We start from the raw sequence: 127165 nt of genomic DNA, 5'->3' as shown, positions 1-127165 counted from the left end.
CTCCCTCAATATTTTTTAAAAAATAACATTGAAAAATTGGAATTGGTGCGATGCATTTTTTTAGTATTAAATAAGCGTACAAAATATTTCCAAAAAAAGTGTACAAAATATTTCAAAAAAAAAGGCATGAAATTGGTGCAATGCATTTTTTTAGTATTAAATAAGTGTACAAAATATTTCCTTAAAAAAAATGTACCAAATATTGTCAAAAAAAAGGCATGAAATTGCATTTTTTTAGTATTAAATAAGTGTACAAAATATTGTCAAAGAAGGCAAGAGGATAAGAATGAAATTGGTGCGATGGATTTTTTTAGATGGAATTGACATATTTTTACCAAATGTTAAAATTGATATATTTTTAGATGCATTTTTTTGCAGAACCATTGACATATTTTACCAAATGTTAAAATTGATAGAACGAAAGCCGTGATTGAGATTCTAAAAGCAACACTTTGAGAACTTTATGGACAATTTAAGTTGTTGTTCTCCCACACATGTCGTTTAAGTTTAAAAAATAATTCATTTGAGTTGGTCGGATGGTATTCCTCAAAGTTTCATATTCGATTTTTCCCGGTTTCAATTTGGTGGGTTAGTTTAACCTTTTTTTTTAAAAAAAGTTTCAAAAACAATTACACTATTGATAATTTTTTAGCATTTGTTAAAAAAGAGTATGTTACTTATGGGGACTATCATCTTCAATACAACTATGTTTTGACCATTCATTAACCTCTTTAGCAAATATTTAGGCACATCAAGTGTTCTGGCACATCCCTTTGGTGATGCAAATGGGGAGGAGGTGGTGTTGACCGATCCTGAGGTCCAAAATAGAAAAGACAAGTTCGCGGAGCTATGGAGGATTTTAATGGCAAAGGACTCGTTAATTGTGCAAAGATCGAGATCTAAGTGGCTAAAGGAAGGGGATACTAATTCCTTTTTTTTTTTAATAATAGTGTGTAAAGTTAAGATCAAGTAGAAATGCATTACATTGCTTCTGCAATTAGCTTATTTCCGTTTCTCTTTTTTATCTTTTATCTTTTTAAAATGTTCTTGTTTATTGTCATTTTTTTTCTTGAAAAAAGCTTGATGAATCAAAGATGGAAAAATAAAAACAAATTATCAAATTGTTTATATATTTAAAAATTTGCTTTAAAAAAACAATTACTAGCAATTTTAGAAGTGAGTCATAGGAATAAAATATTAATTTTATTTGAAAGTGTAAAAAGTAATAAAATATAGAAGAGATAAAATTAACTTTGCCATCTATAAACCAACAATTTGAAAGGTAACATTTGTTATGTAGCATGGCCACGACGAAGAAAACCCATACTCGTGGTTACCCACCCGAACCAAACCCAATTTGACTGGTTTTCCCCGTTTTGACTGGGGTCGGGTATGTGTTTGGGTTTTCCCCGATGTCAAAACACGGGTATGGGACGGGTAACGGGTATATAAGTACCCACCTCGAACCGGTACCCAAACCCGTCCCGAATGCAGAAAATTATTTTATGTTGATATGTCATGTTATTTTGTTTGATAATTGCCGTGTTATAAAAACTACCATTGATATTTAAAGAAGCAACTAAATCAATCGATCTAACAAATGTTAAAGTGAGCATATTGTTGAATAATGCATTACAACATTTCTCTAAGGGTTGCAAAAAAACTTTCATTTTTTATTAAAAAAATTTATTCAATGCGGGGATGGGGATGGGGATGGGGATGGGGCAGGGATACCCGAACCCGTTGGGGAAGGGGATGGGGTTCAATTTCTCATCCCCGTTGGGTATGGGTAGGGTAACGGGTAAGTATATGAGAATCGGGTATGGGGATGGGGAATGTAAAACCTGTCCCCACCCCGCCCCATTGCCATGCCTACGACGAGGTCAACTTAATCAAGGTTAGTTACCTCTGTATATATCAGTATATTGAGAAAAGAAGTGCACATCTCGTATCAACAAAACATTGGTTGCTCGAGAAAAGAAGTGCACATCTCCTATCAACAAAACATTGGTTTGCTCAAATTACAAATCACAAACAAATCAATCAGGTATATACTATCAACTCCATATACACATAAATTCAACAAGTGTATTTATTAGTAAACTAATGGAAAGGAAAAATCAAAAACTAACCATGCCACAATCATGAAACATAAAAATTTAAAGCCCCCATGTAAATTACTAGGCTAGGCAAGAGGCAACTACGCACAAGGTATATAAACACAGTAGAGAAACGCAGAACAAGAATGCAGCAGAGAAAAATAAAAGGTCTTGCAAAAGTTTGGATGTACTGATTACTGAACACAAGCAGTTCATAATTAGATCAGTGTCCCATTATGCAATGTTACTTTACTGGTTTTGCAAATTAACTAGGAAGTTTCTTTATATCTTAACAAATGACACAGTTTGAATGCCAAAACAGTGAGCTAACATACCGAACTAGCGAGCGCAGCAAATATTACAAAACAGACCATCAGGCATAGGATCAATCGTAAAGTGCAGAACCCAATAAAAAATTAGCAACTAATCACCAGTGATCAATATTGAAGCAAAAAATCCCCCATACAAAAGTAAAGTTATAAACCTAATCCAAAATAATGTAAGTAATGAACCAAAGCATCTGGTTAAGTAGGATTTTCTCTGGTATCCATTCACAGAAGTCATTGCCCATCTAACAGATCCATCAGTTAAGAAAATTTCCCCTAGTGAAAATGCAGAAAAGAAAATATAGAAAACCGAGACTGAAACCTGATAATGCATTTGGCAAGTTTAACAAGATCGCAGGATATAGAAGGCAACAACACACTTTTACTAGTAGAAAATAATGTAACAGGCATTAGCAATATTCCAAGGACAGTGCGAAAAGATATTGCGCAAAAACTTCAAATTCATTAAAACAGTGTTTACTGAGAGATGTTCCAAACTATACAGCTTTAGCCTAAATCAAGCCGGTTCAATAGAGAAAACAAGTTTGAAGAGCGCCAAAATGCTACCACTACTCCTCATCTGTTAACTCTTCCACCTCTCCTGGTGCAGGGGCTTCCTTATCATCAGATTGGCCTTCCTTATCTTCCTTATCATATCCCTCCTGATCCTAAACATAAATATAGCACCAGCTTCAGAAAAGAGAGCAAAATAAATAAAAGCATATTATGAAACAAACTTAGAAGCCCAGAAGAAAACATACTTCATTTTCAGCAGTGGCAGCATTATACAAATGCATGGCCTTCTTCTCCTAAACAATTTTAACCATATCATACCATTAGATCAGCATCACATAAACATAACATTTTGCACCAAATCCAATAAAAACAGAACAAAACATTGTGATCAAACTTACTTCCTCAGTCAAAGACATCCACTTCACAGCAGCTTCCTAACCAACATAATTTTTTCAATGCATGTAACATGATCAATAATTAATCCTTAGATAAGTTAATCAAACAATACCAAACACAATTCATAGAAGCCCAAAAGAAAACATACTTCATTTTCAGCATTAGATTCATTAACATTTTTCCCTTTCCCAACTTTAGCCCTTTTCGCAGTTGGTTCTTTTGAATTTGGTTTCTTCCTACAAAATTCCAAAAAAAATAAATAAACCTAAATACTAACAAAAACCAGAGTCCAACAATATTCACAGACTAAAATTGGGGGAAAAATTTCACCTCTCAGTTTTCTTCACTTCAGAAGCTTGCTCAGAATCTAAACAAAGATTTTGTTCATCTTTTTCCAATTTAGCTGCGCGAAGATCTTCAAAAAGACACACATCAAATTTAGCGTCCACCATATCTTCGTACTTATATAACTCCAAGCGTGCCTCGTCCGAATAAATCTTTAGTTCGCAACCGTATAATGGATGATCCTTCGGCAACTCGAAGTCCATGGTGGCGGCAAGGGTTTCTGAGAGAGAGAGAGAGAAAATAGGTAAATCAAACAGAAAATATACATATGATTAAAGATTAAGCGATTGAAATTGAAGAATCAATGGAAGTACCGTAGCGGTGCAAATCTCAGAGGAGGCGAATTCTGGATTGAAGAAGTGTCGTTTTGTTATTAAACGTCACCGTTTGATTTCTATTCTATATTCAGCTATTTCTGGAGGAAAGAATAACCTGAAGATGTGTGTGCGGTTTGCACATATTTGGTTAATTCCAGAGAAGTGAAAAAAAGTACAGAGGAAGAAGGTGGATGTGATTGTGATGTGATTCCAGAGTGAAAAAAAGTACAGAGAAAGAAGGTGGATGTGATTGTGATGTGAAGTGAAGTGAGAGGTAACGTACTCGTTAGTCGTTGGTGACTTTTGGATTCAACAAGTTTAATCAGATGTGTCCCCTAAAGCTGCGATATGTGATGATGTGTGTTGTGAGGGAAAAAACTTCTGTGACATACTAGTTGTGTGACATTGTGACATAAGACCAATAAAATTTTGACACATATCAAAATCTTTTAAAACCAGTTCTTACAAAAACCGACTTTAAATGGTTAAAAATAAAAGAAAAATAGTAACATGGATTAAAAATCCTAAAGGAAAAATCGTTCGTGTTCCTTTCATTTTAAATCCTAATTACCAAGAAATTTATTTGGTGAAAGCACAAATTAAATGGTGTGATGAAACAGCCACCTATTATCTAAGAGAAAATTTTGATTATCATCTCTTTTCAAGATATGTAGTTAAAGCTGAAAAACTCAGAAATAATCTTAAAAAATTAGCAAGATAATGGAAGGTCTTATAAATCCATTTGGAAAAATAATACCTCAACCATTTATATTAGAACCTAATTATAATAATATAATTAGAATAAGAAACCAAATTAATTGGTTAAGGGAAACAGCATATTGGTTTCTAATCTTTGAAGATAATTACACTACATACTGGGAATATGAAAATTTTGCAAATCTTTTAAGCCTTAAAATACAAAAGTTTATACATGGCTAGTAAAGGTGTAAGTGAAAATATACAAGATATTTTTGAAAACCTAACAGTACTTCAGAAACAGTTAGATAAAATAGTAGAAGTTCTACTAGAAAAAGAGTTTGAAGAAAAACTCAATGAAAAATTATCTAACTTAGAAGAAAACCAAAAATTGTTAGATGAAAAACTTTGTGTTAAAATAGATGATTTGATCGATCTATTAAAACTCTTACCTATAAGAGATAAATGTCTAACCCTAGAAGAATTACAAACTTTTGTCAAAAAAGAAGGGGGAGACATGATAGAAATTTCAGAGAATATTGAAAAATCAGAAAAAGAAATTAACTTTTTCGCGCCGTTACCTTAATATGGACGAAACAGAAGAAGAAATAGCAAACCAGCTAAATGAATTACAAACATTAATGGCTTCTCTAGACATTAATAGGAAAAACCAAATAACTGAAGAATCTGATGACGAAAACAAGTTTGTTTACGACTTAGGTTCAGAAAGTTCTTTTAGTATGGAAGAAGAACCACAAGTAGGACTTGTAAAAACTAATGAGTATCCAGAATCATCAGAAATGGGACGTAAAAGAGGACGCCAAGAAGATAGTGAAAAATTTATTGATCAACAAATCATTCAAAATAAAATGGATGAAAGAAAATTTAAACAAATACCACCTAGATATATACCAACAATAAATCGCCACAAAGAAGATGATGTTTTAAACATTGACTGTAGTGAGGATGTTAAAAGAGAGTTAAGAAGTTGGTATCATGATCACATGGTAACAATCCAATTAGACCCTACGCTTGGGAAATTAAGTCCAAAGAGTATTTTTAACTACTTAAAAACAAAAACTATAGGAAATGCTTGGAGTTTTATGTCTGAAAAATCAGACTCAGAACTTCCATCAACAACTGAGGAAGTAATAAATCATGTTTATTCAATTTTGAAAAAAGAATTTGTAGGTTTTGATGCGCCAGAAGCAGAGTCAGACCTAGAAAGCACAAACATTCATAGAATCTTTAATCTAAGAATATGTGATATGTGTTATGTTGAACCATTTATATGTGAGTTTAGCAAATATTATTATGCAATATCTCCACAGAAGAGATTACAATATAATCTTTTAGGATTATTCTACAATAAACTTCCATCATCTGTAGGAACAATAATGGAAAAAGTAATCCAAGAACATCTAGAAGTGATCGTAGGATTAGAGGATACTCTAGGAACAAGGATAACTGCATTAAGGAAATGGATATCCGAAAAATGCATGGAAAAAACTGCTAAAAGAGAAGCAAAAATAAATGTATGTTGTGATAAAATTCGAGACAAAATAGGAAACTACGGTTGCAGTAAACCTAGAAGAAGGAAAAAGAAAAAAGTTTTTAGGAAAATAGATCGTTCTGAATATAAGAGAAAAAAGAAATTTCCTAAAAAATTCAATAAACAAAAATACTTTAGGAGGAATAAAAAATATCCTAAAAAGAATTCATGTCCTAAAGGAAAGAAAACTTGCACATGTTGGTTGTGTAATGAAGAAGGACATTATGCAAATGAATGTCCTAAAAAGAAAGATTCTAAAAAAGAAACCTTGAAATTAATTTGGGAAGTAGGTTTCGAACCAATAGAATCAGATATAGATTCTGACGAAAGTAGTATTTTTGAATATACTACTGAAGAAGAAATTGAAGAATGAGTAGGAAAATTCTAAAAAATGGAAATCCTAATGCAACATTTATCCAGGTAACACTGAATAAAAAGAAAATCATGGGTTACATAGATACCGGTGCTACTTTATGTTTTGGTAGAAAATCCATAATTAAGGAAGGATGGATTAGACTACAAAAACCAAAAGAAATTATCTTTGCTGACAAGAAAAAACACCAAATATGGTTTGTTCTAAAACATGTTTTTATAAAAATTGAACATAGATACTTCTATGTAAAATCAATCTATGAACATGACTCTGGAATAGATCTGATAATAGGAAATAACTTTTTAAAGTTATATAATCCTTTTATTCAAAAAGCTGACACCATAACATTAAATTGGTTTGATGTCAATAACCCAGAAGAAAGTGAATTTGTTACTACAAACATTATAACAAAAAATGAAATTTTAAAAGCAATTTCAGAAAATCTTAATATACTTAGATGCATGTGGGATAAGAGAAAGTTTTATTTAACGACTGAACAAAATCTAGGATATCATCTAGATCAAGTTTGTTCTGAAAATCCATTAGATACTATAATAAATAAGATACAAGATTTAATTGTTGTAAAACTTAAAGATCCTAAAAAGGAAGTCAAAGCCCTATACAAAATCCCTTATTCAGGAGAAGATAAGGAAGAATTTAAAAAAGAAATAGCAGAACTATTAGAGAAAGGATTAATAAGCCCTTCAATTAGTCCACATTCAGCGCCAGCTTTTTATGTCAGGAAACATAATGAGATAAAAAGAGGGAAAGCACGAATGGTGATTAATTATAAAAAACTTAATGAGGCAACTGTAAGTGACTCATATAAGTTACCAAGAAAAGATTACATTTTTGAAAAAATAAGAGGATGTAATTGGTTTTCATCTTTAGATGCAAAATCTGGATACTGGCAGTTAAGGTTATCAGAAGAAACTAAACCTTTAACAGCTTTCAGTTGTCCAGAAGGACATTTTGAATGGAATGTTTTACCATTTGGTTTAAAACAAGCACCATCAATATATCAAAGATTTATGGACAATACTCTTAAAGGTCTTGATCATATTTGTTTTGTATATATCAATGACATATTAATTTTTACTAAGGGAAGTAAAGAACAACATATCAAAGATGTCACTACTGTTTTAAATAGAATAAAAGATAGAGGAATTGTTCTATCTAGAAAAAAATCAGTACTTTTGAAACAAGAAATCGAATTCCTTGGTCTTATCATAAGAGAAGGAGGAAAACTCGATTTATCACCGCATGTTCAAGAAAAAATTTTACTTTTTCCTGATCAATTAGCAGATAGAAAACAGATCCAAAGATTTTTGGGATGTTTAAATTATATTGCTAATGAAGGATTTCTTCAAGATTTAGCAAATGATAGAAAAGTTTTACAGAAGAAGATATCCGAAAAAGTGCCATGGTCATGGACACAGAAAGATACTGAGGCTGTAAAATCTTTAAAAGAAAAACTAAAAGTTTTACCACAACTATACAACCCAACAGAAAATGATTTCTTGGTTGTAAATGTTGATGCAAATCAGTTTACTTGGGCTGGAGTTATGAGAGCTCTTCCTAATGGTAAACAAAAATTGGGATTAAATCTCAATGGATATGTTGAGGATGAAACCCCACAACAATCCTATACCACTATGGGCGCAACCCCACAGTTAAAATCAGATATCCCTAATGGGCGATCAGATAAAACATCAGTTTCAACTGATTTAAAACTTGATTATTCAAGTAATAACATCCGAATTAAGGATAAAGATCTTGTTTTATGCAAGTATGTTTCAGGCTCTTTTAAAGATGCTGAAACAAGATATCATATCAATGAGAAAGAAACTCTTTCTTGTTTAAATGTTTTAGAAAAATGGAGAATGGATTTGATTCCATCAAGATTTTTATTACGAACTGATTCAACTTATGCTAGCGGATTTTGGCGCTACAATTTAAAAGTTGATCATAAACAAGGAAGACTTGTTAGATGGCAAATGCGCATCCAACAATTCTATCCTTATATTCAACTAATAAAATCAGAAAACAATTGTTTTGCAGATACTCTGACAAGAGAATGGAGCAAGCTCTAAAAGTTCTCTACAATAGCTTGAAGCAAAAAGATGAACAGATTGAAATTCATAGCCAAAAGCTAAAACAACTCTCTTCGGAGAGGGGGGAGATGATTAAAATGATCGAAAGTCTAACCAAGATCATAAATGTTGAAACTCCAACAACAACAGAAGAACCAACAAAAAAGACTTTGAATGAACAACAAAGTTTTTCATCAACATCTTCAGCAGGTTCTATGCCAGAAGAAGATATGAAAAAGTCATGGGCTGAAAAAGTTGAACAAGAAGATGAAGAGTCAAAAAATGGCTTAGACCAACCAAGCGACGCTGTCGATCTACAACCAGAAAAGAAGGTGTATGTCATCTTTGATGGTCCAATGAAAGGAATTTACAACAATTGGGCAATTGCAAGTCTTCACATTAATGGCAAAAATGTCAGACACAAAGCTTATCCAACAATGGAAAAGGCGAAAGAAGCTTACAAAGTCTCCTATAAAGAAATGACCATTGCTAAAGAAATTGGCCAACCATCAAAAATGGAGTCAAAGAAAAAGATCTCAGTGGGATCCATAATAAACCTCCAGAAGGAAAAAAATAAGCCAAAAACCCTTGATGATTTCATGGGAAAGTGGAGATGGCTAGCCAACTTCAAAGAAGAGCTAGCTCTTGAATGTTTTTATCCAGTCAATACTACACATGGGGTAAAAGCTAATACAGTTCCAGGAATATCCAAGGAATTGATTAAAGAATTTTATGACTACGGAATGCTTAAGACCGTGTATCTTGAAGAAGGAGAAGGTCGAAGATTCCAAGAACTCGCTGATCTTCCAAAAGAGATTGGTGATACAGCAAAGAGATTTAATGATTTCCTTGCTAAAGGAAGGGAAATTTATCTCCAGTTCGAACAAACCTACCCATGGTTTTTTGAAGAAAATAATTTTATGGCTGTAAAACCAAGAACAGTCATCAAAATAGGAATCTCAAATAAAACTTATCTACCTTCAAATTCAGAAAGTGTTGGATGGACAGTAGATTCGTTCATTTATCAAATGAAACGTTTTTATGATAACCTTATTAGATATGGTTCTACCATTATTAATTATAAGGTCCTCTACACTACAGAAACCTGTCTCATGGTCTGTGATTCAAAAAAGAAGGTTTCAGAGGAACACCTCAAGCAAACACTTTTTTATGAAGAACTATTCTCAAGATTCGAGAATGCTCTTGACAAAGTCCCAGATGAAGTTCAACAGGAGTGTTGTCAACACTTCTCGAAATACAAAGGGCATATCTGTAAATGGTGTGCAAAAAAGAAAGTGTCGGTAGAAGAAGACAAAGTACCGACAATCATGGACAAGGCAAAAGAAAAAGCTTAACCACGCGTCATGTAGGTGGCCGTAGGAAAAAAGTTGTAATAATGGAACCTTATCATCTGAGTCAGATGGGGTCCATTTAGTTGAAAATCTTATCACCTTATGTGATAATGCTTTTACTTTTTCCTTTGCGTGTTTTGTTTGTTTTTCTTTTTAGCTGGCAAGACAGAGACATGTGACCAACTTGTGAGTCTCATCTGCCTATAAATAAGAGCCTCGATGCTCACTTGTAAATTACAACAAAAATCAATGAAGTAAGTACCTTAGTTTGTGAAAAACGTTGTTGGGAAAGGACTTCGCAGGATTTGAGGTTGTCATTACCAAATCGAAAGATTTATAATTTTCAATATCAATAATCGAAAGATTATTTTAAATTTCAAAGGATCGAAAGATCAGAATCATCAAAGATCCAAGACAGAGTCAGGTATGATTTTAAATATTTTATAATTTTTACATTTTATAATGGAATATAGCATGATAAAAGAAAATTCATCTGGTTTTATGGCAGATGTATTAACAGATCATATAGAAAAGGTAGATTTTACTTTAAAACCAGAAGAAAATTTTAAACAGAAAAATATTTTTTCTTTAATAAAAGAAAAACTATCTAGAGAAAATATTCTAAAATATGGAATGATGGTAGGAGAAGTTGCCATACCAATGGAATCAACAGATGGATCTGTTGTAATATCATTGATTGATAATGAACAAATTAATAATAGATTAAAACATCTACCGTTAGAAAAGAGACAGAAGATAGGGTATATTCATATATCAACTATCCAAATAATCATAAAAAGTACTTTTATGAAAGGAATAGATGCAGAACTAGAACTTCTTATTGAAGATGCTAGGATGAATGAAAAACATTCACTAATAACCCAAGGTGAGGGAAATCTAAAGTGTGGAAAATTAAAATTTGACATAAATCTACAGATAGGTTTAAGTCTAAATGATATAGATCTAGACAGATCTCTAGTAATTCATTATAAACTTAAAGACCAAACCCTCATGAGACCAGGAAATCATCCTTTTAGTATAAGTTATAAAATGAATTATGCATTAAGTAATTCTCATTATAGTATAGAATTCAGTGGAAAAGAAAAAATACAAATAGATGAACTATTTGCCCCACTAATAAAATTAGAATCACCAATTTTAAAATCATTAAAAAGGTCAAAATCAATTATGACTATAGAAAGAACACCTCTTCTAAAACAAGAAGAAAATACTAGTGAACCAAAGTTTCTACCAGCTAGAACTTCATTAGATAGTTATGAAAAAAGAAAGCTTAATAAAGCTTTATCAGAAATAAAAACTGAACTTTCAGGTATTAATAGAAAATTATAATGCCAGGAATAACAATAAAAAATGAACTAAAATTATTCAGAATAAAACTAGATGCACTAGTTAACAAAATAGAAGAAAATTTCTTTAGAATAGAAATGAAGAACGCAATTTGGGGAATCCATGATTTAATGATTTTACAAATTTCATATATAGATGAAATGATAAAAGAATTAGAAGAAACAGAAAATATTTCTGTTACACAAAAAGAAAGAGTCACAACCCTGTTATGGCCATCTCAAAAACTAACTGAATTTGAACAATCTTTAGAAAAAATTATATAATGCCTGGGTTAGGTCTTATAACAGAAGTAAAACTCTTTAAAGAAAGATTAGAGAACATAGTCTCTGATATAGAGTTCTATCATAGAAGAATTGTTTTAAGGCAAATTCTTTTTCATTCCAAAGAATTTGTACAATACCATATAGAATATATTGAAGACTTTCTAAGAGAAATAGAAGATTTAGAAGATCTTACAAACACACAAAAAGAAAGAGCTAAAACACTCTTAAAACCATTTCAAGGTTTAATTAAAATCGAACAAATGTTAAATCAAGTTCGAGAAAATTCCGCTGGCGACTCTGCCCCAACCTGGTATCAGAGCCAGTAATACAATCCTAAGGGATAAATGGTGAAAACAAAAATAAAAAAGAAAATAAAAATATCTTTTTTCCAAAAACAAAAGCTTTTTAAAATCGCTTTTCCAAATAACCGATTTAAAAGGTTATATGGACAAAATCCACATGGCACACACCGATTGACTATGTCATGTGACATAGCCCGCCATAATGTTATGCAAGTCCAGTCCGTGTTGTGAGTGGACACTACGATTTTATTTTTAGGTTAATTGTAATTTTTTGCACTACTTATAAGGTTATTCGGACGGTTTGGGTTGGAATCGGGTTTAAATATTCAATTTTTGGACAAGTCTATTATGGTTGGGGAAGTTTTACCTCACATTCCTACATTTATATCTTGACCCCAACATTTTACTTAAATTGCCCAATTTACCCTTCCATATAAACTAAAAATTAGTCACTTTCACTTGTTCACCCCTTTTCACCCTACTCTTTCCAGAAAACATTCGCATAAAAACAATACGTGCATTACGGAACCGTTCTTTGGTGGAAAATTTTCGGATTTTGTTTTTCTTTCACCGGAATCGACATCTGTTACCAGAAATTATTGATTGAGGTCTTCTGGGTTTGCCTTTGGTTCAAAAAAATCATTTTTCAATGTTTGATTGAATCATTTACCACTACTTCATTGAAAACTTTTCACCCCCTCCCCTCTTATTCAAAACATATTAGAAAACTTTTCACCTCATCCCCTAAGAGAACCTTGAATTACATTCCCCTCCCCTCTTATGTTAAAATCTACACTTTACTCCCTCAATATTTTTTTTTTAACATAAGAGGGGAGGGGAGTGTAATTCAAGCATCTTTGAGGGGAGCGGAGTGTAATTTACTCAAAAATCATTGATTGAACCCTAAAAAACACGTTGATTGAATCCCGAAAATCCGCTGCTTGATTGCTTCCCAAAAATCCCAACCTTTGATATCAAAATCTTTTCTTATTTTTTCCCGTTCAGGCTACAATTAAATCTAATTTTGAAACCATTTCCGATTCAGGCTCATATAGTCATATTGTTTTTTAGTTTGCTACTTTTTTAATTAATTCTTTGTTTTTTTTAATTCTAAGTTCACGTTGTGATTATGTATGGTTTCCTGTTACAAGTTTCAGGGAATTCATATCACCGGAAAGTGAGGGTGAACTCATATTAAATTGAAAGTGGGGGTAAAAAATTAATTTGTAAAATGTTAAATTCAAAAAGGGTAAAATTGGAATTCTTGATAATTTGTTGGGGTGAAAGTATATGTGTAAGGGTATAAGGTATAATTTCCTATGGTTGGACATTCGGTCGGTTTGGGTCAGAATCGGGTTCAAATACTTAATTTGGACAAGCCCATTATGGTTGGACATTCGGTTGATTTGGATTGGAATCGGGTTCAAATATTCAATTTGGACAAGCCCATGAGGCCCACTTTAATGGAGGGGTGGGATTTTAATGGAGGGGACGGAAAAGGGGGAAGGGGGTATATTTTAATTAAAAATGTGTTTGGTTCACAAGAGGAGGGGAGTGGTTTTAAAATTAATTTACGATTTTATCCTTAAACCTAATTAAATATACGGAAATGCTTGTTTTTACGATTTCATAGACTGACCAAACAATAACAATGTAATCGATAACAACTTGATGTAGACGATGAATACTCACATTTCACGTTGGAGGAGGTCTGAAGCAGCGGTTGGCAACAACAAAGTAGTAGCAGGGTTCGAAGAGTGGTTTTTTACATGTAAACAAATAAGAGTGACAGATAACATAATAATAAAAGTTGTTACAATCTTTCAAAAAAAAATTGTTATAAGGATAATATATCTAATAATAATAAAAGTTGTTACAAGGATAATAAATTTTTTTAGTAATGTTGTTACAAGGATAATATAGTCTGATAATAATAATAATAATAAAAGTTGTTACAAGGTTAACATTGAGATTTTAAATTAATTTAAGGATAATTATGACAATGCAATAAAATTTTAAAGAGATTTGCTCCCCTCTCCTCCCTTTCTACAAATTGAACAAAACACAACAAAATTAAAATATTCCCTCTTCTCCCCTCCAAAACTCTCGAACCAAACGTACCGTAAGTCTTGTTATAACCATTAAGACCTCATAAGTGTGTATTGTAATATTTACTTTGATTGACTATTTAAAAACTTTTCAAGCCTATGGCATTATGGCAGCTCTGCATGTCGACTGTGTTTACCCATGTGTGTATGTGTGTTTCATTTGAGAGAAAGGAGGATGTTTCAAGCAAGTCGGTACATCAAAAATGTAAGCAAGGAGAATGAACTTTAAGGTTATCATTGGTAGGTAATTTGGTCATTTTGTTGTCATTTTTCATTAACAATTTTGTTCATTAATGACAAGCTACGATACAAGTTTAAGGTTGTGTTGACACTGTGTCATAGAATGTTTAATATAGTTTTTTTAGTGTATTTTAGTGGTAGTTTGCTGAGTTTTAGGCTACTTGAATGTTGAAATGAGGTGAAAAGAAAAGACTAGCTTATGAAGAATTATGTCACAATTACAGAACATTGTGATGTAGTTTCTGCTCCAAAATACCAATTTTAATTCATAAAAAATCATGGCACGATTGGCCATCATCGCGAAAAAGATTTGAGCAGCAACAAAATGCAGAATTCAAATATGAAGATCATCGCAATACGATTGGTGAACATCGTAGCACAATTTTGCTTGAAAGGCTTCTGACACATGGGATTAACAAAGAATCGTATCACAATCTATAAGCATCGTAGCGCAGCTGGTGCATTTCAAACCAAGTCTATAAAAGCCAAATTTCATATCTTACCAAGGGTTCATTGAAGACACATTGAAGCTCTAAGCAACTACTTTTCGATGTGTTTGCATCATTGAACACATAGGTGATCTTTGTTTTCATGTAATGTTTGCAAATTATTTAGTTATCATTGCTTCTTTTTTTTTGTTACATTGCTCTAAGTATTAGTAGCTAATTTTACTTTAATCTCATCTTAAATGATTTTAATTCGAGTTGTTTGAATCATGTAATAGTTACACTATTTTATGCAACTCCAAGTCTAGTATTATTTTTTATATATGTTCTTAATACCTTTCATATGTTGACGAATATATGAATTGATTCAAGTATCGAATGATTATTAACCACAACTTTCAAACTTGATATGATATACTTGTTCAATCAAATAATAATTTTAGACATATTGGATTATTTGATTGTGATTCTAAAAGTTAACGGTTATAAAATCTTTAATGATTATGAACCAGCTAAAGAAATTAAGGAGTTGTAATTAGAGAAGATGATTCTGAGTCAAGAAATTGATCTCAATCATTTTGGTAATTTATCGTAATACTACGCTCTTGTAGAGAATATATACAATTACCAAACAACGAGAATTAATTAATTTTTTCCTTTGAAATCTTTACCAAAACTATTTTACATTTTTGTTCATTGAATTTATAGTTGTTGAATTGAAATATATGCCCCTTGCATTCCTCAATTTTTTTTTTTGGTTACAATGCTAAGGAAAAACAAAAGAGAAAAAAAAGAGACTAAAACAGAAACTTAAGCTCTAGGGAAAAGAGTTCCCATAGCATCAAATCTAATTAAATCAAGAAGCTCATGAGGAGGGGAGGCATGAACTAGGCACTCTTCATTCGACGAGGCTCCCAATTTAGCCAGGAAGTCCGCGCATTGGTTTCCTTCTCGGAGGCAATGATGAACGAAAAAGTTGTGAGCAAATAGGAGGTCCTGTATATCTTGTATTAAGACAGCGTAGGCATGGTAGTTTGGCACGCATCCTGTAATGAGATTTATGGAAAGAAGCGAGTCCGAGTAGCAAGCCAATTCATCAATTCCCATTGCAGCTGCCATAAGTAAACCACGGTGAAGGCCAGTGAGCTCAGCTAAAAGAATGTCTGTCGATTCCGGGATGAAACCAGAGAAACCAGAGAGGTAGGCACCAGCATAGTTTCGAAAGATACCTCCAAAGCCAGCACGGGTTGGAGTTCCGTGGAAACTCTTGTCCACATTAAGGATATGACTAAGATGATTATGCTGATTCCACTTTACCATACGACCGGGAGGGGTGACAGCGGTCTTCGCGAAACTTGATGTGATGACATTCACCGAATCCTGAATATGGAAGTTGATTCTAGTTAGAGGCCATGCTTCGTTGCTTATACACATCATGTTATGATGCCTCCATGACCACCAAAGACCGGCGAGGAAATTGATAGAGCGAGGGCCTGAAGAGAAAGACTTTAACCAGGCTTGCACACAGGTCTCGGAGAAGAAAGCAGTGTCAACAAAACCAGTTTGATGCCAGATGTCCGTAGAGTATTTACAGTCACGGACGCAGTGCAGGAATGTTTCGTCACATTCCCCACAACGCGGACAAGTAGCAGCAGCCGCCATATTTCTGTGGTGGAGCAGGGACAAGGTAGGAGCTGCGTTGTGACAGGCCAGCCAAACAAGGAGCTTGTATTTTTCAGGAACTTTCAGCCGCCAAATCCAAGACCAAGAAGTATCATTAATTGGCGTGTCTGAAAGGGAAAGAAGCCAAGAGTAACCGCTTTTAGTAGTATAAACACCATTTTTATTGTGGTTCCAAATGAAAGCATCTTCAATATTTGCATTGAATCTCATGTGGGAATTGTTGATTGTGTCGGCTATGTCTTGGGGCAGATTGGTGTAAATGACATCTGTATGCGTGCCAACGGATGTGAAGACATCTTTAACAGTGAGATGGATGTCGTGGATATCAATGATAGGGACCAAGGAACCAAGGAAACCATGGGAGCTCCAATTGCTGAACCAGAAGGAGGATTTGCCTGTGCCAGCACGCCAAGTATACCCGGTTTTGAGAATATTCTTGGCTCGAATTATAGAAAACCAAGATGGAGAACTGTTGCTACTAACGTTGGCGTCAAGCATGCGCGAACCAGCTATGTACTTGTTGGCAAGGAGATTAACCCATAATTTGTTTGTGGATTGGACCATGTCCCAGACAAGTTTCCCAAGCAGACAAATATTGGCATCTCGAGCAGAGCGAACACCCAAACCACCCATAACCTTCGGTCGAGTAACTGTTTTCCAATTGACAAGATGGATCCCTTTGTTGTTTGATCCCTTCCAGATGAAATTGCGGGTTGTTTGATCAATACTATCACAAATATTCTGAGGAAGCCGATTAATCTGCATGTAGTATGTAGGAATGGAGGATAAAACAGAAGTGGCAAGAGTCAATCTACCTGTTCTATTTAGAAGTCTGTTCTTCCAAGATGCAAGTCTTGTTTGCATTTTTTCGACAATGAAATTAAAATCACTTCTTTTAGGACGACCGTGAAGCATTGGGAAGCCAAGATACTTGCCAAGGGAAGTTGTGCTTTAGTAGTGAGGTTATTGATTTTGCCATTCGGGGTGCCAGAAGAATAGAAAGCTCTAGACTTGGAAATATTAATTTTCAAACATGAAGCGCGACTGAACCTGTCAAATAAATTGGTGATAAGATGGAGCTGGGATCTTTTAGCCTTTGTAAATAGAAGAACATCATCAGTAAAAAGGAGATGAGATATCTTAGGCCCGTTATTTGTGATGTGGATCGGTTCCCAACGTCCTTGAAGAACAACATCATGGATAGCAACTGAAAGTTTTTCCATGCACAGAATGAAAAGGTAGGGAGAGAGCGGATCACCTTGCCGGAGGCCATGAGTGGGCTTGAAAGGGGGCATTTTGTTTCCGTTCCATAAGAGAGAGTAATTGGCTGAGGAGACACAATGCATGATGAGCTTGATTGTGATGTCCGGGAAACCAAAGTCGTGGAGACAAGAGTTGAGGAATTCCCAATTAACATTATCAAAAGCTTTTTCCAGGTCAAGCTTGAAAGCTACATAGCCCTTTTTTCTTTTGGATCTTCTCATAAAATGGACAATTTCCTGCAAAACAATTGAGTTATCAGCAGTGCCCCTACCAGGCAGAAAACTACTTTGATAGGGGCCAATAATATTATGAAGAAGGGGCCTAAGACGATGTACTAAAACCTTAGTGATGATTTTGTAAACTATATTGCAAAGACTGATGGGTCTGAAATCTTTGTAAGTGTTTGGAGAATCAATTTTTGGGATTAGTGCAATGAGAGTATTTGAGATCTCCGAATCAAAATGACCTGTAAGGAAGGCGGAGTGGACTAAATGGAAAATGTCATCCCCAAAAATGTGCCAGTATTGTTTGAAGAAAATGCAGTGAAAACCATCAGGGCCAGGAGCTTTGTAAGGTTTCATAGAGTTTAGGGCAGCAAAGACTTCATTTTTGGTAATAGGAGAGGTAAGAGAGTTTTTACCCGTGTCATCAAGAACGGGGTGGCTTCCCTCATTGAAAGTTCGGTTGTGGGGGGGCTGGTTACCGCAAAAGAAGTTTTTGAAATATTTTTGAGCCTCTTCTTGGAGAATATTACTGTCAGAGGTTGTGATACCGTTTGGGAGCTGCAACCTGTGAATTCTATTTCGCTTTCTTCTAATGATTGCTTGAGCATGGAAGAAAGAAGTGTTTTTGTCGCCAAACTACACCCATTTTTCTCTTGACTTTTGGTACCACAACATTTCTTCTTGGAAGAGAATATGGTTGTATTCAATTTGCAATTCTTTTTCCAGAAGTGTATGTCGACTAGAGTCAACTCTCTCTAAGTACGATTGGACACCCTTGAGCCTTTTTTCCACGTGTTTTTTCCTTTGGAAGATGTTCCCAAAGACATCGTGATTGAAAGTGATTCAGTTTTCCATGACCTTCGCTAGAGAAGCGGGTGGGTTTTGATTGTAAGTGGTCCAGGAACTTTTAACCACATCAATATAATCACGGTGGTCAATCCAGGCTGCTTCAAAACGAAAAGGTCTAGGCCCTCTAGCAAGAGGGAGACCGCCAAAGCGGAGGAGAAGAGGATTGTGGTCTGAGTGCAAACGACAGAGGACTTCAACAAAAGCTTCGGGGAAGGAAAGACGTCAGTCAACGTTGGCTAAACCTCTATCAAGTTTTTTTGAGAGAATACGGATGCCATGGTTGTTCTTGTGCCAAGTAAAACGACCACCTGTTGTTGTAAGGTCGAGGAGGTTACAATTGTTCATGAAGTTTGAGAAGTTGGCAGCTCTATTTTGATGGAAGGTGCCACCTCTTTGCTCACTAGGAAGATGGGTTTCATTAAAATCACCTATGAGCATCCACGAGCCGTTAATGTTGTTGTTGATGTTCATGAGGTAATTCCAAAAGTTGGGTCGCATGGAGTAGTTTGGGCTAGCATAGATACATGTACAAGTAGTGAAGGCAGTACCACGGCTGATGGAGAAGGATATGGAGTGCTGGTTAGAATCGAGAATAGTTGAGGTAATGTTCGTTGTTAAATGCTTGAGGAGCCAGATGCCTCCCGAGTGGCCATTAGCTTCAATGATGTGGACTGGAGTGTAGCCAATATTAATCCAGAAGGATGAGAGTCGAGCAAAAGGTATATGGGTTTCATAGATAGCCATGAAAGTTGGTTGATACTTTCTAATCAAATCTTTCAATTGTCTTCGAGCATTGTTATTGTTTGCCCCTCTGATGTTCCAAGAGAGGATTGAAATATCTAACAGAGCATCCATAATAAAAACTAGAAAACAAATAGAGTTCACAAAAAATGGATAATTACGTGACCATGTCTGCATCACAAACTTCATGATCATCCTTATTTTTCATATTAGCCATGCCATTGTTTCTAACTCCTCATTGTTACTGTGATTCTGAGTATCGGTTGAGATAATGTGAGGGTCAGGGGTTGTTAGGGAGCTCATGGTGTTGCTTCCTGGATTTTGCATAGAAGCAACATGATGGTCGTGTATGTGTGGGGACAGAATAGGTGGAACAATGTTGTTGTTGGTCGTTTGGTTATTCTTTACCACATAGGTAGGTACAACATGTTTTTTAGGAATATCATTAACTAGTGTAGGGTTGGAATTAATGTTGGGGGAAGCAAAAGAATGTTCGATGAGGTTGGCAAAAGAGTTTTCATCTTGCCTACGTCTTTTGGGGTCATTGGTAGACTTGGTTGCACTTGTTAAGTCATTAGGATTGGGGCGTGGGGGAAATTTCTGGCTAAGTGGGACAGGCTTAGTTTTTTGGGGCACAATTGACAAAGGGGTAAACCTATTAGTTTTGTTGGTAACAGTCTTTGTGGAAGTTGAGATGGGGTTACTTGTTGACTTCTTTTTTCTTGTAACTAGAAGCCAATCACCATGAAGTTCTTTATTCCCTTCATCAATGCTAATTATATTGCCTTTAATTGCTGATAAATCATTAGGAACAGAATGAAAGTCGTTACCGTTATTGGAATCTGTCATTAATTGTGACTGGCCGGTGGTGGGGCTGGTTTGTTGCGATGGTTGGCTGGCCTCTTGGTGATTGATGGCGGTCTCTGGTTGTGGTGTCTCAGGAGGGGCGGTACTGGCAGGTTTGGGGCAATTTCGACACAAATGGCCATAGCAGCCACAGTTGGTGCATATCAGATGGAGGCCCTCGTATTGAATTTTGTACCAATGTCCATTCACCCAAATTTTTCCTACAACTGGCAGGGTGAGATCAATTTCGACGCAGACTCTTGCGAACTTTCCTCTTTCAACCTTCAGGGTATTAGTGTCCACTTTGACTGGTCGTCCAATTGCTGAAGCCATGGCTAGGAGAAAGCTCTCATCGTAATAGACTAGGTTCAGACCTGGGAAACGAACCCAGACAACCGTGCGTTCCACTTTGGCATTTGGAGAGGCAAATTCAGGGGACCAATGTGTGACTGCAAGACAGTGGTCGTAAATTAACCAAGGACCTCCCGTAACAACTTTCTCTTTGTCTGCTGCTTGATCAAACTTCACCATATAGAAACCGTTGTCGTTGTCCATGATTTCAAACCCCCCATGGAGTTTCCAAATTTTGTGCAGCCTATCTCTCATGGTATTGTAACCTAGGGTTTTTCCCAATAATTTGACTACGAGGGCGTCTTTCCATGGTGTGCAGAGTTCCTGGAATACCGTTGGCTCCAGATAGACCTTTGGGAGAAGTCTGTTTCCGTTCTCCAGTTCAATTCGAACCAGGTTTTTTTCGAGCATGTTTTCCTTTTCACGGGTTGGGGTATCTTGAGAGGATCCCAAGAGTTTATCGCGGAAAGAAGGTTTCGGTGGTGTAAGCTTAAGGTCAGACGGCTTTTTGGTGTGGTGCAGGGTTGGATCATCTTGAGCGGAGAAGACAAACGAGCTCATTGCACTAGGGTTTCGATATTTTAACACCTTACTTGCCTATCAATTAATTTTGCATTTGTGACCTAAAAAATCCCTCGCATTCCTCAATTTACATCCTTATTATAATTAGATTGTTGAGTCGAAATTATAATAATCCATGTAGAGATGAATTATTTTATTAATTTGACAATTTTTTAGTACACTTGATAAAAGTCTATCACTAGGTTTCTTTATTTTTAATTAAAAATTTAAAATAAAATTATCCTATGTGGCTTGCAACTTCAGCATTTTTAGATAAATAACTAGACCAACGACCAGTGCGACGCACGGGTCATATTGACGGTAATATATAAAAATAAAGTATATTATACAAAATTTTAATGTTAAATAAACCGTATAATACTTGTATTAACATTAATATATTTGACAGTATTTGAAGTTATAGTAGCATTGTCACTATCTTCATTGGTTATAGATATCCTCATCCCTTCTTTTAAAGTATTAGAGATAACCTCATAATTTTTCTTCCCACCAATGATATCACATTTCCTTCAAGCATATGATTTCCTATCTTTTTTTTTATTATTAACTTTAGCATTCAGAACTCAACTCGACCGCACACCCGTCCATCATGGGTGAGTTACATTACATGTAAAATGTATTTTTATTACTAATTGATATGAATAGCGTAGAATATTCTTAAAAAAATGAATAGCATAGAATAGACCACTTTATTGTCATTGCTTTCATATAATCTTAATCCACTCGCACTCCTAAATAAGACATTTGAACACATTATATCATATTTGATTTAAGCAAACCTAGACTAATTCCTTCAAAAAAGAGGTAAGTTACTACACATATGCACAATGCTTACACTTTATCTTTCATAATATTGGGATTGGGATGACTTCACCTGCATTATTTTATTCATTCTAACTAAATTTAGCAGAAATTTTTGGATTTGAAAATTCGTTTATCAACTATCAAGGAAATACCAAATATACACATTATAACTCATATCACTTACAATGCTTCAACAAAATTTAATTAAAGATAGTTGGATTGCTTGGCTTGCCGGTCAATATCACATTATAATCAATTTCTTCTTGCAAGTTGCAATCAAGTTAATCAAAGAGGTCAATGATCCTATGCAAGCTATACAAAGAGGTCAATTGATAAATACAAATGCAAACAGAAATTAAACTATTTTGGATTCCACAATTGACTTTGACATTAAAAAAACTACACTAATAAGATAACATAACTAAATAACACTTATACTTCTTTGAAAAGAACGCAACATAAGTATTCTACAACACTTGTAGGCTCATTTTCGTATTATTAAAACCTCATCGTCTAAATCTATGATTCCTTCAGTCTCTTGGTCCTTGATTCTTGGAACAGATTCAAATATGAAAGCTTTTACCTGTAAATTATTGCAAGATAAATAAATTAGCAAACTTTGTTATGCAAATAAATCAATGCATAAACACTTTCAAAGATCAAAAACTGACCTTCCTCTCAAACAACCAAGCTATACTAACCCATCTCATATGTAATAAGAATCACCATTGTGAAATCACAGCTAAAAAAATATCAACAATGTAATTGAATATTGTTGTCAAAGTTAAATTTTTCATACTAACATAACTGGTTAGAAAATTTTATCATTGAAAATTAAACTTATACCATTTTTTTAGCAGAGGACCTATCAAAGAACGAAAGTGAAATTTTTGTTATGTATAAACCGCAACAGAAAAAATAATTACATATTTAGGAATATGTGTTCAAATGTTTACCAGTTAGGCAGTGATACGACAAAAGAGTTTCCATGTTTCTGCCGGCCATGTTTTCTAAATGTTTCGCTCTTTGTTTCTTTGAGTTTGTCGTGAACAGAATTATTGTAATGTATTAGAGGAGGTAGGAAAATAGGATAATTTGTTAAGGAAGGATTGAATTAATAGGAGCGATCTGTTTTTTCAAAAAAAAAAAAGGAGCGATCTGTTAACAAAATAGAAGTGATCTCTTATTTCAAAAAAAAATAAGAGCGAAAATAGGATTGGATTGGATTTAGGACTGATCTGTTGTTTTTGATTTCAGAAGCATCTGAAAATAACATTTTGATTAAATTAAATAGGGTTAATTAAATAGGGGTAATACAGTAAAATTAATCATCAAAGTTAGGTTAAATCTAGGGCAACATTTAGCGTTCAGGTTAACTTTAAGGAATAAGAGATAAGAAAATTGATTTATTTGTACACAATATAGAATATGGAATGGACTTAAACGGAAAATGATAAAGGACTCAAGTATTATAAATAAATGAGAGATCACGACAACTCCCCTTTCTTCCTCTCTCATTTCTCTCCTCCTCAAACCCTAGTCGTCACCCCTTTCTTCTTCTTCTTCTTCTTGTCAGAGGGGTGATTTAGGGTCAATTTTGACCCAAAAATCACCCCTCTGAGTTGTTTTTCCTTCTATCCAAATTGAATAAGTGATTTCATAAATTTTCTGTTTTCTTTCATTTGTTTTTGTGATTTCGTCGTCTCTGAACGACTCTGTTTGTTTTGATTTCTCGTCTTTGTGCGGTGTGTTTTTGACTTCCCGTCTTAGTGCGGTGTTTATTTGATTCAGGTTGAAATATTAGCTTTGAGCAAGTGCAGATCCGATCAATGACAATGACTTTGGCGTCGTCAATGTTGCAGATCCGGAGATATGAGTATTCCGGAGACTTGAATATAGTCATATTAGTCGTATTTGTAGGCATAGATACTTTGCCGCCGTTTTATGCTATTAACATGGATGATGTGAGTTTGTTCACGGATTCATTCTTATTGTTTTTAGCGAATTTGGATTTGTATTGTATCGATGTACTCTATCAATTTGAATGAATGAATATTGTAACATCCCAATATTTTATATACATTATATTTGATATAGGTCCTTTGTACTCTTTTGACCACTTATATTATATGTAAAGAATTTAAGAAAGTTGTAACACTATTTTTATTAATTAACTAAATAGAACCTTTAGTTGTTTATTTTAACTATGTGTATACTTGTCTTGATCAATTTGTTAAGCTATAAGTGTCATTGACTTGGTAAATCATATTAATTTTAATTAATTAAGAGAATTATTTATAGTAAGAAATATCAAGATTTTCTTTAATAATAAATAAGTATAATAGAATTGTGGTTTGGGAAATTAGAAACGTGCCTGATGCCATAGTCTAGTCCATTATGTTATACAGTTGTTAACTCCTAATATTTAGGAATAGGTAGTGGGACTTAGTTTAGAATTGATTGAGGGGAGTATAGTATTATTCTCTTAGTTAGTTATTATGGTATATCACAATTCATATTGCAGAATTGTTTATTTGTTTCTCTAACCCTCATAACCGTACGTGCTTCTACCGTCCCACATCATCAGAACATTAGACCTCCTTGCATGTCTCTCTCCTTGGAAAATTGTAGGTTCTCAAGTTAAACCCTCACATGGTCAAATTGTTAACCATCGTGACAATTTCTATCACACCTTCTCATGCATCTTTTCCGTTTTTATGTATGCTTGAAGCTCTTCTACTGAATCCTGACCGATAAGAGTGCTTGGAATAACGAATTGAAAACCAATTTCTTTGGCATTATGGTCAATAAGTATCATTCCAAAACCACCACCTTGCCTTACAGTTTATCATGATTCATAGCATTCCAATGTACTTTGTTTTGTCATCAGTTTATCATGATTCATGCAATCATGCAAACAGTACATACCAAGAACAAGATGCAAAAAGTTACGTAGAATCTGAAACATTTAAGTAACACCGACGAAGTTTGTGTGCATTTGTTGCTGGAACTCCAAAGGCTGCGGCTGCACTTCCATATATCAAACCATGAAAATGCTCCATTTTTTATTGGATTCAAAGAATAACCCTGAAGGCACATAAACCGATCTTAATTTCTTAGCTAATATTTATATGAATAAGGCTTGAAAATAAAGGTATGCGACTCTGATCTGTGTCGTGTTGCGACATAACAGTTTCTTATGTTTCTAACATGCAACGTGACCCTGATTGAGGCTGCATGCATTTGACTTCAATTCCCCACAATATCAATGATCGCGACACAACTGTTACTGTGACTATTTAGAACCACATGTATCACATATATTTATACATGGTTTGTGCTTTAAATTTCACCTTCAAAATTTTCGAGTTACCAAGATGGATATTTGAACTGAATTCTCTGTCTACAGTGCTAGCAGCAACAGTGAGGATCCAAGGCGCAACATTACAAGCAGTGCGAGGCAACACTGAGTTTCCAGCTGAAGCAGAAACAAGAATTCCATTTTGAAATGCATGGAATGCTCCAACACTGATTGCATCCTCAAAGTAAATTGGCTGAGGTGGTTCAGTGCCAAGGGAAAGAGAAAGTATGTCGACACCATCATGAATGGCATCATCTACAGCTGAAAGAATATCAGCATCACTGCAAAATCCAAACCAACAGGTCTTGTAGATAGCAAGTCTTGCACTTGGACCACCACCTCTAGCTGTTCCTTTGGCCATGCCAAATAAGCTAACATTAACAACACTGCGTCCTGCAATTGTTGAGGCTATGTGTGTTCCATGTCCATCATTGTCTCTAGCTGACCTGAAGAAAATCTTGTTGAAATTTTCTAGAGGACCAAATTCTGCTTCAAAACCTTTTGAATAGAACCGTGCACCGATGATTTTCCTGGAAAGTTCAAATACAAGATAAGATCATGGTTATCAAAACGAGATTTAAATCATGAATTAGAAGAACTATTTTTGGAATTGTTAATCGAATCTTATTACGAAGCGTAAGATACATTACTAATGACAATATGACATTTTAAAGTAAATACAAGTGACATGGAAAAATTATAAGTCGATATATCATATACAAATCTCAAAAATATCAAGATTCAAGTCGTAAATGAAATGGCAAAAGAAAAGTGTTTTATTATCATGTTTGGCTCATTGCCAGTCTTTATCCCAGATAAAAAGAGAGGATTGTGTTAATCGGCATTCAACGCAAAACTAAACTTAGTCAAATGTTTATGACTATTTGGTTTTGGTGCATCAGTCTTAAAAATTAGTCTATGATGGATTTTGAATTCCAAAATGTGTTCTTACTTGTTGCAATTGGCTAGCGTAAAATTATCACTGGTAACACACTCTCCCTTGAACTTCTCAGGCACAGGACCTAATCCATAATCATTGAAGCTTTCTGATTCCGGCCACACTCCTGAAAAACAATGTGAAGTGAGACTTTGCATAATCTAAATGAAAGAAAAACAAGAAAGCATCAAAGGAGTATTACCAGAGTCAATGACACCAACAATGACATTGGATGTGAAGTCTAGAGCTACATGGTTTTGTTTTTATCGTAGACTGGGTTTAATCTAAGAAAATCCCAAGAATGTGTAGTGTGAAGCTTACTCATTTTGCTCTCAAAAACAGACACAACTGAATCATATTCTGAAACATAATCCAAAACATTGATCAGAAGATTCTTTTAGATAAAGTAAACAGATAGAAGTTAGAAATATATAATATTGGAATATAGTACCAGCAAGTTTATTAGCTTGCTCTGGCGTAATCATAGCCGAAAAGCCTCGAAAGCTTTTACTATAATGGTGTAGTGCTGAAGTCTTTGCATCATCGAGACTGAAATGTTAAAAGAATTAGTTAATATTTGATAGAGCAAGTTTATTTTAGCCTAAATTACTCCATTTCGAATGTTCACACTCACACACATAAATATCAAGCTTAAAAGAACACAAATAGTAATCATAAGATCAAGAAATTTGTCTTAAAATCTATTGTCATACCCAGGGCCGGCCCATAGCCCGTCGAGGCGGGGCGACGACACCGGGCCTCCAATTTTTTGGGGCCCAAAATATTTTTTTTATATGTAAGACACGAAAATAATGGTTATATATATATTAAAAGCAAATTATTTCAGTATGTACAGCTTGCTTCAGTGGCATGGCCGCTTTTTGTTGAGTGTGAGGTCATGTGTTCAAGACCCACCATAGTGTGATTCCTAATATTTATTTTTTTTAAATGGCTTATTTATTTTTGTTGGGGCCTAGAATTTAATTTTTTTTGCATCTCTTATAAAAATTAAAACCGGGCCTATGAATTTGTTAAGACGGCCCTGGTCATACCTTCCAGTGACTGAAGCTAGTATCTCATGGTTTGCTCTGATGACTGACTCTGAATTGGGGTGTGAATGATCTCCCTTGTAAATTATATAATGCTGCATCGAGGCAAATCACGAAGTTAAGCCTTGCTAGTATTGTGACACGATTTAAAACTGACAACATTAAAGGGCAGTCCGGTGTACTAAAGCTTCCGCATACAGCAATATAAGATATAGCTCACAGGCTATAGATGCATGCAGCTTACGTACACAACATGCATCAAGCACTTGTGTGAGATTGTTTAGAAACAACTTGTAATATGTACATAAGTTATTTTCAACTTATTTTCAACTTGTAATACTTGAACAATATCACCTTTCAGAATAGTTCTTACCTTTGGGGTGGATCCAATTACCAAAGTACATCCAATAAACAAGAGAAAAGTGAAACTTAAAATTTTGACAAACTCCATGATATCCTAAAAGGGTTTAGGACAGAAAGCTGGATGCTGAAATGGTGACTTTTTTATGGTAGATGATTCTCCCATTTTATAAGCCAAAACAAGCTAACTTGCATGTTATATTCATATAAAAAAAATCAGTTGCCGGCTTAAATGTTTCTGCGTATAACTTAGTGTGCATTTGGGATTCTAAAAAAGGAAATTTAAAAAAGTTATAATATAATATCAAATTCAAACTATATATATGTCAGACTTGCATGTATAATGCTAACTGGTACGGCTTACCATTATTGATGAATTCAAAGGACAGGGTCGTCTCCTTGTCCAAATACAAAAGTAATATTTTATGGAAGAGAATAAATTAAATATGCTTAGAGAACAACAATAGGTATAGGACATCAAAATGCCTGCTCGTAGGATAAACTTTTACCTTTCTAACCATATCCTCACATATAAAAACCAGATTTTAGATAGGTTACATGCAAGTTTAGATAGGATAAACTATGTTCCTATTCGTCTCCGTAATAGATGACATAATTTTCTTCATTCTGGTGTTCATGTCATTTCATCGCATATTTTTCGTGACGGCCATGGTCACTTTGTTCAGGGTTCTTGGTGGTCAACTAGCTTACCCGATTTCCTTAGGGAGGACTTTTTTAGGGACCGTTTTGGATTGCCCATGTATCGTTTTCCTTAGCTTTTCTTTTCTTTTGCTTTGAGGGTCAGGCTTAGCCCCCCTTTTTTGTACACACTTTTCTACTTTTTTAATGATATTTATTTATAAGGTTGGCGGCAGAGGATGAGGGTTTCTCAGGGATGCCAACCTAATTGGGATGTCTGCGGTTCTCCCTGATGCATGTCTGCCTCTTGATTCAACTATATATTATTAGGGTCAGATCCATACAAAAAAGTAAAATGACAACATAGAAGCATAAGCTTTCCTTTCTGAATAAAAGAAAGCTAGCTTAATAGCCTGAGTTCAATAATTATCTTTACAAACAAACACTGAATTGAGAAAATTGAGAAATTAAGACTTCAAACACATGTTTCAATATAACAAATATTCTTGCATGTGGTATTTAACTTAGGAGATTATTTCTATCAATTATTACTCAATTAAATATAAGAAAAATAAAAACGATATGCTAATATATCATATTTTACTTTTGTTTTTTGAGAGCATATACTATTTTACTACTATACAAAGTTATGGCCGAAAAACCAAAATGACAAAATTCGACCGGATCAATTTCTTTCATTCAGTGAAAAAGAAAACTTCATATACTATATAAGATTTTGAGCAACCATAATAACACAGAAGTGATACTGATATCAACTATCAATTATGTCATCTGGTTATTGTTTTGCATGTAAGTGAAACATCGATGAATGTCCATGAACCATATGGACATCAGACACGACAACCACAATGAAATGTAGACACTGCTCTTAATTTAAAAACGAAAAATGATTGGTTGTTACTTGTTACCACATGTGTCAGTGTTGGACACCGACATATGTAAGACACACAGACACGCCTTCATTTTGAATTGTCGGTGCTACACATGTGAATGTCATTGTGCATACCAGTTTACATCCAATTTCATTAAAATATATAATCATTAAAGCAAATAATTTTTTCATATAGAAAATGATGTAAGTGCATTTTTTTTGTTGTACATGGCAAGAATCACTCAACTCTATATAGATACTACATTAACACCAATAGGACTCCTAACCCTTTGTTTACCATTCTTCCATGTCAAGGCACCAAACACAAAGTTTCCATTGCTATTCACAAAAGGGTTGAAATCAACCCTAAAAGTTAGCTTCTCCCCCATTTTCCAGAACTTCAATGCTACTGGTGTAACTGTAACATTCACACCAAACGGACTTTCAACACTTGCAACATATACTGCTGGTTCCTGACCATAGAATGTTACGGTTCGATAAACCGATAAACTTCCATTCAAGTTTGATACACCAATTGAAGGGTAATTGAAATTGTAGGAAGGTGTTGGAGTTTTCTGACATTGAGTGAGTTCTCCGGTGATGTTTTTAAGCTGTAATGGACTTGCTCCAGTGCTGCAGAGAAAATCGAGAGCATCTTGGGAGCTGAAATCATATACTAATCCAGGATTGAGTGATGCAAGTGGATTAACGTGTCCAGATCCGTAGTCGAATGGAGTAGTTTGAGTTCCATTTGGATCTCTTCCTATGAGGAGGTTTGTGTTATCCATTACTGTTGCTGAAACATTAGAACAAAGGCATCAATTTAGGATGATTGTTACAAACATCATTTCTGTTAGATTATGAATCAGCACCCAGTATTAGAATTTTAATTGTAAGAAGTATGGGAGATAATGGATTGTTATAAATTTATAAGTAGTTTTTACAAACTTTTTAAGTAGTTTTATTAATTGGTTTCGATGTATCTTTGGTCCCTGAAAATATAGGGTTTTTTTTGTTTTGGTCAGGGTTTTTTTTGGATTCCCTCCATGCAAAGTTAGGAATCATCAGTTTTAGTCACCGACATTAGATCTCTATCCGATCTACAGTTTTAGTCACCGACATTTGTTGTTCACAGAAACTTTCACATCATAAAAACCTTACCTGTTGTCATGATTGCAGACATTATGGCTGCAGGAGACCAAGTTGGGTGGTAAGATTTTATAATTGCTGCCACTGCAGATATGTGTGGACAAGACATTGATGTTCCTGAAATGATGTTATAGTCGACAGGTCGATGTTCAACTGTGGCTTCAATAGCCACTGGAGACCATGCTGCCAAAATATTCACTCCAGGTCCTGTGATGTCAGGCTGCATTGTTTGATAAGAAAAAAATATTTACATATTAGTATAGGATCAACCTTCATCAATATACTTGTGCCATTGTAAAGTTTAACTAGGAAAAGTCTTGTTCTTTGATCGGATACCGTGTTTTCAAGGAAAAAAAACTAGGAAAAGTCTTGGAGTTATACATGTTTAGACATTCTGTGATTGAGTTATTTGACCTTATCTACTAACATAAGCATGTGTAAGACTGGTAGCTTATGACATGTGCATAAGCTTTTTTCAACTTATTTCCATAAGCTCTCCAGGATAGTTTATATGAAAAATGTTTGACTTTATTTTATCTTTTGTTATAGAAATAACTTATACATAAGCATTTATATGATAAGCGCTTAATTAAGTTGCTTATCCGAACATGGATAGTCCGAGTGTGTAAACTTGCCTTAATAATATCTGGCGTTATTATATTTGGTCCCATGGAAGAGAAAGCTGCTGCTTCTGGTGCAGGTTTGGTACCAACAACAGTTATCGTTGGATAGATTTTAGCAATAGGATTCCTGAAAATAGAAAAAACATTACAACAAAACTTCACCGATCAATCTTTTGACATCATCACAGTGTGATGATGTGACTAACTTCGATATTGTAAATTTTTTCAAAAACTCACTTATCCGTTTTTATGTATGCTTGAAGCTCTTCTACTGCATCCTGACCAATAAGAGTGCTTGGAATAACAAATTGAAAGCCAATTTCTTTGGCATTATGGTCAATAAGTATCATTCCAACACCTCCGCCTTGCTTTATTGTTATGGCTTTCTCTCTTCTGTTGTCGCCAAAGCTTTCAATTGTGCATATAACAATTTTTCCATTGATTAAGGAAGGATCTAGAGTATTGTTCTTGCAGAAGCTGGTAACAGAAGATATTAAAGAATTTGTATTAGAAAATTGAATCATAAAATTTCAGATATATTGCGTTCAATCATCAACTTATCAACCTAAAATGGTTCCTATACATTCATGCAGAATATGGAACCAGTTGTGACATCTTGTGATATTCGTTGGTCATTTACTAAATTTAATTAAACACATATTTGAAATGTGTTAACCATCTAAGTTGTTGGCGAATTTTGATGTCAAATATATGTGCCCAAATAACACAGCACTTATTATAGTACTACATGGCACAACAAACAATTTTGAGAAAAATGGGAATTTCAGATTTTATTTTTTGAAGTCAAACTAAACATGTGATTCTTAATATTTACAGAAATTTTTGCTAGGGGTTTGATAATATGACTGATAGGGAGATTAAACGTTACGTAGAATCTGAAACATTTATGTATCACCAATGAAGTTTGTGTGCATTGACATACCTAGCATTTGTTTCTGGTACTCCAGGGGCTGCAGCTACACTTCCATATATCAAACCATAAGAATGCTCCATTTTTATTGGATTCAAAGAAAAGCCCTGAAGGAACATAAACATGTCTTAATTTACTAGCTAATATTTATATGTATGAGGGTTTTATATAAAGGTCCGCGATCCAGGCTGCAACAGAAACTGTTTTTAATGTTCCCGAAACTGCAATCTGATCGCAATTGAGGCTGCATCGGCTGCATTTGACCGCGATTCTAAGCAATATCAAAAATCACACACAAATATGTGAATGCTATTTAAAACCGCATGTATGTATTCATGGTTTGTGCTATAAATTTTACCTTCAAAACTTTTGAGTTACCAAGGTAGATATTTGAACTGAATTCTCTGTCAACCGTACTAGCAGCAACAGTGAGGATCCAAGGAGCAACATTGGATGCAGTCCTAGGGAAAACCGAGTTTCCAGCTGAAGCAGAAACAAGAATTCCCTTTTGGAATGCATGGAATGCTCCGACACTGAGTCCATCCTCAAAGTAAATTGGCTGAGGAGGATCAGGGCCAAGGGAAAGAGAAAGTATGTCAACACCATCATGAATGGCATCATCCATAGCAGAAAGAACATCAGCATCACTGCAAAAATTAAACCAACAGGCCTTGTAGATAGCAAGTCTTGCACCTGGAGCACCACCTCTAGCTGTTCCTTTGGCCATGCCAAATAAGTTAGCATTAACGACATTGCGTCCTGCAATTGTTGAAGCTGTGTGTGTTCCATGTCCATCATTGTCTCTAGCTGACCTGAAGAAAATCTTGTTGAAATCTTCTAGAGGACCATATTCTGCTTCAAAACCTTTTGAATAGAACCGTGCACCGATGATTTTCCTGGAAAGTTCAAATACAAGATAAGATCATGGTTATCAAAACGAGATTTAAATCGTGAATTAGAAGAACTATTTTCGGATTGTTAATCGAATCTTATTATGAAGCGTAAGATACATTATTAATAGCAATATGACATTTTAAAGTAAAAACAAGTGACAGCAAAATTATAAGTCGATATATCAATTATCATATACGAATCTCAAAATTATCCAGATTCAAGCCATAAATGAAATGACAAAAGAAAAGTGTCTTATTATACACAGTTGACCATAAATGTGGTTCCTTCACTATAGATAATGATTCATTAGAATGAATCGATTTTCATCATACTGAATTGAGATTTAAGATGAGATTTGTGTGCAAAATAGATACACACTAAAGATAGATGTTGATTGAGTTTAATTTGTCTTGAATTGATATATGACTTATATGTATCGTAAGATACTGATATCCATGGATAAGATGATATAAGTTTCATTTTCATGGTTTATTGACTTGAATATACATGTTTGGTTCATGGCCCTTCTCTATCCCGGATAAAAGTAGAGGATTGTGTTAATCGGCATTCAAAGTAAATTTTAGTTGTTCAAATAAAAGTAAATCTTAGTCAAATATTTATGACTATATAGTCTTGGTGCATCAATCTTAAAAATTAGTCTATGATGGATTTTGAATTCCAAAATGTATTCTTACTTGTTGCAATTGGCTAGCGTAAAATTATCACCGGTAACACACTCTCCCTTGAACTTCTCAGGCACAGGACCTAATCCATAATCATCGAAGCTTTCCGATTCCGGCCACACTCCTGAAAAACAATGTGAAGTGAGACTTTGTATAATCTAAATGAACGAAAAACAAGAAAGCATCAAAGGAGTATTACCAGAGTCAATGACACCAACAATGACATTGGATGTGAAGTCTAGAGCTACATGGTTTTTATCGTAGACTGGGTTTAAGCTAAGAAAATCCCAAGAATGTGTAGTGTGGAGCTTACTCATTTTGCTCTCAAAAACAGACACAACTGAATCATATTCTGAAACATAATCGAAAAAATCCATCAGAAGATTCTTTCAGTTAAAGTAAGAAGATAGAAATTAGAAAGATATAATGCTGGAGTACAATACCTGCAAGTTTATTAGCTTGCTCCGACGTAATCATAGCCGAAAAGCCTCGAAAGCTTTTACTATAATGGTGTAGTGTTGATGTCTTTGCATCATCGAGACTGAAATGTTAAAAGAATTAATTAATATCTGATTGAGCAAGTTTATTTTTGGCCTAAATTACTCTATTTCAAAATGTTCACATTCACACACATACATATGAAGCTTAAAAGAACACATAGTTATTTGTCATACCTTCCAGTGACTAAAGCTAGTATCTCATGGTTTGCTCCGATGACAGACTCTGAATTGGGGTGTGAATGATCTCCCATGTAAATTATATAATGCTGCATCGAGGCAAATCAAGAAGTTAAGCCTTGCTAGTATTGTGACATGATTTAAAACTAACAATATGCTAGCATAACAGAGGAAAAAGCAGCAATATAGATGCATGCAACTTACGTAAACAACATGCATCAAACACTTGTAAGATTGTTTGAAAGAGTTTGTATAAAAAACTTTGAGAATAAAACTTGTTCATTAACATTTACATGATAATTTTTATGCTAAGTTTAGTTAAGAATAGTACTTGAGCAATGTCTACTTTGAGAATAGTACTTACCTTTGGAGTGGATCCATTCACCAAAGTATATCCAATAAACAAGAGAAAAGTGAAACTTAAAATTTTGACAAACTCCATGATATGCTAAACGGGTCTATGACAGAAAGCTGGATGCTGAAATGGTGACTTTTTTATGGTAGATGATTCTCCCATTTTATAAGCCAAAACAAGCTAACTTGCATGTTATATTCATATAAAAAAATCAGTTGCCGGCTTAAATGTTTCTGCTTATAACTTAGTGTGCATTTGGGATTCTAAAAAAGGAAATTTAAAAAAGTTATAATATAATATCAAATTCAAATTATATATATGTTTGACGTGCTAGCAGCATTTGGAAGAAGAATAATAAACCACAATTATTGAATTCAGACTTGCATGTATAATGCTAACTGGTTCGGCTTACCATTATTGATGAATTCAAAGGACAAGGTCTTCTCCTTGTCCAAATACAAAGGTATATTTAATGGAAGAGAATAAATTAAATATGCTTAGAGACCAATAGCTATAGGACATCAAAATGCCTGCTTGTAGGATAAACTTCTACCTTTCTAAGCATATCCTCACATATACAAACCAGGTTTTGGACAATTTGCATACACTTTTAGGATATATTTTTAATTGAAATTACAAATTAATCTATCACATTTGATACGTGATTGAACTCAAGTGAGTTAAAGACAAATTGTGTTTGAGAATATTGGTTAAAACAATCATTGGTCAGGTTTTATTTATCTATTGTCGAACTCCGGATTACAAGATCCCCTTCCTTGGAGAACCGGAGGGTTTAGACCAAATAACAAACAAACCATTCACATAAAATTGTAACTCTTAACTGTCAAGTTATAATGAAACTAGTTTGTCTCGTGGGTCAGTAACTTAAAGTATAACAGCTTGTTCAAAAACTTGAAGTATAACAGCTCAAATCTCTTGCTCTTTTTTCACTCTTAAAAGTACTCCAAAGTTGAAACAATGACTGTCATTAAGTTTAAGAATAAATTTAAAATACAGGCATACAACATAAGCAACCAACATCACAGAAATTATTTTTATGATTATTTCAGATTCTGTTTTTATACACAATTTAGAAGTAAAATCAGCATCCAGTTCCGTACAAGAGGGGAGAATTCACATCCACCATGAATAAAAAAGATGTATTTCACTTGATCCAATAGCTCAGTAACTTACAATTATACAACTTATAACAATATGTTTAAACAAGTGCGGATCTTTGAGATAAAATCCATCAGCATTAACCTTCCTCTCCAAACTCCTTTGTGAATCTCTCGTGAACATCAAGGTCAGATTTGCTTACTGTAGGCCTTTGTCTAGCAAGTACTTTGTCAAAATCGATTCTTGATATAGGCGGCGGAAGGATCTACATAGCAAACAAGAAAATTAAAACGATTGTTCCCCAATAATGATTTTGACTAAGAACTGACATCAAAATCTTCATCATCTGAAATTCTGAATACCTTTGAAGCTAGTCCCTGTGTGGCAAGATCCTGCATTGTAACTTGTACTGCATTTTGTTGCTTCTGTCCACATGGTATCCACATACCTTCCGGACTCTTAAAGAAAAACATGGCATCTTGGGTTTTACGAACAGGTTCAAATAAAACATCTTTCACCTGTAGCAGAGGTTCAAATACCTTTAAGTTGAAACCCATATAGAAAGAAAAAAATGAGTATTACAACTATACATGTCATATAGAAGTCAAACTTACACAGACAGCTATATCTGAACCTGAAAACCCCTCTGTCTTGCGAGCCAAGTGTTCAAAATCACTTTCAGTCAAGTTATGGGGAGTATCTCCTAGATGCACCTGTTTTTATCAATCCAGGAAAAAAATTACGACAGGTTGCTTTTGTAAAAATAAGATCCATCCTTCAATAAAGTGAATAAACATAATCAGAATATTGCCCTTGCCTTAAACATGTGTTGGCGAGCCTTTAAATCTGGGAGTGGAATGTATATACGCTTATCAAAACGCCGCCTTATTGCCTGCATTACAAGTTGATCAACCAAATCAGTATCTCATTGACTCCATATGAGAACAAACAAACAACTATATTTTTCTTACCTGGTCTAGAGCATAAGGTGTATTAGTTGCTGCAAGAACAAGAACTTTCTGATCATTGTGTCCGACACCCTACAAGGGAAAGTAAATAAACTACATTACAACACTGGAAATAAATCTTAATCTTATAATCATCTTAATATATGTATAAGGTGTCATGTAGCAAAATTTTCCCACCAAAACTAGTGGAAATATTGTAATTTTCTTTGCATTCACTTTTTTTATATAATGCTTTGCATCGTCACATGCTTTATGACTTCCTGCCACAATTTAGTAATTTGCTTAGATGAAAATAATCATCAACTTCTCTTCAGCTTATTTTAACTAGCCGCCCAAAATTGCTCTTCTAAAAAAGGAAACAGCACATCCAAAGCTTACCCGTCATCTCCTATCCGATTTTAATCTATCTCTTTGATTCTAATCTATCCACCTCAGAAATTATTTACAGGGAAAACATATGGGAACACAAATAGCTCGTTCAACTTATGTGTTTATTGCATAAGCTCTCATATGGTAAACTTCAATTATTGAATAAGCGCATATCTAAACTGTTTATTCTAAATACCCCCTAAAACAAGTTATCCAAATTAGAAAGAACAATGAAATAAAGAAGGCAAATAGTAAGATTGCTTCTTCAATTAGATAACTAATAGATTCCAAAATATAATTGAAGAAATTTTGAAATTTCTAAAATAATGCAATATTATAACAAGATATTTTGCAGCTATTCTAACAATGAAACGAAGCTAAGTCATTGCATCATATGGCTCTAGATGTATGGTTAAAGGAAATCATAGAGATCAAGACATTTTAAGTGTTGATTGCACAGTCGAATGTAACAGGAAGACACAAACTATTGATAAGCAGAAGACGAATAAGATCAACTATGGGCCACAATCCAACTATTATGGGCCCATATGCAGAGACAGCAAAATTTGCTTGAGAAATTGTCTAAAATGAACACTTGGCTTGTCTTTCAGCAGCCAGCACACTGAAGCATGCCATATGAATTATATGGCAACAGATACCTCCAGGTCCTTTAAACTTGAAAACCATTTCTGCTTAATGAAAAGGCAGAGCCAACGAAATCTACTTTTGAAAACGAAAGCATAAGACAACCATTTGCCTAAATGGGTTAATTACCTTCAAAATTAAGAGAACAATTAAATTTTTCAGTAGGGTGTGAAATTTTTCAAAAATGATTAATATATAGGGACTCAAGCCTGTAGACTTATTCAAAATAATGCAAATCAAGTGTCAACAGAAACCATTTATTGTTCTTATCAAGATATGCCACCATAAAGTTATTACCTGCATCTGCACCAGAAGTTCAGTTTTAATTCGTCTTGAAGCTTCACTCTCATTGCCTTCTCCACGTGTACCACATAGAGAATCTATTTCATCAACAAATATGATGGAAGGTGCACTTTCGCGAGCCATTTCAAAAAGATTTGAAACCAGCTTTTCACTTTCACCCATCCACTTTGAAACGAGGTCTGATGAAGAAACACTGGTAAAGTATTTAAACGTTAAATATGCAAGAAAATATATGTCCAGATATGAACCTACATTCAAATGACATAAAAGACCTTTTAAACACAGTCATTGTTTAGGAAAAAGTGGGAAAGCCCACATGTGCAGGAAATAATTAAAATCACACAAACAACACCAGCATCAGAAACCTTTTCCTACCAGGTGGGATTAGCTTCATGGAACAAGTTATGGTTCAATGTCCTTGACAAACCATTTTAATTTGAAAAATCATTCTTAATGGTTTGGCAAGTAGTTCTTCTTTCTTACTGGGTTTAAACGTCATTTCCACTCACACCCAAACTACGTAGGATAATACCCTGCTCTCCTTTTCATAATCAGAAGGGCACATACAATGTCATATTTGTAGAAAGTCATTTGTTGCCCAGTCGTGGGCTTTTATGTTAATTGTAACCCATTGTACATATCTTTAATTACTCAAATTTAAGCAAAGAGAACTCCTTTCCTCCATAGAATCTTCCACAATACCACTTTGGTCAATTTGTGATAAAAATTTTCCAAATTGATGAAAACCATGAGTGGGTCTTACTAAATCATCCAATATCTCACCATCGATGTACATAGTAGTTATATAGCTTCCACAATCAACCTTAGCGGCATAAACCAAATCATTTAGTTTTGGTAAGTAGGGTCTCTTGTCTTAATATCTACTCAATTAACCACTCCAATAACTTGATATTCGTTAGTTTAATTCCCTTATGAATAATTTATGCAATTTAATGCATCAACCTAGTTCTTCTACTTGATAAAAACCTATACACCAAATCATTTGGCTGGTATAAAAGGAGTAGTTCACCTAGAGCTCACCTAGACCCTAGCAAACCCTATAAAGTCTGTTGTAACTAACCTAACTTCCTTGTAACTGCCTCACTGACATGTGCAGTGAGGTTACCCTGTTACTGGTAAAAACCAGTCAGCCTGCAAGATCTATAAATAGATCATTCTCATCTTTCTTTTCTTTTTTTGAAGGAAGATCGTTCTCATCTTGTTAACTCAAGAAATTCATAATTACAAGAAAGAATCACAGCTCAAATAGTATTTCAACCCTTGGCATAAATTCTAATATCTAAACAAGGGCAGTTGAGGGAGATAAAAACTGGAAGAAAATAAAAATAGAATTATTTCCTATAGACAGGTTGATTAGGGGAGAAACTTGAAAGGATAATATGGAATGGCAGTGAATTTTTCTCTAACCAAAAAAGAAAACGGACAGAGGGAGAGGAAAACCAAGAAAAACCATACTCTGAAAGCAAAAGGAACCTAGCATTTTCCAAAACAGACCAACATAATCATAATCTAATAATTCATGACGATAATTTTATGTCGCCAGCCTTTAATTTTGTAACTGTTAGCTTAGATCACAGAGTAAATTACAGCCAGAAAGTCAAGAAAAATTAGTGAATACTACTTATTAAGTGAAAACTTCACAATAATAATAATAATAATAATAATAATAATGAAATAAATAGATGTAAAACCAGCAAAGCAATCTCATCGTCCAAACATAGTGTAGTACAGTGTATAAATTAATGACAATATTCACCTGAAAAATGTAGAATCAGCCTCGGTAGCAACAGCCTTGGCCAAGTATGATTTACCTGTTCCAGGTGGTCCGTACAACAAAAATGCTCTCCAAGGTCGTCTTTTACCTGAAATAGACCATGGCAAACCATATTAAACACTAAATCAATTGTCCCTTGTTTCAAATATCTATCTTCTATCTATCCATTCAAATAAAAAAATTCCTCTCATTACATGTGACAGAGTATCACGTCTCTTTTCTCGCCCATTTCCCCATGCACGAGATCTTGTTTTCAATCCAAAATTTGGAGTATCCCAACTTTCAACAGAAAACATATCATTATCGCATAGTATCCAAAACTCTATTGCACTTACAACCATTGGGCCACGAAGCTTAGTTGAAGTATAGGATCCTTACTACTAGTTTTATTGTAACAAATGTTCAATTGCTCCCGAATATTAAGTGAATGTTTGGATTGACAAAATCACACCATGCCATTGTAATTTTAAAAATAAAACATTTAGTGCATGTTTTGATTAGCGGTGTATTTGGCAGTGCGCAAAACCAGTGGCACCGTCATTTTATTGAAGCTCCAAAGTGTAACTTTTGTCAAAATCGTGATGTGATTCAGTGATTCTATCAATAACATACTCAAACAAGTACTCTGAAGCTTCTAAAAAAAATACAGTGTTACCGTGATTCCGTCTCACTCACTATGATTCGAAACTGGCACTACATGCATCTAAAAATTGCCACTTATGACACATTCCTTTCCACAAAATTAAGATGCCACCTGCGACCTAATCAAACTCACCGTGATCCCAAACATACACTAAATAAATGCAGCTAATCATGAATCACAATTACCATTCAGAATTTAACTTAACTCACCAGTAAAAAACTGAGGAAACTTAACCGGCAAGATAACCGCTTCCTGCAACGACTGCTTAGCACTCTCCAACCCAGCAACATCATTCCACTTCACATTCGGCTTCTCCCTCACAATAGCCGAATTCAACCCCGCCCTCAATTTACTCTGCTCAGCATCCTCCCCTTCACCCTCCCCACCACCTTTCCCCTTCGTTTTCGGCTTCGTAGCAACAGCAGCATCTCCATTAGAAGCCGGCCCCGGCCCACCATCATCAAGCACAGCACGGATCTCCTCCGCACGACGAAGATACTCAGTGAATTTCTGCGTAATAGCTTCCTTAATTTTAGGGTTTTTCTCGTACTTGAGATGCGTTTTGAAATACTCTAACGCGTTCATGTATAAAGGAAAGGCTTTTGCATAGTTTCCAGAATTGTCTTCTGTTACTGCTTGTTTCACGAATTCTATTGCTTGTTCCTTGAAATTGCTATACATCGTGTTCTTCTTAGGGTTTGAGATGAATCGATTATTGCATGAATTGATTGAGAATTGGGGGAAATTGATGAAACCCTAGAGGTGGAAGAACATGTTTTGGAGTTGAATTTAGTTTGTTTTGGGAATTGGAAATCCTAGATTGTGTGTTTGGAGTGTGTGGAAAGAAATCGCGTTTGGAATAAGTTGATAAAAAGTGGCGGCGAGTGAGGGAAGGTTCTTCTGACCTGAGACGAGTGAAACTTCCACGTTTGATTTCTCAGAAAGTCAGTTATGCCTAATTTTTTTTTTTTTTAGGGAGTTATGCCTATGCGAGCCTAATGTTGTTATGTTGTTGTATTTTATTGATTGATACTCTCTCTTTTTTTTTTAAGAAATTGATTGATACTCTCTTGTAAATTTAAAACTTTACGTCCACTTATTTATCTCAGAACAATTGAATTTACGGTCACGGGATTATTTGATAAAAAATTATTTTATTATATGATAAAAAATTACACAAATAAAATTTAGCACTTAGTGTCTCATAAGTCCTAATTCAACTAGTAAAAATGTCGAAATTATTAGGCTAGATGTCATAATCGGGGTTCGAACTCCAATAGCTTCACTTTGTGTGTGTGAGTTTATGATAATTTTGTCATCTCGTCTATCTACCCAAAAAAATAAAATTTAGCACTTAATACATTTGAAAATTGTTGAATGTTTCTTGATAAAAGGACTAAAAAAATTATCATTGCTTTCCCTAAAAAATGATTAGCAAAATCCCTCGTTTTTGTTAATTAATTCTAATTCTTCAAAAAGTTGAAAGTCAACTAACCAAATGCAAGAGGCCATAAGGAGACATTAGCCTTTTAGGGTGCAGACATGTACTCCCTCTGGTCACTATTATAAGCAAAAATTGACTTTTTAGGTTCATTCAATAAATGATGTATGTGGTCTACATATAGACCACATACATCATTTATTGAATGAATCTAAAAAGTGAATTTTTGCTTATAATAATGACCGGAGGGAGTATAGGTCTCCTACCCTGGGAGACCCTTTTTTTTTTTTTTTGTTGCAAATCAATTAGAGACCATTGAATATATATGAAAGACATTGAATGGTTGTGATGTATTGGGAATATGACCCACTAAAGTTAATATTTAAACATAAATCTCAATTTGAAAAAATAAAATGGAAATTGGAATTAAACTTAGGAAAGAGTGTTTTAAAAGACTAAAATTATTAAACTGAATATAACGTTATATCTAAAATTATTTTATTTTCATACATTCCAAAAAAACAATTAAACATATATTTTTAAAACAAAATTAAATTTTAATACATTCAACAAAATGTTTAATTTTACAGTTCCAAAAACAATTAAACATATGTTTTATTCAAAAAAATAAATAAACATATGTTTTTGGAATGTATCAAAGTTTAACTGAACGTTGTATCAAAATAAAATATAATAAAATATGTTTTTGTTTTAATTGTTTTTTTTGTTAGATGTAAATTAATGACATTATCACTTGAATTAATGTTTTTGTTTCTTTTATTAATGTTTTGAATGAACGAAAGTATTTTCAAATGTATTTAAGAACGAATTATTGAATGAATGAAAGAAAGAAAGAAAAAAAGAGGGGTCATGGTGTGTGTTCCACCTCTTATCTATGTTACAAAAGCACAACAATGGCAGTTAATTGTTGTTAACGACAGTTAACTGCAGCTGGAAAAATAGCGGATAATCAATAAGTTAGTTGATAGTTTATATCTGATAGTTTATGATTGATAGTTGATAAACTAATTAACGTGTTTGGTAAAAATAACGGTTTAACTAGCTAATAAATGTAAAATTACATAAATGATATTATTAATCCATTTAAATTTATATAAATTAATATTTATGTTATTTGATAATTTAAATTTAATAAATCTTTACATATAATTAAATTATTTTATTATAAAATTTTATTTTCAGTTTCCATTTTTAATACTTTAAAAAAAAATTAAAGTATACAAATTCATTTTTAAAATAAAATAAAAATAATCAACTCATAAAATTAAAAACAAAGGTTTCTTCAAAAAAAATTAAAAACAAAGGTAAAAACAACGACAGATAAAAATAAAACAAGAACGAAAATACATGTATACATAATACGTAGCAGTAGCCTAATCGAAAATACACGTATACATATATGTATCAATTTGAATGATACTTTAAAAAATGGAAAATGTGTTTGTTTTGTTATAATTTAATTAATTAATTATAAAGGGTAAATATGAGTTTTAGTTAAAGTAAAAATAAAATAAAAATGATAAGTCATAAGCTCAATCAATATTTGAAATAACGTCTGAAAAATAAATTATAAGTTAATGAAATAAATTATAAGTTCATCATGAAATAAAGTTTATCAAACGAGACATTTTTTATCATACGAGTTTATTCGCTAATAAGCTAGCTTTGTTGTCGGAAGCAAGTGGAAGTTAACTGTCGCATATTTTGATATTGTCGAAAAGTAAAGTATAACTATAAATATCAAACCCAAAATGAACCCAATTTCCATAATAAAAACCAAACTAAAACACTTCATTTTTCCTTCTTCTTCTTCCTCAAGATTTCACACTACACTCTTCACCAAAAACCAACCATGTCAGAAGAATCACACCAACACCACCACCACCACCACGACGAAGATCACCGCACTCCAAACTCACCACCCACCACCGGCACCTGCTGCAAGTGCGGCGGTCCAACAACCTTCGCACCACCACCACCCTCCCCTTCCTTCTCCGAAATCTCCCCACCACCAACCTACCGTCCCATCCGCGCTCCGGCTATCCCACCGGACCCCAACTCCCAACGCGCCATCATCCTCGCTCCGGTCCCACAAGCCCAACACGTTCCCGTAGCTACACCGCCTTTCCATTTCCAAATCCCAGTCAAACGAATCCAATCCCCCGATGATATTCGCCGATTTCATGACTCCGATTCCGGTAAAAACTTCACTGGATTCATCGTCGCACTATCGGATTCCACGCGTGGCCGCAAAATCTCCGATCCTTGCCACCAATCAGAAACAATTAACACTATTGTCTCGATTCTCGAAACCCTAAGCCTATGGGTTGATGAAACTCCACCGTTACAACAAGCTGCGCGATATGGAAACATCGCTTATCGAACCTGGCACGAACGATTAGTCAATTCCGGTGAATCCCTTATGTTTAAGTTCCTCCCGGAGGATCTTAAACCGGCAACAGTTGAAATTGTTCCATATTTCTCGGATAGTTTCGGTAACGCGAGCCGAATTGATTATGGAACCGGGCATGAAACAAATTTTGCGGCTTGGTTGTACTGTTTGGCTAGATTAGGGGTGATTGGTGAGGAAGATTATCAGGCTGTAGTGAGCAGAGTGTTTGTGAAGTATCTTGAATTGATGAGAAAGTTGCAATTGGTTTATTGTTTGGAACCTGCAGGTTCACATGGTGTATGGGGGCTTGATGATTATCATTTTTTGCCGTTTATATTTGGGTCGTCGCAGTTGATTGATCATAAATATATGAAGCCGAAATCGATTCATAACAAGGATATATTGGATAATTTCTCTCATGAGTATCTTTATCTTGCATGTATTGGTTTTGTTATGAAGGTGAAGAAGGGTCATTTTGCTGAGCATTCACCTATGTTGGATGATATTAGTGGTGTGCCGAATTGGAAGAAGGTTAATAGCGGTTTGCTTAAGATGTATAAAGCTGAAGTCTTGGAGAAGGTTCCTATTATGCAGCATTTTCTTTTTGGTTCTCTTATTAAATGGTATGTGTGCTTCTTGGTTTTTTTTTCCTTCTGTTTATTCAATTGTTTTGCTTCTTTGTCCTATTTGATGTTGTGTGCTGTTGTTGCAATTGTATGACCACATGTTTGCTCTTCTCCCATTGGGGACAATCATGTTTGAGGAGTGTTTGGACACTATCTATTGGTGAGTGTTCGAACTCGAACCGTAGTTTACCATGTTGTAGGAACTAGTCCTTCTGCCAGACCCAACCACAATTGGTTATTTGCTTGTTTAGGTTGTTCACTTCTAGTTATGTGGAATGTGGACATCCTATTATTAATAAAAACATAGGTTGGTTATCTATGTCACACCACATGGCAGCATTGCGGAAGAGAAACCACTTACAGATTTTCCATTATTGTCTTATAGACAAAGTGTCAGTGTCACTATGACGAAGATTTATTCTCGTTGATTTTCTCATGTGTGCTGATCACGTGTCCCATTTAGGTATAATGATATAGATTACGAAGATGGAAACCATCGTCTTAAAAAAGAATAAATTAGTAAAACTGATTTGTAATTAAGATTTTGCTCAATAACAGTGTTGTCGAATTTCCACCATTGCGGATTTTGTGCCGCCGTCATAATCGCAATACCAATTATATCTGCATGTTTGCGCCGTAGGCTTCAATGCCATGTTTATGTGTGGCAGATTTTTGGCTCTCTGCCATTTATTCATTCTTGGATTTTCTCCTGAATGGTTAATGTAATCAGTGGGGTGTGTCTGTCATAATCCATATCGAGTCTCAAAGATCCCCTGACATCTGTGATCACCACTCATTTCAACTGGTAATCATGTCCCATAAATTAGAAATTGATAATTTGATCCAGTTCTTCTATAGAAATTAGAAAATTTTACAAGTGAAGCAAAATACTTCTGCTTGCTGCCCAGAGCAGCAGTCTTTAGTTATGGGCTAAACAGTTGGCTAGAGTGCGAGGTTATGAATCTTTATAAGTTTTTGCTTTATCATTTATGGTAGTTCCAGTGTGCAAACAAGTATTCATAGTACTAAAACATTAAACAAGTAACTTTTATGTGTTAATTTATGTAATGAAATCAAGATAATCTGTTTTTTCCTTTGTCTGCCTTGATTAACTTAATTCCTGGCGATTGGTCAAAAGAAGATTTAATTGTGTGTGCTTGAATTTGTTAATTGTGTTCACTTCTCCTCAGTGAATATGGGCTTGTGCCTACCTTAAAAATACTGGAAAACAGAGCTGTGATTTTCCTATCAAATTTAAACTCTCTCAACAAGCACCCTTTGCACTGTTCTCAAAACTCTCTTGCTTCCATTTATATATTTAGTGATGAAATCATGTCAATTGTTCGATCCAAGCAAGGATTGATGTTTGCAATTTTTGTTGCCATTGTTGATGCATTTGAATTAGTTAGACATTGCATTTGTTGCATCTGTTTTTGCTTGTTGATGAATTTTCATAAAATATTTGTTGCATTAAATCACATGAGCATCAGTAATGTATCTCATAATACATGTGAATCGTATCTCGATTGGAAACAAGTGCATCTAATCAATACAAATTGTTGTGCATATCCATTTTGGACATGGATTGTTACATGAATCTTGATTCATTCTAATAAATTCTGATGAATAGCAACTTGTCCCTAAACTTTTAGCAGACAAGCACTTGTTTTGTCAACTTTCTTTGTGTAGCCTACCCTTTTGTTCGTTTGTTATTTTGATTTATGACTTTAATCTTTTGAGGTTCATATATAACAGATTTCCTTATGTTCTTGCCATGTCATCTGTTTTTCCTGAATAAAATCATATTTTTATTGATTGTGTATCTTATGATTCATAATAAGATTTGATTTGCGTAGGTCTTACGGCTCACGACTTATACATCGATTTGATAACAATATATAACCACTATTGTGTGCTTAACTGTTCTTTGAGTGAATGGATGCACATGAGAGAGGTCATATCATGCAGTACATTTACATCGGATTGTGATTTACTGCTGTCTGCTAATACATGGCTGTTATGTGATTGTGAAGTGGTGTTATTCTGTAAACTTATGTCAGATCCAGTGTTTTTATATTTGAGCGCTGCTTTAAACTGATTCTATAATCTTTTGCTTCATAAACTTCTCATCTTTGTCGTAGAAGTCATGTTTTTCTTTAATGTGTTATTCTATGGGTTGATCACACAGCTCATGACTTTCCCAACATTTTGAGATGATATAGTGTGCGTATTGGACAGCATAGTATATTATTTTTACCTTCATGTTTGAATTGTTTCCTAACTGGCTGCTGAAGTATAGTATGACCTGCAGAGTAGTCCCCTTTTCTCTTTCAATTCCTGATTTTTGTTGTTTTCTTCTTCTAGGGAGTAGTGCTTCGAGTCACTTTGCTGAGGACAATGCCGAGGCCAAGCTATGAACTGGGTAGATCAGTTTGAGGATAGGAAGCTATTAGAGGCATTATATAATATTTGTAGAAGTTATATAATCACTTTGTTGAAGTATTTGTTCTCTGTTGACTTGCTTATTCTAGATACACTCGCATTCGTGAAAGTAAACGATAATGGATAGAGTTTCTTCCTACTGCTGTATGATGATGAAAATGTTTTTCTACACACCGATGAGTAGTCATAAGCGCACAAGATCTGGTTGATGTATTTGATTCTGGATCTTGCATTTTGAGCAGCTTTATTTTGATGATGAGATTTGAAACCTATTAGATTTTGTAGTGTAAAAACTAAGTTTGAAAATTCACTGCGTGGTTTCCAACTTTATATTCTTTTGATTAGTGAGCAATTGTTCCTTCCAAATCCAATAATTGATGTTTGGTTTAGATTCAGAGCATTCCTACAAAGTTATTGGCTGTGGATGTTATTTTTTTATTATCATTGAAAAGTAGTATGTTAAGAAATTTATGAATGTCAATTTTTTTAGAACAGTTTATCAAGTTTCAAACGTGATTTTGTTAATTCTCTCCCAGCGTGGTGAGCAGTGTTGTTTTCTATCCCAGCGAGGATTCTATCTTTTTTGCCAAGTTTTTAAATAGAATATTCATAGCACAACAAAAAAGCGTACAATACAAAAATCACCATAGCAAAATGCTCAAGTAGTAAATAAATTCATAGATACAACAATCTCAGATCTCTTAACCCAGTATGATATATTCATCACCAGCAGTCACTCCTTTCTTCGTAATTGTATACTAACACTCGTTGATAATAGTAGCATGGGAATTTTGGCTTGGAAATTAGTTGGTAATTAAATCCAAACCAGAATGTAAAATGGTAATCACATTCTGATTTATCGTGGCATCATAGTCACGAGAACTGCTCCAAAAACAAGAGACGCCCACTTTCCATACACATTCATTTTCACAGTACCAGAGTTATCATTTGTGGGCTTAACAGATGAATCCGAGGAATCTGGCGATAATGGCTTCTCCTTATCAGCTTTTGGAGTCGTTGTTGAAGGCTCTGGTGCCAAAGACAGTCCCTTCGTCGGTGCCTTAGCAACAGAAAAGAAATCCATAGGAAGAAGCACTTTGCCAACTTTATAAATAGCAAGACGTTTATCAGTATATATAATGCCATCGATCGTTGTGTTCACTTCCCCTGTTGATATGTTCACACTTCCACCGTAACTTATCACATTCAGTTCCACCTTTCCGGGTTTAGCTCCAGCAAGTGTTCTCACAGGGTTTGTCAAAGTATCAAAGTTAGAGCTAGATACGTAATCTGAAATAACATGGAACTGTAACAGCTCAAGTTTCTGTCCATCGGAAAGTGAGTTGAGGAATCCTGCTTTGAGTTGTGAGAAGGCGTTGTCATCCGGTGCAAGAATTGTCAACCCACCTGATTTTGTTGCCAATAGTTGTGAATTGAGTTGGTTGATCAATTGTGTTGTTTTCATGAGTCGGATTAGGACGTTAAATGACTTTGCCTTTCTTAGGATTCCAACAATGTCAACGGCCCCTGAACTGTCAGGGGTGGAATCACTGGGTGCCTCTGGTAATGAAGGTACCAATGGTTTAGGGGCTGCAGCTGGTGTGGTTGGAGCTGGTAATGTAGGGTGTATTGGAGCAGCAGCTGGTGATAATTGGGATAAAGTAGTGGTAGTGGAATACAAGAGAGAAATTAGTATTGCAATTGAAAATGACAAGAGATGAGATTGCTTCTTCATCATCATTTTGGTTTTGCTGAATTAATGATATTGTGCTTTTGCAAATGGTAGGAAATGTAGTTGGGAATTAATACTAGCTTTGATGCATTGATGAGATTCATGAGTTAGCTTTTATAGGATAAAAAAATATGGTGGATAAGTTGGTAAAAAGGGTTTGTCTTAAAACCTTAAACTGTGATTTATGAACACATTTACAGTTGCTACTTTGCCAGGAGATTGTGATTTGTAATCAGAAAATTAGTGTTTCTTTTTGCAACTGAGACAGAGTGAGAGAGATATCTAACCTAACTAATGTATCAGTAATTCTTGCACAACATTTTGCTGTGTATTTGAGATATTCCAATGAAAAAAAAAAATGTAGAAAGATAAAAGAATTAAATGTGTATTTTTCAGATAATATAAATGATATTTATTTTTATGTGTATACTAGTAACATACCCGTGCATCCGCATGGGTACTGGTTGGTCGGGAACGTATTTTTGTAGTATGAATTTGACATTAATTATTTAGTAACATTTAAAATGGATACAAAATTGAATGAGAACTTTTATAAAAGTTTGTATGTGTATATAATATCCAAAAATTTAGGTAGTATTAAAAAAAATTAGTTAATGATGGATATAAATTATATTAGCTTGAACCTGTCATAATTTAATAATGAATAGTAAAATAGAAGCAGTTGAAAAGTAAAAAAATAGTAATTTAGTAAGTCTACAAAAAGCGTATAAAAGAAAAATGAAAATATAAAAATGAATGTGATTAAAATAATAATAATGCTGCAATATAATATAGAATAAAAAGAATAATTAAGATAGCAAAATAAAAGCGGTGAGAATAGTAAAATAAATATTGGGCTTAAGAATGATTGCTGGCCCAGCTATTGAGTCATATCATTTTAGGGTCCGGTTTGTGTATATGTGTGGAAAATTGATGTTTACACTCTTGTAAAGGCTAAGAAACACAATAAAATGATGAATTTAACCTCAATTTTCTTCGGCAGTTAACTACCGTCGGTTAAGATCTATCGGTAATTAATTATCGATGAGGTTATTTTGGTATTTTAACGGTGTTACCTTTCGACCAAAAAAAAAACGGTGTTTCCCAGCATCCTTTGAAGTTGGAACAACATTAATCATATATATATATATATATTTATGTATGTATGTATGTATGTATGTATGTATGTATGTTGTTATTAGGATTTGGCAAAAGCTTGAGTGTGTGTATTATATCTGAAATTTTGTTGTTTGAAGATGTCAACAGGGAAAAGGTAAAATCCTAAAACATATCACTTATATTAGTTAGTAAATGTAAAAAATCATATGTTTATTTGGTTTCATGAAATGAACTATGCAGTGAGCCAAAAGTTGTTGATGGAGCTGGATCTGGTTCAGGTTCCAAAGATGAGCATAAGCTTGAATATTATTACCGCGTACTAGTTGAGGTACCTCCATGTTTGAATGTTCATAATAATTTTTGGGAGATTCTTGTGAACCATGACCATTTGCGTCCAACTCATAAGCTTGTGAGCAAATTCAATTTTTTTAAAATACAAATAGTTATATGAAAAAATATTAAATATTGTTAATGTACTACTTGATTTAAAAAAAATTGCAGTGAATTCCCAATCATATAGTAGGAGATCGTTATAATCCAGCTCAAGAGACTTTGATATTGACTTTACTTGATTATGAAGAAGAAGCAATGGATTCGTTTTACTGTTACATTGTACTTGAAGATGGTCATTTGCTGAAGAAATTCATAGGCATGGTTGGCATGCATTTGTGAAGGGAAGCAATATGGAAGTGGGTGATAGGTTGTTGTCTAAGATGGACACTAATCCTAGAAATTGTTATGTGCAATTTTTGGAAAGTGATGTTTAATAGTTGTGTTTGATTGTGCAATTTATGTCGAATTTAGTCGTTCCTTTTTATTGTGATGTGTGTTTGTTAGTTTGTAATATGTTTGGTAAGTACCTTATAATTAATTAATTGGTCTGTAATATTCTTTGTATGTGTTTTGTAATGTTTGCAATGAATGGTATCGTTTGTACGTGTTTGTAGAAGTAAATATCTTAATGAATAAGAGTATTATAAGTAAGTTAAATAGTAGTTCAAAGACAATTAAAAATATGAAAATTGCCATAAAACTTGGCAATGTGCATAATATATTTACTAAAGCATAGTAAAAACTAAGGATGTTGGTTATTATTTGATTGGAAATACATATTATAGTTAGTTGAAATTTTGTCTTGAAGGTGGAGAATACTTGAACACTAATACAATATTGGTTGCCATGATTGAGTCACATTTGAATTCTAATCTATATTTTGAGAGAATATCATTCTGATGAACAAACTTCTTCCAACCTTTGGTAATTTTAACAACCTCATTTTGTTGATTTTCTTCATTTGGATAAGATATTTTGCAAACGGCAATCTTGTTTGAAGGTCCACATAATCACAATTCTTTATGATTTGTCCTTGTTAACAAACCTCCAAAATCAATGGGTAGATTCTGAGAAAACAAATGTTGGATTCAGAATTGTTTAGGAAATAAAGAAAATTAAATGAATTGAACATGATAGGTAGATAAAAAGAAAATAACTAACCGCCATTGTCTCCATTAAACTGTTGTTTGGTATTATAACTTCAAATACATGATTTCTAGTTATAGAAGTTGTTTTAGTATGAAAACGTGGAAATTCATTAGTTGGGACAGGACCATGAAATATATTGATATGGAACACACTTTGTCCTAAATATGAAAATGAGATAAGGCCATAATCATTAATTTGATAAAAATCACCCAACTGTCTCCATCCCCAATAAATATGAGGTAGTAGGAATTTGTTAAATTCAACTTGGTGTTGATTACCAAGTCCATCTACCAAAGTTCATATTTCGTCTAGCTCATTGTAATACTCAGCAATGAAAATTGGAACTAATTATGCAATAATCTGAAGAAAATAAAATAACCAAATAGTAATTTAACTAAAAGTTGTTGTTAAATGATAGACTACCTAATCTTTTTTACAGACTGTAATGAAATATTGTCTACTTTAATCCATTTTGATAGTTTGATGCAAAGTTGAAGGACAATTGATATTATTGAAAGTAGCAATTTAGATAGTAACAATATTGGTGTAAATGTGCTAAAGAAAATGATAGTGTAAAGACAATAATTGATATGGTTTGGAAAATCATAAACAGTGAAAGGAATCTAGGCATGTTTTGACTTTTTGCTATGAATGAAATTTTCGAATCTCTACCGTTGGCATGTACAATAGGAAGTTTTGTTTAGTAGTGAGTAAAAGATTTTGAACATTAAGGAATAGGGATTCTGAAACCCTGAATAACTACAATAGGTTGATTTATTTTAATATAATTTTTGCAGGTAAGTTGGTTGTAACACAATAATAACATAGTTAAATTCTTGACCATGGTCTATCAATTTTCTAATGATTTAGACAATTGAATATGCGATTTAAGCATTTGGCAGTGTGAAACTTATTCAATACCTTGTTCACATGGTTATGATTTAATATATTAATATTGTAGAAATATTATATTAAGTTAGTGAAAATTAAGATTTTCACATAAAATTGTGTAAAGCGTATACCATAATAATATAAATTTCTGCCATCATAATAATATAAGTTTAATATTAGAATAGAGTGCTTAATAATTTTTGTCCAATATTACTTAACAGTACAATTATTGGTAGCCATGATAGATTGTAAAAAATTCAAAATATATGTCTTGCAAATGGTGAATACTTGAAGACTATTATAATATTTCAAGTTTGAGAATATAAACAATAATAAAAATTTAGGTCACAAGTATAGGAATTGGTTTCATTATTGTATGTGTCTGAACTATTCACAAACATGTTATGTCACAATAAAAATTTAGGTCACAGGTATAAAGATTGCAAATAATAGAATAAATATGTACTTTGCAGATTTCAATTTTGTACTACAAATCATGCAATGTTTATTATAATAAAGCAATATTTTGAACATATCATATTTTTTATGGAAACTTAGAAGTTGACAGAGATTGTTGTCACATGTGTATAATATAAAAACATCGACAATGGTAGTCCACTAATAGGAAGTCCATTAATAGACCCAACATGTTCACGTCATTTATTTATTACTATTATTATTATTATTATTATTTATAAAAGTTCAAATTTAAGACTCAATTACTACAATGACAATATACTGATAGGAACTTCAATAAAAAATGTTTAAATATATCTCACTAACTTGACATGATTATATAAAAGTAAATTAATTATTAAATTATAAATTACGCCACAACATATTACCTTTTTTTATAAAGTTGGACCAACTTGTACAACTTGTACATACAACTTCCTGAGCGATATTTGCGGCCAGAATAACTAGATTTGTTTTTGCCTATGTCAGGAGGTGCCTACATTCATTTGTATGTTGGGTACGTGTTGCAAAAACAGCTTCAGCAACATTTAGTGCCTGGATGGTGTTTTGTTCATTTCGATTAAGATATTTTTCGAGACCGTCTAGTCAACCACCCTGAAAACCCGACGTACGACACACCTCTATATCTTCAAAAATTGATTCACAATGAACATCAAGCATAACCTAAAGAGTTACATCAATTGTGAGGGTTAGCAACCTATAGAGGTTGCCATAAGCAATTTGGCGCCTCTCCCTATCCGATAGTATCTCTGTGTTTCGTATAGTTTTGGCATTTTGGTGAAGATCTTCTACTCCCAGAAAATCGATAAGCTTCTGTGCTTGTTCAAGTAAAGGATATTCAACAGGTTCGGTACCGAATTTCACTAGTTGGCGGATCATTCACGGGCTTTGAGAGTATTGTTCTGCCATGAGAAACGGATGGGTTATGTTGGTTTGAGAGAGGCTGAGAAGAATGTGCCCATCAATAATGACTTATAACAGTATTTATAGTTGATGAATAATATAAATTTTGCGTTAACATACATAATATAATTTGATAGTTATATATGATTATGAGATCAACATTGATTAACAACATAAACGTTGAATTACATTATAATGACACAACTATTAAGTAGAAATAGAACATGTAACCGAATAATCAACACGAAAAATGTGACACACATAACATTTATTGATGGAAAATTTAAATCGGATACTACGACCCAGGGTAAATTGATTTGATTGGCAAAATTAATTCCAGTTTGGAGCTATTTTAGAATAACTATTTGGGTACTTGTTGTTAATTATATTAAAATTTTGGTTCTCCTCGTTGTCTCCACATAGAATTATACTCTCACATATGTTGTGTTTGAAATATATCCCAAAATTTGATGGTAACATCTGCAAAAGAAATAAAAATATAAATAAATGGTTGTAATTGGCTATTTAAGACATGTAATTATATAAGAAGTATAAGATTAGTAAACTCAACGAATGTAGTTTTGTCTATGTCCATTCATAAAAGTTGAATATAAAAAAAATTGTTTCAATTGGATTTAAGCAACTGCTATGGAAAGAAGGAATTTGAGTAGAACAAAACACTTCTTTAAATATGGTTACTTTGAAAAAATTCATTCTATAATAAGCAAACATAACTTCAACATTGTTGGATAAATTAAGGTATTTTTTAAGTTGATTACATCTGGTGGTTATTGTTGAATTATTGTACCATCTTCTTTTATAATGTTCCACACATCTTTAAAATTAGCATAATACTACTATATATACGTAGGATCAACCTCAACATGAATCTATAAATAACACGTATATAAACCTATAATGTGTACAACAATCAACATAAAAAGAAACTGAAACATGTGTAAAAGTGTTTAAACAAATGAAACGTTTATATATTTTTTGGTATAGTTAGATATGATAAACAAATAGAAACCATCGACAATGGCTGACAATGGCGGCTCGAAACTTCCAAATGAGATACTTTCTGAGATTTTCGTGAGAACTTGTTCGAAAACTCTAGCAACTATTGAAGTCTGTGGTTTATCGATTAACACTATGTGTAAAGATGGAGATTTTCTGGAAAAGTGAAACCAAATCGAACGGGAGAAAGCAGAAAAAAGACCAAGATTGGTATTCACCTATCTTACTCTAGATGACCTTACCAAGGGCTTGACAATTATGGCTTCACCTATTGATCCTGGATTGCGAATTGAACCGACGGCATACCACCTCGCCCCTGGTATCTTCAGCAGCATGGAAATCTCCTCCCTTAGCAACTTAATTTCTTCTGTGAAGGGCTTAACCCTCCTCGTCGGTCCTAACTCTTTTCAAATATGCAACCCCACCACGGGGGATATCTCTAAGGCTTTTCAGCATCCAAACATAACTTTCGATATTCAGGATGAACACGTGGAAATTGGATTCAGGTTTGATGGTGTTTCTAATCGTTTCAAGCTTGTTCGAATAAGGAAGTTGGCTCCTGGAGAAGGAACGCAGATCAGTGTTTTTAACCTCGTCAACAACGGCGGGGATGATGATTGGAGAGAGTGTCCTATTCTCCCCACATTGGAGATTTCGACTGAAGCTTTTGCATCTAGAGGTGTTACTGTCATTGTTGCTAACACTACTTATGTCAACTACTAAGGTGTTAAATTGGACATGGAGGAAGATGATTAGAGCGATGATGAGATAGGGTTTAAAGCAATCCTTTCATTCAATCTTGTAAGTGAAAGGGCTTTGGTAATCAGCCTTCCGAGCACAATTGAGGACCTGGACCCTGTCATTTTGTGTAGCTTGTTCAACAGACTTGGTTGCTTTTGTTACAATCCCAGTTTAAACAACTTAACAGGTTATAGTTTAGCAGATTTTGGAGGGAACACCCAATGGCAGTGTTTGGTAAGTGTTCACCCTAACTTTCTTCGCAACAGTCTTCCTGTGCCCATTCCTCTGGATTTGCATGAGAACTTGTTATTTTTGGTTGTTCGCAATCATATGATGGTTGATCAAGCAGTAATTATTGACGTTATTGCTGCCAACACTGACTACCTCAATCGTAACACCAACAACCGTATTCCTGTTCTGAGCACGGTTGATTGGGTTTCCATGAAATCATTTGTCCAATCATCGGAAGAGATACCCCGTCGAGGTATCCCTACGCCCTAATTTATCCCTCACTTTGAACTATGAAACTGTCCCTTCTATAGAATTGATGTTATTGAGCTTATTCCTAGTATTTGAATTCCTAGTATTTTACGGCATAAGTTTTGTAACGTTGAATTCCTAGTTTTGTTTCTGGTTTTTACAGTATGTAAAGCTATTTCCGGTTGCCTTATGGAGTTTGGTCTTTGCATGTCCAAAAGAGTGAACTCTGTCTTTAAATTTGCTTGAAACATTGGTTCTGCCTTCATTTAGTTCATTTTAACAAAAACAAAAAAACAAATAGAACACAAAAACGCATTGCAAACAGAAGAAAAAAAAAACACCAACATACAACAAACTCAGGACAACAAAACAAAATAGCAAAAACCTAGTAAAGGTAAAAAAACAAATCAGGAAAAAAGTGAGAGTTGGATTATGGTAAAAGTGAAGAGTTTTTACCAGTGACATTTTTAAACAAAAACATGTGTAAAAGTGTTTAAACAAATGAAATGTTTATATAGTTTTTAGTATAATGAGATTTGATAAACAAATAGAACACACAAATGCATGGTAAACAAAAAAAACACAAAAAAAATATGAACCAATAAACAAAAATGAAAAAGCAAACTCAGTACAACACAACAAATTAACAAAAACCTGGTATAGAAATGTAAAAAAAATGAAACATGAACAAAGTGAGAGTTCGATTATGGTAAAAGCGAAGAGTTCTTACTTGAAAAGTTAACAGTAGAGTGTTATGAGAAATGAAAAGTAAATTATGAAATGTAATGTGTTGTGATGTTAGTAGTAGTAGGAGATGTAATGTGTTGTAGTGTTAGTACTTAGTAGTAGTAGGATATAAATGTATGATGAAAAATGTTGGAAGAGTGAAAAAGTACCTATCTTTTTCTTGAGCTATACAAAAGACAACTGTTTACTTTTTCCTTTTTGGTGTTGTACAAAAGCTGACTTGTGTAGTTAGGATGAAATCGGGCAGAAAAATTTGAAGTGCAATTAAACCAACTCATATAACTGCGGTACTTAGATGACATCAGATATGTAGTGCAAAAAAAAAAAACAACCAATAGAACTGGGATAGTTAGATGACATCATATGAGTAATTAAGTTAGAAAAATCAAATTTTAGACTATAAAGTGGGTTAAGTGTGTGTTTTCCACAACATTGTATTTTCTTATATTAAGGGGGATGTTCAAATATTTTGTCATGTTCAACTATAAATTTAATTAATGAAGCAGAAAGTTGTCAATTGTGAATTTGTCTAGACAGTGTTTTGCATCAAATTTAGTTGTTTTTGTTATATAAATTAATGTATATTTCACGGAAAGAAAATTATTTGCTTAATAAGAAAAAATTTGGCATTTTAAAAATGGGCTTTGCTATATGTTAGAAAGAATATACACGTGGAAGAATCTTAAGCAAATAGCTGGTGATACAGTTGATATTTGGCGGAATACATGGGGTAGTGGGATTTAAATTAATGGGTGGGATTTATTCTTGTGTTTTTTGGCTACATATTTTCTTGCAAATTTGCATTTTCCTTTAAAAATTGGAGACCAAAATCGTAAGACAGATAAAATTGAGGGATAGAAAAGTATTTAAGCCTAGATAATTTTATTTGTGTGTTATACAAGTTCAAGTTGTAACGCCCTCCTTTTTATTTAATTATTTTAATTAGTTTTAGAATATATTTATATGTTTATATGATGTATATGAGGGATATATGATTTGTTGAGATTAGATGTCTTTTTATAATTTAGTTAATATATTTTGTTGAGCGATATTTTGTTATGTTATATGTTGGTATTTACTAGCATAATATATTTGTTAATTGTTATAGATTTATATTTGTTATTTGGTGTATTATTATATATTTAGTAGAGAAATATTATTTATTAGAATATGAGGATTATTAATGTGAGTAAAATTGGAGGTTAGAATAGAAAGAAGAATAAGTTGTTGGACCTAAATAGATTTGGGAAGATATTTTAGTATTATAAATAGAGAAGAAAGAGTTTACAAAAAACCGCTTTTTGGAAAATAGGAGAACAAGAAAGAAGAGAAGAGAAGAGAAAAGTCAAGAGAAGAGGAGAAGACCTTAGGAAAGAAGAACGCTGCTGCTGATTCAGGAATTAATCTAAGGTGAGGGTGAGACTATCTTGCATTAATATTAAGTTGTTAAATCATTAGATTACATCTAACAAATTGGGGAGAGTTTGTGAGAATTTGAGAATTAGGGTTTTGAGAGAGATTTGATGATTAGATGATGAAAACTTGTTGAATTGATGTAGAAATTGTGTACAAACCTTAGATAATCATTAGGATGATAATTAGAATCAGTTTTGAGGTTAGCACCACGAGATTAGGTGAAACTTGAAGAAAATCTGCATTCTATCCGAATTTTGATATTAAAACTGGTATTGATCGGTGCGGAATTGGTCTTGGGTGTAAACACGAAAATTGTAGGTATGGATGTTAGCTTTCTAATGCCATTGGTGTCACGTCAAAACGATTTATAGAACTTGAGTTATGGTCAAATTACTGCACGTAGGTCACAGTGAATTTTTATGGACTTTCAGCACAACTTTTCCAAATTTAAAATGAAAACTGGTATTGATAGGTACATAATTGGTCTTAGGAGTAAACATGAAAGTTTTAGATAATTTTGTTAGCTTTCTAGTGGCTTTGGTTTGACGTGAAAATGATGTTTGGTCTTTGAGTTATGATGAAAATACTACAGGGAGGTCTTAGCAAAATTGTACGGTGACAACATTCTCTGTTTCATGTTTTTGCGTTTTGTTCATATGTTTCTGTTTTGAATTGTTCCTTGTTGTAAACATGAAAGTTGTTGATATTTGTGATATCTTTCCAGTAGCTTTGGTTTGACATGAAAATATGTTGTGGATAATTTATTATGTTTTTACAAAGATACATAGTGAATTATTGTTGATGTTTTAAGATGTTGTTTATTATCATTTGATATTGTTATATTATATTATGATATGACATGAATTATTTATGTGATCCATATGTTGTCAAGATGCTAAGATGTTAAGATGTTAAGACGTTAAGATGATAAGAGTTGTTAAGTCGTCGAGTCGTTATGAAGTCATCAAGTTGTTAAGATGTTATGTTGTCAAGATGTCAAGATGTTAGGATGTCATAGATGTTCATGAAGTTGTCTAAGTTGTACGAAAGTTATGTCGTTGCATTAGAGTTGTGTCGTTGCATAGTCAGAGATGGGGGCTTAATGCCCGACAGGTCCTTTATGACCTTAGAGAAGAGGGTTTAATGCCCTGGTGGTACCACATGCATAATGAAGATGTCTAAGATGATTTAAGATGATTTGAGAAGTAGAAGTTGCACAGTCGAGTCGAAGTTGTTAAGATGTTGAGATGTCAAGTTGTCAAGTTGTTAAGATGTCAAGTTGATAAGTTATTAATGAAGTGTTATGATGAATGAAGACGAATGATTTATGATAAGATGTTACGTGAGTTATAATTATGTTGATATATGAAGTTGATTACGAATTTGATTATGAAGTTGTTTTCAGTAATGCTATGTTTTGATAATAATACTTATGTGAAATTACATGATGATTCTTATGATTATATTTGATATTAGGTGTTGATGCTTATAAATAATGTTTGATGAAATGTGGTGACGTTTGTGATTAATATTGATGCTATGTGATGATTGTTGGAGACTATTATTTGATGTTATATGATGATGTTAAGATTAGTAATTGATAATATATGAAGATGTTTATGATTAGTATTAAGATAATTTTACGACCAATATAAGAAGATTAATGACACTAGTTAAGGAAGTTTAAGTTGTTAGATATGATTAATGAATTATAAGATGTTTAAGTTGTTGAATGTACTTTATATGATTTATATGCTTAATATTATTGTTTGAGAAATCTCACCCCTATGCTTGGAAATGTTGCTCTTCGATTGGGTAACTTGCAGGTAACCAGAATTAGTTGCGGTCGTGAGTGGACTCCTCACAAGTGTGTCTTAGGTGCTCTGATACGTAACAAGATGGGATTATGTCTTCTATTTCTATTCCTTACGTATTACTTATGGATTTTTATGAATAAATGTTGAACAAGACTTGAGATTTTTATGATGAGGCCTGCGTGCCAAAGACTTTTTATGTTGAATGAACTAATTCCGCTGCGAAGTTTTGAATTACTTATGTTAAATGATTTTGAAGAATAAATTGCTATTTATTCAGTTTATGAATTTTTAAGAAGTGTAGCATTCCGTTAAAGTTGAATTACTCTGATTTTTAATTATGAAATTTTTACGTTGGGAAAACGGGGTGTTACACAAGTTCAACACTAGTGAGCGACAAGCACGGCTAAAGACAACAATGATGTTTAGAATTCAATAAAATTACCCAGGCTTAAATACTTCGTTAACCATTTATTAGCTTATGCTCCCCCTGTATTGTCTTCCTATACGTTACATTTTGTTGTTGTGCAAACCACAATTTTTATTCCACAACTATAGACAAACAAAATTCATATGTTCATTCACCACGTCACACACTACAGATGAATGATCATTGTTTTTGCTTTGTAATTTTAAACTATTTCTCTTGAATGAAGTTACTGCCACAAAAAAAATTTATACTTTGATTTTAAGATTTTTGGATTTGGAATTTAAAAAGATGAAGTGAAAGGAGAAAAAAAAAATGGACAAATCAAACATATCTATGTGAGTTTTGTCAATATTAAAATATCGCACATATTTTCAACCCAATTTTTTCAAGGAAATATTTTTAACCCAATTTATTATTAAAAAAATCTAATAGTACAAATATAATGCAATATTAAGGAATGTGGTGGATAGTCTTTATGGTAGTAAAAGTGTTGTCTCTAATTATAGTGCAATAATCAATAATTGTAGACGCTTGTTAACTTCTGATTTAATAACATTTGATATTAGGTTTATTCGAAGACAAGTCAACAAAGTCGCTTATAGTTTTGCTAGGGTGGCTTTGCGTCATGCTAATTTTCACATTCATATTAAGATTCCATCTTCTATTTATACTATTATTATGAATGAAATGCAACAAGTTTCTTCTTGTAAAAAAAAAAAGGACTAATTGAGAAAAATAAAATAAAAAATCAAATGACGGATCTAAAAAAATGGTCAAACTTAAGGAATGCGGACATAAATTTAGTAACTTATTGATGGAACAAATTTTTTTTTTTAAAATTTAATATTCATGATAGATTATTATCATTATTAAAATTAAACAAATGATCCTTATAAATATTTGAAATTTTATCTCTAAACTGTACAAATAATTCATACTTTATTTTTTACAAATGTACAAATAAATCATACTTCTTAGTCCATATAACATTTTCTTTTAGCATTTTCAGAGACAAAAACCAGTACTCCCTCCGTCCCGGAATAACTGATCCATTTTCTAAAAAAAAGTGTCCCAAAATAACTGACCCATTTCAATTTTTAATACAACTTTCATCATTCCCAATACAATATAACACTAAATAATACTCCCTCCGTCCCATATTACTTGACCTAGTTGACTCTGTCACGTATGCCAATGCACAATTTTAAACTTAAATTTCTTTAATAATCTAGTAGAAAAAATTACGAAAATTTGATATTTTGAAAATATTAATCGAGACGAATCTAACAACATCTTATATGCTATATTTTGTTTTTATATATTAGTTGAAAAATAGAGTCAAAGCATGGTACATGAATAGTGCAAATATTCTAAATAGGTCAAGTAATATGGGACGGAGGGAGTACTACTTTTATCATTCCCAATACAATATATTCCACTTTCCCCTTTATTTATACACTTTTCTTAATCTGTGTGAAAAACCAAAGTAGGTCAATTATACCGGGACGGAGGTAGTAATATAAAATGTTTATAGAAGATAAAAATGATGATGAAATATTTTATGAAAAGACTAAAATTGTCGACGGAAAATTTAAATAAATTAAAAAATACGTTTTTATTTTGTAGGGATTAAAAACAAAGGTAAAGTTATGAATATTTAGAGACCTGGTTGAAGGAGCAGTAGAGTAGACGGCGGTAGAAGGGGTTTTGAAACGGAATGGGAAAACGAGAGAAGCAGAAGCAGAAACACGATAGGAGTCAACGTGGAAGAGATTACTATCTTCAAGACAACGATGAAGATGATACTTCAACAATGCTTTCACCTTCTCACAATGAAGAAGAACAAGATATAGAAGACGCTGATGATGCTGACGACAACAACAATGAAGATCACTCATCTCACGATATGCCTTCTAAATTCCTCCTTTACCAACAATCTGTCCAGGTTTCTCTCTCTTTTCTTTCTTTCCTAAAACATGGAATCAAATTATGCCCGTTTGGATAAACTACTTAGTTAAGCGCTTATGTATAAGCTGTGTACATGTTTGGATAAACTACTTAATTTGCAGCTCATACATAAGTGCTTATCGTATACACTGTTAAAAGTCCCATATTGGTTGAGAGATGACCTGAGTAAGTGTTTATAAGTGTGGACAATCCTCGCCTCACAAGACGGTTTTGTGGGGTTGTGTTAGGTCCGACCAAGGTTTCTAAGATACACAAATTAAACTGAAGTCAAATTGTTTTGTATAAGCTACATAATGTTTTCATTAGCTATTTTGGAGAATTTATTGAAATAAGCTGAAAATAGCTTATGGTCATGTCATAAGTTGTTTTTATAAGTTCTCCCAAACACTCACAAATGCCTATACCAATAGATAAGCTCAAATAAGCCAATCCAAATAGGCCGCATTTATACAACAAAAGATAGAATAAAATCAAGTTGTTTACATAAGGCGGTTGTGTAGTTCAACTGGTTTGAGCTTAAGAGCTAAGAAGTGGGAGGTCAAGGGTTCAACTCTTGGCAAGGGGAAAAAACCAACATAAGAAATTAGCATACTAACATTTGCCATTCAAAAAAAAAAGTTGTTTGCATAAGCTAACTAGAGAGCTTATGGAAATAAACTGTTTTCAGTTTATGTACATGTCATAAGTTATTTCTATAAGCTCGTCTGTTAGTTGGTTGTTGTGATTTATTTGACCTGATTGAGAAGTTTTTAATGTGGCTTTTGCGAACTATGCTTTTTGTTATTGCAGTCTCCCAAAGGAGACATTAGTTATTTGCAAAAGTTCTGGAAATAAGCTGTTTTCAGTTTATGTACATGTCATATGTTATTTCTATAAGCTCGGCTGTTAGTTGGTTATTGTGATTTATTTGACCTGATTGAGAAGTTCTTAATGTGGCTTTTGTGAACTATGTTTTTTGTTATTGCAGTCTCCCAAAGGAGACATTAGTTATTTGCAAAAGTTCTTTCTCATGTATGTGGGTGGAAGGGTGCCCCTCCATCTTCAAGAAGATTTCTGTGGCACTGCGTTGCTTAGGTACATTCTCTTATTCTATTCTTGTTGTTGTTATCAGCGTGTTCCATTTGAATGTTTGCAAATTTATCCTCTTTTTGACATGTTTAAAGAGAGATATAGTTCACTATCTCCAATATTTAAAGACAAAGTATACGGGCTGGGATCACTTTTAATATACCATAATAATATTATTTATGTGCACATAAAATCTGGTTTAATTTAAAAATACATGGTCGGTTGCTTTGTGTCCTGGATGGAGTGTATATTTCTATTCATGATGTTTCATGTCTAAACTTCTTATAGCTGAATCTTTTGACTCAAAGCGACAGATTAATAAATCCTATTTTGAAGAGGGATTTCAATTCACTTAGACCACGTTTGTTTAAGATTATTTGTGATAAATCACTTTAATTAAGAAATAATTTTTTATGTTTGTGTAAGTTTTTTTTTTTCAAAATTCATTTTTTTTAAAAAAGTTATTTTTATGCTGAAAATGAAAAGCCATGTCATTCTTTTCGCTTTCTGACATGTCTTGTATTTACTTATGTTTGACAGTGCAGAATGGCTCCGCAGCGATCCAAGAAAGACAGCTGTAGGATTAGATTTGGATCTTGAAGCACTTAATTGGTGCTTGGAAAACAATATACCTAAAATTGGGGCAGATGGGTTCTCTAGAATATCTCTCTTTCATGGCAATGTCCTACAACCTCTCCAATCTAAACTTGTGAAAATCGATCCCGAGGAGCTTGTAAGGAACATTTCACTGTCACAGAATACAGAGAATTTGCAGACTGATGTAATCGAGTCCGATGTCCCAACAAGCTCTGCTGCTCAAGATGATGAGTTAACTATGAATAACATTAAACTCAGTGGAAGAGATATTGTGTGTGCTTTTAACTACAGCTGTTGTTGTCTCCATAAACGCGCTGAACTGGTTTTATACTTCAAGCATGCTCGTGATGCCTTGTCAAAGAAAGGTGGAATTTTCGTAATGGATTTATATGGAGGTACATCGTCAGAGGACACATTGAAGCTTCAGAGAAGATTTCCTAATTTTACGGTATAAGATTCTTAATGTTAATTTGTACCAAGCCATTACATTAGCTAGTAGTATTTCCACAATGCAATCTACATGAAACTGTTTTAGAGGTTATGTGGGGTTGATGAATCCACTTGGACTGGATGCACTTAAAATAAATTTGAACGCAGTTGAAACAGGACAGATCATTTATACATAAACCACTCTTCCTTCTTTAATGAAATCATTCAATTCTCAACTCAAATTTAACTTTGTTGCGCCATGGTCCATAACTTTGTCACCTCCTAACATTTCCTTGATGGTTTCTTCACTCATTGTATGTCTTTCATGATTGAACTCTTGCATTTTTAGGTGTGTCCGAGATTCACATTTAATTTTCCAATACTAGTTTAAGTGGTTGAGCTCAGGTAGTCAATGAGCTTAAGTTAAGGTCAAATCGACTGGGAGTACCTTAGTTTGGTTATAACCCTGGCTGAAACTTTTGAATATGAATATTTCACATAATATTGAAAGGAATTAAAACCAACTATGTATACATGAGATGTGATCTAAATACTAAATAGGAATGCAATCCTATCATAACTCCTAATGATACTAACAGATCATACTATATTAAATATAATAAATATCAATATCTCAACACTCCCCCTCAAGGTGGAGCATACATATCATATGCATCCATCTTGTCACATATGTAAGTTATCCGAGGACTTCGTAGAGATTTAGTAAAGATATCTGCAAGTTGATCCTTAGAATTGACAAATGAGGTTTTGATGACTCCAGAGAGAATCTTTTCCCTAATGAAATGACAGTCGACTTCTATATGCTTTGTTCTCTCGTGAAAAACCGGATTGGAGGAGAGGTGTAAAGCTGATTGATTATCACATACGAGTTCCATCTGACCAACCTCACAAAAACTTAATTCTTGCAGTAAATGTTTTAACCACACAAGCTCGCTTGTAGCATGAGCCATTGCTCGATACTCGGCTTCTGTACTTGATCGAGCAACGACTGTTTGCTTTTTGCTCTTCCATGAAATGAGATTTCCACCCACAAAAATACAATAACCAGAAGTAGACCGTCTATCACTCGCATCTCCTGCCCAATCGGCATCTGAATACCCAACGATATTAGTGTGGCCTCTATCAGTGAAAACAAGTCCTTTTCCCGGTGCTCTTTTGATGTACTTAAGAATTCGAACAACTGCATTCCAATGACTGTCACATGGAGAGTTAAGGAACTGACTAACTACGCTAACTGAAAAAGATATGTCAGGTCTTGTTAGGGTAAGATAATTCAATTTTCCCACTAGTCTCCGGTATCTTCCTGGATCGGAATAAGGCTCCCCCTGGTCAGGAAGGAGCTTCACATTAGGATCCATAGGAGTGTCGACTGGTTTGCAATCTATAAGACCTGTCTCCTCTAAAATATCAAGGGCATATTTTCTCTGAGAGATAGCAATGCCTGACTTTGATTGAGCCACCTCAATCCCAAGAAAGTAACGTAGAGGACCTAAATCCTTAGTCTGAAAGTTTTGAAATAGGTGTTGTTTTAATGCTTTGATACCTTCATAATCATCACCTGTAATCACAATATCATCAACATAAACTACAAGATAGATATATTGATTTGATGATGAACATTTAAGAAAGACAGAATGATCTGATTCGCAACGGGTCATCCCAAACTGCAGCAAAACTTTGCTAAATCGACCAAACCTTGCCCGAGGTGATTGTTTCAGGCCATATAAGGACTTTTGCAATTTGCATACCAGACTACGCCCCCCCTGAGCAACAAACCCAGGAGGTTGCTCCATATAAATCTCTTCTTCCAAGTCACCATGCAAGAAAGCGTTCTTGATATCCAACTGAAATAAAGGCCAACGTTTCATGGCAGCCATAGCTATAAAGAGGCGAACAGATGTCATCTTCGCAACTGGTGAGAAGGTATCGCTGTAATCTTGACCATAGACCTGAGTATAGCCTTTAGCCACTAATCGAGCCTTTAATCGATCAACTTGTCCGTCAGGTCCCACTTTGACATTAAACACCCACCTGCAACCAACAACAGATTTTCCAGGAGGAGGTGGAACAAGCTCCCAAGTATGGTTGGATTCTAAAGCTACCATTTCATCAATCATGGCTTGTTTCCATCCTTGGTGAGATAATGCTTCATGAACTGTCTTAGGAATTGAGACAGATGACAGAGCAGAAACAAAAGCAAAGTAGGAAGGAGACAGTCGGTGGTAACTCAAAAAGTTGTAAACAGGATGAGGATTAGCAGTTGACCTTTTACCTTTATGAAGAGCAATAGGCAAGTCATTAGAAGGCTCTGGTGGGACCACAACAGGAGAGGAGATTGGAACAGTGGCCGAATCACTAGAATCAGTAGCAATAGTATTTGGAGCTGAATCACTAGAATCAATAGGAGATGTTACTGGAGCTTCAACATGTCGACGCTCATAAATATTACCGTAACGGCGGAACTCAGGGTTACCTTGTAACTGTGGATAACTTTGAGTAGAGATAGGTGGCTCAAATATTGGGTGAAATAGAGGAATAGGTATCACCTGAGAATCAGTAACATCTGTTGTAGAACTAGATGTAGCGGGTGAAACAAAGAATGGTGTATCCTCGAAGAAAGTAACATCTGCTGAAATATAAAAGCGACGTGTAGATGGAGAATAACACCGATACCCCTTTTGGGTTCTAGAATAGCCCAAAAACACACATTTGACAGCTCGTGCAGACAATTTATCGCGACCAGGAGTGAGATCATGAACAAAACAAGTAGAGCCGAACACACGAAGTGGGACTCTGTACAAAGGATCCTTAGGAAATAAGAGTGAGTGTGGAATCTCATTATCCAATACTGAGGATGGCATACGGTTTATCAAATAACAAGCAGTGAGAATAGCATCACCCCAAAATTTAAAAGGTGCATGAGCATTGATCAATAAGGTTCGAGCTGTATCAACTAAATGACGATGTTTTCTTTCAGCGACGCCATTTTGTTGTGGTGTGTGGGGACAACTGGATTGATGTATGATACCAAGAGAAGCCATGAAAGAGTTGAATGGTGCAGAAAAATATTCTTTTGCATTGTCACTCCGCAAAATTCGAATTCCTTTTCCAAATTGGTTCTTTATCTCTGAACAAAATGTCTGAAAGGCACCAAACAATTGTGAACGGTCCTTCAGTAAAGTGATCCAGGTGCATCTAGAAAAATCATCAATGAAAGTGACATAGTATCTATATCCCAAAGTAGACAGCACCCGACTAGGACCCCACACATCAGAATGAACAATATCAAAGGGAGACTTGGATCTTTTGTTGGGACTGCTTGGGAAAGATGCTCTAACATGTTTGCCAAGTTGACATGACTCACAATCCAATGACTTCAAATGTGAAAGTTGAGGAACCAACACCTTTAACTTATCTAAACTTGGATGACCCAAACGACGGTGAATCATATCCGGAGATGCAGAAACACCACAAATAGTGGATGATTGACTATGAAGGTAATATAGACCCTGTGATACAAATCCTGTTCCAATTGTCTTTCCTGTATTACAATCTTGTATATAGAAAGACTTGGAAGAAAATGTTATGGAACAATTGAGAGAGTCAGTAAGCTTACTGATTGATATCAAATTAAAAGGACAACCAGGTACAAATAACACATAATTCAATGATAGAGATGGCAGAGGTGAGGCCTGACCAATACCAGTAACTTGTGCCTTAGAACCATTAGCAAGGGTAATACTGTGAGGTATATTTGGAGGTGACAAGTTAGAGATAAGAGAGGGATTACCAACTACATGATCGGAAGCACCGGAATCTAAAATCCATGATCCGACGCAGTGAGAAAGACAAGTTGTAGAATTACCAAAAAGAGCCAAAGTTGCCGGAGATAAAATCGGTTGGACAGCCATCATACCACTAAACCAAAAAACCTTTGAATAACGTCCAAAGACAAATCTGCAAGTGGCAGACTAAAGTGACCAGAGAATGACCCACAAAGCCTGAAACGCGAGAAGAAAAAAAAAACTGACGAAAAAACCAATCAACTTCAAAGAAATCTCCGAACGACCTCTAAAGAGTGGGACCCAAGTGCTGTTGATGGTCCCAAACAAAACTGAACAGCAAGGTGAGTCAAATGATGACAGTGGCGATTGAAAGCAGCGGGAAGACGGCGCGTCGATTGACGTTTGATGGCGGAAAGCAGATCGGTGTCGTCTGATTCTAATTCCAAAGCGCGTGTCTATGTCGGTGGCTCCGACAACTGTCAGCGGTGGTTGTGCTCTCACAGCTGACTTGAGACCAAACAAACTAAAAACTAGGGTTAGCCTTGTCGGCAGAACCCAAAGAAAAACCTTGCTCTAGATACCATTTTGAATATGAATATTTCACATAATATTGAAAGGAATTAAAACCAACTATGTATACATGAGATGTGATCTAAATACTAAATAGGAATGCAATCCTATCATAACTCCTAATGATACTAACAGATCATACTATATTAAATATAATAAATATCAATATCTCAACAGAAACAATCAGTCTTTGGCCCGACTTTACTTGCCTTTCGGCAGAACTCTGGATTAACATGCCCCTTTCCCTTAGGAACTGGTGGGTTAAGACCACAAAAATATTAGTTCTTTTGCGTTTTATTTTTCTTTTGCTATTTTCTGTAGCTTTTCCCCTTACCTTTGTGTTCTTTTTATGTGATTACGAATCCTTGGATATATAATATATAACATACAGTTTATAACCTCTTAACTTGTGCGACAGGGCGTTATGTTTCTGCAATAGAATACTTAGTACATGACATGTATATCTTATATAATTTTTTACGGTTTTTCTCCTTGGATATATAATATATAACATACAGTTTATAACCTCTTAACTTGAGACAGGGCGTTATGTTTCTGCAATAGAATACTTAGTACATGACATGTGTATCTTATATAACTTTTTTCGGTTTTTTCTAACTAGACTAGAATAAAGATATTTTACAGTGTCGGTTAATCACAACTGTTACCAATAGAAACATTTGACTTTCATCTGAACCACCTTTAAAGTCACACACATGCTTGATTGTGATGGGATGACAGTGTAAAACCTTTTACACTGAGAGTGCATAGAAATTATACTCTATCAAATGGATTTAATTCATATGCACCAAAAGTGTGAAGATATTTTACAGTTTCAGTTAATCACAACTGTTACCAATAGAAACATCTGACTTTCTTCTGAACCACCTTTGAAGTCGCCCACATGATTGGTTCTGATGGGCTGACAGTGTAAAAAAATTTACACTGACAGTGCATAGAAATTAGACTCTTTTATCTTGTTTTGACTAAAGAAATTATACTCTTATCAAAAATTAAAATTATTAAATAATAACCAATATGGGATTGTGTTAGACTATGTGTCATTAAAAAGTATCGGAGGAGAATTAGGCATGCTAAGCCGGCCTCCTAGTCTTTAATTATGCAGTTATATTAATATCATGTGTAGCAAATATATGTGTAGCAGTTACCTGTGCGGCAGTGCAGCTATGTGTGTTCTATGTATCGTAAATAAATAGGGAAGTTGTCCACAAGTCCTAGCCAACTGGCAAAAATGCCGAAATTGGTATGCCGGACGCCGTGACCGGGGTTCGAACCCTGGCTCCTCCACTGTGTGTGTGAGTTTCCAATTGCTATTGCCATATCGTCTATCTGCCAAATAAATAAATAAATAAATAGGGAAGGGTAATGGGGTTGTCTTGGGGATTAAGGAAAGGAAGGAAATGGGTAGGAAAACGTCCTTGTAACTGAATGATTCTTATTCTCTGAAACTTCTTTGATGTAGTTGCATCTGAGTGTTAAAATAAATGTGCAGCCCTCTGTTTGACATACTATCACAGGGAGTTTGTTTCTATTCTATCCTATTTTTCCAATCTCTTAATTATACTACATTAGATACCAGTTCTAACAGATTGCTGTGAATATTCTCCTGGATTATGGTTTTTTGATGTGAACCTTGTGATCAAAATTTGCAGTATGTATGGGAGCAAGCTGAATTTGATATAATTCAAAGGAAAACAAGGATTAGCCTCCATTTTCATCTGAAAAAGGAAAAGAGAAAAATTCGCCATGCATTTTCATACAGCTGGCGGCTGTAAGTTTTTTTTTTCTTGCTTTTTTTTTTTTTGTTTCCCCTTCAGTTCATAAAAGAGTATTTTCCAATAGATCAAACTTTTATGGTATTCTTGTTTATATTTTGTATTTGTATTTTTTGAAGTTTCAAACATTATATTGTGTTATTCAGGTGGACATTGCCTGAGATCAGGGATTGTTTAGAAGAGGCTGGATTTCGGGCCGTTCACTTTTGGGTTCGAGAGATGCCAGACTCCACTGAAATTACAAGAACTGAGGGATTTGGTGTGGGAAAGGATATAAAATATGAAGAGGCAACAAGTTTTCAGCAACAAGATTCTTGGAATGCTTACATAGTTGGCGTAGCATAGATTCTTAGGATGTTAAACTTAGTTTTTGCTGCTTTGTTTTATGTCATAATAACTAGAAGACAACACTTGTAGTAATCAGTTTCTTTGCTTGTAACATACTTTTCTTTCTTTAATATTGTTTTAAATTGGATTTACCTTGAGATTATGAAGCATAACAAGCTATTAGAGGTGCATTCATATCAAGTTTGGTTTGAAATTTCCATCAATTACTACTAAGAAAACTCTGCAAACAAAATTTATGTTTTGCCTTGTATGCAAACATCTTAAAATTTTCCGTTGTAAATAAAATAGTTAAAATGATCAATTGCTTTAGTTTGGCTTGAGCACTTGCTCTGTGAGTTATGGTGATGTTAAAAATTACAGCTAATTTTTTTTGCTGGTTTTGGAAGTATAAATTTATCTGATAAAAGGTTTGAAAATATAATTTATGCTTCTTACATAGAGTTTATTTAAAAGGAAGCCAGAGACAAATAAGGGAAAGGTTTGCATTCAAAAATCTAGAGTTACAGAAAGAATTAGCAGAAGATATATGACTATAGATATACACTAGATTTGTGATCTAGACCTCACAATTAGTGTATCATATACATTTGTCAGATTGTCGCTCATGGCAATGACATGTTTACATAAAAATAAGAAATAAGAAGTAAACTAAATCTCCAATTCAACTTGCAGAGTTGGTCAAGTTGAAGGTTTTGAGAGTTCTTTCTTGATAGCATGAGAATATGTCTGATGTTGATATTGAAGGGTAGAATCCAACAGTTCGTCAAGAGATGTCTTTGGCTTCCAACCTAAACTCACAAGAATAAACAGTAAGAAGAATGTCAAATTTCTACGACTACAAAACAATATGTGTATGTTTAGACTAACAATGAGTTTGGCAGAATCACAATGCGCAACTATGGTTTTATCAAAAGCAACAATTCAAATCTTCAACAAAATCATGGTGCTATTGTGATTTTTTCAAACTCACTTTGATTTGAAACAATGCATAGATACAAAAGAAATAAGGACAGCATACCAAGCTGCCTGGTGATGATTGTCATGTCAGGGATACGCCTATCACTGTCATCATAGCCTTTACCATAGAAAACTTCTGAACTCACATCCAGAGTTGATAGACTAGAGGGAGGTACACCAGCCACCTTTGCATATACCTTAATGAAAAAACAAAATGAGCCAAAGTTGTTTATTTCTCTTGAAAAACAAAGGCAATAACCTATCTAAAGACTAATTTAGAAGCTACCTTTATCATCAGCTCAGCTAGCTGCTTAACAGATACTTCATTATCTGGGTTTCCCACATTAAAGATGTGTCCATTTGCTCTATCAGGGTTATCCTACATGTTAAATGATAGCATATACATTAGCATAATCTCGATATGTGAAACGTAGAAGTTTACTTCTGAACTTACAATCATTAACAAAACAGCCTCAACTGCATCTTTGATATAGAGAAAGGTTCTCTGGGAATGTCCACCATCAACAAGTTTGAGCGGCTCGCCACGCAGGAGATTCTAGAGCAAGAAGCTTTGTGAAAAAACAGTGGTATATATATATATTTTTCTTAAGAATATGAAGACATTTGTTCAAAAAAAAAAAAAAGAAACAGAAGCAGGTAGATGATGTTACATTACTGAAACAAGCTAAAACTCTGGGGACACCATCACTTGGACCATCCACACCAGGAATGAAGTCCATTCTTGGTCCAATCCAGTTATAAGGTCTCACAATAGTGAACTTGAGGCCATTCTCCGCATGCTCAGCTATAGATTTATTAATATCAAGAGTAAGTTAAGCAAAAGAACAAAAGATCTTATCATAACAATCACAATCTATGTAGCACGTCAAATTGAAACCATGTAAGGTGTCTGACACTGACATATATACATTTAATTACTTCTATTTTCTTAACTTGTGTCGATGTGTCAATGACAGTATGTGTGTCTGGTGTATCTGTCAGTGATTCATAGATTGCAATCAAAAGAAAAACACAATTCCTTTGTTTACCATAAATGAGCCTGTCTGTCATTTGCTTTGCACATGCATAAGACCATCTCTGTTTGTGAACTGGACCAAAAATACAAGGACTCACATCTTCTTTGAGCTTGTAATATCGAGGTTCCTGCATGATGCAAATTTGTGTTCAGAAAACAAATAAATATCAGAATATGATATTTGATTTACATAGCATCGACACTAAAAATTAAACATATCTTTGGTGTCCGACACATGTAAGTGTCCAACATCATGACACCGAAAAATATGATTACATTCATTCACTCTCATTTTCTTAAATTATTACGATTATCTACGTGTCAATATCGTGTCCATGTTATGTTTTAAATTTTTTACATGAAATGAACTTGCCCATAAAGAGATTCTTGCTGTACCTTTCTATACTCCTCAGGCAGAAAGCTACCAATTGTCTTCCCAAAGACCTCACACGTAGAAAAGTGAATCAAACGCTTATTGTTCTCAGTACAAAATTTAATCTGCATATTATTACACCATCAACCAGATTTCATAAAAACATGAAATTATCAAATAGTATATACAAAGAACGTCAATGAAATTTCACAAAATAAAACAAAATAAAAAACCTACCACCGGGATCGCATCGATGAAATTACTGTAAATAGTATCCAAAGGCCGCGTGTTATAATCCGCCGGTGTACAAATCGCAGCAAGATTAATAGTCTAAACCAAAAACAACATCATCAAAAATAAATAAAAATGGAAAAATGATTCAAAAAAGTAAATAAAAACGGAATAAGAAAATTGAAAAGAAGAAGAAAGAATATATACGAGATCAGAAGCTTTGACAAGAGTTTCAAGGCGAGAATCGTTCTTGATATTCATTTGATGAAACTCGATACGGTTAGCCCAAGGATGAGACTTATCAAGGAGATGATTGATTTTCTCAGAGGAGACATCAATGACTATGGCTTTGTGAGATGTTTCGGACATCAGCTTTTCGGTGAGGTGTGATCCGATGAATCCTCCACCGCCGATCATGCATATTGAGATCGGCGTGATTGGTTTCCCGTCCAGGTTCACTCGATCCATGAAAGCTTTTGTGTGTGTTGTGGAGTGAGAGAGAGAAGAGAGAGAATGCAGAGAGGAAGAGGAAAGAGAAAAGGTGTGTGTGGAAGTTAGTTAATAACTGGCTTCTTTTTTTCAAGATGGTGATTGAAGAAGGAACTGAAAATACGGTGGCATTGATGTAAATTTGATCACAATTTCAGTTATGGACGTTGCTTGTTGTCATGACTTGCATGCCATATATGGTTAGAATTATTACTTGCTACTTTATCTTTCTAAGCCATATTTATTATGGCTCGTGATTACTCTTATTATTATTATTTTTCATTTTTATAGGTAAATTTTAAGCATGTAGCAATTTTCCCTTAAAAAGAAAAATGTATGTAGCAATTTTAACATTATATTATATAAAGAAAAAAAATAGATAGATGTACAATGTCGGTGTAAACTAGTTTTACATGCTCTAAACTAGTTTTACACTGCTGATCAATAATAATTGAGTGTTTGATAGTTTTTTTTTTGTCTTAATTAAACATCTGGTCCATTAACTTAATTTTTTATTTGAAAATGGTCTCATAACTATAAAAAAATATATTAATTTGGTCTTTTATCTTCTCTTTCTTTATTTCAAAATGGTCTCATAAGTCATAACTACGCATTTCACCATCTTCATTTCATGAGATTTAATGGTTAACACTCAATTCTGAGTGGTAGCTAACATATTGTTGACAATGCCAATTTCAACAGTTAGATGAAACCACAACATTGTCCTCACCATCAAACCAAAGCTAAAATCCGTCCCATGATGGAGCCATGTGGATTCTTCCTTCATATTCTGGCACTTCATTGCGGCTTAGAGCTTGGAGATCTACGAGATTATGCCCTTTAATAACGAGTAAGAGAATAACAATCTCCTCTCAAACCTTTTAGTTGCAGTTCAACACCAATCATATATTATCGCGACTCACAGCTAGTGTATGATCTACATAGAAAACAGATAGGTCAACATTCCTCATCTTGAAGGTCATCTTACGGTCACCAATGCTCATGTCGCCCACCAGAATACGATCATCCAGCGAGAAGACAGAACGTTCTCCGTCACGAGGAAATCTAGAGTCTCTGACCCCCACCGTCATTCACCATCCCCTTAATGACAGAATGACAATCACACTCAAGAGCTGCAACTCAGACGCTCCTCAGTTAAGTTTTGCTACATTTGTTTTAGTCTTTAAAACCAATCAAAATAAATCAATATCATTATCAAAAAGCTACCAAATTGTGCAACTACACGCTATGTAGTATGATAGAGAAATGATATTTGAACAACCATTTTGTTACAACTTTTGCGACAACTTTATCTTTCATACTCATATCATGTCTTCATTTTTTTCTCTCCCTATTGCTTTGAATTTTGTGCCAAAACCTACATTTCTTTGTATATTTTGGTTGTCCCATAAATTGTCACATAAAATGGTTGTTCAAATAACATTCCACATTATGATATAATTTTCAACAAAAAAATTAACTTAATTTTTATATCTAAACTTCTATTAGTTTCTTGAGTTTTTGGTTGTCAACCGTTCATATTTAATTCATTTTTTTGTTTTTTTTAAAATTATATATATATATATATATATATATATATATATATATATATATATATATATATTGGTCAAGTTTTAAATTATATTTATATGAATATTTATTTAATTATATTTTATATTTATGTTTTTGTAACCAAAAAAAAAAAATCTCCGGAGATCCATCTACGAAAACAACAGAACGCAGGCGCTTAACTTAAGTTAGCTAGCTGTTAGAGTCGCACTGATCTCAACTGGCCGGAAAACGCAGACGGACTTGCTTATCGGCCGCCATAAACAGTGAGTCCAGTTTATCCTTTTTCTTCTTTTCAGATTTTCCTTTCTGTAGCTCGGGCGAGGATACAATTCCATCGCGATTTGCGTCGCACTGCGATTCACAGCATTTTATTGCTTACATTGCTTTCTTTTTATGTTCCTCACTCTGCAATTTTTCAATATTGTAGTTTATGTTTCCAAATACAATTTTAGTTTTGATTTTGAATCATGTTCAAGTTCAATTAATTATAAACTATGAACTAACTCACTATCTTGAACAATCAACTTTGTTATGTTAATTTGTCTTCTGATTTCTTTTTTTAGGGTTTTTATGCATTATTTATTGAATTATTCTAATTTGCAACAATCAAATTTACAACTTACCTTACCAATACTATTTTAGAATTTTGTAATGCATATAGAATTCTATGACGAAATAGATAACTGATTTGTGTTATTCATAATCTATGAAGCACGGATACGGACATGGACACGGCATGGACACTGACACGTCGACAGTGCTAATAATTTGAAAGAATCACATTATTCAGTGTAATTATGTGTCGGTGTCGGACACTACACATGTCCGACACCGTGACACGTCTAATCCGAGGAGTGTCCGTGCTTCATAGTTCATAATTCATATATAGTTTTAGTCTGGACTAGATAACAAACTTTCTACCCTATGACAGAGTGTTTCCACTTTACAGGGTAGTGTGAGCTGATTGTTGTTTATGGCTCAATCCACCAAAATCTTTTACCGGTTCGACCACATTAGGACTTTCGTCAATGCGAGGGTTAAATGGGTTCGAGACGATTATCTTGATACTGCAGTCCTCAAAGAGAAAAATCTCAAACACGTCATTTCTCTTAAGAACCATATTGTTTCGTCTCCTTCCAAATCCTTATCTGTCTACAACGCTTCTATGTTGAAAGCTTCACTTAATCTTCCTATGACAACTATCAAACTAGTTGAGAAATATCGTCATGTTTTTATGCAATTCCAACCGAGTCCTGGTCTTCCTCCGCGTGTTAAGCTCACTGCTCAAGCTTTAGCGCTACATAAAGAAGAAATGGAAGTCCATAATTCGAGAAACAACAGGGAAGATGCAGCTCAGAGGCTTGCTAGGCTTCTAATGCTTGCTGGCATGGCGAGATTGCCGATTTATGTAATTGAGAAGCTGAAATGGGATATGGGTCTTCCTCATGATTATGTTACTACCCTTTTGGCTTATTATCCGGATTATTTCGATGTCTGTGTTGTTGAGGATCCATTGTCTGGAAAAGAAGTGCTTGCTTTAGAACTAGTTTCGTGGAGAAAAGAACTTTCTGTTTCTGAGTTAGAGAAGAGCGTAATGGGCTTTAACTATGGTGCAGATAAAAGAAGACATGATATTCAATTTCCCATGTTTTTGCCTAAAAGTTTTGCTTTAGAGAAAAGGGTGAAGACTTGGGTTGAGGGTTGGCAAACATTGCCTTACATTTCTCCATATGAAAATGCATTTCATCTTGACTCGAATAGTGACCAGGCAGAGAAGTGGACAGTGGCAATTTTGCATGAGTTGCTTTCTCTTTTGGTGTCAAAGAAAACAGAGAGAGAAAATTTGCTTTGTTATGGAGAGTGTTTGGGGTTGGGCTCGAGATTTAAGAAGGCCTTGGTTCATCATCCCGGTATATTTTACCTTTCTAATAAAATAAGGACTCAGACTATTGTGCTTAGGGAGGCTTACAGAAATGAATTTCTTGTTAAGAATCATCCAGTGATGGGTACGAGATATTGGTACATTCACCTCATGACCAAAGTGTAGAGCCGCAATAAACTAGTTGATTGATTTAGAGGATGATGATTAAATTGAAACATGGCTTCTGAACCTGAAGTAGTTCATAGTTCAAACTATCTAACTTTCATTAAACCTGATTTCCAAATTACTGGTTGTCGCCATTGACAAACTGATTCTTAAGATGATTCCATTGGAAAATATTGGCTGCAAGTTCTAGAGCTACTTTATGAACGGAATTTATTATGTTGCGTGTTGGAATGCTAGTTGCCAATATTTTAAAGTGTGGACAAATTCAATTGTGATTACCGACTCCAATATAAAACCTTATTAGTTGGTAGTAAATCCTGGAGGAATGGATGTATGCGATGCCTAAACAGCCATTTGTCTAGAGTCTTCAGTGTTGAATTAATTGTGGCCGCAATAGTGGTTGATCATCAGCCAAACTGTGGATGCGAGTAACATCCCCATCTCTGATTTTTGACACCGGCAAAGTACCTGTTTTGCCCACTTTAAACATCACCTTGTACAGATTGAGGGCCTTTTTTTTTGACAAAAAGGTTGAGGGTCTTGTATCTTTCATCCATCACATACTGAAGCATTTTATGGTTAGTTCCTCTTGTTGGGTCACATAATCATATAAAGAAGGACTGTTCTCAATATCTCTTCGCAACCCACCTATTACTTCGCATTTGGCAAAATTTGCATCCTGTGCATTTTCTGCTTTGGAAAGGGAAAAAAGATACTCCAAGAGGAATGATATTGTGATAGTTATACTAACTCGGTTAGATACTGTTGTATTTTTCTGATATCCGTTATAATTCTAGTTACTGATATATAGAAGTTTCCCAGTCTGTTAATGACTATGAGATGGTGTCAGAATTGTTAGTATAAATACATTGTAATCTCTCTCCATTATTCAGATCATAATATATGACTTCGGATTCAATTACATGTTCCATCTGCACTTTTCTCTCTATCTCAGATTCTATCATGGTTGAATGTCTATAATTAAAATCTCTAATTTCAGGAAATTAGGAAAACTGTAACAGATATCAGAAATATAAATTAAATCCTAATTGTGAATAACAGATATGTATACAAATACACTCCCCCTCGAGTTTGAAAATACAAATTAAAAGCTCTAAGTTCGGAACAAATAAATTGAATTTTTGCCCCCATTTTGTGACATATCTATCAATTGATAATAAGAGCTAACAACATTAGTGACGACTTCTTTTGAAAGAATTTTCTCAGCTGATCTGCTATTTATACACCCTTAGCAATAAATATAAATATAATTTACTTTTACTAGGAGATTAATAATATTGTGACTTCTTTAAAAAAAAAAAATATTGTGGACTTATTCAAGGTTCACTCGATCCATGAAATATTCCTTAAGCACGTGGCTAACTATATACAAGGTTCTGGATATAATTGCTACAAACTTCCAATACTAACATCAGCGTCTTTTGGCACCTGAGTTGGACTTGGGATGGGATAATCGCCTACTAGCCTATTCCTGTCCATTTAAGCATGGTGATATGCTGGCCTGTGCCAGCAAATTTTGCCATATTTTATTGATGTTTTTCTCTGTCATCTATTTGTAATTTTAGCATTAAAGCATCATCCTAAGTTCATTTTCGAATTTTTGTGCAGTTATAGTGCCATTGGTTGCAGGACATTAGTTTCTTCCTCTTCTTTTTACATGGTATTGGACATCAAGTGAGCATTTATGAAGCATGAAATTGTCAAGTGGGTGGCGTCGTTTTGCTTTTGGTGTTCTATTAATTTTCCTCCTTACTCATCTGTTTTCTGGTAGGCAATCTCTTTCACTTTTTTCTGTAAGTACAAATCATTCCGTGTCATGTATGATTGAGCTTTACAAGTGAACTTGGTTTTATTCTCATCAGTCAGAGAGTTGAACAACTCAAAAATGGTGGAACCCCGTAAACAACTTAACAAGAAATTTGATCATCTGGTACTTGGTCCTGCTGCTGGTCAAGGCTTGTCAAATCGTTTGCAATGCCAAGGTTTGTTTTGTCTCTATATAAGTAGCTATTTAAATTATGGTCGAATTCGTGAATTCTTTTTACTCAATGATGTGGTTACAGGTAGGCTGTCTTAGAATGTGTCATTGCATCTTATAATTCTCATAGGACTAAAACTTGTAACTATTACTACAAATTTACATCCATTTTTTGTAGATTGCAAATGTTTGAAAATTTTCATTTTTTAGGTTTTGCACTTCACTCATAATTATCCTGTCCACATTATTTTGGTTTCGATTTATTTTTATAACGCATTTTACATCTCTACAATTCACAGGATCAAAAGCTCTCAATAGGACCCATTCTTCAAATGGCAGATTAGCGGTAGATGAAAGTATTACATTTGTCACTGTATTTACGATTTATAATTCTTCTCTCGATAGAGCAGATGATAAATCATCAAACACATTTGTTGGCAACGCTTCATATAATAAGGTGGAAAGGTCAATGGCTGTGTTGAATGTCTTCATTAACTTCATTCAGGTAACTATTGAATAAGCTTTGTGGGTTTGTTAGATTGCAAAGAGCTTATTGCCTTTGATTATGTTTCTACTGTTACCTTGTTATCGAATATAGTGTCGTTAAGTGCGTTATCTTTGTCAACAATGATATAAATTTTTTGAAGTGTATCAACTGGAAATAATGGAACGTTCTCGTCTCATCTTGACTTTTTATTTTTTTTCCTAACTTGACACCATTTGTTCTATCACATTCCCTCAAATATGTACCTGTCAACCTTTGCCTGCTGATAAATATCGATCGATGGGCAACAAAGGTAGCTTGATGGATTTAATAGTAAACATTATTGGTATTGTATATTGTACAATTATAAATTATATTGAAATTGTATTAATAGGCCGTATATCAAGTTTATCTTACCAATTCGAAAAAGAGAACACACCATAAAGAATTAGCATGAGGTCTATCTTATTTTATTTTTCGAGGCAATAAGTCTGAATTGTTTGTTTGAAGGAAATGAATGCACAATTGCAACACAAATTTATTATAGAAAAACAGAGACAACTACTTTATTCTCTATATTCGTGAAAAATATAGTGGTGACTTTTTCCAGATAACAACACAGCATTAAGTTCAGATTTTTTTTCCTTCTGAATATATAAGAATCTACATTAGTGCGAGGATTAGAAAGGTGTGAATTTTTTCAGATATAATTTGTATAAAGAAGTTGCCTGAATTGCATGCTTACAGTTCTTAACCAATCGGTAGCTTCGAAATTGAATCCATTGGTAAATAAAACTACAGTCAGATGTCTTATATTTCTTCTCTCTATCAATTAAATCATTGTTTGTTATTGTTGTAAATAGTTTGTTTTTTGTAATTATTAGTAATAGTTGTATTCGACTCATTACAACTTTGAAATAGCAGCTATTATTTTCTATAGTTATATTTGTTTTGCTCTGTTCAAATACTCAAATCCAAGCTTAACTTTGTGTGTAAATGGTCCAAAGAGTAATGCTAACAACAGATATTTTAACACATTCTTTTTGATTGGTTAAAATTTATATGGGTTCCACCAAATTTATATGGGACCCACATGATTTGGTGGGACCCATGTGAATTTTAACCAATCAAATAGAGTGTGTTGGAAAGTGTGTGTTAAAATGTATGTTGCTAGCTAGCATTACTCATGGTCCAAATATTGGAAAACTGATATTGTCATTCATTTTCTGGCAATTATTCTAGATAGACATAATTTAATATTTGGTATGGATAACATATGCAGGTAGTAATGCCCCAGAGTGAAGTGATTATTCTCACGGATCCAGTTTCTGACCTTTCAGTGCACAGAAATAGGGTCTCTCTGTATCCCATACAAGGTGAATATTCAAGAGACAAGTTGATGCTCCAAAGGATCAGGTCTTATATTGTAAGATCACAGTCCATCGACAGTATATTATAGATCTTTTTTGGTTAAAATAGTTGCTTGTTTTTTCCTTCTCATTCTTTTTCTGTCTACTAATTGCAACACCAAATACTATAGCTGTCTTTCCCCTGAATTACGTGCACCAAAATAGATCATAAGTGCTTTGCTATCTTCGTCATTCTTTCTCTTAGACATTATGTCATATCATATAGTGCTTGTAGTCTTGTTTTATCATTATCTGTGAAGATGATAAGAATGTCAAAATTTATATAAATAACCTTTTGTTTGCTTCTTTACAGACCTTTTTAGAAACAAGACTTCAGAAGCTTTCTCAGCATCCGAAGGATATCACTCATTACATCTTCACTGATTCTGATATAGTAGTGGTTGATGATTTAGGGCAAATTTTTCGTGACCATCCTAATTTTCATATGGCTCTGACCTTCAGGAACAACAAGGCTCAACCTTTGAATTCAGGATTCATTGCAGTAAAGGGTACCCCTGATGGAATTTTAAGGTAAATAAACTGTGCTATCTGTAGTTTTAGTTTAATTGCAGTTACGTGATATACTACGAGAAAAAAAAAAAATTATATACTAATTATGTAATTGGCTAGTATTTATGCAATTTTCACTGTTTAACAACATTTCAAGCATCTGATTTGGACTTGGCCTTTTTCGTGATCACATACATGACCTGCCACTAATTTCTTGACAATTGGCATGCTCTCATTTCAGGTTTCTGAGGAGAATAAAACAATGTACTTTTGATATTTAATTATGATATGTTTTTAGTGCAAAAAGGTTTACTCTATAGTATATACTCCCTCCGTTTCAAAATGAGTGTCGCTTTAGCCAATTGCACACATATTAAGGAATGGAATAAAATAATTATTAGACATAACACTTTTACTAAACTGCCCTTACTTTATAAGAAAAAGACAAACTTAAAGTTGCATTGAAAATTGTGTGAGAGAAAAGTTGGAGTATTTATTGAGGGTAAAGTTGGAAGAAAAAAATTAAAGTTGTATTGGAAATGTAAAGTGACATTCATTTTGAAACAATTTTTTTTTGGCTAAAGTGACACTCATTTTGAAACGGAGGGAGTACTATCCATGAGCCATTTTAATTTTGGAAGACATTTGACCCTGTTTGCTTCTCCTAGAATCTAAAATAAATAGGTTGACTGTACTATACCTTAATATTGTATTTACAAGTTTAAGGGATAATATGTCATAAATTTCTTGATCTATCTCCTCTGTTTTTCTGGTATCTCATGCTGAATTCCTGATTTATTTCTTCAGTTTTCTGGTATCTAAATGTTAAATTCACAATTTGAGAATCAATGCAGGGCGAAGCTTTTCCTACAAGAGGTTTTGAAAGTTTATGTCTCAAAATACATGAGTGCTTCCCGCATGCTGGGTGATCAGTTAGCTCTTGCTTGGGTTGTGAAGTCAAAACCTTATTTTGATGCCAGCAGGTTTGCCAAAACAGTAGCTTTCTCTGATGACATTGGTGGCACTTCAATATTGTTCCTACCGTGTGCCCTATACAACTGGACTCCGCCTGAGGGAGCTGGTCAATTTCATGGCATGCCATTGGATGTTAAGGTATAATGCTCGCTAGCTGAATGCTTGGAGTTAAATTGGATTTGGTTCTGAATTTTTTATTTAATGATGTATCATTCGTTCCTGGTTTATTTCTGGGTTGCAGGTTGTTCATTTTAAAGGATCAAGAAAACGTCTAATGCTCGAATCATGGAATTTTTATTCCTCGACTCCTGAAATTGCTGATATGTTATGTCTCATTTTGGGAAGTGGAAGAACAAAATATGATTTTTGAGAATGATTTCTCCTAAAATGTTCACATCATATGTTGAAGCGTCATGCGCCATCAACGATTCCCAATTGTAGGAAAGAAAAATTCAGCTATTGCTCCTTTGTCATTAGTCATTCCCCTTTTGATTGGTACTGATAACTGCAAACCAGAAGGCCGGCCCTGGACCGTGAAATAGGTTGAACTGCTCTACTCAGGATAGTTCTCTTTAGGAGGCACAGTTTTTAGATTCCAACATATCAAGAGCATGTAGAATGTGATATTATTGTTATGAATTGATAGTGGTATATACATTGCTGTAACTCCACTTTGAACATTGGTATTCAACAGTCAATATTATTGACTTTTAAGGATAATTATACAATCATTTACACTGCTTTTGGAATCAATGTAAGTGACAAGAAAAATGAGCTTGTTTGTTTGTACATTGAAAACTATGTTACAACAACTACCCTTTAGGCTTTAGCAAAGGACCACTTTACAACTAGCCTTTAGCAAAGCATCACTTTACACTCTTTAATTACTGCGTCTTAGATATGCTTAATCCACCATTTTGTGCTGTTTGGATAAAATCTTGAACACAAAAATGTCACATGGTGTTGGGTTAAAATCTAAAATATCAGATGCTACATACTCCATTTGTGAACTGTTAATTACCTCTATGGCTCTATTGAATAATGACATGCTTTCGTGAACTTTTTTTTTTTGTTGCGAGATCTAGCATTTTCCTAAATATAATGAATATTTGAGATATGAAATTATTTGAGATATGAAATTGGGGTTTGATCTATCTATCTGATGGCACGATTGAGAACACATCCCTTATGTTGTGTTTCACTCATCACTATTAGCCTTGTTTATAACAATTATTATTATTTCTGGTGGCACGATTGAGAACACATCCCTTATATTGTGATTTTGTGATCACTTTTAGCGACGGTTAGCAATTATTATTTTTTTCATGAGCAACTTTGATTAACATTATCATTGGTTTTCCTCTCAAAAAATTTATTCATTGTTTTTTTTTAGGTTTTGTTTGCGAGTTTGGAGGGGAGGGGATGAGAAGGCTTTGAGGGGTGGAAAATATGAGGGAAAATGGATAAAAATTTCAAATTTTTTAAAAGAGTAGTTTTTTAGAGAATGATAAATTAATGCATATGATTACTATATTTTTAATTTTAAAAATAATATGAAAAAATATATTAAATTTAAAGAATTCATATAAACCCTCCAAAACACTCCTCCAATACAATTTTTTAGTTCCCCCAAATGAGGAGGGTTTTGTTTAATGAAGAAATGTTAACCCCCCAAAGCCCCCCTTTCCTATTTTCCTCTATTTCTTCCACTTGCTCATTTCTTTTTTCCCAAGCCTTCCTCTCCCTTCTCCTCCAAACTCGCAAACAAAGCCTTAGAGGACAATTATTCATTGGTTGTTAGACGACTTTTTTAAACTTCAATAATAATAAATCTAAATGTTCCTTTAAAAAAAAATCTAAATGTTCAAAAACTGTGTATTTCAAATCGCATGCTTGTATTATTTATTCTTCTATTTATTCTGAAAAAAAAATCATTTTCTATATTAGTTTTTTGGGAAAAAACTAATATAGAAAATGATTTTTTTTCCAGAGTAAATAGAAGAATAAATAGTTATTTAGTTTTACATGTCAACAAAAGAAAAAAATAGTTGTGTTATATTTTCATAAACAATAAACATATCAAAATAATTATTTTTACTATTTTAGTTGAATTTTATCTTCTTCCTATTATCATAATAATTCATCTTAAAAATCTATTTTCTCTTTGTTAACAAGTTAAAATAATATTTTCACAATATATGATCCTTAATCTTTTTTATTTTATTTTTTATTTGAAGGATATGATTCTTAATCAATCTTGTATTTCGCATATCAAGCTTGATTTATGATACCTCCAAAAAAACTTAACTTATGATAAAGAGAGTATCTGTTTTCTTTTTTGTTGATAAAATAGATTAAGTGTTATTAACTTGTAATTTTTTTTTTCTTTCAAAAAAACTTGTAATTTTTTTTATACAATTAGTAGATTAAATTTGGATAGAATGTTACTGTATTTTCCCTTAAAAAAATACCAATGGTAAATAAAATTTAATTAAATAGTCTCCGTAAACTTAGTTGATATGATATATACATGAGTTGAATCCGACACTCCAATTATTTCTTATTTGCTTTAACAAGTTCACACAATTGCTTCAAGACAAAGTTAATAGTAATGACTAAGATATATGCAATCATACTATTAATTAGGTTAGTACATTTTTTTTAATGGTAATTAGTTTAGTACTATTAATCGTTAATTCCTATATACGTAATTACTATCTTTTGTTGCCAAATCTGATATAAAAAAAATGGTCAGCTGTCAAAAAATTATTTGATAGATAATTTAGATTTTCTTTTAACCAACTTAATAATAATTCATGAATATGACACGCATTATCAAATCAAATAATAACAACGAAATAAAGATCCAATCACCATGAGCATGCTGTAAACTTACCAAAAATAAGCATAATTACAACACTATTACACCATCCATAAAACACTATTACTCCATTAAACAATTCTATAAATAATAATTAAATTAAGGTTGAATGGAGTAGGTGTGTGTGGAACATTCTGGTATAGAAAGAAAAGGAAACCATTAAGAAACCGACCTTAACGTGTTTTCTTTTTTTGTTTTCTGTGGAGGAGGTGCTTTTCTTTCTCCTCTCCTCTATTATTAACACATTCCAATTCATTTCTTCATTCATCTCTTTCTTCTCTTCTCCACAACGCATATTATTTTCTCTCTTTCTTCTTCTTATATTTTTCGATTTTCCTTTTTCTTACGGAAAGGAAAAGGAAAATCTTAAAGATAAAATTCTCTTTGATTTCGAACCTGTTGAAGATTTTTTGAATTTTGCTGTGTGATCATGGCTGAAGAACATAGATGTCAAGCTGCTCAACGTCTCTGTGCTAACAACTGCGGTTTCTTTGGAAGTCCTGCCATGCAAGATCTTTGTTCCAAATGTTACCGTGATTTGCAGATGAAGGAACAACGTTCTTCATCTGCAAAATTGGTTTTAAACCAAACGTTGATTTCTCAACAGTCTAATTCTTCTTGTCTAGACACGGAGATTATTCATCCATCTCCACCGTCGGTTGTAGTTTCTTCATCTACACCGACGGTGGAGTTGGTATCTGCTGCTGCTGCTGGACCTTCGGAGGCTGAACCACCGAAGGTCCAGCCAAATAGGTGTGGGACATGCAGACGGCGCGTGGGGCTGACAGGATTTAAGTGTCGGTGCGGGTTGACGTTGTGTGGGACCCACAGGTATCCGGAGCAGCACGGTTGTGGGTTTGATTTTAAGGGGATGGGAAGGGAGGAAATCAAGAAGGCGAATCCAGTGGTGAAAGGAGAGAAGCTGAATAAGATCTGAATGAATCAAGGGTATTGTTGTAATTTCGGGGTTGTGATTGGTTTGGTTGTTTGTTTTTTCTTACAAAAACAAAACAAAAATGGAATTGTTGGGATTTGGTGTTTGTTGTTATTTCGTTGTTATGATTATCATTTGTTAATATTAGCTTAATAAAAATTTGATTTTAGTTTAATACAAGTTTTCTATGATGTTTTTCTTGCTGTCTTTTCTTTTTGTCAGCATGGTTATGAGGATAAGACGAAGGATTGTTTTCCATTATAATTTTTTAAGACGATTAGTGTCCTGATTATTGAACATAATATGTACGAGCGTAAGAATGAATACATGTCAATCCCATGAACCTAGCTCAATTGATATTGCATATTATACATAGGGATTGGGCGATCGGGTTCGAACCTGGACACCTCACGAAGAATGAATACAAAAAAATGAAATTGAGCTAATGTCCATAATGTCCATATAGTCTAGTCTAATTTGCTCGCCAGAATTGATCTCGTAAAGTTTTGTTTACATGAGTTTGGTTTGTTGGTTGATCTCAATCCAGAATAACTACTATAATATTTATTTATTTATTTATTTTTTTAATGGAAAATTTCAAGAATTTTAGCTTGCATAAAAACACCTTATGAGTGATACAAAACATCAATCCTTTAATATTACAAGGTATTTATTTAACTATTTTTAAGAAAGAAAGATGCATTTGTATTACTTGGAGGAGAATATATGTTTGTATAAAAAAAAACAGTATAAAATGGGTAGAAGAATTATTAAATAAATGCAAACATGTATTATCATTACTTCATCAAAGCAATATATCTACCAATAGTGATTGCCCTCGGTGCAATTCCAATGTAGAATCTTTTCTCCATTGCATAAGAAACTGTCATCTTCTAAGCATCTTTGGCTTGCTCTCGGCTTCTATCTCGTTGAGTTCTTTTCCAAATGGATCCGATTAGCCGGGTTCTTTTGTAAAATATTTTCAAAAGAATACTTGAATATTTACACAAACTCAGAGAGTAGTAAACTAATTGAGCGCGGTACAATTGAATTGCATCTCTTTGATAGTTTGTTTGATGTTTCTTAACAAGGTTGTTTAGTGTGTTACCTTCTTAAGCAATTGGCATTCCTTCTTATAGGAGAACCTTAAATACGTCCGTTGTTGGAGAATCATTGTCTTCAATTCTTGACTATTGCTTGCAGTCTCTACGTTCATTACAGTTGACGAATCCTACATTAAACGCCACCATTGATACACGTGAATGTTCTTTCCTCATGTATGCAAGTCAAAGCTTGCTTTCCATATCTGTAGAAAAATTTCTTGCACCCCTTGATGTACAGAGGGTCACCTTGGTCTAGAAGATCACTTAATCTAGATGGTTAACCAAAGAGCTTTGTCTTGATTTCATGTGTTTGTCTTTCACAGTTTCGGAAGATGACTTTCAGTCCAGAGTGTTGACCATAGAAGATCAAATGCGTGTATTGTACTGCCTACTTTAACAAACATCATGGTATCCAAGTGTTCACATATACAATGTTATCATCAAAACTTTTTACCCCATTTTGGTTTAACAAATTGGATGTTAATATATTTGATTAATGTTTTCCTTAGGATACTAAGCCTATGTTTGTCATTTCTTGTTTTTGAGGATGTTATGCACTCTTGAACAAGGGTGAGTATCAAATAACGGGAATGATGTTATTCTTATGATGTTAAGTATAAATCGAGGAATTCTGCTCTTTATCTAACACTTTTGCTCATTCCCAACTGAAAATTCAATATTATCCCTGTGTGAGTTAACTCACGTTAGTGTTAATTCTGCGTGACTTGCATGAGTTAAGTCACACTGCGTGAATTAACTCACGTTGCGTGCTGTTTTAAAGGTAGGCAAAACCTCATTTCCTCATTTCCCATCTAAAATCCTAAAATCTCTCTCAAATCACCCAAATCCGAAATTCCTTCAACTTCAAATCAAACAACACTCCGATAACAAGTGAGTTTTCATAATCAAACACCATTAACCTTTTTATGTTGATATGTTAGATTTTTTTAGTTTTAGGGTTTTGTTTAAATTTTGATTTTTTTTTGTTTTGCAAGAAATGATACAATGTTACATGTAAATGACTTATATTGCTTAATTGTTTAGATGTTTGCATGTTTACGTTGTAGTTATGAGTTTTAGGGTTTATGTGTAATTTGCACTTCAAGTGTTTGATGAAATGTTTGAATGAGTTTTTCATTGATTGTTTAATTTCTTATGGTATAGGTTTGAAACAATGACTGATTTGTTCAGTGTTTGCATACGCTTCAACGGTGGAAATCCTCAGATGTTCAAGGTTCGGTACATTAATGTCACGTTAAAAGGTCTCAAGGATCAACTGGATGAAATCAACCAAGGAGTAAACCCCGGAGACACAAGGAGGGTGGAATACATTTGGTATGAACGTCCAACGTTGGACGACGGGAGAATAACGTTCAGTCGGCTAGAATTAAAGAACGACGACGACGTGATGAGCATGCTCTCAATTTTTTGGCAGCACAACATGTTCCCGTGGATCGATATGTTTGTCACAATGCTGAGATCGGCTAAAGATATTCTCAACAGTTTAATTCCACCTGAAGATTATGATTAGGTAGCATCATTATTATGTAGTGTCTTTATTTGGTTGGAATTTAAGTTTAATTCTTGTTAGTTTGCTGAAGATGTTGGTATTGAAGTGCATATACTGAGGGTAAAAGTTTGCAAGTCTGTTTGAAAACTCAAAAGAATGAAGAGAACACAACATGTATTCTGCAAAATCAGCTATATAGGTTTTCACATCGAATTTCTTCATACAAGATGAGTGTCACGGATGGGAATTCACCTCTAAGGGGTCCTTTTGAATTGGATTGTGCTCCTTTGTCAATTGAAACTAGTCAGTTGGCAGGGTAGTAAGATTCAATTCAAAACAACCTCTTGGAATGCATTCCTTTATGTGATGACGGGAATGCACCTCTAAGAGGTTTCTTTGAATTGGATCGTGCTCCTCTGTCAATTGAAACTTGTCAGTTGGCAGGGCAGTAAGTATAGATGCGAAAACCTATATAAATGAGGGAATTCGATGCGAAAACCTATATAGATGATTTTGTAGAATACATATGTTGTTCTCTTCATTCTTTTGAGTTTTCAAACAGACTTGCAAATTTGTACACTAAGTATACGACACTTCAATTCCGACATTTTCGGCAAACTTTCAAGAATTAATTTTAAATCCATCATGATGATGATACCACATATATTTAGGGAGAATGTAATGTAATGTAGATGAAATTAAAACTAAATAAAATTGTGTACTTTTTAATTGATTTTATGTAATTGTGTCACTTTATTCGAATTTATTTATTCAATACGCAATTTTTATTCGAACTCACGCTGGGTTTATTTAGTCTTTATTCGAATTTATTTATTCACTTTATTCGAATTTATTTATTCAATACACAATTTTTATTCGAATTCACGCTAGGTTTAATTAGTCTTTATTCGAATATACTTATTCACTTTATTTGAATTTATTTATTCAATATGCAATTTTTATTCGAATTCACGCTAGGTTTAATTAGTCTTTATTCGAATTTATTTATTTAATACACATTTTTTATTCGAATTCACTTTATTTGAATTTATTTATTCAATACGCAATCATAAAATAAATGCAAATATAAACAAAAATAAAGGAACAAAAATAATATACATAAAATCTCATTTTATTAATATAATGGATACATTTACAATGGGGTAAAATTAAATCTGAGGTATAAAATTAAATCTGAGGTAAAAAAAAAACACAAGAAAACCAACCTCCAATCTCCATGGGGTAAAACTAAATCTGCTTCTTTTTACCCCAAGAAGGCTAGTCACCAATCATCTCAAGTTCAAAACAACCTCTTGAAATCTTCAAAGATGCCTCTTTCTATGAAAGGTCAAGGATGAAAAAACAACATTGTTGTTGTAGAAGGAAGAGGAGAAGAGTGACGAGGAGATAATGTGAGAAATGGTGAAGGTTGGAACGATATTTATAGATGGTTTAGGGTAACATAGGCTTTAACTACACTAAATGGAGTCAAAAAACGTGTAAAAAGGTGTAAAAACGTGTAAAATCAATTAAGAAAAGTCAAGAACCGTCCAAAAAATGTGTTCTTGGTGCATGAACCACCGGCCAAGCTGCGTGAGTTAACTCACGCCCTCGACCAAAGGTGCGTGACTTAACTCACGTTGCATGCATGGGGAGCGTGAGTTAACTCACGCAGAGGTATTTTAGAAATTTCAATTGAGAATGAGCAAAACGTGTTGGGTAAAGAGCATAATTCTAAATCGAGTGGTATATGTAGATGAATGCATATATAAAAATGCAGAAGCAAACGCGAAGGTTAGTTCCTAAAAACTACTCCCTCCGTTTCAAAATGAGTGTCACTTTAGCCAATTGCACACAGATTAAGCAATGAAATAAAGTAGTCAAATGTCATAGCAATTTTACCAAATTATCCTAATCAACTATTGGTTTGTTTTTCATTAAAGAAAAAATAATACTTTGGAAGTAGTGTAACATAGTATTAATTGAAGGGTACAATTGAAAAGAAAAAGTTATTATTGCATTGAAAACCGAAAGTGACATTCATTTTAAAACAAATTTTTTTAGCTAAAGTTACACTCATTTTGAAACGGAGGGAGTAACTTCTAAAAAGAAATCTAATTTTTGACCAAATATTAGTTCCAAAACTTATAATAAAGACTAAACTAAAGAGTTAATCTCTTTCAAAGATAATCCTAAGATAAAGAGCTAATCTTTTTTGTAAGGAGATAATCTCCCTCGAGGAGTTCAACTATACATGTAAACTTACTACTACATAATAATACTAAAGTTACTACCGGAACTGAATTCTCTCGAAAACTACACTATTATCTCTCCCTAAATATACTAATATAATACTATACATCATACCAATCTCATGATTAGTTTTAGGGGAATAAGTCACTTTAGTCCCTGAATAGGAAATGAGTCGTCACTTTAGTCCCGGAATGCAGAGAAATCGCAAAAAAGTCCTTGAATGTAGACTCTGTCGGTCAATTTCAAGGACTAAAGTGACGAACAGAGTCTACATTCAAGGACTAAATTAACTAACAGAGTCTGCATTCAGGAACTAAATTGACTAACAAAATCTACATTCAGGGACTATTTTGCAATTTATCTGTATTCAGGGACTAAAGTGACGACTCCTTTCTTATTCAGGAATTAAAGTGACTAATCTCCCTTAGTTTTAATGGTCACATTATTTCCTTCTTTATATTCTGAAAGCAAAACAGATCCTGACAAGCTAGCTAATAGTGGTGTGTCTTATCATTGTAAAATTCATAAACATTTCATACTTTTAGGTGTTGATAATGACGAGTGTTATGATGGTTAAATTAGATAAGTGTACCAAATCCTTTACTAAGTAATAAAGTAATAAGTAGAGTATTGTATCCACAGAGATTGTCATTTCGTCCAAACAATTCACGTTACTTATTTTAGATCGACGATATAAAATAAAAAAGTTAAGGGTTATAAATTGCAATTTTTATCTGTTTGCAACAGAGCAAGTTACCTGTTTGGTTGTAGAAAAGTAAGTAGAGGTTAAGACTCTTTGAATCCCCCCTATTTATTTTGTTGGAATTAAAAAACATTCATGTCGCATTTAGTTATCTTAAGCAGACTATACAAGTGATGAGGCCGTTGGGTCGTTCTAACCTAGTCGGTTTTCAAATTGCACCTGTTGATCGCACGGTGATCCTTACGTGCGGGGTCTATACTATCTCAGTTGATCTAGGTCTATCCCTCCGATGGCTAACTGCACATGCTGATCGCACAGTGATCCTTATGTGCGAGGTCTTGCTAATTCAAAGGTAATTGAAACATAGACTTAAATTGGTGTTCCTAGATTTCCAAAGGCAATGAAGGCCAACATTCTTGAAGGTCTTGCCATATTCTATGAATCTTAGGACACTCATAGCACACTCTCCTTCTCCACTTGGTAATTCTACAAAAGAGCAGTTCTATCAGCGTCTACCTTACGAAGAGGTCGAGGATAATGGTCTTACTAGGATTGGTTCACTCCCCTTGGTGCTTGTTTCCCTAATTAATAACTAGCTACATCCTAGGTTCACCAGATTTCACTCAATATTAGTAATGTCACCTCCTAAGTACTTACTACTAGGGTCAACTCGCATTCCGTATCTTTCGTCTTGTTATTAACTACTTACTTCCTAGATATATAGATAGATAAAATATCAAGATATAAGCAGCAATATTAGGCTCTGTGACAACCTAAGTACCTAATCTAGGGATGCACTTCGCAGGAATATACTAATCCTAATAAAACAAAAATTAATAGCGATCAGAAAAGATATTAAAATAAACGGCATTAAATTAAATAATTATCCAACAAAACAAATAGAGGTTCATCTTAAAACCCTAGCCTATAATTATCTAATTACACATGATAATTAAGACAAAATACAAAAAGATAAAAACATACCCTAGAAAAGATAGGAGAAGATATAACTCCTCATTAGCTCCTAGAATCGCCTTCTTGTTGAACTGGTCTAGTTCTGAACAAGAAATTATGAATGAGGAAGGTGGTATTTATAGGAAAAGTTTCCACCTGATTTGGGATAAAAACATGGACTTCTATGGGCGAAAAAATCACAAAAAGTGACTTTTTCGCAAGTCACTTGGCGCCTAGCGCCCCAGACCATGCGCATGTGCCTTGCAGGTCTGGGCGCCTGGTGCCCCCTGCATGCACCTGGGTGCTTTCTGCACTCCTCTGGGCGCATATCACCCCTTCCCGTGCGCCTGGGCATTTAGTGCAACTGTTGGTGCTGAAATGCCTGTTTCTTCGCCTTTTTAGGTGTTTTCTTCAATGTGAGATGTCTTGGAACTTGGGAACAAAATTCCTCCCTATGTAAAGTCTTCTGAGGCCTCTTGAATCTTCATTCTTCATCTTCCCAATGACCACATAATCTTCAGATGTCTTGCTTTGCCTGATTTGCTTGATTTCTTCGTGAATTACATCAAGAACACCGTAAAATTGCTATATCTTGGGAAGAATAGAATTACAGACTCAAATATAGAAAACAATATAAATGTTCCGAAATTATAGGCAATTGATCTAATACTCCTCTAAAAATGACTGAAAGATGATTTTGTGTGTTGTGTTTTACGATTTGGGATTATTGATTTTGAGAGGGTTCTGAGTGAGTAGTGAGGATATTGTATTACATTTCTGTGTGATTTGGGTTTATGTTTTTTTTTTGTTGAGTTTTTGATGTGGGAATGAACAAAAATGGTGAAAAATTTAGTGGGCTGCTTTGGAGCCAAGTGAATATTTCATGGAAATTTGTGCCTCTATTTCTGTCTTAACCTATAGCAACTCCTGTTTGAAATTTCAGTTGCTATATTTTATCTATAGCAACGCTTTTTTCTGCGGTTACTAAAGGTGTCCGTTGCTATATGGCAAATTTCGTGTAGTGTTATATGGAAAGTTTCCACCTGACTTGGGCTTCTTGGGGAGAAAAAGTCACAAAAAATGACTTTTTTCGCAAGTCATTGGGCGTCTAGCCCCTCTGGACCATGCGCCAGGCGCATGTGCCTTCCAGTTATGGGCGCCCGATGCCGCCTGCATGTGCCTGGGTGCTTTCTGCACTCCTATGGTCGTCGAGCGCTCCTTCTGGCGCGCCTTTGTGCTTCAGTGCATAGTTTTAAAAACCGGACCGGTCATCGAACCGGTCAGGGTACTGGGTTACTGGGTCACAGGTTGAACCATTGGGTCAATGGTCGAACCGCATGACTAAACCGAATTAAACTGGATGACTCGGTTATAAAACTCGCTCTCAGTACAGTAAAATTCACACCTTAAAATAAATAACAAATTCAGCATACAATAAAATTCTTATGAACAACACGTTCCAATATTAATTTTACTTTTATATCTTTTTCCCTATTTAATTTAATATCATTTTTATGCATATGTAACATAAGTGTGCTTTATTCCCGTAAAAAATAAAAAATAAATTTGCGTGTTTTATATTTTTAAAAAGAGAAAAAAACAAATATTGACTGTATGTCAAAAAAGAAGATACATGGGGTTGTGAATTTTGAACATCAACGATCTAAAAACATTGAAAAGGAAAGACACCAAAGATCTAGTAATATATAAAAAGCCCACAAATAGGGGGCAATGTTGACATTTTACTATGTAGGGTTTCTTTTTCTTGTATTAAGTGGAGCAAACTTGCAAGCAGTAAAAAACTTTCGGCCGCCAACTCTTTTATGCGACCCTCTTCCTCAATCCTATTAACAACAATGGCCACATACTTGATTGTATGCGAGACAATAGAACAACATCCTATCAAGCATTTATCTATAGCTTCCTTTTTGTTTTTCCTTTCTTTACATCTTCTTCTCTTGTTTCGTCATTTTCTATTAACCCAGATCTGTCTTTTTTCTTACTTCTCCCTCCAGTTTCATCATTACTAGCATTGACTCGGCCGGTTTTTAAAAACCCCCGGGTCGCCGGTTTTTTCCGATTTTCAGCGGTTCACATCGGGTCACGCCGGTTTAAATGCATAACCGATCCGATAGCTGGACCGGACCGGTTACCCATCCGGTTCCCGGTTCAACCGGTTCGACCGGTCGGTCCGGTTTTAAAAACTATGCTTCAGTGCAACTGTTGATGCTAAAATGTTTTCTTCGCCTCTTTAGGTGTTTTCTTCAATGTAAGATGTCTTGTTTTGCCTGATTTGCTTGATTTCTTCGTGAATTACATCAAGAACACCATAAAATTGCTATGTTTTGGGAAGAATAGAATTACAGACTCAAATATAAAAAATAATACAGATGTCCTGAAATCATATGCAATTGATCTAATATTCCTCTATTTTGCTGGTAAAACCTACTAACAATAACTGAAAAACATGCTAAGAATAATGTAAGATGACATGTTATCATATTCTTGATAAGGTAGTACGTTTAAACTTTTCTTTTATATGATATGAATCTTCAATAGAATTTTTACATCTAGTTTATAACTTTCTGTCAATTAAACACCAATAACAGAGCACACAGGAATAAGCATACAATCATATGCATATAGTTCAAACTTCAACGTGAACACTAATAAGCATACTGTGTTTCACAGTTTCAGTATCAAATAAATAAATAAATAAATAAATAAATATCCTTTATTCTTAAAGCTTATTACGTTAAGCAACCACTAAACCTAGAAATTTCCCTCTAATTGTGCTGCATTAAATACTTAAGTGAGTTACCCTAATATATTTCCCTCCCAAATACATGCCAATTTGAATTTCGAATTTTTTTTGGTTGGAATCATAAGTTACTAGACTTCTACCCGTGCTCCGCACGGGTCATCCACACGTTAAATATTAACGACAAATTGAAAGATATATCATAGAAATAAAACACTTGATAAATACGAACTGCAATGAATTCCAACATTTTTAAGTGATTATCCTTGACTCTTATTAATAGTCATTGCAAATAAAATATACATTAATAAGGTGGGTGTTTGGAGAAGTTCAATTGAGGGAGCCAATGCTAAAAGGGCATTAAATACATGTGGGCATGCTTAGAATGATACCTTGTAGCTATATAACCTCAACATTTGTCATTAATGTAACTATAAGACATGCTGATATAAACAGCATGTCACTATTAGCCACAAAAATATGCATAGTCACTATTAATGTGTTTAAGCATGCTGATATGAACATTTACTCATTGGTTCCGCATGGTGATAACATAATTAAATACATGCAATATTTCATACCATGTAATAAGCATGTTGATTCTAGTTCTAAAACAAACATAATTACAATTGCCCATTGCACTATTATCAGAAAAAGCATGCAGAGTCACATTTAATGTGTATAAGGTTCCTGATATAAGGTAATTTTGAGTGTATAATCTTACTAATATAGCCATGCTGATATAACATACCTCCCATAATTCACTAAATTTAAATTAAATGCAACTTTGTAATTGGCATATAAGCATTCTATAACGAATAAGTTTTGTCTACCTTTCATCTTTGTTGGGGGATGTTCACTGAATTATGTATGATTTGATCAATGAAATGAACTATTTTCTTCTCATTTACGCGTTGTTGAAGATAAATTATTTTTTTGTAGTAGTTTTACCGCATTTTAGAAATAGAACAATATCTGAAAGTTGTTACAGTGCATATTATGACACTAAATAAGATGTTGCTGCACTACCACTTGATAGAAATTTTATATTTGGCTTAATGGTGTTGATTAATTGATCAATGAAATGAACTATTTTCTTCTCATTTTATGTGTTGTTACCCATAATTCATTTTTTTTCAATAGTTGTACCGCAACTTAGAATTAGAACAATATCTGAAAGTTGTTACAATGTAGATTATGACACTGAATAAGCTGTTGTCAGACTACCAGTTGATAAACTATTCTATATTAGACTTAATGGTTTCAATTGATCATTGAAAAGAACTATTTTTTTCTTCTCATTTACGTGTTGTTACCCATAAATCATTTCTTGCAATAGTGTTGCCGCAAATTAGAAATGGAACAATATCTTAAAGTGTTACCGTGCAGATTATGACACTAAATAAGCCGTAATTATTAATTCAAACTGCCAAAAGGCCAAAATGCTTCTTTCAGACCAAAATAACATAGTACACATACCAACTCTTACAATTGTTCAACTTGAAAGAAGACTTCAACACTTAGCCAAGAAAAAAAAACATAATACAACCAAAAGAAAGCAATAAAACATAAGACAACAAATACGTTTCTATCATGAAACTCAATGCAAATCGTACCGTATTAAAGTCGCAAAACATTCACATATTTGTCCAAATCAGTGGCTGGATTTGGATCCAAAGGAGCTGCGCAAAAGAACACAAAACAACTGATTAGAGGAAACTATATTCATTTAACCATGATTATATTGATTAGAAAAGAAACTGTAACCAAATCCAGTAAGATTAAATATACCTCTCAAACAATGCAATGCCAATATGGTCTCAACATCAAGTCCTGCCATCAGCACGAAGTTTGAAATGTATGGATGATTGTTGCAGGCCACAAAGATATGTGCAGACCGCTATTTATACAGGGCTCTCAAACAAAAGGAATTTGAATTATAGTGACATCTGTACACAATGAGATTGGGGAGTTAAAGAGACTTCTTGGGAGAATACAAAAGCACTTGTTGCATGAAGGGTTATGGAACGTATTAAATTTTTGGTGTATTTGTGGGTAGTTGGCAGCCAAGGCCGAATTTAATGCAGACTACAAAGGTATATGGAAGGTCAAAATCAACGGGTCTGCTAGCGTTTATATAGAGGGAGAAGAGTAAAAGCAAAGGATCTGATTGGTTGATAGAGGTACATGAAAGGTCATGTAACCAACAACTGAGATTAAGTGTGTGGTTGGGAGATTAGATTAACATTAATTACCTTCTTAGGAGGGAAAATTGCAAGGGATTAGGGCAAACATGCCAGCTTGACAAGAGTGGCTTTTATAATAAAGGATTAATTCAGTTGCAGTAACCAAGTTGTGTGGTAAAACGTGATACATTAGCCTTTTTGAATTTCTAATAATGCATGCTAGGGAAAACTAACTGCAGTTAATTGTGCCTATTGTGATACCCTATTGAAAACCGCACATATCTCTCCACTCAACACACAATCATGTGTTTTTCATGCAGATGCTATTGTTACACCACCCTCCCTCTTTGCTATATATATACATGCAAGATAATAAGAAGTCATATTATCATGGTTGTTTTTCACTCTCTCTTTGCTATATATATTCATGCTAAACATGAGATAGGCTACGACAATCATTTGTTGAAGATAGATATTTTATTTTTTTGGTTTATTATTTGGATGGTGGCTGCAATAATTAGACATAGACACAAATTCTTTGCTTTTTCTATTTATTACAGTTTAGTAGGTTTGATTTCAGTTTTGTAGGTGTGATTTGATTCTTATGAATGAATATTAGGAAAATTGTTATTCATGAGTTCTTATCGATTGGTTATCCTCTGTTTATTATGTAACGACACTACTACTTTTTCTTTCAAGCAAATAACATCTAAATATATAGTTTCTAAAGTGACAGATTTGTGCAATTGACATTCATGCTTTTTTCATTTGTCTGTCTATATTGTTTACAACATTATGCCACTCTTATTTTGGTAAATTTCCTTTGGCCTTCAACTCTTTTGAATTCTCTAAGATAATTTATTACACAGGAAACATTAATGTAATAGATTAACATCTATCACGTTGAATAATAACACTTGATGAAAATCATTGTCATTGGTGAATCGAAGTCACTTTTATAATGGAATAGTGGCGGAGGTACTGGGGGGGCCAATGGTGGCCATGGTCCCCCCCCCCCCCCCCCCCCCCCACATTTTCAATAAATTTTATTTATACACTACAACTATAGTATATTAAAATGTTTCATCAAGTATAATTAGGCTATGGTCCCCCCAATTAATCTAATTAATATGTATATTTTTTCTGTCAAAAAATGTTACCGTGTTACTAGATTAATTGGCAACTAATATCATTAATTTTATACTTCATATTATTTTAAATTATCTCATATTTCGTAAAACATATCAATACAGCCATTTCGACAATTTTATACTTCAAATATACCAATTATTCTCATGTTTCTTATATACCTTTTATATTTAAACAATTATTCTTTTAATCAAATTATGTTCCTTGTATTTGGTCCCCCTGAGTTTAAATTCATGGCTCCGCCCTTGTGTCTATTCTCTAACAATATTATGATACGTAAGTAGTATTGATGATAAATTGTTCAAGAGAACCTGAGTTTAATTTTCGGATGCAAGAGAACATGAGTTTAATTATTGGATACAATTTTCAGCATCATGGGTCCAAAAACAGATGTTACTAACTCATCATTTATCTTCATGTGATATTTTTATAAATAATTTAAGGAGGTGAAGCATTTGTAATTTTTTTGACAAGTCTCTGATTTAAAGATAGTATCATACATGTACCGATTCAACTTTTGGATTTTGGAAAGGCTTCAAAGTCCAAGATATCAAGATAAAGAAAAAAATTTACACGAAAATTCAATGTTCAAGAGAGACATGAAACTGTTAAGTAAAGTTTTTTCATGATGTGTATGATTGTAAATTTATATCATTGTAACATTATTGTAAGACAAGATTCAATATCTTATTGAGCATGAAGAATCTCACATTAGCTTTCGTTTGTATGTCTAAATTTTGCTTTCTAACAAGTAATTTTAATATTTAACAATGTCACCACATTTAAGAATATGTAAGCATCACATGATCTATCACTTACTATTTTTTGAATATAGCTCATGTTCTAGATTTGTGTCCCCCATTTCCTTTATTTGGGCTTTAAGCCCTCTTTGTAATAAAAAAAAAAAAGAATTATAGATTGTTTATGTGATTGTTATCATTTTTAATAAAGTGTTTTCGTGTGAGTAATTTAGGGCATGTTTGAAATACTTTTCAAAAACTCTTTTCTAGTTTTTAAAAACTTAAATATTAAAAACTTGTTTGATAAACTATTTTTAAAATATAAGTTTTGAAAAAGAGTTTTGGTTTTTTAAGTGTTGGGGACTAAAAAACTGAAACAGGTAAATTTTGTTTTGGTTTTTAATTTTTGAAACATATTTCGAAAACTAAAAACAAAAAGTGTTTCAAACAGGCCCTTAATATATAGCTTTTAAGTTGAATTAATTTGTATGATTGATCTCAATTCTCAAGTGATTAATGAGCTCTACGAGAGGATAAATTGTTCAAGAGAACCTGAGTTTAATTCTCGGATGCAATAGTTTTTTCCAGACTTTACTTGCCTCACACACAAATTCCGAATTATCAAGGTCCTTTTTCCTTGAGAAATGGAGGATTAAAACCAAAATAAAAATATATATTATAACTTATTGATAGTTATTATAGTTGATAGGACCAGTGCACGCACGGGTCAAAAGTCTAGTTTTAAAAGTAATTTTTTCTGTCAACTTTATTTTGATGAATTACTAGAATGTTTTCTCAAAACGAGTAAATGTTAAAACTCTTCGTTGAGAGTTTTATCATTTATATAATTTAACTTGAATCAAGTAATTAATTTTTAAAAATAAAGCAAATATAAAGAGCAAGGTATACTATTATTTTTTTGTTTGGAAAGATGCAATGTATACTAAGTATTCTCTTAAAAAAAAGAGCAAAGTATACTAAGTATTATTTATTTAATAAAAAAATTATGGTAATAGAATGAATATTCATTACCCCTTTATTATTATAAAAGATACATACCATATGGCAACTAAATTTTTTTTCTTCCAAGTATACCTGTTTTAATGAGTCAATGAAAAATTCAAATCTAATTCAACAACATTCAAAGCATAAAGAAAAGACACATTTTTTATTTATTTATATCGCAACTACTCACTTTTGATGATCATCTCAAGTCTCCAAAACTTCTAACACTTATCTATCACTTTCTTTGAATTTCATTGTTAGAGAGAGTATCCATGGCTTCAACTCCAGTTAACGACAACTCGTTTCCTGAAGACACAAACAACCTTGAGTTGAAATTTAGTCCCAACGAAAACATGGATGCTTCACATAGTACTATCCCTTTCTTAGTCAATAGTAGATCCTCCAATGAAAACCAAATCTCTCCAATCTCATCTCATGAAACAAGAGTAGAGTTCGATTTCTTTAAGGACAACAACAATGACCATCATGAAGTTGTCTCTGCCTCTGTCCCTGACAATGATCATATTCATATGAATACACCATCTTTATTGGAACTAAAGCTAAGCGTGAGTGACCATAATTCAATATCTCATTATAGTTTTTTTTTACTGATTATATTATATATATTGTTTTTAAATTTCATAGCTTTTGAATTTATAATCGTAAAAAATCATTTATTTTTTATGATCATTTTGTTAATTTGATGAATATTTATTTTTTCTTCAACAGCTTGGTCCCATTCCGGTTACTACCAATACTAGTAGTGATCAATCTATGATGGATGATTGCATTCTACCTAATTCAGAAGACAACAAGACCAAGAGGGAGGTAATGTTATTAACACCTAGCTGAATTTAAAGAAATTATACCCGATGAACATTTTTTTCCCTTTCGTTTTACTGAGTCAAAATTGAGTGATTTTATATATAACATAGACACTCTTTAGATTTGAAGGTGTCTGGACTCGTCAATGTGTGACACCCACAGGGGCAGACCCATATAGACTACAATATGGGCCAAGACTCTCACTTCCATTTTAATTTTTTCAACCATATATATATGTGTGTGTGTGTGTGTGTGTGTGTGTGTGTGTGTTTCTTGGTTGGTTTGACTTGTAGTTTTGATCTCTTACTCTTCTTTGACCTATATTTATAAGTATAATACAATATAATGATATATACAACTATTAGAGCTGTCGTCCTTTTCTTCCCCTTATTTCAACCATAGATAATATTTATGCATTCATATTGAGTTCAACTAGTATGTTTTGTCAATGTACAATTATTTTATACATGTATCCAATATTATATTACCATGTTAATTAATGAATACGAAAAATTATGCGTATTCATATATGTTAATTGATGTAGGAGCACATCATTAGATGAATGTGTAAAATAATTGTTCATTGATAGAGTATGCTAATTAAACTCTTTCATATTTTATTTTTCTTTTATTTGATTTTATTTAAACATACATTGTTTAATATTTTCAACCTAATTTGAATTTATTTATTCATTATTTTAAATATTGTCTTCACTACTCAAATTTTCTGGGTCCGTCATTGCACCAATACGATACCGAATCACCAATACATATGGTTACATTTTATTGTTTTATTTTCTCAAATTATTATTGGTTGTTGACGTGTCAGTTTTATTGTTTTGTCCGGTGTTTATGTGTATGTCTATGTTTATAGAATATTTTTATGTGATTTGGATCCTCTTATTTGTGAAAAAAATATGAGTGAGTTATGTTAATGACCTCAATGTTAAAATGCGTTGCACTCTTATAACACTATTAATATGATGTGGTCCAATGCATTTTGTTTTTGTTGGATAATCAAATTGAATTTAATAGTGAGATGATTATTATAACCTTAACATGTTTTATTCACATGTGAGAGGATCCAAAGCTATTTTTTGCGATGATGTTTGAATTCTTTGAACTGTTTTCAGATGGCTATTCTTCAAGGCGAGCTTGAACGAAAGAAAATGGAGAACTGTAGATTAAAATTGATGTATGATCAACTTAGAACAGATTACAATACCATGCGGATGTGTTTCGAGAAAGTGATGCTAGACCATAAGTTTAAGGAAGTTAAAGGAAAAGAATTCTTTGATGGAAAATTTAAAGAGAAAGAGGGAACTGAGAATGGTGGAGTACTGGGGCCGAGGAAAGATCTTGGATCGACTACTAATAAGGTTAAGGAAGTTAAAGGACAAGAAGTTTCTGATGGAAAATTTGGACACAAAAAGAGAATAAAGAATGGTGGAGAATCAATGAAAAGGAAATTTGTTGATGCTGGATTGACTACTATTAAGGTTAAGGAAGTTAAAGGAAAAGAAGTTTTTAATGGAAAATGTGACAAGAAAAAGAGACTTGAGAATGGTGGAGAGTTGGTGCCAAGGCAATGCAAAGATCTTGTGTTGCTTACTAATGCTGAGACTGCGATGGATCATGAAGCTTGTTCCTCATCAATGAGAAAACCTAGAAGTCAGGACCAGTTAGGATCGGCGATGAAAAGCATCGAGGTTGCTTCGAAGGAGTTAGTCCTTAGTAAAAATGCAGATGTTAATGTTGATAATGTTGAGACAACATTGGTGAAAGCAAGAGTTTCTATTATAGCTAGATCAGAAGAAACTATGGTATGTTAAAGTGTATATTAACTTTCAACTTTGTAAGTTTTTATATCATAACTTGATGTCCTTTTCGCCTAAAGAATTTATTTTTATTGTGTTAGATCACTGATGGATGTCAATGGAGAAAGTATGGACAAAAACTGTCGAAAGGAAACCCGTGTCCTAAATCTTATTATCGTTGCAGCATGGCCCATGGTTGCTCAGTCCGAAAACAGGTAACTTTCATCTATAATTATCCAAATTACATGTACTCCCTCCGTTTCAAAATACATGTCGCAATTTTACAATGTGCACTATTCACATAGCTTGCTTTGACCATATTTTTTTTAACTAATATATAAATACAAATAATAGCATGTAAGATGTTTTTTTATATGTCTTGACGAATATTTTCAAAATATTAAATTTTTATAATTTTTTATTATATATAATTAAAGATATTAATGGTCAAAGTTGTGTATGGGCATGTGTGCAGTGGTTGACTGCGACATGTAGTTTGAAACGGATGAAGTATTTATTAAGGTTTTAAATTTATGTCACCCTAATGATTGCTTTCGCATTATTATATTCAATATTATAGAGAATTACATTCAAATATGATCTATGCAACGTCAACTGCATTAAATTTGCAACGACATTAAACTCTCCGATTGTTTCCTAGATCATAGTCACAAACATGCATATTTTAAAACCTTGTCATTTAATCATCATTTTATGTATGTTTTCAATTAATTACAAAATAACTCTACATACACAAACATTATTAGTGATGATTTATTTGATATGCATTGCACGAGGTTGGATAACAATAGAATTTAATTCAAATGTGTTTCCATTTTCAAAGCTCATGTTTCTATGCTAGAAAATGGATTTGGATTTGCTCCATTCCACAATCCATGCATTTACGCATCCATCACGTTGATGACCATTAAAAATCAAAATATGCATTGAAGTTTGGATCATCCAATCTTCGATACAACGACCATCGACGTCGACGTACTTACTATGTGAATGCCTAGATTCGCTGAATGCAACAAACTCAAATCCAAAATGGTAGCTGCTAGCTAGGTTAATTAAAATACTTATGGAATGGTCTATATTGCAATGACAATATTATTTAATACAATTCAAACTTAATAGGTACAAAGGTGTGCTCTTGACAGAACAGTTGTAATCACAACTTATGAAGGAAATCACAGCCACCCTTTACCTACTGCAGCCAAAGAAATGGCAAAAACAACTTCAGCAGCTGCAAAGATGCTTCTTTCAGCATCAGCATCAAGCAATGGTGGACAATTTAATGAAAATTTACCCACAAGAACACTCCTTCCTTGTTCTTCAAGTATTTCAACTATCTCAGCTCCTGCTTCGTTTCCAACTATTACACTTGATTATACTCAATCTCCAAATACTCCACAAAGGAACCCAGATCAGTTTCAAACTCCTTTAATCTCTCAGAGTTTTGGAAATTCCTCAGCTTCTTTGATCCCTCAAATACCTAATCAAAACCAATCAAAATTTTCTGGACTACAAATGTCAAAATATACAGCTAGCCCTTCACAATTATTAGCAGTACCAAATATTGCTCGGGCAGTTAATGCTGCCATTGTAACACCCCGTTTTCCCAACTTAAAAATTTCTTAATAAAATCAGAGTATTTAAATCATAAACGGAATGTCACATACTTCTTGAAAATCATAAAATAGATAATAATAATTATCCTTCAAGTTCAACATCATAAAATCTGAAACTACGCAGCGGAAAATAGTTCAACATGATAAAAGTCTTGGCACGCATGCCTTATTAGAAAATCTCATAATTTAGGTTCACTACTTATTCATAAAAAGTTCATAAAAGACACGTAAGGAATAGAAGTAAAAGCAATCGCCATCCCGTTACGTATCAGAGCACCTAGACACTTGAGCCAACCAACCTACAAGCCATCAGTACCTGCAGTTACCCATACGAAGGGCAACATTTCCAGCAGAAGGGGTGAGATTTCTCAAACAATAATATTAAGCATATAAATCATAAACTACACTTAACAACATAGCATGATCAAACATAGCATTATCATAACAACTTCATAATCAAATTCATGGTCAGCTTCATAATCAATCATCAACATCAACTTCATATTCAACTTATAAATCAATCTTAACAACTTGACATCTTAACCTCTTAACAACTCGAATCGACTATGCAACTTCAACTTCTTAAAATCATCTTAAATCATCTTGATATGCAAATGCATGTGGTACCAATCCGGGGCATCAAGCCCTCAACATAATTGAGCAAAAGCTCCATCGTCGTGGTTGATCAAAAGCTCCATCGTCTTGGTTGAGCAAAAGCTCCAGGGCATGAGCCCTCATCTTTAAATGAATATGCATCGACTCAACATCTTACGTCTTAGAACTTCATGAACATCTATGACATCTTAACACTTCTTAACATCATAACATCTTAGACATCGCATCAACATAAGCATCATAAATAACACATTTAAATCACACATCTTCCAAATAACACTTCATTATATAACACATCTTTAAATAACATCATCATCAAATACACATCATTAAATATCACTTCAGTTATACATCATCAATTAACACGTTAATTTCACATCATCAAATAATTCACAAATCACATTTAATCAAATAAATCATCCTTGCTCATCAATTGATATCTAACCAATTCAATTCTTCATCTGAAACTTTTATTATTTATAACTCTTTACTATTATTACTCTTATTAAAACATTGATATATATATTCCAAAATAGCTTACGGTAACTCATAGGAAAATTATTATTTTAGATCCTTTCCAATTTCTAAAACAAATCACCTAAATAACTAATTCAACAATATAAGCCATTTGCCAAAGAAATTCTTTTAAGTAGTAGTTAATCAGGTACCAAAAGCAATTGGAATAATTACGGTGATTAGAATTCAAATTTAAATTGATTTCCTTTATATCAAAACCAAACAAGTGATCAGTAGCAACTATCATGTAACATAAAAATAAACTAAGTGATCAAAACATGCATTGATAAGTTTGAGAAACAAATAGGCATCAATAAACAAATATGTATAAATAAAGTCATCAATCGTGGCCTTCACAACAACAAATATTTCAACCGAAACATGGATCATCAATCAATATATTTTAATCGAATATATTTGAAAACTCTAATTTTCAATTATCTCTCAGAATCCCTAACTCTCATAATCTTACAAAACTCATCCTAAACATGTTAGATGCAATCTAAGGATCTACAAACTTAATATTAGTGAAAGATAGTCTCACCCTTACCTTAAAAAGCTTCCTAGTAACACACAATATACCGTCCTATGATGATTGAAAGGAACTGCCCACGCTAGGATCACACAAAATAGAGGAAAATGACTTAAAAATACTTCCGGATATACACAACAAGGTGATTGTTGGGCGTGATATATTTTCAGTGAATTGTAAGTTTCATATATTATTATTTTTTTTCTATGGACATGTAGCTTCTTCCGAGATGAGAGTGAAAGGAATTAATGATATATATATTGTGAAGTAAAACCGTGTCCTTTCCATTTGATCAACCTAAATTTATATAAAATAAGGCATATAATGGCAAGCATACAATGGCAGACATAAGTGCTATTACCTATACATATATAATAAGACATATAGTGGCAACATGAGTGTCATTATCTATGAGCATGGCAGGCAAAAACCTAACAAGGAATGGACATATACAATTAATATATTAAGAAAAGTATATCTTAACATATAATATAGATCAATGTGTACAAAGATAAATTATTTGAGATTCAACATACGTGCAAACATATAGACCTAATTAATTTAAGAAGATATGGCTTCTATAAAATAGAGTAAATAGGTTCCGTAAATAATATTATTATTAAGTGAGACATTTTCTTCCAAAATATTACTACTCACTCATCTTAGTAAAATGTATAATTATCTAACATCGAATTCTAATAATCCTAACGAAAAAATACACACAGAGACAATTAATCACATATGAGCACATATGACAATTATTCAAATAAATTATACAAAAAGACACTAAACTCGATAAAATAAATAATTAATAAAATGGGGTGTTACAGCCATTGCTGCTAATCCAAATTTTCTTGCATCTTTGTCACCTGCTCTTACTTCCATTATTGGTCATACTCAGGCAAACAACAACACTGCTTCTACTGATAATAATAATGGCAACAATGTCACCGAAGGAAATCACAATGATAGCAACAATAATGTCACAGAAGGCAATAACAATGGTAATATCACAGGTAGCAACACTAATGATCAGAAGGAATAAAATCAGGAATACCAATTACAAGACCTAAACTTCAAGTTTTTGGCTCAAAGATTTAGTTGATTTTGTTGCCATTTTTTTTTGTTCATCTGTTATTTTACTTTGGATTCAGGAAGTACTCATATTTTTCATAAATACTTTTTTTTTGGGATGGAGATTTGATGTTAGTGGTTATATGATCCCTCAACGGTATTCTGAAATTTTATGCAAAAACAACCAAGTATTTTTATTTGGTTAGTTTATTTCTCCTATTTTTTGATGTTGGAATATTTTATTTCTCTAATAATATATATGAAGATTTTTTCTAATCATACTCCATATAAAAAAGGGCAATTTCCACCCATGGATGTATGTTGGAGAGATGTGAAGATTTTGAGTAAAGAATGAAAACATTTATTTTTATTTTTTTAACTTTACAAGAACAAGCGTACTTTCAGTATTCACATATAATTTTAATTAAGTTTGGGTGTAACTGAATATTTTTATGGCGTAACTAGAAGAAATCTAACATTAGGTGCGAATTTTTCAATTGCTTGTGTATTTGTTTGATTTCCTAACTTGATTTGTTTTTTAAAATGTAATTGTTTGGGCTCCACTAAAGTAAACTTCTTTTTAACTATTAGTTTTCTCACCCTATCTGTCTCTCATGCACCCTATTTTTTTCTTCCAAAATACCCTCAGTTCAGATTGTATAATTCGAAACAGATTGATATGTGTTTTCAAATTGTATTATATGAAACAATATTGTGCCTATATTTTCGTTTATCATTTTGATGACATAATTAAAATGATAAAAACATAAAATAAATGTAAATAAACATAAAAAGTAAAGAGACAAAGATGATATGAATTCTCATTTTATTAATATATAAATACTTTCATAGTACATTTACAATAAAATTGAAACTTGAAGAAGCTTATTGATGACAACATCTTACTTTATTCTTATGATGATTTTCAGTCATTTTCATTTAGTTTTAATCCAAAATAGATGAGTATTAGAACGATTGCCTATGATTTTTATGACAATAATTCAAGTTTTTCTCGAAACATAGCAATTCTAAGGTGTTTTGATGTAATTCAAGAAGAAATCATGCAAATCAGCAAAGCAAAACAAAACATCTTGAAGACTTGTGAAGATCTTGGGAAGACCATGAATGAAGATTCAAGAGGTCTCAAAAGACATTACAAAGAGGGGAAGTTTGTTCCCAAGTCCCAAAACATCTTACATGGAAGGAAACACAAAAAAAAAAAAAAAACGAAGAAATAGGCAATTATGTGCAAGAATTTGCACGGATGTACCCTGGGCTGCTGCCATCATGAGCTCTGGGAAAAAACGAAGAATGCGCCCTGGGCATGCAAAAAGGCACCTATGCGCCCCATCATGAGCTCTGGGAAAGTTGTGATTGGGTTAGATATGATTTTTCCACTTTTTTAGTGGAAAAGCCCAGTTTTTCAGTCCAAACCCATATGGAAACTTGCCAATAAATACAACTCATCTCATTCATAGTTTTTCATTTAGAACGAAGAGGTTTAAGAGGAAGGCAAGCGATAGGAGTTTCAGAAGAGGAGTCTCTCCTCACTCTAAGTCTCTAGGGTATGTTTTATTTCTTTTGTAATTTGTCTCTAGTTACCATGAGTAACTAAACCTTATTAGGGTAGGATTCTAAGATGAACCTCTATTTTATTTGTTGATTTATTTAATTTAAGTTTTTTATTCATTTATTTTGTGAATCCTATCTAATTTTGTATAGCGTAATATTTGTTTCTTCTAAAGCGAACCAACCCTGATATAACGGTACTTAGAGATGTGACATACCTAATATTGATGAGAACCTACTTGAATCAGGAAGTAACTAATAACAGACCACCTGATTAGGGATAGTAATTTCAGGGAATTAAATCAGCATAATAACTTTATTTTTCTTTCATCCTTGGTAAGGAAGATGAGATATGACTGTCGTTTGTAGAACTATCAAGTTGGAGAATATGTTGATGTACTTCTAAGATTCAATAGACGAGGGCGCCTTTAGGACCATTAAGAATTTGGGAACCCTAATTTAAGTCATTGTTTCAAATACCTCTGAGAGAGTAAGAACCCCACATACCTCTATGCACGAAGGTGGATCTCCCTATAGGATTGACGACCCTAAGCAATAAACCCGTGTAGAAACTCCGGTGTAAGGTTGCAACTCGACAGCTGGAGGAGAATAAACGACCCAGACCTCTGAGAGAGTATGACCCCACACGTACAAAGCCGAGTGATCAGTAGGTGCAACTCGACAGATGTTAGACAATAAAAGCTCATGAACTCATAACTTAAATAGAAGATGTAAAATTAATATCTGAATAATGTTTCACCATTAATTAATTCTATTGTTGAAAGTTACGAGCCTTATAGTGAAAAAACCTTTTAAATAGGCTTTAAGGTGTGTTTAACCTATTTAGAAGTAAGTAAAATGGACTATTTAATGGCCTTGATGTGAAATAAGCTTTCAAGCCGGGCCAAACTTTTAAATATGTCAGACTAGATAAAAAAAGGCCTACGAAAGGTTATAAGCCATACTCAATCCTCCAAATGTTCCGTAGGACAGACTCCAACGTTTCAAAGACTAGTCTGAGTTGACCTATCCTCACCTCTAACCACATTATGAGAAACACATGAGAGAGAATAGAGATGGCTGGAGAGGATTCATTTCCATTATTTGATAGCATCAACATTACTTTCATTTTGAATTACAAATGCTTCTTAAGGCAGGGAGTCGATGTAGTGTATGGGATGGTACATCTATACTAGTATGACCAAAAATTGGATTACAAATAATATTTCTATATGTTCGCAAAATGATGATTCCCTTCTTGCTAGCATTAGAGTTTCTGATTGCATTTTACAACATAACAAGGAAATTAAAGGGATGTACCACTGTTGAACTTGATTTTTGATAATCAAATTATTGGCAATATTACAAACACACCTTTGTTCTCATCATTAAATGAAGATCACATAATTTGGAAAAAAGAAAGCAATGGTGGGTATTCGGTTCAAAGTACCTACGGGTTATGGATGCAAAAGTTACCTGATACATTCATCTATCTTTGTTTTATGTAACTCTAGTGATGAAGATAACTTCATCTATCTTTTCATTGTCCAAGCAGTCTTAATATATGGAGTATGTTTCCAGCTTCCTCTACTGTTCTTAGATGGAGTACGCAACAAGGGGGCGATATTGAAGGTATCATTTTTAATATTTTGCAAGCTTTATTTGTTGAAGACACATTACTCTTTAGTTGTGTGCTTTGAAGTATTTGGAAACAAAGGAATAATAAGGTGTGGAATGACGTGACTGATGCTCAATCATATGTAATAGAGTGTGCCAAGACTATGCTTGAAGACTAGAAGGAAGTCAGATTGGTAAGAAGTTCAACATGCGTCACACAAAGACATATAGGTAATAACAAGTGGTCTAAACATAATGTAGGTAGATTTAAATGTAACATTGACGTGTCTATTTCAAAGAAAACCAATAAAGTTGGGATTAGAATGTGTATAAGGGATGAGACATGCAATTTTGTGTTGGCTAAAACTGAATGTTTTTAACCAATTTGCGAGGTACATATTGGTTAAGCTCTAAGACTTTTAACTGCTTTTGAATGAGTTCATAGTTGAGTTTGGGACCTATAGACACCGAGTTTGATGCTAAAAAGGTAGTGGATAGTTTCTCATCCTCTAAACATGATATAAACAGTTTGTGATGATTATTAAAAAATGTAAGGCTTTTTTTACACAATACTATGTAAACTCCAATGTTTAGTTTGTGCGAAGAGAAGCAAATGAGACAATCCTTACATTTGCCAAGACAACCACGTTTTATCTAGTTTCCAAACCATGATTGATAGTCCTCCCGTCCCTTTTTATAGGAATAATTTTCAAAAATCACGGGTTTTAAGAAAAGTGTTTGAAGTAATAAATTTGTCATAAATGTACGTCACTATTACTGCCCCTTTTTATTGTTAACTTTTCATATTTCAAGGTATATTGGTAATATTGATGAGGGGTGTATTTGGAAAAATAAAATAATGAATGCGTATAAAAATTTGTAGATAGTCATATACTCCCTCCATCCCTATATATAAGCACCCTTTTATTAGAGGCAAATGGTGCTTAAATATAGGGACGGAGGGAGTATTTATGTACAAAACTTTTTTTGTAAATTATTCTTATAAAAAGGGACAGAGGAAGTATATCATATTTCATTGAACGTATTTTGATTAATGAAATGCTATAAATTTATTTATCTAAAAAAAATCACTTTCATTCATCAAAAAAACATTACTTTCATCTATGCGCAGCAATACAACTAACCCAAATTTTTAATTGGAAATGCCTTCAAAACTAGGCACGGCAACAAAATCCATTCCCCCGGTTACCCACCAAAACCAAACCCAATTTGACGGGTTTTCATCGGTTTGACGGGGTTTGAGTTTTCCCCGATTTTAAAAACACGGTTACGGGACGAGTAACTGAGATATAAGTACCCACCCCAAACCCATACCCAAAACAGTCCTGAATGTAGAAAATCAATTTATTACCCCTTTTATATAAATAGAAACCCAAACCCTAAATCATTTCACTCACACAATTAGAGTCTCGGTATTTCAGATGACAAACACTTATCATAGTTCTCTCTTTTCTCCTTTCATATCTCACACTCTCGGCCTCTTTCTTCTCCTTCACCATAGTCATCAATCGTCAACATCTCTATGCTTGATAATGCATTGCAACATTGCGCTCAGAGCTAAAAAAAAATACATTTATTTTTATTAAAAAAAATTATCCACTGCGGAGATGGAGATGAGGCGAGGATACTTGAACCCATCAGGGACGGGGATGATATTTGATTTTTCATCCCTTGAGTATGAGTAGGGTAACGAATAAGTATATGAGAATATGATATGAGGACGAGGAAGGTAAAACCCGTCTCCACCCTGCTTCATTACCATGCCTATTCGAAACACAAAATTCTAAAAGAAGAAACTTCCTATAAAATTTTGTGCATTTAAATGATTAAAAAGTTAAATATTAAATGAAATGCGCACATTTCAATAATTTTTTTATATATTTGAATCATTAACTTGTGCCTTGAGGGTACAAGTTAAAGCATTCCTTAACCAGTTTTTAATTACGACGATGATATCCGTGGCGCGGAAGTAAAATACAGCTTCTAGAGCATGTATCAAGTGACATTCACGCTGGCGATAACAATCCTAGAGTTAGAAAGAGATTCCATTTTTTGGAAAGATGTGCAAAACATAACTTAGAATTGAATAAAGCCACTTGACTTCCCCTCTTAAAAAAGTTAAAATCCAATTATTCCATAATGAAACATTCATATCAATAGATCTATGCTAAAAGACGAAGATAATGTTAGATTTCTGATCTACACAACCATAAACTAATCACATGGACCCACCTCAAACCCCTTGATTTCCATGATCAATTCACTTGTCTTACACCATCATCATTCACATTATTCACATCACCTCCCATGCCATAATTCCCTTACCCCACACCACACTCTCAACCTCCACACTAACCATGCCACAAAATCATGCTTTTTAACATGCTCACCCACCCACTATTCTCCCTCACCACACAAACCACACCCCTAACTAACTTAGTTTCTCTCACACACAAAAGTAACAATTTATCATTCCCTAGAACTCTTTATCATTGATTCCAATTAGGGTTTGGTTCTGGTTCCACAACCATACCAAACCAAAACAAAACAAAACAAAATTCCAAAATTTCATGTTCCAACTTCTCAATGTTCAGTTTCTGCTGTTACAGCAAATTTTTCATCCTTTTTCTTTGTACCCTTCTTCGCTATTTCATTGCTTAACCCCAATTATGAAACCCTAACACATTAATTAAAATGCCTAAATCTCCCGAACAAAAAGATGGATCTGAAAATGAAACACCAAAATCAAATTTCATCGATTCATTTTTCACTCATTTTTCAACAACAACAAAACCTAAAATGAAACGCACCGTTCGACCATTATTTATTCTCCTCCTTCTCTTAGTTTTCATCGCTACGTTAACCTCACGCGCTATTCTCCGTAAAGGTATACTCTCAATCGAGCTCGAAGCGCGTCTCTTCACTCGCGATCCACCGTCGCTAAACGCCACCTTACTCCACCACGCCGCCGTCGAGATCGGTGAGGAAAAAACCCGGCGAGAGATTCAGCAGCTTCTCGACGGTAACTTCGCTAGTCAAGCTCGTCATAGAACCTTCGTCTCATGGCGGAGGTTCATCCACCATGACGGTGGTGATAAAACTTATCCGGCGACACTCCGGTCACCGTTGTTTTACCGGTATTGGATTGATTTTCGACGAGTTTTGCATGATTGGGCCCGAAAACGGAGATTTCAACCGGGGATTATGGCCGAATTAACCCGATCGGTGAAAGTTCCGATCGATCGGTATAACAAAGTCGTTAACATTGATTCAGGTGATGTGAAGAAATATTCATCTTGTGCTGTTGTTGGTAATAGTGGAATTTTGCTTAATAGAAACTATGGTGCATTAATTGATGCACATGAATTTGTGATTAGGTTAAACAATGCTAGGGTTGATAACTATGAATCAAAAGTTGGGAAAAAGACAAGTGTATCCTTTATGAATAGCAACATTTTGCATTTGTGTGCAAGAAGATCAGGGTGTTTTTGTCATCCATATGGTGCAAATGTTCCTATAGTTATGTACATTTGTCAAGCTGTGCATTTCTTGGATTATACTGTTTGTAATGCTTCACATAAATCGCCGTTGTTGGTGACGGATCCGAGGTTCGATGTGTTGTGTGCTAGGGTTGTGAAGTATTATTCATTGAAGAGATTTGTGGAGGAAACTGGGAAGGGTTTGGAGCAATGGGGTTTGGCGCATGATGGTGCTTTGTTTCATTATTCTTCTGGGATGCAAGCTGTGATGTTGGCTTTAGGGGTTTGTGAGAAAGTTAGTCTTTTTGGGTTTGGTAAATCGGCTGCAGCGAAACATCATTATCATACTAATCAGAAAGCTGAACTTCATTTGCATGATTATGAAGCGGAGTATGCTTTTTATCGCGACCTTGTGGAGGGAGATAAGCCTATACCGTTTGTATCGGAGAAGTTTAAGATTCCTCCTGTTGTTATGTATCGATGACATGACAGTGAGTTTGTATCGGAGAAAAGTTTAAGATTCCTCATGTTGTAATGTATCGATGACAGCAGCGAAGTGTTGTTGGAGGGTCGATTTTGTTCATGTGTTATCATAGTTGAAGTGTTATCTTGTTGTAATACTTGTGGAATGAACAGATAGTGGAAGGGATTACTGAGTTTGGTTTGAGATTCATTTTTTATTCTCTCAAGTTGTACTGTCCCAAATGTAGCCTCAAAGGCAACACTCAAGTGTAAATTTTGGTTAGATCAATACAATGATGATGAAGTATGTGCACCTAAGCTGTGTGTTATTCAGAATTTTTTTCATTGATTTTTCTTAAGTTGAGTGATTATTGTTTCACTTGCAATTATTGCTTCATAACCATAATTTATTGTTCATGCCATATTGGGTTCTAACCTTTACCAACTGTTACTACTAATTACCAACATTTATTGTTTAAAAAGTCACTAAATCAAATGATAGCTTATATTCTTACTTTCCAATTAAATCAAATGATTTGGTCCAAAATTAATGGTGAGGTGTAATATGCAGTCTTTGTTTTACTACTCTCATTTGTAGCGTATATCATGCTACATGACTTTTCCAGTTCAAAAAATAATGCAGGGTTTTGTTGCTATCCTTGAACTGCACTCCACCTAGTTATAGAAGCTGACTACTGCAAAAGAGAAAAAGTTGCACATGGAGGATATTATAAACTTCACCTAGTTATAAGTTTATTAAAGCTAAAGGGAGAAAGTAGAAGGGGTGAACAGGGAGTTGGAAGTGCAGAATGAGAATGTAATCTAGTTGGAATGTAGATTTGAGAAAGAAGGTAGCAAAGAAAAAGGAACAAAACCAGAGACAGTGATAGAAGGTAATCTAAAATTACCAACAATTACTACTAAATAGAATGAGACTGCTGCGTATTGTATTGAATTATAAATTCATATCTTAGATATGTTATATGTTATTTATAATGTACTGATGTTCAAAAAGTTTATTTCATGCTTATGTGATTTGTTCTATACACACTTAAGAAAAATTGTTGTATTTGAATCAAGTATATACTGATCACCCAATTGTATCAGAAATTTTTTCATTTTTAGATATTATTCTTGATATTTGTGGTTTGGGAGGTTATTTGCTTATTATCCTCTAGAGCTAAAAAATGTGTTTTTTTTTTCCTTTCCAAATGGAGTAAAAATTAGCTCGTTGGTACCACTTGCAAATTTTACTCATAGTCTTGAGGCTAATTAAAGACAACATAGGACACACCAAAATGTTTTGGTCAGGCATATGTCTAAGAGAAATTAGTAAAGACACAAGTATTGGAATGATTAAAAAGGGTTGCAACATTATAACTGATTTGAATGTAAGGGTTGCATATTTTAGACCATCCAGAAAACCATCAAGCAAACAATATTTGAAAACAAGGATTGCATATTTTGAACTATCCTGGAAACTATCAAAGAAGAGAACCAAGATTGGTAAATAAATCTTTGATATCTATTTTTTCCATCTCATTTGTTTTAAGAGTTTTCAATTACTCATAATTACCTTAAAGACATGATGAGGCTGGTTCAACCAAGGTGCGCAAATGGAGTATTGTTTTGGAGCCTTTGATAGTATTGAGCATTAAACTTTGAAGATTGTCACTCGAAATGGCAGTTTAGATTGTGATTTTAGATTGTGATTTTATTTAGATTGTGATTTTTCCTTCCAGAGAGATGTAAGAAATGGCAGTTTTCTTAGTAAGAGGTGTAACCTATAAAACCTTTTTTCTCTCTCTTTTCTTTCTTTACTGAATTCATGTAACTGATACAATTTCAATGTAGGGTTAGTGGAATAATAAAATGTAACAGATTAAGAGATAATCAAATTGATGTATTATATATGTGAAATTTGGAAACGCAAAGGGCAAGAGAAACGGTATAATCAGAGTTTAACATACTTGGTGGGAAGATGGCTGTGAGATGTTTCGATACATTGAGAAACAAATGCTGAGATTTTAGACATGGCACGTCAGAAATATTATGACATGGCAAAAATGTACGAACATGGCATGTGAATAGCTGATATGTCAATGGATGGAACCAACTTGAAAGAACTTGGATCAATATGATTTCATTTTATTTTATTTCAAACTTTATATAGTCATGTGATATTTGTAGTTATTGATAATGGTTTACAGTTACACACCATATCCTTTCCTCTATTCATATTTTCATTTATAATGAAGGTTCAACTATGTGTTTAGGTAGAAGTTGCATTTTGTTGCTTAAAACACAAGTAGGCAAAACATTTACTCTTAAGTTAGTTTCCATTCATAAGCAGGACCTATACATAGATCAACATAGACATATTCTGCTGTTGCATAATTTACTTACTTATTTACATCAAAATGATAGAGATCTTCCTAAAGAAACCTATATATAGTTAAGTTTAATAGAGCAACAGCTTCAAAAAAGATAGTCTTGAACCAAGTACTTAGCATTACAAAAAGCTTTCACTTTATCATTATTCTGTTGTGCCATTCACTCTGCCGTGTCTATCACGGCATCTTTCTCTTCATACTTCACCCCCACCAAGTAGCTTATACGTACCTGCAAAACAAAATTGTGCTCAAACAATGATATAATCAATGTGTTATTCCCTACTGAAATCTGGTTTATACTTCAACATAAGATAGGTTATACCTGCTTAGGATCGTAGACAGCATACTCATTGTATTCCAAGGGGCTATCTTCATGGCCAGAGGGAATTATGCTACCACAAGGAACTTTTATGTCATCTTTCCAAACAAAATGCTCTGATTCATCAGTTTTCTTCTTTCCAAGCCCCTTCACTCCAGCCTTCTTTTCCTCCAAAGATGTTGTGTCCTGTCTCAAGTAATTTTCATAATCATATCAATAATAAATTCTGTGAGTGAAGAAACCATGAAGGATGGTTAACTGTTGGTTACCTCAGGTGGACTTTTCAACTCGGTAATCTCATTTCCTAGTGAAGCAATGGCCAAAACCAAGAACCCTTCTGGCCTGTCAACAGCAGTAAAACCATATCTTGCTGCCTCTGCTGCGGCATCAGAGCAAACAATGGCTTTGCCAAACTGTATGCCAAGAACACACAAGTAATAATAAAATAGTCACCAATACGAATATTGAACAGACCATTATCAAGCATATATTTTTAAATACCATGTAGCCTGGAACCGGTAGTGAACATATAGCTGGCAAGAACCCCTTGTGCAAGTGCCTCAAAAGATTTGAGCTCCTTGATCCTTCATATTATAATCATAGAATTAGTATTCGTCATTTGTTAACAACCAAGGTAATCCATTTTTTTGGCTTACAACTTGAACACTATTCTAGCTGTCTTACCACACCATAGAAGAACCATATTTGGCATCTTTACTATGTCTTCATATGAAGGGCAAGCACTTGATTCCACAGAAAAGATGTTTTCAACTGACACCCCATATTCCTGTAGTTCATAGGAAGTAAACACTCAAAAGGTTTGATCATTCTTGCAGTTATGCATTACAAAACAGAAACGATTATATTCTTACAATGTCACCAACTTTGACAGGTTCATAAGTTTTTTCAAGGTATTTCACAATCATCTTGTAATCATTTGAATTTTTCTCCAGGGGAGAAATTGAGCAACCCAATTTCTTGTATGTGTCTGATAATGGATCATCAATGGTTGAGCCACTCATGTCTCCTATGAGGTGAGAAGCAAGGGTTATATCTCTAACACCCTCCAAGGCTGCAGCAGCCTAGGAAAATTATGACAAAGATTCAGTCTTCAAAAATAGTGGTTGGTTGAACCAATAAAATGGGTGACTAATTTGGCTTACATGATCTGCAATCTCTTGATAATCTCTAAAAATGAAAGGCCTTGTGGAGTGCATCACAGTGAACCATTTCTGGCTAAAATCAGACCAAATAGCATCAGCCTTGGGCCCTGTCTCCTTCAATGTTTTCACTTTATCTATGAATTCCAACAGAATTTCCTCACCTGATAGAGTTCAATTGTTAGTCCTTCTAAATGACATTAGATAAATATGAAAAGGAATTGTTTCCAAATTCTCTTTACATACATCTTTTCAAGTGAAGATTTGTAACCATTCCTATTGGAAGGTCTGGAGAGTCATAACCCATCTCCATCAATGCATACCTGAATTCAACGTAAGGTAATTGTGAAAATTCAGGTAAGAATCATTCAAAGTAGTGTTGAGTTATTGTGCTTACTTATAGATTTCCTGGCTGCACATGACCTTCATAAAATTTGCAATCATAGGGTCGAGTTTACAGTGTGTCACTGCTATCCCCAGCTGCCGAAGACCCAACGCCCCATGTCTAACTTCAACTCCATCATCCTATTCAATGCCATAATGCTATATATGTTTAACCAAAAACAGGAGTGATAAGTCATCAATTATGGGAAGCAATATATATGTACCATGTCAATGGGGTAAAACTTAAGTGGCTTCTTTTGAAATTTCTTCTCTCTTTCCCATGATTCAAACTCATTTCCTGTTATTTCCTCAAAGAGCCTCACAAACTCTTTCACAGCATTGTCCACATTCTCACACTCTTCTAATCGCTCCTCCGCATTAGGATCATCGCCCACTCTTCCTTTCTTGAAATACAGATGCAAACGATTCTCTGGGACGACAATCAGTTGCATGACACAGTAGCTGCCCCAAATGAACAACACTAATTAGGGATAGTTTTCATATAAATGTCAATAAGGACTACAGTTGCAGTTCATGTTCATAGTATCATTACTCATTAAGTTTTCTCCCTTGGTCACAAAGGGAGAAGGCACAGTTGTATAATATCCCATCTTTTTCAAATATCTTTCCATCTTGCTCCTGCAACTTCGTATCTTTGTAGATCCCTCTCTTCCCATAAAGCTTGAGCTGTTAACACTCACCAAATTTCATGAACAGACAAAAGGGACCTATATTTCTTCTATAAAATAATGAAGAAAAAAACAAGTATGAAAGAGTAAATCATGTACTTCTGCTGAGAGTGATTCAATAGCCTCCTCCCCAGGATCTTGTTTGTCCCAGGGTATTCCCTTCCCATTCACAGAAAGATCAGATACAAGATCATAAGCTTCCAAAGGTTGTGGTTCTTGCTTTTCAATGCTGTCAGTTAACCAAGCTTCCCTTACCACAGGTATGCCCCTCTCCCTATAGTATGATAGGTTGATAGTTATTTAGCCATGTTAATTTATCCTTTTTCATGATATCAGAACAAAGCCAAGAGCATTTATAGATGCATTTGACATAAGAAATATAGATGTTAAATTACTATAGTTTTGGAGTATATAAAGAAGAATATAACTGCACATATCAAATGGACATTTATACACCAAATCCAAAGAATGTGATCTCTACTCCTTATTTAGGCATCTGCAAGTTTATTGCCTTAAAGTTTGTATCACACTTACATGGCATCTGCAAGTTTGGATGTTCCACCTCGATCGCGCTCAGCAGGTGAAGCCACCAAACAAGTTGCTCCTGAAAAATTTAACTAACCAGGTTACAGAAATTCCTAGTAACAGAAGGATGAGAAAAGAAAATTTTATCATGTTACCAATGATAGAGTTTGCCACCTTCCCTCCATGCTTTTCAATAGTTTTTTTCCAATATTGCTAAGCAACCAAAAACAAAATCCATTCAACAAAACTAAGTATCAGTTAGTTAATTAGTTACTAATGCAACAATAACAACATAGGTGCATACATGTGTTCGATTAAGACGACCCATCAAAGAAATCATCATTCCAGTAAATGGCTTTATAGCTAAGCCTAAATCCCTCTGAGGCCTTTTATTTGGGTCCTGGTATTTCTTCAGCAACTACATCACATACATGCAAGTCATAACAAATTCTTAGGTGACAAGTTACAAGAAAACTATATATATATACAATGAAGAAACAAAATGGTAAGAAAAAGAAGAGAAAATCACATCTGAAACTGGAGAGTTCTGAACAGAATCTGGTAGCTTAATGGGTTCATCTTTCCTTTGAGGTTCTCTGGTGCTGAAAGTGCAACTAGACCACTCACTGTAGAAACCTCTGCATCCATAACGTCTTCCATCAAACTCCATATTGCCATTGCAAACCATGCATTTCTCTAATGCACCAAAAAACAGCAAGTCTTGGCTGTTCAAGAAAGTAGCACAATTGAATCACATCACTAACCTATGAACTAAAGTGACAAATTTCATATTCTTTATGAGCTATTTATTATTTATATCACTAACCATCTTCGTGTAATTTCAAGATCAGAGCCAGAGGAATCAAGACCATTAGCTTCAAGAATCTCTTTCATTTGCTCCAAAGATAGTTGCTCACTAGTGACCTTACAAAACTCATCATATTCTTGTACAACATTAGAAGCAGATTTTCCATTAGTGTGACCATTTTTTTCATCTTCCACCTTAGCCTTTTTAGGAGAATGTTCTACTTCATGTGCCTTGGATTCTGCCTTTTGTTTCCTTGTCATCACCTTCTCTTCTTCTCCATGTGCATGATGAACATTATGTGACCTCGCTTCAACCTTCAAATTTTCCATAAAATCAAATATTGAAAAGAAAGAAGAAACAATGAAAAAATATGAACATACCTTCATTTTGTGCTTCTTTTTTTTACAATGACCAAAAGAAAAGCATGTAACTTAAGAGTTTTTGGACTTTGACATGGTATGCACTAAATAACCATTCTGATTCTATGAACAATTTCACATGATCATAGGTTGTAGCTGAGACAACAACCTTGAAATGCCACGTGCATGTAGTTCTCACTAAGAAACCAAAATTTTCTGTCTTCACTACAACATGCCACATCAGTTAAGGATTGCAAATTCTTGACACGTGGACAACTACGTATATTTTACCTCATTGTAATGCTGACATGTGGGAAAGCCATGTTTATTTTTTGTTATTTGTTCCACCTCTAACACACAACATCATATTAATTGTTCATTTGTTCTCATCCTTTCTCTGATTCTATTCTGTTTTGTCTTTGCTTGCACTACTCAAACGGTGCAGTCCAATCGAGAATAAAGATGAACGTTTTTTTTTCCTTCTTCCTTTTGCGTGGAGACAAAAAAATCATGTTAAGCATGGTTGAACATGGATTTTTGATTGCATGAATAAAGTAACGGTTAGCGCAGATATTCTGTGCCTTTTACTAAATTCGGATTTCTAACACCAATTAAATTTAGAGGTACAACATAGTTTAAAATGTAGGTCGATCGCGGTTTCATATAGGAGTGTTTTGGTTCTTTTTGTTCATGAGAAGAGAGAAAGTACATTGGAAAAAGAAAAAAAGATGTAAAAAGGGAAAAAAATTAAGAAGTGTGTGTTTATTAACTAGTGAGAGTATATGAAATTGTGAGTTGCTGGTAATTTATGGATTTGTCGAAGGAATTGGAGTTACATGGTAATTATGCTTCTTGCGTCGTTGGTGGACTGTGACAAATTTTTGTCGTTTGTTCATCCCTCGATCTGGATTGCGACTGAAGTTTCAAGACCACTATGACTCTGTGGATTCGGTTCATTATTGGTTGTTTTGTCTCGAAAGTGTATTTATGACTTGCTATACTTTGAAGGGAGCTGTTGAAACTTGAGTCGTTTCTGTTTTGGCAGATGATCCATACGCCTATTTAACGACAAATATATTTTTTGTCTATAATATGTCTCATTTTTTATATATTGTTTCACATTATTTTGTGTATAAGGGGAAAATATTGCACATCCATTTTTTTATACATAAGTGGTAAATATATTAATTGTTTTTTAATATTTATTAGTGATGAATATTTGTCGTGTATTTTTTAAAGTAATTGTAACACATATTTGTCTTGTATTTTTTTTATATTTATCAGAGATAAATATTTATCTCTTGTTTTTTTTATGTATCAACAACAATTAATATTTGTCTAGTTTTTTTTATTTAACAGTGACAAATATTTATCTCATGTTTTTGTGTATATCAATGATAAATATTTGTAACGACTTCTTTTATTTCATTGATACTGACTCGAAAATTATACATGATATAGATAATCTCTTCTTTCAATGAAAGTATGAAACTTGTTAAAAAGTAACTTGTTAAAAAGTTTGCTTCCAACCATTGCATGAATTTTGTGATCCTCCATGTGAAAATAATTATAAAAAAAACTATTCAATGTTAATGTGAATTTATTAGGCATATGTCAACGATAAGAATGGTTTTGTATAATTAAAAAAATTAATTTGAATGGTTTCTACAATAAAAAAATGTACGGTTTCATTTAAAAAAAAAATCATTCCATGTTAATGTGAATGAATTTATTAGGCATATGTCAACAATATGAATGACTTTCTATAAATAAAAAGTTAATTTGAAGGTGAGGCCTAGATTACCCTCTATTGTTTAGGGGGTATTTACCCTTTCAAAATATCAACCAATCAAAATGTAATATACAAATGTAATATTAAATGTCAAATAAATGAGTCAATTTTTCTATTAAAAAAATCAATTTTAATAAGGTAACTTTTAATTTTTATTTAATTATATTTAGGTATACAATCTTAATTAATTTAGACTATAGGGCTTGTAACAATTAAAATTTCACATCAAATTCAACCCATAAATATTTATTTTTTAGGATGCAAAATTAATAAGTTTTTGGAATACTTTTAAAACATTATTTGTTTTTTAATTAAAAACAAAAAGGGGTAGCCAATTTTTTCTCTACAAAAAAAAATTGTTCCTAATTTGTACTTCCACGGATAAGTTGATATAACAAATTTCCACCGATATTTGTATTTTTGTTGCAAAATTAATAAGTTATTGGAATACTTTAAAATTTTAAATAATAAATGAGTCAATTTTTCTATTAAAAAAATCAATTTTAATAAGGTAACTTTTAATTTTTATTTAATTATATTTAGGTATACAATCTTAATTAATTTAGACTATAGGGCTTGTAACAATTAAAATTTCACATCAAATTCAACCCATAAATATTTATTTTTTAGGATGCAAAATTAATAAGTTTTTGGAATACTTTTAAAACACTATTTGTTTTTTAATTAAAAACAAAAAGGGGTAGCCAATTTTTTCTCTACAAAAAAAAGAATTGTTCCTAATTTGTACTTCCACGGATAAGTTGATATAACAAATTTCCACCAATATTTGTATTTTTGTTGCAAAATTAATAAGTTATTGGAATACTTTAAAATTTTAAATATTAATTGTTTTTTTAATCTACTTTTTTTTGGTGGTGGCCGGGGTTCGAACCCCAGACCTATATTTTATGCATTGTCCATATCAACTAAGCTAAGCTCACGAGGATTGTTTTTATAATCTACTAACAATATATAAAAAATTATTAAAAAACAATATATTTATTAAAAAAATATATCAAGATCAAAATCCAACAAAATTTTGCAATTGTCCTTCTTAAAAGCCAATATATTATCATGATAATTACAGACAACTATTTTTTCAATTCCACACAGCAAATTTAAATATCTACTTTTACTACTAATCTACTACCACTAATACTATAATAAGAAAATTAGAAAATCTTACTCGAGTAAAATTTCATAATTATCCTCACAATCTTCTTAATTTTATGGGTTTAATTGTCATTTTACAAAATAAAATACAAATTTATTCATTTTGAAAAAATTATTATATATATTTTTGTTTATCTTTCTAGCCTAACTAATTCTCTATGTATCTTCATTTTTCAGATTTATCACTTCCAAGCCTAACTAATTCTCTATATTATCATTTTGTTCTCATCTATTTTAATCTCTTAATCTTAATAATTTGCATATTTAAAAAATTAATAGAAACAATACAATAATGTTAAATTTTTTAAAATAATCATTAGTTTTCAAAATTTAAGCATATCAACTTTCTCATATCGGTATACATAAAATTTGATTTTGGAGATATAAGCACATAAAGTCTACAATGAGTGCGGTGTCAATATTTAACGGTATTTTGGAGAAACAATACAGTGATGTTGATATTTTAAAAATAGTCTCGAGTTTTCTAAATTTTATCATATTGACTATTACATATTGTTAAAAAAAATAATTCTTCTGCATATATAAATATATAAAATCTTCAACGAGTGTTGTGCAAATATTTATCGGTGTTTTAAATATAAAATAAAAAGTTATTTAATAGAAACATTAAATCGATGTTGATATTTTGAAAATTGTCACGAGTTTTCAAAATTTTATCATATCGATTTTCTCATATATGTACATAAAAATTTATTTATGCATATATAAACACATAAAATCTGCAACGGGAGCGGTGCAAATATTGAATGGTGTTTTGCATATAAAATAAAAAGTTATTCAATAGAAACACTATATTAATGTTTATATTTTGACAATATTAATGAGTTTCTACGATTTTATCATATCAACTTTCTCATATATTAACATAAAAAATTATTTCTGCAGATAAATCACATAAAATCTACAACGGGTATGGTGAAAACATTGAACGGTGTTTTGCATATAAAATAAAAAGTTATTTAATAGAAACACTACATTGATGTTGATATTTTGAAAATTATCATGAGTTTTAAAAAACTTATTTTATTGACTTTCTTATATGTGTATATAAAAATTTGTTTTCGTGTACATAAGAAAATAAAATCCACAACATACACGATTCAAATATTTAACATTTTTTTATATATAATATATGAAAAAAAAACATTTGATAGTACTAACAAAGTAATTATTTTTTATATGATTACCACAATGTTACGTGACCCGTGCGTAACCGCACAGGTCTATTACTATTTAAAAAATAAAATAAAGCATGGCGGTTTTTTTCAAAGGAGAAAACATGAGGGTTGTTTTATTAAAAAATAAGCTATGAACTTGGCCGTTATTTTTTAAGCCATGAACATGTTGTTTTATTAAAAAAATAATTAAATTAAATTAATAGGGTTAAAATTGGAAGAAAATATAAAAAAACTACTTGCTATAAGCTCAAAAGCTACTTGAAATAGCTTCTCAAAAACCCCTATAAGCTAGTGGAAAAAGCTTTTTACCCAACACATCTTATTATATCAAAACAAACTTATAAGCTAGTCCAACAAGCTATAAGCTAGCTTATTCGTGTTACCAAACACATCCATGATAGGTTGAATTTGATGTGAAATTTTAATTGTTACAAGCCCTATAGTGTAAATTAATTAAGATTGTATACCTAAATATAATTAAATAAAAATTAAAAGTTACCTTATTAAAATTCATTTTTTTTATAGAAAAAATTGACTCATTTATTTGGCATTTAATGTTACATTTGTATATTACATTTTGATTGGTTGATATCTTGAAGGGGTAAATACCCCCTAAACAAGAGAGGGTAATGTAGAAAAAACCTAATTTGAATGGTTTCTAC

The 127165-nt window shown here is 33.5% G+C and overlaps 14 protein-coding genes, 2 long non-coding RNA genes and 2 pseudogenes across 20 annotated transcripts; 8 read left to right on the top strand and 10 right to left on the bottom strand.

Annotated features, from left to right (window-relative positions):
- Positions 1–2787: 2787 nt before the first annotated feature.
- Positions 2788–4263, bottom strand: LOC146930083 (uncharacterized). 2 transcript variants are annotated; one of them, XM_085701737.1, is made up of 6 exons: positions 3997–4263; positions 3668–3902; positions 3486–3573; positions 3340–3375; positions 3187–3234; positions 2788–3093 (listed from the first exon to the last, which is right to left on the bottom strand). In XM_085701737.1, exons 2-6 carry the CDS (start codon positions 3883–3885, stop codon positions 2995–2997), a joined length of 489 nt encoding a protein of 162 aa, XP_085557863.1. In that variant the 5' UTR covers positions 3886–3902; positions 3997–4263; the 3' UTR covers positions 2788–2994. The 2 variants fall into 2 exon arrangements, with proteins under 2 accessions (XP_085557863.1, XP_085557864.1); XM_085701738.1 differs by lacking the exons at positions 3187–3234; positions 3340–3375.
- Positions 4264–19756: 15493 nt separating this feature from the next.
- On the bottom strand, positions 19757–21310 carry LOC146930082 (uncharacterized). Its single transcript, XM_085707463.1, has one exon. The coding sequence runs from the start codon at positions 21308–21310 to the stop codon at positions 19757–19759; it is 1554 nt and encodes a 517-aa protein (XP_085563589.1).
- A 3922-nt stretch (positions 21311–25232) lies between these two features.
- On the bottom strand, positions 25233–26638 carry LOC146930081 (subtilisin-like serine-protease S). The gene is made up of 2 exons (XM_085701735.1): positions 26449–26638; positions 25233–26026 (listed from the first exon to the last, which is right to left on the bottom strand). The coding sequence occupies exons 1-2, from the start codon at positions 26589–26591 to the stop codon at positions 25450–25452; spliced, it is 720 nt and encodes a 239-aa protein (XP_085557861.1). The 5' UTR covers positions 26592–26638; the 3' UTR covers positions 25233–25449.
- LOC146930080 (subtilisin-like serine-protease S) lies at positions 26636–27606 on the bottom strand. Its single transcript, XM_085701736.1, has 3 exons — positions 27486–27606; positions 26885–26982; positions 26636–26793 (listed from the first exon to the last, which is right to left on the bottom strand). The coding sequence occupies exons 1-3, from the start codon at positions 27581–27583 to the stop codon at positions 26681–26683; spliced, it is 309 nt and encodes a 102-aa protein (XP_085557862.1). The 5' UTR covers positions 27584–27606; the 3' UTR covers positions 26636–26680.
- Positions 27607–29498: 1892 nt separating this feature from the next.
- On the bottom strand, positions 29499–35350 carry LOC146930079 (subtilisin-like serine-protease S). Its single transcript, XM_085701734.1, has 11 exons — positions 34695–35350; positions 34328–34419; positions 34097–34194; positions 33853–34005; positions 33666–33777; positions 32435–32972; positions 32089–32183; positions 31383–31622; positions 31158–31272; positions 30535–30742; positions 29499–30169 (listed from the first exon to the last, which is right to left on the bottom strand). Exons 1-11 carry the CDS (start codon positions 34770–34772, stop codon positions 29622–29624), a joined length of 2277 nt encoding a protein of 758 aa, XP_085557860.1. The 5' UTR covers positions 34773–35350; the 3' UTR covers positions 29499–29621.
- A 375-nt stretch (positions 35351–35725) lies between these two features.
- LOC146930078 (protein SUPPRESSOR OF K(+) TRANSPORT GROWTH DEFECT 1-like) lies at positions 35726–41458 on the bottom strand. The gene is made up of 8 exons (XM_085701733.1): positions 40737–41458; positions 39867–39972; positions 38084–38282; positions 36776–36844; positions 36622–36696; positions 36419–36517; positions 36167–36322; positions 35726–36069 (listed from the first exon to the last, which is right to left on the bottom strand). The coding sequence occupies exons 1-8, from the start codon at positions 41206–41208 to the stop codon at positions 35944–35946; spliced, it is 1302 nt and encodes a 433-aa protein (XP_085557859.1). The 5' UTR covers positions 41209–41458; the 3' UTR covers positions 35726–35943.
- Positions 41459–43772: 2314 nt separating this feature from the next.
- Positions 43773–47844, top strand: LOC146930077 (phosphotyrosyl phosphatase activator (PTPA) family protein). Its single transcript, XM_085701732.1, has 2 exons — positions 43773–45004; positions 47372–47844. Exons 1-2 carry the CDS (start codon positions 43842–43844, stop codon positions 47376–47378), a joined length of 1170 nt encoding a protein of 389 aa, XP_085557858.1. The 5' UTR covers positions 43773–43841; the 3' UTR covers positions 47379–47844.
- Positions 47845–47908: 64 nt separating this feature from the next.
- Positions 47909–49268, bottom strand: LOC146930076 (fasciclin-like arabinogalactan protein 11 pseudogene; annotated as a pseudogene). Its single transcript, XR_015006273.1, has one exon. The product of XR_015006273.1 is annotated as a fasciclin-like arabinogalactan protein 11 pseudogene (transcript).
- Positions 49269–62385: 13117 nt separating this feature from the next.
- Positions 62386–71450, top strand: LOC146930075 (S-adenosyl-L-methionine-dependent methyltransferases superfamily protein). The gene is made up of 5 exons (XM_085701729.1): positions 62386–62643; positions 63634–63740; positions 64275–64779; positions 70810–70928; positions 71079–71450. Exons 1-5 carry the CDS (start codon positions 62416–62418, stop codon positions 71275–71277), a joined length of 1158 nt encoding a protein of 385 aa, XP_085557855.1. The 5' UTR covers positions 62386–62415; the 3' UTR covers positions 71278–71450.
- Positions 71451–71748: 298 nt separating this feature from the next.
- Positions 71749–74444, bottom strand: LOC146930074 (UDP-D-apiose/UDP-D-xylose synthase 2-like). Its single transcript, XM_085701731.1, has 9 exons — positions 74085–74444; positions 73884–73976; positions 73670–73771; positions 73287–73401; positions 72909–73042; positions 72692–72793; positions 72524–72616; positions 72299–72434; positions 71749–72068 (listed from the first exon to the last, which is right to left on the bottom strand). Exons 1-9 carry the CDS (start codon positions 74343–74345, stop codon positions 71959–71961), a joined length of 1146 nt encoding a protein of 381 aa, XP_085557857.1. The 5' UTR covers positions 74346–74444; the 3' UTR covers positions 71749–71958.
- A 1653-nt stretch (positions 74445–76097) lies between these two features.
- LOC146930073 (protein WHAT'S THIS FACTOR 9, mitochondrial-like) lies at positions 76098–78739 on the top strand. Its single transcript, XM_085701728.1, has 2 exons — positions 76098–76201; positions 76888–78739. Exon 2 carries the CDS (start codon positions 76912–76914, stop codon positions 77983–77985), a length of 1074 nt encoding a protein of 357 aa, XP_085557854.1. The 5' UTR covers positions 76098–76201; positions 76888–76911; the 3' UTR covers positions 77986–78739.
- Positions 76098–84174, top strand: LOC146930072 (uncharacterized). Of its 2 annotated transcripts, XM_085701727.1 has the most exons (9): positions 76098–76201; positions 76888–78739; positions 79615–79773; positions 79869–79988; positions 80284–80489; positions 81751–81894; positions 82191–82408; positions 83242–83500; positions 83604–84174. In XM_085701727.1, exons 3-9 carry the CDS (start codon positions 79698–79700, stop codon positions 83730–83732), a joined length of 1152 nt encoding a protein of 383 aa, XP_085557853.1. In that variant the 5' UTR covers positions 76098–76201; positions 76888–78739; positions 79615–79697; the 3' UTR covers positions 83733–84174. The 2 variants fall into 2 exon arrangements, with proteins under 2 accessions (XP_085557853.1, XP_085557852.1); XM_085701726.1 differs by lacking the exon at positions 76888–78739.
- A 2231-nt stretch (positions 84175–86405) lies between these two features.
- LOC146930071 (zinc finger A20 and AN1 domain-containing stress-associated protein 3 pseudogene) lies at positions 86406–87239 on the top strand (annotated as a pseudogene).
- Positions 87240–88694: 1455 nt separating this feature from the next.
- On the top strand, positions 88695–90519 carry LOC146930070 (uncharacterized). Its single transcript, XR_015006272.1, has 2 exons — positions 88695–89171; positions 89445–90519. It is a non-coding gene; the product is annotated as an uncharacterized LOC146930070 (long non-coding RNA).
- An 11218-nt stretch (positions 90520–101737) lies between these two features.
- On the top strand, positions 101738–108759 carry LOC146930068 (uncharacterized). The gene is made up of 6 exons (XM_085701725.1): positions 101738–102107; positions 102271–102369; positions 103500–104189; positions 104285–104398; positions 105324–105801; positions 108311–108759. Exons 1-6 carry the CDS (start codon positions 101814–101816, stop codon positions 108523–108525), a joined length of 1890 nt encoding a protein of 629 aa, XP_085557851.1. The 5' UTR covers positions 101738–101813; the 3' UTR covers positions 108526–108759.
- LOC146930069 (uncharacterized) lies at positions 105841–108303 on the bottom strand. Its single transcript, XR_015006271.1, has 2 exons — positions 107499–108303; positions 105841–106133 (listed from the first exon to the last, which is right to left on the bottom strand). It is a non-coding gene; the product is annotated as an uncharacterized LOC146930069 (long non-coding RNA).
- Positions 108760–113885: 5126 nt separating the features above from the next.
- LOC146930067 (Glycosyltransferase family 29 (sialyltransferase) family protein) lies at positions 113886–116020 on the top strand. Its single transcript, XM_085701723.1, has one exon. The coding sequence runs from the start codon at positions 114456–114458 to the stop codon at positions 115722–115724; it is 1269 nt and encodes a 422-aa protein (XP_085557849.1). The 5' UTR covers positions 113886–114455; the 3' UTR covers positions 115725–116020.
- Positions 116021–118011: 1991 nt separating this feature from the next.
- LOC146930066 (poly ADP-ribose polymerase 3) lies at positions 118012–122890 on the bottom strand. Of its 2 annotated transcripts, XM_085701722.1 has the most exons (18): positions 122361–122890; positions 121999–122294; positions 121702–121897; positions 121477–121590; positions 121328–121385; positions 121182–121251; positions 120747–120921; positions 120512–120645; positions 120183–120420; positions 119972–120099; positions 119821–119897; positions 119578–119738; positions 119287–119496; positions 119099–119201; positions 118916–118998; positions 118684–118827; positions 118418–118600; positions 118012–118324 (listed from the first exon to the last, which is right to left on the bottom strand). In XM_085701722.1, exons 1-18 carry the CDS (start codon positions 122364–122366, stop codon positions 118256–118258), a joined length of 2445 nt encoding a protein of 814 aa, XP_085557848.1. In that variant the 5' UTR covers positions 122367–122890; the 3' UTR covers positions 118012–118255. The 2 variants fall into 2 exon arrangements, with proteins under 2 accessions (XP_085557848.1, XP_085557847.1); XM_085701721.1 differs by lacking the exon at positions 122361–122890 and having other exon boundaries at positions 121999–122330.
- Between the last annotated feature and the right edge of the window lie 4275 nt (positions 122891–127165).

Source organism: Medicago sativa, chromosome 4 (assembly GCF_051527215.1).
Source record: "Medicago sativa cultivar Bolivia chromosome 4, Bolivia_mono, whole genome shotgun sequence".
Classification (NCBI taxonomy): domain Eukaryota; kingdom Viridiplantae; phylum Streptophyta; class Magnoliopsida; order Fabales; family Fabaceae; genus Medicago; species Medicago sativa.
The sequence above is the reverse complement of the archived record's forward strand: the minus strand, read 5'-3'. Positions and strand labels throughout refer to the sequence as shown.

Excerpts from the sequence above, each read along its gene's own strand:
- LOC146930083 (XM_085701737.1), bottom strand. The coding sequence starts at position 3,885 with ATGGACTTCGAGTTGCCGAAGGATCATCCATTATACGGTTGCGAACTA. Across the intron at positions 3,574-3,667 it reads GAAGTGAAGAAAACTGAGAG|GAAGAAACCAAATTCAAAAG; the intron begins GTGAAATTTTTC and ends GGAATTTTGTAG. Across the intron at positions 3,094-3,186 it reads CTGCCACTGCTGAAAATGAA|GATCAGGAGGGATATGATAA; the intron begins GTATGTTTTCTT and ends ATTTATGTTTAG.
- LOC146930082 (XM_085707463.1), bottom strand. The coding sequence starts at position 21,310 with ATGAGCTCGTTTGTCTTCTCCGCTCAAGATGATCCAACCCTGCACCAC.
- LOC146930081 (XM_085701735.1), bottom strand. The coding sequence starts at position 26,591 with ATGCAAAGTCTCACTTCACATTGTTTTTCAGGAGTGTGGCCGGAATCA. Across the intron at positions 26,027-26,448 it reads ACGCTAGCCAATTGCAACAA|GAAAATCATCGGTGCACGGT; the intron begins GTAAGAACACAT and ends TGAACTTTCCAG.
- LOC146930080 (XM_085701736.1), bottom strand. The coding sequence starts at position 27,583 with ATGCAGCATTATATAATTTACAAGGGAGATCATTCACACCCCAATTCA. Across the intron at positions 26,983-27,485 it reads CTAGCTTCAGTCACTGGAAG|TCTCGATGATGCAAAGACTT; the intron begins GTATGACCAGGG and ends TTAACATTTCAG. Across the intron at positions 26,794-26,884 it reads GCAAGCTAATAAACTTGCTG|AATATGATTCAGTTGTGTCT; the intron begins GTACTATATTCC and ends ATTATGTTTCAG.
- LOC146930079 (XM_085701734.1), bottom strand. The coding sequence starts at position 34,772 with ATGGAGTTTGTCAAAATTTTAAGTTTCACTTTTCTCTTGTTTATTGGA. Across the intron at positions 31,623-32,088 it reads GTACCAGAAACAAATGCTAG|CTTCTGCAAGAACAATACTC; the intron begins GTATGTCAATGC and ends TTCTGTTACCAG. Across the intron at positions 30,743-31,157 it reads TAACGCCAGATATTATTAAG|CCTGACATCACAGGACCTGG; the intron begins GCAAGTTTACAC and ends CAAACAATGCAG.
- LOC146930078 (XM_085701733.1), bottom strand. The coding sequence starts at position 41,208 with ATGTATAGCAATTTCAAGGAACAAGCAATAGAATTCGTGAAACAAGCA. Across the intron at positions 36,845-38,083 it reads AACTTCTGGTGCAGATGCAG|GGTGTCGGACACAATGATCA; the intron begins GTAATAACTTTA and ends TTTCCCTTGTAG. Across the intron at positions 36,070-36,166 it reads CACAGGGACTAGCTTCAAAG|ATCCTTCCGCCGCCTATATC; the intron begins GTATTCAGAATT and ends TTTGCTATGTAG.
- LOC146930077 (XM_085701732.1), top strand. The coding sequence starts at position 43,842 with ATGTCAGAAGAATCACACCAACACCACCACCACCACCACGACGAAGAT.
- LOC146930075 (XM_085701729.1), top strand. The coding sequence starts at position 62,416 with ATGGGAAAACGAGAGAAGCAGAAGCAGAAACACGATAGGAGTCAACGT. Across the intron at positions 62,644-63,633 it reads TTTACCAACAATCTGTCCAG|TCTCCCAAAGGAGACATTAG; the intron begins GTTTCTCTCTCT and ends TTGTTATTGCAG. Across the intron at positions 70,929-71,078 it reads TTTTCATACAGCTGGCGGCT|GTGGACATTGCCTGAGATCA; the intron begins GTAAGTTTTTTT and ends TGTGTTATTCAG.
- LOC146930074 (XM_085701731.1), bottom strand. The coding sequence starts at position 74,345 with ATGGATCGAGTGAACCTGGACGGGAAACCAATCACGCCGATCTCAATA. Across the intron at positions 73,772-73,883 it reads TCATCGATGCGATCCCGGTG|ATTAAATTTTGTACTGAGAA; the intron begins GTAGGTTTTTTA and ends AATAATATGCAG. Across the intron at positions 72,435-72,523 it reads TAGCTGAGCTGATGATAAAG|GTATATGCAAAGGTGGCTGG; the intron begins GTAGCTTCTAAA and ends TTTTTCATTAAG.
- LOC146930073 (XM_085701728.1), top strand. The coding sequence starts at position 76,912 with ATGGCTCAATCCACCAAAATCTTTTACCGGTTCGACCACATTAGGACT.
- LOC146930072 (XM_085701726.1), top strand. The coding sequence starts at position 79,698 with ATGAAATTGTCAAGTGGGTGGCGTCGTTTTGCTTTTGGTGTTCTATTA. Across the intron at positions 79,774-79,868 it reads CCTTACTCATCTGTTTTCTG|TCAGAGAGTTGAACAACTCA; the intron begins GTAGGCAATCTC and ends TATTCTCATCAG. Across the intron at positions 81,895-82,190 it reads AAAGGATCAGGTCTTATATT|ACCTTTTTAGAAACAAGACT; the intron begins GTAAGATCACAG and ends GCTTCTTTACAG.
- LOC146930068 (XM_085701725.1), top strand. The coding sequence starts at position 101,814 with ATGGCTTCAACTCCAGTTAACGACAACTCGTTTCCTGAAGACACAAAC. Across the intron at positions 102,370-103,499 it reads ACAACAAGACCAAGAGGGAG|ATGGCTATTCTTCAAGGCGA; the intron begins GTAATGTTATTA and ends AACTGTTTTCAG. Across the intron at positions 104,399-105,323 it reads GTTGCTCAGTCCGAAAACAG|GTACAAAGGTGTGCTCTTGA; the intron begins GTAACTTTCATC and ends CAAACTTAATAG.
- LOC146930067 (XM_085701723.1), top strand. The coding sequence starts at position 114,456 with ATGCCTAAATCTCCCGAACAAAAAGATGGATCTGAAAATGAAACACCA.
- LOC146930066 (XM_085701721.1), bottom strand. The coding sequence starts at position 122,309 with ATGGAAAATTTGAAGGTTGAAGCGAGGTCACATAATGTTCATCATGCA. Across the intron at positions 121,898-121,998 it reads CTTGAAATTACACGAAGATG|CCAAGACTTGCTGTTTTTTG; the intron begins GTTAGTGATATA and ends TTTCTTGAACAG. Across the intron at positions 120,100-120,182 it reads AGTTTTACCCCATTGACATG|GATGATGGAGTTGAAGTTAG; the intron begins GTACATATATAT and ends GGCATTGAATAG.